This window comes from Phocoena phocoena, chromosome 4 (assembly GCF_963924675.1).
Source record: "Phocoena phocoena chromosome 4, mPhoPho1.1, whole genome shotgun sequence".
NCBI classification, from domain to species: Eukaryota; Metazoa; Chordata; class Mammalia; order Artiodactyla; family Phocoenidae; genus Phocoena; species Phocoena phocoena.
This window is the reverse complement of record NC_089222.1, coordinates 65,667,784-65,811,962: the sequence shown is the minus strand read 5'-3', so window position 1 is coordinate 65,811,962 and position 144,179 is coordinate 65,667,784. Positions and strand designations below refer to the sequence as shown.

The 144,179-nt window shown below is 44.7% G+C and overlaps 2 protein-coding genes and 1 pseudogene across 4 annotated transcripts; 2 read left to right on the top strand and 1 right to left on the bottom strand.

Annotated features, from left to right (window-relative positions):
- Window positions 1-39,893: 39,893 nt before the first annotated feature.
- On the top strand, window positions 39,894-101,018 carry MASP1 (MBL associated serine protease 1). Of its 3 annotated transcripts, XM_065875991.1 has the most exons (16): window positions 39,972-40,127; window positions 45,994-46,225; window positions 65,137-65,314; window positions 67,175-67,306; window positions 69,487-69,683; window positions 72,059-72,206; window positions 73,526-73,644; window positions 74,620-74,698; window positions 80,910-81,047; window positions 81,839-81,913; window positions 91,166-91,303; window positions 94,437-94,550; window positions 95,421-95,606; window positions 97,414-97,481; window positions 99,494-99,593; window positions 100,053-101,018. In XM_065875991.1, the coding sequence occupies exons 1-16, from the start codon at window positions 40,123-40,125 to the stop codon at window positions 100,241-100,243; spliced, it is 2,100 nt and encodes a 699-aa protein (XP_065732063.1). In that variant the 5' UTR covers window positions 39,972-40,122; the 3' UTR covers window positions 100,244-101,018. The 3 variants fall into 3 exon arrangements, with proteins under 3 accessions (XP_065732064.1, XP_065732063.1, XP_065732062.1); XM_065875990.1 differs by lacking the exons at window positions 91,166-91,303; window positions 94,437-94,550; window positions 95,421-95,606; ... (1 more) ...; window positions 99,494-99,593; window positions 100,053-101,018 and adding an exon at window positions 85,444-86,668; XM_065875992.1 differs by lacking the exons at window positions 80,910-81,047; window positions 81,839-81,913; window positions 91,166-91,303; ... (3 more) ...; window positions 99,494-99,593; window positions 100,053-101,018 and adding an exon at window positions 77,147-77,601 and having other exon boundaries at window positions 39,894-40,127.
- Window positions 101,019-106,149: 5,131 nt separating this feature from the next.
- LOC136122149 (elongation factor 1-alpha 1 pseudogene) lies at window positions 106,150-107,537 on the top strand (annotated as a pseudogene).
- A 4,476-nt stretch (window positions 107,538-112,013) lies between these two features.
- On the bottom strand, window positions 112,014-114,614 carry RTP1 (receptor transporter protein 1). Its single transcript, XM_065876670.1, has 2 exons — window positions 114,343-114,614; window positions 112,014-112,533 (listed from the first exon to the last, which is right to left on the bottom strand). The coding sequence occupies exons 1-2, from the start codon at window positions 114,612-114,614 to the stop codon at window positions 112,014-112,016; spliced, it is 792 nt and encodes a 263-aa protein (XP_065732742.1).
- Window positions 114,615-144,179: the final 29,565 nt, after the last annotated feature.

The window sequence follows — 144,179 nt, the reverse complement described above, 5'->3', positions numbered from 1 at the left end:
TAATTCCTTTATCGCAATGAATATTAATTAAAGGTAAACACAGCATCAATATTCATTTAGAGGAAGACAGAGGCTGAAAAGAAGACTGCTTGTACTAGGGTTGTCCCTCACATCAGAAAGTAACAGATGACAGGACCCTAATAGCAGAATGTTGCTCTATTTTTCTCACATCCTCTCAGATTTAGAAGTTAGCCAAAATACAAATCTTTTGTCAGGTTGGGCTCCATGACCCGGCACAATTGCATGGGCACAGCCCTGTCTTATTCAGGACACAGCTCTCAGAAAGTTGTGGGGGGTTTTTTGTTTGTTTGTTTTTTTCTGCAGTACGCAGGCCTCTCACTGTTGTGGCCTCTCCCGTTGCGGAGTACAGGCTCCGGACGCGCAGGCTCAGCGGCCATGGCTCATGGGCCCAGCCGCTCCGCTGCATGTGGGATCCTCCCGGACTGGGGCACGAACCCGTGTCCTCTGCAACGGTAGGCGGACACTCAACCACCACGCCACCAGGGAAGCCCGTGTGTTTTTTTTTTTTTTTTTTACATCTTTATTGGAGTATAACTGCTTTACAATGTTGTGTTAGTTTCTGCTGTATAACAAAGTGAATCAGCCATATGTATACATATAGCCCCATATCTCCTCCCTCTTAAGCCTCCCTCCCACCCACCCTCCCTATCCCACCCCTCTAGGTGGTCACAAAGTACCGAGCTGATCTCCCTGTGCTATGCAACTGCTTCCCACTTGCTATCTGTTTTACATTTGGTAGTGTATATATGTCAATTCTACTGTCTCACTTCGTCCCAGATTACCCTTCCCCCTCCCCGTGTCCTCAAGTCTATTCTCTACATCTGAGTCTTTATTCCTGTCCTGCCCCTAGGTTCATCAGAACCGTTTTTTTTTAGATTCCATATATATGTGTTAGTGCAAGGTATTTGTTTTTCTCTTTCTGACTTACTTCACTCTGTATGATAGACTCTAGGTCCATCCACCTCACTACAAAGAACTTGTTTATTTTTATGGCTGAGTAATATTCCATTGTATATATGTACCACATCTTCTTTATCCATTCATCTGTCAATGGACACTTAGGTTGCTTCCATGTCCTGGCTATTGTAAATACAGCTGCAATGAACATTGTGGTACATGACTCTTTTTGAATTATGGTTTTCTCTGGGTATATGCCCAGTAGTGGGATTGCTGGGTCATATGATAGTTCTATTTTTAGTTTTTTAAGGAACCTCCATACTGTTCTCCATAGTGGTTGTATCAATTTACATTCCCACCAGCAGTGCAAGAGGGTTCCCTTTTCTCCAGACCCTCTCCAACATTTATTGTTTGTAGATTTTTTGATGATGGCCATTCTGACTGGTGTGAGGTGATACCTCATTGTGGTTTTGATTTGCACTTCTCTAATGATGTTGAGCATCCTTTCATGTGTTTGTTGGCCATCTGTGTATCTTCTTTGGAGAAATGTCTATTTAGGTCTTCTGCCCATTTTTGGACTGGGTTGTTTTTGTTTGTTTTTGTTTTTTGCGGTACGTGGGCCTCTCACCGTTGTGGCCTCTCCCGTTGCGGAGCACAGGCTCCAGACACGCAGGCTCAGCAGCCATGGCTCACGGGCCCAGCCGCTCCACGACATGTGGGATCTTCCCAGACCGGGGCACGAACCCGTGTCCCCTGCATTGGCAGGCGGACTCTCAACCACTGCGCCACCAGGGAAGCCCCGGGTTGTTTGTTTTTAAGCTGTAAAGACTCTTCATTATGTGGGGTCAGCATACTGGAGGGGCAACTGGCCTCATCGGCCCTCTTGGAAAGAGAAGAGCCAAACAGACTGATAACCAGCTGTGTTGTTCTGGCCCCTGAGCACTGGGACAGTGGCAAAAGTACATCATTTCCCAAGGAAGAATTCCCAAAGCCATGGCAGGTCCCCAGATCTTACAAATCAGACTCAGTGCTGGGTGGGGGAGGACAGGCCTTTTGAAAATACAGATTGCCAGGTCTCACCCTGGTCCTACTAAATCAAAATCATTTTGGACTGAAGCTTAGGAATAAGCATTTAAACAAATTTTCATGTTAATTCTGATTTCTAGAATTTCTAGCCAAGCTGAAGAGCTTTTTTTTTTTTTTTTTTTTTTTTCTTTTTGGCCAGGTCAGTTAGGGTCTTAAATCATTTCATTTATTGATTCATTCATCTGATAAATATCTATTAATCATAAGGTACTGTGCTAGCCATGGGTGAAGACAGAGACCAGTACTCTGTTTTCTAGTTCCTTCTGGTCTATCAAGAAAAACTACACATTAGAATTGTAATTATAATACACAGTGATGACTGCTGTCACAGAGGGAGGAATACAATAGCATAAGAGCACAGAGACAGGTGAACTCAGCTCTGAATGGGGAGTCCAGGAACACTTCACAGAGAACATTAATGGAGCACTCATGTGAGTAGCATGTTCTCACAACAGGGATGGTGTGGAACCTTGGTGAGACTGCTGGAGAATGGACTTAACTGGAAGGCAGAGAAAGTGATGTTCCGTGAGGTTGATGAGTACTAGGTTGTGAAGAGTGTGAATGCCACGCAAAGGCATTTGGATTTCATCATGTCAAAGGGGGAAAGAGATTCAGGAGACTGACCTACACATTGGTGGGTTATGGTGAGAATTCATTGAGGCACTGCAGGCTTAAATGCCTCTTCATTGCATCAGACTTAGGCTCAAACAAGCATTTGGAGGATTTTAAAAAGAAATACCAAATAGGAGGTTGACATCTACTTAGGAGCCAAGATAGTGTTTACCAGGAGTTGAGAGAAGGAAGCCATGTCTTCCTAGAGAAACCGGGTGTGTCCTGAACAGGCAGGGAGGAGAGAGAAGGTATTTCAGGCTGGGCAAGGCTTGGCACTGGGTCCAGCAGCACTTCTCAGCAAGGGCACTAACCGTTATCATAGACCAAGAAGGCCTTGATAGGTTTTTTTACCTATAGCTGTGTGCAAGCTCCTAATGAGAAGGGCTCATGTTTGGCCACAACAGTGCAAATGGAGCAACAGTGTGGTGCCAGCTCTGAGGACCGGGTGGGGGTGAGCCCTATACTCATACTGGTCCCATGTGGTACATTTTAAAAGGGAGGAAACACATTCTCTTCTTTCTGAGACTGGTCTTATAGAATCAGAGTTCCTCAGCTCTGGAGGGCCCATAGAGCTCCTGCATACCAACTCTTACAGCTCAGAGAATGTCTGAGGGTGCAAGGACCCGCCCAGAGTCACTCTGCCATCTAATCCCACCTGAAGTGTGACCTTTTCCCTAACAGTACCCTCCTCTATTCCCTGGTTAGCACACTCAGCAGCATATTGGAATAACCTGTAAAGTTTGAAAAATATTTATGCCTGGGTCCCACCCCCAGCAATACTGACTTAATTAATGTGGAATGGGGCCTGTTGAGAGTTATCAACACTACCCAGGTAATTTAATGTGCGGCAAAGCATGAGACGCACAGCTCCATTCTTCCCTTTAAACAGTCAACCAATAAGTATTAGAAGGAAATGAGTGATTCAGTAATTGAGGTGTCAGCTAAGAATGCTATTCTCATTTTGATGAAGGATTCTTATTTTTCTTTTATACGTATCTTGCTGATTTTCCTTTCAAACTCTGAAAGCAATCCACTTATTGCTGCAGTCCAAACAACACAATAAATATACTTTTCTATGACCTAAAACTAAACCATGTCTATATTTTCCCCTATTTATAATGATAAAAATGATAACCTCCTCTTTGCCACATCATACGTAGGAATCATTTTGCATTTGGGATCTAGCATAATATTTATTTTTTATTGTCAACAATTATTAAGATTTAATTAAAAATTGTCTCTCTGAAATAATTTTCTCTTGTATTCATTTTGCTGGACTACAGCTTTCAGAAATTCTTACAATAAGAGTTGTTGTACAGACTTTGTATTCTAAAATCCTTTTATTTTGACCTTACATTTTAATGTTTATTTGGGTTGTTAAAGAATTCTAGGCTCAAAATTATTTCCTCTCCTAATACTGAAGATATTATTCCATTATCTCTTGTAGCCATTATTGGTCATCAGAAACTTGTTGTTTATCTGATTCTTCCTTCTTTGTAGGTAATTTTTTCTGAAGCTTTTAGATAGTTTTCCTGTTCGTTGCCCAAAATTTCACTAGGATGTGCCTAAGGTTGAATTTTTGTTTTGTTTCATTTACTCAGAAGCAAGGTATCCTTTTTTGAATCTAAAAACATCTTTCTCCAGGACTGGGGTACTTTTTTCAAATATATATATATATATATATATATATATATATATATATATATATATATATATATATATTTTTTTTTTTTTTTTTTTTTTTTTTTCCGTACACGGGCCTCTCACTGTTGTGACCTCTCCAATTGAGGAGCACAGGCTCCGGACGCACAGGCTCAATGGCCATGGCTCACGGGCCCAGCTGCTCCACGGCATGTGGGATCTTCCCGGACCGGGGCATGAACCTGTGTCCCCTGCATCGGCAGGCGGACTCTCAACCACTGCGCCACCAGGGAAGCCCTCTACTATATTTTTGATTTTCTCTTTTGTTTTGTCTGTTCTGTTCATCTTCAACTCATATTCAATAAATAGATATTGGACTTTTGACTCTGTCTTCCACATGTCTTAACTTTCTCTGAATGTTTTGTCTCTTGGTCCTTCTGTTCTAAAAACTGGTGGAATTGCTCAGCTCCAGCTTACAACACACTCATTTTCTCTTCAACTATGTCCAATGTGCTCTGTACTCATTGATTTGCTTTTTCTTTCCAACAAGCATATTTTATCATTTCTGAAATCTCGAATTGGTACTTTTTCATAACATCTTGTTCTTGTTTCATAAATGTAAATATTAATTACATTTTCCCCCATTTTTATCTCTTCCACTTTCTATTTCCCAGGGAGCTACTTTTTCTGTTTGTTGAGTTTTATTCCCTTCTTATATGATGTTTGTTATCCTTAAATCTTTAGCAGTTCTTAGTAACGTGCTCAACTTTTATTAGAGGTTGCCTTTAATGCCACCTGAGGATGCATTTTCTTTACCAAAATCTGACTCTAGCCCTGTGGTGGAGGGGCGGGATGTGCTGTAGGCAATGAGGTGTGCCTGTGGCCAGACTTCTGGATGTGGGAGCTCCCAACTGTTTCTGGTTGCCACGGGTACTGCCCTTCTTTGCAGCCCCAGCACTCAGAGGCTCCATCCTGATCTAAGGGCACTCACCCATGCAGCTTGCTGTTGGCCCACTGAAGGGAGGAAGTGGGGATGGATAGCACTAGCAGTGGGTCTTGAGACCGTCAGGACCTGGGGAAGTATACAGCTGATGCTCACATAAAGAGGAAGTGTGTCTCTCTTTTAATTTTATTAGAACTGGGCTCAGAGACAGATGAGGAATATATAGACCCAGCCAGAACTTAACTCCAAGTCAAAAGGACCCCAAACACTTCACTGTATTTCTTCTCCTTATTCTAGGAATATATCTATATCTCTATATAGATATCTATCTAGATATATAGATAGATAGATATAGATATCTATCTGAATATCTATATAAGGTATGTGCTATGTCTATATAGATAGCTAGACATATGTACTAAATATTTCTACATATATATTTAAATATGTACATAAAGTGTTTTACATAAGACTTGGCACGCAGTAAATGAGAGCTACTATAAAGAAGCCTCATCAACATAACATATTACTGCCACCAAAAGTCAATACTATCTGCTTATTTTCTCTATCTCTACTCTTCCTTTAAAATCCGATTTTGAGTTGGAATTGGTCTCAGAAGCCATTTACTTCAATCTCCTCATTTTTAAAGGTTAATTAAAACATTCTCATTGCAGAAAATACAGAAAAGGTAAAAAATTTAAAGAAAAAACCTTTATCCGTAAGCCCATCACAGTTAGCACTATCAGCTCCATAATTTATGAACTGTGGCCCACAGAGGAGAAATGGTCAGCCAACAATCTGACCTGTCAACAGGTCATTGACCAAGTGTCCTCCATACCATCCTCTGTCCTTCTGTCTGAGACAGGAAGACTGTGCTTTGTTCTACTGGTTAGAGGAACACACGACTGACTACAAGCCTGGGTGGAGTTACTGTCCCATACAAGAACCCTCAGTTCTGCCTGCCCATGCCCTCTTTCCTGCATATAATCTCGTTGGTCACAGCAATGTCTTCCTCTTGAATTCCATGACCTCGAGGAGCTGAAGAAATCATTTGGCTCTTCACTTGTCTTAAACTATTAGTGTGGCATGTGTTTTGTTAGTACAGGTGTAGAGGTCATGCTAAAACCAGTCTCGGGGAGAGGAATGGAGAGAGCTGCGGGACTGTGCAGTTTTTCCCCTGCACCGCCTGGAAAACTCCTCTAAGAAGCTTCAATATCACCTCCAACTTGAAGTCCTCCTTCCTCTCCCCAGGCAGTTGATCAGTCTCAGCTCTGTGCTCCTTAGCAGTTAGTTCATTTCTCCCTGCAGCATTTATAGGGTATGTGTCTATAGGTCTGTATCACCTGATGGATTATGAATTTCCTAAAGACAAGGATCCAACACCTAGCACAATTCCAGGTTCATAGCAAGGGCTTAATAAAAGTCTGATGAATGAATGATTGAATGTTTGAGTGAATAAACTTCACTGAGGAGCTTTAGCAAATATTCCAGAAGCATTTTGAAATATTTGAAGAATATTTTGTTGAAATACAAAGAATGTCCCAAGAACAAGTAAGACAGCTTCACCTACCATATCTAACATGATATTACCAATAGTGTACCATAACTAAACCATTTAACTAGCCTTCCTTCTATTAACACAGGCATTTATTCCTTGACTTACCACCGAGTCAAGGGTGGAAAATGTGAGTGGCATGTACTCTAACACCATAATTATTGCTTGAATTTGTTCTACAGAATCCTAGAAGAGTACTGATCTATGTTCCTGAACTTCTCCAGTGTCAGGGATACACCTGCCCTCAAATTCACCCTATTTCAAAACCAGAAAAATCATCATTTTTAAAGAAAGTATCTTAGGAGATAGAAAGAGATTTGAATTTTAAATTAAAGGTTTAGATTTGAGGCCCAGGTCTACTATTAACTGGCTGTTGTGTTCATCTCTTTACTATTCGAAGCCTCATTTCCTTATCTTGAAAATAAGGAAATGCTACCCTGCCAGAGCAGGGTAGCAGTGAACACAAAGTGTGAAATGAATACAAAAGTATTTTGTGAACAATGAAACAGTGTACATATTTAAGGGTGGAAAGGAAGGGAGGATGGGAGGTTAGTAGGGACACGGATATCTGTTTTAAATGAAAGAGAGTATCTGTCAGAACAAAAGAGAAGAGATTCTTCTCCAAAGAGGAGGAAATCACTGGAATCATGGAATGCTGTGTCACAGGGGATGAGAATGCCTTGCTTACAGTCACATGGGGTCAGTGGAGAGAACAGTTTCATAACTACTGATGCTCCATCCTTCCTGCCTCCTTCCTCCCACCTTTCTGGTCTTGTCTCAGAGAACACAGGCTCTGAGATGCACTGCCTAGATTTGGGTTCTGATTCTGCCACTGACTGAACCCCCAAAAGTACTTCATTTCTCTATCCGTCACTTTCTTCATCTGTGAAATCAGAGTGATCATAACATCTCCACATAGGATCCTCCCTTCCCTGTTATCCAATTTTATTTCCACAGTCTATCATTACAACTTCCTTGTATTTACTCTCAACTCCCTTGATTCTCCTTCTCCTCTGGGTGCTGTACTCACTTTGCAATATCACGCCCTAGTGAATCATAACCCTCCTCACACTCTCCGCCTGCCCTTCTGCAGCTGACTGGAGCTTGAGAAAAATTCAGGACCCCGCTGACTGACCTGCCTTAGATGCAGGACCAAGGGCCACAGGTGTGCCCTTAAGAATACCCAGATGCTGTATTGTATCCCCTTAGACCACCTACTCTCCCACCCTGCTAGAAACAACTTCACAACAAACTCCTCCTCAATCTGCCTTTACCCACACTCTCAGCTAATGGACTTGCTTTTCACATCACTGAGAAAATAGAAGCAATCAGAAGAGTATTTGCATGGACTCCCACAAATCTATCTATAAATCTGCCAGCATTTTCAGTGTTCTACCTTCCATTCTGTTACTGAAGATGAATTTTCCACCTCTTATCGAAAGCTATTATGGTTGAACTGTGCCCTCCAAAACTGTATATTGAAATCTTAACCCTCAGCACCTCAGTGAGCTTATTTAGAAATAGGGTCATTGCAGATGTAATTAGTTAAGATGAGGTCATACTGGAGTAGGGTGAGCCTCTAATTCAATACCACTGGCTGGTGTCCTTATGTGAAGGGGAAATTTGTTCACAGACACACACAGTGAATGCCAAGTGAAAACGAAGGTAAGACCAGGGTGATGTGCCTACAAGCCAAGAAATGACAGATTTCCAGCAAACCACCGGAAGCTAGGGGAGAGGTTGCAAACAGATCCTCCTTCATAGACCTCAGAAGGAACCAACCCTGCTGACACCTTAACCTTGGGTTTCTAGCCTCCAGGACTGTGAGAAAATTAATTTCCACTGCCACTCAGTGGCCACAAGCCACTCAGCTCGTGGTACTTTGTTCTGGCAGCTCTAGAAAACTGCAACAAAAACCAGCCCTTCAGTCACCTAAAGTGACTAGATTCTACCCCGTTTAGACTACCCTGAGACATTGGTCCAACAGCATTTTTCTCCTATAGCATTAGTTTTTTCCTCTCTACTGTATCATTCTCATCGGCTCCACACAGGCTGTTATTTGTCCCATCTCAAAAAAAAAAATTGTTTTTAACTTCCCTTGACCATGCTTTCCCTGCCTTCTACCATTCTTCTCTCTGCAACACTTTGCAGCAAAACTTTTTATGTTGATATACTCATTGTCTCCGATTCCTCTCTTATCTTTTCTTAAACACACTCAAACTAGGCTTTCATGCGCTTTACTCCACATAAAGTGTTCTTGTCAAGGCCACCAGTGGCTTCCACATTGCTACACCCACTGACCAACTCAGTCCTCCTCCTACCTGAGCCACCAGTGACATTGGACACAGCAGATCATCGCTGCCCCCTCAAGGCACTTCTTCCCTAGACCTCTGGGACTACACACTCTTGGCTTTGTCCTCCCTTTCTGACTGTTCCTGTTCATTCTCCCTGGGTGGTTCCTCATCTTCTCCCAGACTCAGGGTCCTGTCCTTGGTCCTCCTCTCTATCTACCTACAACATACAGCCCCTCAGTGAGCTCATCCAAGCTCAAGGTTTAATTACCATCTATGTACCAAAGACTCTTAAATGTATAGCTCCAGCTGAGCCACTCCCCTGAAATCCAGGCTCATGGAGCCACCTGCCCACTCCAAAAAAATACCACAAACGTAACATGTCCCAAACTGAACTCCCGACCTTCCTCCGAAAGCCTGTTCACCTGCATTCTTCTCTATCTCAGCTGAGGGCGACTCCATTCTTCCAGGTGCTCAGGCCAAAACCTGGTATTCGTTTTTTGTGTTTTCCTTTTTAAAATTTTTATTGGAGTATAATTGCTTTACAATGTTGTGTTGGTTTCTACTGTACAGCAAAGTGAATCAGCTATACGTATACATATTTCCCCCTTTTTTTGGAGTTCCTTCCCATTTAGGTCACCAGAGCATTTGTATTCGTTTTTATCTCCTTACTTTCTCTCCCGCCACAGATCCAAGAAGTCCTACTGACTCAATATTTAAAACATATCTGAAATCTAAACCTTTCTCATCCCCTCTCCTAAGCTATCATCATCCTTCACCAAGATTATTGCAACCGCCACCTAACTGATCTCCCTACTTCTTCCCTTGCATCCTACACTCTATTCTCAACACAGCAGTCAGGTCCTGTAAAACATAGCTCACCTTAAGTCAAGTCCTCCCATGGCTTCCCACTTGGTAAGAGAGAAAGCTGGGCCCTTCCAATGGCCTCCTGGTCCCTTCATTGCCTCTGACCTCATCACTGGGCTGCTCCAGCCACAGCAGTCCTTGCTGGTCCCAGAGCATCCAGGTTGCTCTCACTGCAGGGTCTTCGCACTGGAACACTGGTCCCCCAGGTAACCACATGGATAACTTCATTACCATCTCCTTCTCCTCTCAAATGTCACTTCCTCGATGAGACCTACCTGGACCAACTATAAAATTGTGATTCCTGCTCTCAGATGCTCCCATTCCCTCCCCCTGCCCCATCACTTCCTAGTATACAATATAATTTACTTATTCATTATGGTCCTATATTTTCTGTCTCCCTGTACCAGAATGTAAGCTCTGGAAGGTAGGGGTTTATTTTTCTGTTTTGTTTTATTTATAGATTTATTAAGTGCCCAATAAATATTTGTTGAATGAGTGAACAAATGAAAGGATGAATATAAAGTGTCTAGAATAGTGTCTGGGGCAAAATATGTACTTAAGAATTATTAGCCATCGTCAGTATTACCTCACATTATTGAATGGGAAATCAGATTTTGCAGCAGGAAGATCTAGGAACTTGTCTGGCAGAGTTCCCCCTGAAGGAAAGACACTGGGTGAGGGGGGAAAACTTGCCAGTTAATGAAGCTTATCCAAGGCTCATTTATTTCCAGTTGACTTTGCATGGACTGTTTTGGTTTTCCTCTGACTGCTCTCTTGTGCCAGACTTGGATGAATCCCTTGGACCTACCCTGGCAGGGCTCTGCTAGAATCACTGCTCTGTGCTTCTCAGGAGAACCTCAGGCCCAATTTAGCTAGTGGGAAACAGAAATTAATAACCTCAGAGAAATCTCAGCCCATCTCTGCTGCTACCTCATTTCCAGGATTTTTCAGTCTTTAAGAGGCTATAGGAGAATTAGGTCCAAACCCAAGAGCTGGTAGTAGTTAATACTACTGAACAAAGGACACATAGATTCTGCCCAGCCCGTCAGACATTCCCATGGTCAGTAGAGAACACAAATGGTTTCTAATTTTTTTTTCGATGGAAGGGTTTGCCGGGAAACTGATTGAATGTGACTTAGGTTTTATAGGACCACTCTGGCTGTAATTTTTAAAAATAGATTGTAGAGGGGAAGTAGGGAGAGCAAGTAGGAGGCTATTGCACTAATCTTCCTGAGAGCTCAGATCACAGTAGAGAAGTAAGGAATGGTTGGGTTCTGGATATGTTTTGAAAGTAGAGTCCATAGGATTTCCTGACTGGTTGGATCTATGGTATGAGAGAAAGAGAGAGGTCACAAAGACAGCATGGTTTTGGGGCTGAGCCCCTGGAGAGATGGGAGCTGTCATAGCACCTCATGTGACCCACAGGACACTCTTGGTATTGAGAAGGTGTATATGGCTGGGGGGCGGGCAGAGGAAGGGTTGCCTTAAATTGTTTTATACACAAACATTGCAAATATGTCTTCTTTAAAGCAGACAGACAAATGTTCTTCAATATTTCCTAGAAACAAGAGAGAAAGTTTTGTCCTCAGAATTCCTAATAATTAATTCCTCCTTTCCCTAGTCTTTTTTTTTTTTTACTCTGTCCAGGAAAATTCATTTTCTGAATAATTTGCACAGAATAGAATAGCTCAGGTCTAACATATTGTTTAATAAAAATGCAACTTTAACAGTGTCCACACACTCACACCCCTTCCTGAGTGAATTCAGACCCTCAACATGCAGGTCTTGTCTGAAAGCATCAGTGTTGATTTAAAGCCCACCCAGTGAAAGGGGTGGGTATTCAAAGGACTGAGAGGGCTACTAGGGAGAGAGGGGGGCTATACTCTACATTCCTGAGCATTTGGGGTGAGGATGAGCCCCATTTTCTCATCCAGAGTCCCCTGGGCTGTCGGACTTCTGCCACTACACAGTGTCAGCCTGTCCACTGACAGCATTTCTCCCATGAGAAAGGGCCTTGTTGGAGAAGAAAGGGAAAAAGAGTGGAAATGAGGATCAAGGGTCTCCCAGCTCCCCATTACTAATAGTAAACTATTTTGTGTATGTAACGTATGACTTGGAAATTTGGGATCACATGGAACAGTAAGCTCAAACGGAAACTTTCAACTGGTTGTCTTAGGAATCAGTTTGCCTGGGAGGCTTAGGGCACTGTGGGGAAGAACACATACAGACGAGGGACATGAGACTCGGGGGTGTCCTGGGGTGGTGCCCTGGCCAGCAGCGTCCCACCTACATTCTCCACAAGATGGCGCTTGTCTGCCCAAAGCTCGGTGGAGGACTTTGGATTTTGTTTGAATAATGGAAACTGCAGTCCCATCCACTTATCTTCCAGGAGAAAGACTACGAAAAATGTCATGAAGAACCTAGGGGTAAGACAGGAATAAAGACACAGACCTACTAGAGAATTGACTTGAGGATATGGGGAGGGGAAAGGGTAATCTGTGACAAAGTGAGAGAGAGGCATGGACATATATACACTACCAAACGTAAAATAGATAGCTAGTGGGAAGCAGCCACATAGCACAGGGAGATCAGCTCGGTGCTTTGTGACCACCTAGAGGGGTGGGATAGGGAGGGTGGGAGGGAGGGATACGCAAGAGGGAAGAGATATGGGAACATATGTATATGTATAACTGATTCACTTTGTTATAAAGCAGAAACTAACACACCATTGTAAAGCAATTATACTCCAATAAAGATGTAAAAAAAGAATGCGGATGAGCAGGGCCAGCCTGGTTGCAATTTCCCACCAAGCAGGACTGAGGTCCATCGACTCTGCTTGAAGGTAACTTCCTCATATTTGTGATGTTTGGAGCCCTGAGTCTGTGTCTCCCGCCACAATGGGCCGCAAAACCATTCAGACGAAAGCAGAAGGAAGATTGTATGTCAGCAGAGCACTTTGTAGTTAGCACAAGGTGTTCAGATATGTTTTGTGATTTGATTTTCAAACTAGCCTGGACTGGAAATCCATGTCTGTCTCATTCATTGTATCCACAGTGTTTGGAGCAGGGAGTGGCACACAGGCTCTAATGCATATTTGTCAAATAAACGAACCCTGTGAGGCCAGAAAAGGAATCATTATCCACATTATATATCTGAGGCCCAGAGACTCACAGTTAATAAATGGCAGAGCCAGGACCAGACAGAGACTCCCATCCCAAGGTCATTGCTAGTTATTCTGTCCTCTGATGCTTCTGGGTCACTAGCCTCAGGAAGCAAAGAACCCCAAAGCCATGAGTGTGTGGAGCCGCTGTACAGGGCACAGAAAAGCAGGCAGCAGGGGTTTTCTAGCAAAGAGAAAGATATTCAAAGAAAACTCAGGACCAAGATGTGGACATATAGCTGGCAAAAAGCTTCATGTCCTCCCTGTGCTGCCAAGGTGTGTTCCAGCAGGCAGGCACTGGCTGGAAACATACGCAGCTCTTCAGCCTCCCCTGGATCAGAGCTTGAGAATGCAGCCTTTGGCACGGCTGAAGTGCTCACAGGAAACCCAGATCCAAAAGCATTACAGTTATATCTAACTGATCCTTCATGGTCTGCTATTTAGTTATTAGCCATGGTAAGACTCGGGATTCATCACTCCTGCAGCTGCTTCTCTAGGGGAAATAACCAAGAGTTTAGTCTTACCACAGATTAGAAAGCAAATGTGCATAGCTGACCACTGAGAGTGAATACATGACATTAGGTTCTTAAGACTGAGAAGAACTCTGAGTGGTCCACAGTCAGCGTCCCTAGACACAAGGTCTGAGAAGCTGCTGAAATAACATGTATATTACGAGTGTTCTGGAGAACAGGGTCTGTGGCTTCCATCAGATCCTCACAAGGGTCTCTGCTCCAAACCTAGCCACTGAGGATCAGAAATTACCTCCTTAGCCCCCCAGCTGCCCAGCTTTGGTCAAAGCCCCAGGGATAGGGCATAGATACCTTGCAAGGCAGCCCATCCATTTCCTGTGATCAGTATCTGCCCCCAGAGAGTGAGGTGTGGGCAGCTTGTCCCACTAGGACCTGAATAAAACACCTCCCTCCATGTGTCCAGCACACGGGATCAGAACCAGAGCTGCATCATAACAATGCTGGGATGGCCTCGGAAGTATATCAGTAGGCGTCACGGGGGCTGCTTTTCAAATCTGCATATTTAAAGACAACTAATGACTAGTTCCTCCAAAGTGAGGGAGAATTCTTTTTAATAAGAACTGCTGTTCATATGTCTCAGAAGAGCCTCTTACATAGAAGCCAGGTCTGGAGCTGGTGGCGTCTATCAGCCCCAATTCTAATGAACCACCCCCAAGGTGAGGTTTCAGTGATGGAGGTAAAGCCCGAAGTTTGTGCAAAAATAGATCCTCTCCTGCCATCTGGTGTCTAACACTATTAATGCACCTTTCACAACATACATTGTATCAAGTTCCCATCTCTGATCTTTTCAAGGGTTTCAGAACTGAGCTTAGTTTAAACTCCACCCTTTACTTACATGAAGTCTGGGCTCAGGAATTGTGTAAGCATGTGTCACACAGCTTATCAGTGGCAGAGCGCAGATTGAGGCTTAAGCCTTTTTCGCTGTCCTTCAGGAGCTCTTTCCCATCCTGTGCACTGTTCCGTGTTTAACCTTCCCTATCACTTTGCCCTTTTCCTGGGACAGGAACTTTCCATCTGGAACCAAGGTCCCGGCTGACTGTTCTCCTCCATGCTCCCACAGCTCTCCACACTTCCCTCTGTAACAGCATTCTGCACCCAGATTATCCCCACCAACTTTTCTGTGTCCTTCACTCAACAAGAGGCCCTTGAGAGCAGAGACAGTTCACATTCCGAACACAGGGCCCCAGCCTGGAGCCTAGCACACGTGAACTGATGAGAGAAGTCGCCCCTCACCCAGGAAAGCAGCACCCTTGCTGCACCTGTCATCACGACCATTGTCTTCCTGTTCTGTGCTACGGAACCCCATGCTCCTGGGGTTCTGAAGAGAATGGACATGGGTCCCCTCGTGCAGAGCTCTGGTGGGTAGGAGGCCCGTCCAGGACAATACTGAGTGAGGAATCTTACAAACGGGCGCCCTGAGGGCAAAAAGAGAACATGGTGAGGCTGTCAAGCTCAGGGTAGTTTCGGAGAATAATGTTCAATGCAGTTTCTGAGGCTTGAAGGTGAATTCAGGAGAACCTTGGTGGAGAGCACTTGGGCAGCAGGAACAGCCAGGCCCAGAGGTGCAAGCAGGCAGGTGTGTTAAGGGTATACCTGGAGTGCAGAGAAATTTGAGAGCGGTGGGGAGAAAAAGCCTAGCCCAAGAGCTTCACAAGGGCCAAGTGACAAAGGTCTTTAATGCCAGGATCTGGGAGCTTAGCCTCAGTTTCCAGGGACGAGATGCCTGTGTAAAAGATTTTAAGGAGTAGAACAATGAGATGAGGTCTGGGCAGCAGTGGGATGGATGAATCAGGAAACATTAGATTAAAGAGTGTGGCCCAGGGGAAGTCTGTAGAGCTGCTGTTCTCACACTTCAGTGTGCTTTACAATTTCTAGGAGAGACAGCTTGAATGCAGATTCCTAGGTGCCCTCCAGAGGTTCTGATTCAGTAGATCTGGGCTAGGGCCCTGGAATTTGCACTTTCAGCAAGAAGCAAACTCTTTGGGTGCGTCTGATACAAATGGCGTAAGGGCACACTTGAGAAACCACCGGAGGAGAATGAGAGGAGGAGAGAGCAGAGGTCGGAGGTCAACATGTAGGGGATGGGAAGTGAAAGAGATGAGATGCCTCCCAGTGGTCCTTGAGGAAAAACAGTTGGGGGACGGGAAAGGGAAGGGAGAAGCAGCCCCTGAAAAACCAAAGGAAGAGTGCTTTCAGAAGGAGAGACCAGTTCCCCAAAACAAACTCAATGAGACTGTTAAATTAGGTATGAACAGAAAACAGGGTTGGTCAGATTTGGGCAACTTAATCTATACTCTGCTTTATATATTTTTTTTAAGTCGTTCATTGGCAAACCTTGATATTTTAACTATAATTGGAAACCAATCTTCGTATTCTATCTCAAATCTGATTACACTGATTTCACCAAGAGAAACTCACAAACCTCCCTTACCACCTGGGAGATCTTTGCAAGACTGAAGAATCCTAAAACTTCACCACCTCTGAGGTCTTGGGGGTGAGGTGTGGAGCTGTCCATGAGCCATCCTCATGATCAGTTAGGTTTGGAAGTCTTTGGATGTGTCTGATTCCCATCCTAAGCTACTAAGGAGAGACAGAACGTTTTCCCTTGCGCTTCATGATCATTCAGAACTGTCAGATTATGCCTTTGGTGAATATGACAAACTACTTGCCTGAAAGTATGGCTAATTATGGTCTACTAATAGCATTTGTTGGTGTCGCATAATGTTGGAAGACTTGCTTAGATTTATAAACTCCTTTTCTTAAAAAAGTTTAGTTTTCAGTATAAATCTAATCACTATATATCTATGCTTTCTAATCTTTTCAAATGACTGTAGTTATGAGTAGTATATCTATGTGCAATGATTCTGTGGATGTTATGAAGAGAGACAAATTAGACAGTAAGAGGTGGTGTGGAACTAACTCATCACCCCCAAAGAACACATCACAAACACATCATGTACCATCTTTATCCTTCAGGTTTAATTTTATTAGTGTGTCTCTTTGAGTTATAATTTACATATTATAAAGTTCACCCATTGTAAGTGTACAATTTGATGATCTTTAGCTAATTTATAGGGCTGTGTAACCATCACCACAGTTTCAGAACACTGCTGTCACTCCACAAAGTTCTCCCATGTCTGTTAGCAGCCCTACAGCCCAAATAAACCTCCGAGCTGCTTTCTGTCTCTAATGTTTTGCCTTTTCTAGAAATTTCATGTAAATGGAAACACAAAGTATTTAGTCTTTCACATTCGTCTTCTTTCACTTAACATAATGTTCATGAGGATCGTCCTGTGGTTAACAAGTACACATAGTTCGCTCCTTACTTTTAGCTCTTACATTTCAATCTAAGATCCATTTTTAATTCATTTTTGTGTATCACGTGAAGTAAGGGTGTAAGTATATACGTGTATATATGTATGTCTGGATGGATGGATGTCTGGATGGATTTTTGCATATGGATATCCAGTTGTGCCACCACCTAAAAAGGCTATCTTTCCTCACTGAATTGCCTTGGCACCTTGTTTGGAAATCACTTGACCATAAATGCGTAGTTTTATTTCTGGACTCTTTCTGCTGGTCCATTAATCTACATGTCTATCCTTGTAGGAAGGGTAAGCATTGATTTGTGAAAACTTTGTTTCAGTTTTATATATACATACATACATACATATATACACACACAGACACACACTAGATTACTGTGTAAAATGTATTTCTTACTAAGGATTGTGGTAAAGATATTTTCTTGAAAAATATTTATCTAGGCATTGCCAGATAATATTCACAAGAAGATATAAAAAAGGGACCCTAGAATAGTCTTATCGGGATGCATAAGGATGGTGGAGCATGAGTGCAGCCTCACACTTCACAGAAGGGGAAACTGAGGCCCAGGGGCGGTGGGAAGGAAGTAATGTACCCAAAGTTACACCAGAATGCAACCCAGGTGTCCTTCCTGGAAGCCCCCATCTTCCCAATGCACCAGCTCTTCCTCCCTGTTCTTTGGCAACTCCTTAAGCCATTTCCACCCCGCCCTCCACTGAAGTCGTGCTGGCAGCAGCTGGCAGAGCCCTCGTGGGCATGCAGCTTGGCAGGAGTCTCCCTCTTTCCTCAGCCTCCCCTATGAGACTCACTGAAAACAGTCTCCCCAGGCACTGCGTTGCCAGCAGGGCTGCCCCAGATGACTGTTCCCTGTGCTCCTGCCCCTCCCTTTCCAGGGACAGTGGAATTGGCTTTTCTTCAGGGACTCTTCTCAGAATGGAAAAAAGAAAGCCGTGCCATCGATGTCAAATGGCTCTTACGCAACGGCGGCATCTTGATGAGAATCGTGTAAATAACCCCAGAACATATGGATTGTATTTCGATTTGCCCGGGAATGTAATAAGTCATGGCCATGGAGTAAGGCTGCTACCTGGCCCTGGCACTCGGAACACTGGAAAGACTCGTCTCCCCACCCCAGGGGCCTCTTAGCCGGGAACTCTCCTACCCACCTCAAGTTCCAAGGGCATCTGCCCTCAGCAAGGCACAGGCTGTGCTGAGTCATGCTGACAGCACCCCAGGCAGACCCTGACGCCCTTCCTCACAGAAAGATTGTGCTTCTACCACACAAACTGGGCAGAAGATCTGCTCATTAGTTCATTCATTCATCCATACATTCAACTAGTATTTATTGAGCACTGTTGTGGGGGGCGGGTGGGGGGAGTAGGAATATCACAGCGAACAAGAAATCACAGTCCTGCTCCCAAGTCCAGTGAAAGGACTTTCTAGCACTCCAAGTTATCAAAGCTTTTGAATAGGGGTGAGTTCCCAGCAGAGGTTGATAGAGACTCAAGCATCAAATGAAGAATTGGGTGGCTGATTTTCAAGATTCCTCCCAAGCGCAAGGTTTCACGAGGTTTTAAGTTCTTGGAACACTGCCAATGCTCCCCTGCTGCCCGCGCAGTTATCTTAGACCCAGAGGTTTTTGTTGGAAGGCCTGGGCGGTCCCTGGAGAAGAAATAGTGGGTCCAGGAAAAGCAGATGCCCATCCTTCCTGCTGAGAAAACCCTTTCCATTTTTATTTTTATATCCTGTCTTTTCTGTCTCTTCAGAAGAGATCTGAGAACTTTCTTCTGAGTGAGGAGGATGAATCTGAAGAGTAAAACAAAAACACACAAGCATAAAAGTTCTGGACAAAATGTTTCCATTGGGGGAAACTCCAGAAAGGATGCACAGGATGCTCTGTATTATTTCCTATAACTGAATGTAAATCTACAATTACTTCAAAGTAAAAAGTGTAATTAACTTCCCCAAAACTTTTTGATTACTATACTACACTTATGTAAGATGTTACCTTTAGGGGAAAAGCAGTGAGGGACTTAAGGATATCTATACTTTTTTCCAACTTTTCTGTAAATCTGAAATTAATTCAAAATAAAAAGTTTGAAAACAAGTTTCAAAATGCAAGAAAATGCTTTTGATTTTCTTGCATTTTAAAGGGTTGGGGACAGAGCACGAGGTTAGGAATTAGTAGACACTGACTTTCTGTGTGATCCTGGGCAAGTCCTTTCTCCTCCCTGGCCCTCAGTTTCCCCATCTGTACAGTGCAGGTGTTCCACAAGACGATAATGTCCTATCCTATCTATGGTCGTACATTTATGGTCCTGTATTGGTATCACTCTCACCCTATTCTCTTTACCCTTTCCCAGCCCAACCTCTCAGAGTCTCCATCCGTAATGCAGGGATAAATAACATTTACTTTTTTTAAAAAAATTTAAATTAAAAGTGAAAGGAAACAGTGGATGCCAGGTACCTGCTTAGTAGGAAGTACTCAGTAAGTGTAGGATTCCTACCCCTTGCCCCTTCCTTTCCCACAGAACAGAGCTCAGTCTCTGAGCTCCTCCCTCTTCCCCCATCCACCTCCACAAACCCCTCCCTCTCCATCTCCCACTCCCCACTCCGTCTGCGTTCCTCTGTCCAGCCATCTCCCTGTACCCACCCCCATCCTTCTCCCCACTCCTTCCTTCTCCCCCTCCCCCTCCCCTCCTCATCTCCCTCCCCGTCCCCACCATCTGTGCCTGGAACTAACACATAGCCTTTAACCACAACTTGGGGGGCTCTCACTGTGCTTGTCAAGAAGCAGAGCTGAATACTCAGGTCCTCAGCTTCCTTTTGCGTTGTTTCCCTAGAACAGTGGTTTTCACACTTTGGGTGCATCAGAATTACCTGGGGAGCTTCTTAAAACGCAGATTGCTGGGGCCTGCCCCTGGAGTTCCCGTTCAGTAGGCCTGGTGCCAGACTTCAGAGAATGTGGGTCTCCAGCAAGTTCTCAGGAGATACTGCTGCTAGCAGGGGTTCCCTGCAAACCCAGAGGAGAGCTAGAGGCCCCATGTTCCAGAGGAAAAGCAGACTTGCCAGGGAGCTTGGCCCTAGGGCCTGAAGCCAAGGAGGAGAAGGAGATGCAGACCTGACAGATGGGACGGGGTCTGATAGGAGATCAGGGCAGGGGCCACCCCCCACCCCCAGGAGAGGGGTTTCACCAGCTTTTCTTCTTTTTTCTCCCTTCCCACCTGAAATGAAGCACTGCCCCCACCCCTGCACCCCTCCCTCCCACCCCTGGGAAGTCTCCAGAGCCAGGTGAGGACAGGCCCAAGCTGAAGTGCTGCCAAGGCAAAGGGAGGGAAAGGGAGCAGTGCGGGAACATCTCCAAAGCCCAGGACTCACAAGCTGGAAGGGGAGTGGAATGGAGTCCATTTCAGACAGGTTTGTTGGGGGCGTGTTCCTGGTGGTTGGGGGACTGCGTAAGTAGAAGCTTGTCTGTGGCTGTATTTGTCAAGACGCCTGTGTGCTCTAATGGAAAGTGAGGTGGGAGATGAAGAAGGAGAAGAACAGCCAACTTTTATTAAGTATTTAAGTAAGTGCCAGGGCCTGAGTAGCACATTTTAGTCTCCACGAAGTAGGTATTATCCCCGTTCTCACATAGTAACTGTTCCTCAGTTATGCAGGTACCCACCCCAGCCGACGCCTGTCATGTCACAGTCAAACTGTGCTCTCTGCACTGTCATGACCTCTTCGGCTCTGCACCCCCTACAGGCGGTGAGACTTTGACCAAGTCAATCTTTCTGAGCCCCAGTGTCTCTAACAGTAAAAAAAAGTCAATATTGAGCGCTCCCAAAAGAATTTTGAGGCACAGATAAAACATCGAGGTGAAATGATGAGGTGAAATGCAGGTAGCTGGGCTGTGTGTATCTCAGCCCCCCACCGAAAGGTTAATAGCAATGACCCTGGCCTCTGACATTCACGGGATAGCCACTTAGAGGTCTTACATTTGGTTCTGGGCACCACTGAGTTAACATTTCATCCTGTTTAAATAAAACCATTACTCACCAGTGTAACTAATGTTTTATTATTACTAATTCCAAAACCATTACACTGTGGAGCCAGAGTTTAAAAAGAATTTAATTGAAGACCAAAACATGCCCAGTAGCATTGCCTATTTTATAAATAATTTCTGTTCCAAATTCTAACTTGGTGCAGCTTTTTTGGTATATTTCATTTTTCAGTTGTGTGATATAAAACGTTTTCATTGTATCCCTGTGCAGAATCCTGAAACATTCATAAAAATAAGAACAAAAATAATAATCCTTCTCATTTTTACAGCACCAAATGGTAGGCTGAATGACCACTCATGTCCTCTTGTTACAGATGAGGAAACGGGCCCAGGCAAGTAACATAGGACGCTCAAGTTCTTAATGCTAAATCCATACATCCAGGTAGCATGGGTGCAGACCCAGTGCTCTTTGTTTTGTCCATGCTACTTCCACAGAACATTTGAGAAAAGAGCATGACACCCGACCCAGCACTATCAATGCAGCCCTCTTTTCATATGAGTGTGTATAGCCATCCACTGGGAAATGCTCCCTTAGAACCAACACCCACGCCAACCCCCAGCTGCTAATTTTACAGAGCCATTTCTCAGGCTCTGGGAATGACTTTGGGTGGCCTTGACCAACCAGCTGTGTTGTGGAGCTTTGCTGATTATATTCTCTATAAGCAGGTCTCTGAGGAGTTGTATGGTTTCACAGGGCTCCAGGAGTTTCTTGTTAAGACCATTGTCCCAGAAAGAGTCTGGAATGACTTTCAAGTGACTTAATTTTTTTTCCCAGAATATAAGTATGAGGCATTTCCTGGAATGTGTACTTATATGTCCTCTATTTTCTTGATAGACAGCAGAATGTTGTGGTTAACATTAGAGACTCTAGAGAAATATGAATGTCATTTGTCACTTGTTGGGTGTATGACATTGGAAAACTTAAATTTTTCTGATCCTCAGTCTCCAGGTCTGTATAATGCAAATAATAATAATGCTTAACTCAGAAGGTTGCTGGCATAAACTAAGTGCTTGATATATGTGAACTGTCATCTTAATTATGCCTTTCTTCACACTCAAAATAATATAGACCCTTCTGCTTCCATGAGAATATTTTTTTTAAATAAAGGCAAGGTGAAGACTTTTCCAGATATGTAGTTTTAAAGAATTCATCACCAGCAGACCCACACTAAAAGAAATATTAAAGGAACTCCTTCAGGCAGAAGGAAAATAATACCAAATGGAAATATGAATATACACAAAGAGATGAGAGTGCCAGAAATGGCAACTACCTGGGTAAATACAGAAGATTTTAAAAATTATTTAAATCTATTTTACAGATAATTATCTGTTTAAATAAAATAATACCAATGTACCAAGGGGCTCAAGACACATGTATAAGGAAAATTAATGACGGCAATCATATAGTGACATGAAGGGGAAAGTGGAAGTACATTATTTAAGGTTCTTATAATACACATTAAGTTGTATAATGTCATTCGAAAGTAGACTGTAATAAGTTAAAACCCCAAGCAACAGTAAAATAACAAAACAAAGAATTATAGCTAATAAGCCAACAAAGTAGATAAAATGAAATAAAAACAAATATACTAATTCTAGTCTAAATTAATCTGAAAGGGAAAAAAAACCAAAGAAAACAAAGAACAGATGGGACAAATAGGATACAAAGAGCTGTGTGATAAACTCAAACTCAACCAAATAATAATCACATTAAATGTAAATGGTCTAAATTGGACAAAATTGAAAGGCAGAGGTTTTCAGATTAAATAAAGAAGCAAGACCCAACTATATGCTTCATACAAGAAATGCATTTTAAATATAAAGATAGAAATAGATTAAAAGGAAAAAGGTAGGAAAAGATATACCATGCTAACATTAATTAAAGGAAAGTTGGAGTGGCTATATTAATGTCAGACAAGTAGATTTCAGAACAAAGAATATTACCAGGGATAAAGAAGATCATAATGGTAAACAAAAGAATTAATTCACAAAGAGGATATAACAATCTTAAGTTTACGCATCTAATTACAGAACTCCAAAATACATGAAACAAAACCTGACAGAACTGCAATGAGAAGTAGAAAATTTGACAATATAGTTAGAGATTTTAACATTCCTCCCTAAATAGTTGATAGAACAGGCAGAAAGAAAATCAGTAACTATACTGACCACTTAAATAACATGATCAGCCAACCTGTCATTTAAACACAACTCCTTCCAACCACAGCAGAATATACATGCCTTTTAAGTGCATGTGAAATATTTACCGAGATAGATCATATTTCAGGGCTAAAACCAATCTCAGTAAAAATTTTTTTTAACATCTTTATTGGGGTATAATTGCTTTACAATGGTGTGTTAGTTTCTGCTTTATAACAAAGCTCAGTAAATTTAAAATGATTCAAGTCATACAAAGTAGGTCCTCTGACCAAAATGGAATTAAATTTGAAATCAATAACAGAATAATTTCTGGAAAATTACCAAATATTTGGAAACCAAATAGCACATTTTTAAATAACCAGAAGTCAAAAAATAAAAAGTTAAATGAGTAAGAACAAAAACACAGCATATATGGGCTTCCCTGGTGGTGCAGTGGTTGAGAGTCCGCCTGCCAGTGCAGGGAACACGGGTTCGTGCCCCGGTCTGGGAAGATCCCACATGCCGCGGAGTGGCTGGGCCCGTGAGCCATGGCTGCTGAGCCTGCGAGTCCGGAGCCTGTGCTCCGCAACGGGAGAGGCCACAACAGTGAGAGGCCTGCGTACCGCAAAAAAAACAAAAAACAAAAAACACAGCATATAGATATGTGTGGGATGCTGCTGAAGCAGAACTTATGGGGAAATTTATAGCACTAAAGATCAAACCAAAATTAAACTCAAAGTAAACAGAAGAAAGGAAATACTAAAGGTTTGGGAATAAATCCACAAAATACCCAACAAAGATATGTTGGAAAAAAATCAATGAAATCAAGGGCAGCCTCTTTGAGGAGGTAGTAAAGTTGACAAACTTCTATGTAAACTGGTCAGCACAAAAAGAGAGAAGACACAAATACCAAATTCTGGAATAAAGGAAGTAATATTACTAAAGATTTTACAAATACTAAAAGTACAATAAAGGAATACTATGATGAACAATGTTATATCCACAAAGTTGACAACATAGATAAAATGGACAAATTCCTTGAAAAACACAAAAGTTTACTCAAGATGAAACAGATAACTTGTATAGCCTTTTATCTATTAAAGAAATTGAATTTGTAGTTAAAAATCTTCCCACAGAGGAGAGGGAGGGGGGAAACTCAGGCCTACATAACTTCACTGTATTAAGAAACAAGAAAGAAATAATACCAATTCTACATAAACTCTTCTAGAAAATTGAAGAGAAGGAAATATTTCTCAGCTCATTCTATGAGGCCAGTGTTTTCCTGATACCAAAATCAGATAAAAATGTTATAAGAAAACTTCATACCAGTGTCCCTCAAAACCATGTATAAAATAATTATTAACAAAATTTTATCAAATTAAATTCAACAATATACAAAAAAGATAATATATCATGACCAAGTGGAGTTAATCCAAGATTAACTTTCTGGAAAAGTCAAGAAAATAAACCAATGTAATTTACCTTATTTTTAATATGGTAAAATTTTAACATTGACATTTTAAATATTAACAAATGAAAAATGAAAAATCATATGATCATGTCAATAAAGGCAGAAAAGGGAATTCCCTGGATGCCCAGTGGTTAGGACTCCATGCTTCCATTTCCCGGGCCTGGGGCTCTATCCCTGGTCAGCAACTAAGATCCCACAAGCCGTGCCTCGTGGCCAAAAAAATTAACAAATAAAGGCAGAAAAAACAATTGATAAAATCCAACAGCTATTCCTGGTACAAATTCTCAGCAAACTAGGAATAGAGGGGAACTTCCTCAGTCTGATAAAGAACAACTACAAAAAACCACAGTTAACAACTAAATGTTGAAAGACTGAATGCTTTCTCCATAAGATCAAGAATAAAACATTTATGTTCACACTCTCCACTTCTATGCCATATTGTACTTTTGGTTCTAGTCAGTGCAACAAAAGAAGGAAAAGAAAAGAAAGGAAGAAGTAAAACTGTCTTTATTCTTTTGATGATATGATCATCTATGCAGAAAATCTGATGAGATCTTAAAAAAAGCTATTAAAATAAAATATGAATTCAGCAAGGTTGCAGGAGACAAAACCAATTTACAAAATCAATTGTATTTCTATATATTAGCACTAAGCAATCAGAAATCATAATAAAAATGTCAGATACAATGAAATCAAAATTTATGAAAGACTTAGAGATAAATATGACAATAGGTAGACAAGAACTATTTGCTGAAAACAACAAATCATTATTGAGAGAAATTTTTAAAGACGCATAAATGAAGGGATATACTGTGTTCATTTAATATGAACACTCAATATTCTTCAGATGTCAGTTCTCCTCCAAACTGATGTATAGATTCAACATAATCCCAATCAGAATCATAGCAGGCTTTCTGGTAGAAATTGACGAACTCTTACTAAAACAACTTTGAAAAAGAACAATGTTGGAGAACTAACACTACATATTTCAAAATTTTTCTAAAGCTACTATAATTAAGACAATGCAGTATTGGCATAAAGATCAACAAATAGATGAATGGAACAGATTGAGAAAACAGATATAAATCCACACTTATAAGGACAACTGAGAAAGATGTAAAGGCAAATCAGTGGGGAAAGGATAGTCCTTTTAACAAGTGATGCTGGAACAATTGGATATCTATATGTAAAAAAATGAACTTCAATTCATATCTTGTGCCATATGTGAAAATCAGCTCAATATGGATCATAGACCTAAATGTAAATCATAGGATCATAGACCTAATGTAAATCTAAACCTAAAAATTCTAGAAGAAAATACAGGAAAAAGTATTGTGACCTTGGTGTTATGGACTGAACGTTTGTATCCCCCAAAATTCATATGTTGAAGCCCTACCCCCCAATGTGATAGTATTTGGAGGTGGAGCCTTTGGGAAGTAATTAAGCTTAGACGAGATCATGAGGGTGGGACCAATGATTAGATTTGTGTCTTTATAAGAAGAGACGCCCTCTCTTTTCCCATGTGAGGACACAACATAAAGGCAGTCTACAAACCAGGAAAAGGGCTCTCACCAGAAACCAAATCTGCTGGCTTCTTGCTCTTGGACTTCCCAGCCTGCAAAACTGTGAAAAATAAATGTCTGTTGTTTAAACCACCCAGAATATGGTATTTTATTATGGTGGACACTTGGGTTAAGAAAAGATTTCTTTGATACAATACCAAAAGCATGATATATAGAAGAAAACATTGATAAATTGTACTTCATCAAAATTAAAAACTTTTCCTCTGCAAAAAACATTAAGATAATGAAAAGACAAACCATGGACTAGGGGAAAATATTTGCAAATCATGCATCTGATAATGGACTTGTATATATAATGGACTCATATATAGATAACTCAATAATTAGAAGAAATTACTTCCCATTAATGGCTTCCCATTAAGCCATCCTGTGGTATAAAAATTGTAGGGAGTGGGAGACTTTTTAAATGTATTATCATGGAAATTTTCGAACATACACAAAATTAAAGAGAATTGCATAAAGAACAGAAATAGAGACTTTTAAGGTAAGATCCTGCCTCTACTCTTGCCTCCCTCTTGATCCCCCTAATTCTCAGTTTCCTTATCTCTAAAGTGGGGCTAACAGTACCTCACTTGTGAAGACTGACTGAGATCATGCATGTAACGTCTGGCACATAGCTAGGGCTCAGCAAATGGTCAGTATTATTACTCATTAGGCATAATCCCTCCATCACTGATTCTCACTTCACTTTTTGCCATTACTGTAGCTCTTGTTCTTCCTTCAGCCTATTGAAGTCCTGCTCATCTTTTTAGTCCCATCCTGAAGGCCACTTTCTACATATACATTTCATGATCCTCCTACCCTTACTGTCTAATTATATTAATAATAATTACTATCAGTTGAGTCTCCACAAAGGGCCAGGAGCTTTGCAGGTGATTTATAACATTACCAAGGATTAATTACCAGTCCTATAAATACCCAGATACATGTATATTTTATACTTTACTCCAGAGAAGATCAACTTTCATTAGATTCTCAAAGGTGTTACTCATTCAAAAGGCTTTAAGAACAACTGTGTCCTTGAAACAATATGTAAAAAAAAGTGCTATCATTTCTCCCATCTTATGGGGAAAACAAAACAAAATAACTCAGGCCCAAAGAGTTGCCATAGCTTACCCAAAAGCCCTCACTGTCCTGATGAGTGTAAGCATTGAGTATCATGATCTCCTGCTCAACTATCAGGGTCTGCTGGCATGTCTCCAGAAGAGTCACCCTTATTCACAGTCAGATATGGGTAAAGACAGAAGGTCCATAGACCTCTGTTCCCCTTCCCTCTTCAGCCCCTTCGTTGGGGGGCTGAAAATATTTTGAGGCCCGCATTTTAAAGCAATTGTCCCAACCAAAGATAGCCAGCTTTCCTGACATGCTTTTTTTGTGAAGTATTTCAGGTTTTAAAATCCTGTTTTTAAAAAGCAATTGTGGTTCAGGTTTGTTGTCCTGTGACAACTGAACATTTAACTTAGCACTGTGGTTTGGCCGGAGAGAATGTTGATGGCCCCAAGGCCCACGTGCTTCAAATGTCCCTGGCCTTCAGTCAATCTGTGCTCTGTACTGGGTGTGGCTGGGAGGTCTTTTCAGCTTTCTTCCAAACTTCTTTGGTTCCATTAAACTTTTCTGAGCCTGGGAGTGACCTGAGAATCAGGGGGCCTGGGTTCATTGGGTATTGTAGCTCCTGGTTATCCTCCAATCTCTTGCCAACTCATTTCCAGCTCCCATACTGCTTTCAAATATAAATTTGTTTAAAAACGCTATCTGATCATGTCATTCTCTGTTTAAAAATCTTTTCTGTCTCCCTGTGGCCTAAAAATTCAGCGTTCCTCAACCCTTTCAAGACTCTGGGTGGGATCTGGTCTGGGGGTTGTTGCAAAAATTTGAATTTTTCAAGCTCCCATGTGACTCTGTCATCCATCCAGAGTTGAGAATCCCTGGCCTGTCTAGTAGATTTTCCACATCTAGTCCGGCATGCAAGTCTCCTTACACCCTGACCCCTGCTCACCTTCCACCTCTCTTCCCCATCTCAGTAAATGGCACCAACACCGTCTTAAGTCAGAATTCTGGGAGTTATCTTTGCTGTCTTTCTCTCCCTCAATTCCTCACTCTCAATTTATGGCCAGGTTCAGGCTTTTCTTCTTACAAAATATATTTTGTCTTTATCCTCTTGGCTCCGTGTTCACTTGCTACCACTCTGATCCATCCAAGCATTCTCTCTCCTAATCTGGGCTTTATTCATAAAATAAATAAATAAATAGAAATTGTATTTTAGTGCTTCATTGCTATAAAAGTAAATGGATTCTTTATTATATATTCATTATTATCTTAGTTTTCATTCTGATTTTAAAAGAATTAAAATTAAAACATTTTCATGGCCCCAGGCGGTGTGCCTACTGTGCCTAATGGTCCTAACTACTGCAACAGCCTCCAAACTGGTCTCCCTGCCTCCTATCCTCCAAATCCATTTTCCTCACAATACCCAGAGTCCTCCTTTTTTTTTTTTTTTTTTATTTCTCTCCCCGGTCTTATTTTTATTTATTTATTTATTTATTTATTTATTTATTTATTTATTTTGTGTGTGTGTTAGTTTCTGCTTTATAACAAAGTGAATCAGCTATACATATACATATATCCCCATATCTCTTCCCTCTTGCATCTCCCTCCCTCCCACCCTCCCTATCCCACCCCTCTAGGTGGTCACAAAGCACCAAGCTGATCTCCCTGTGCTCTGCGGCTGCTTCCCACTAGCTATCGGTTTTACATTTGGTAGTGTATATATGTCCATGCCACTCTCTCACTTTGTCCCAGCTTACCCTTCCCCCTCCCTGTGTCCTCAAGTCTATTCTCTAGTAGGTCTGCGTCTTTATTCCTGTCCTGCCCCTAGGTTCTTCATGACCTTTTTTTTTTTTAGATTCCATATATATGTGTTAGCATATGGTATTTGTTTTCCTCTTTCTGACTTACTTCACTCTGCATGACAGACTCTAGGTCCATCCACCTCACTACAAATAACTCAATTTCATTTCTTTTTATGGCTGAGTAATATTCCATTGTATATATGTGCCACATCTTCTTTATCCATTCATCTGTCGATGGACACTTAGGTTGCTTCCATGTCTTGGCTATTGTAAGTAGAGCTGCAATGAATATTCTGGTACATGACTCTTTTTGAATTATGGCTTCTCAGGGTATATGCCCAGTAGTGGGATTGCTGGGTCGTATGGTAGTTCCATTTTTTTTTTTTTTTTTTTTTTTTTGCGGTACGCGGGCCTCTCACTGTTGTGGCCTCTCCCGTTGCGGAGCACAGGCTCCGGATGCGCAGGCTCAGCGGCCATGGCTCACGGGTCCAGCCGCTCCGCGGCATGTGGGATCTTCCCGGACCGGGGCACGAACCCGCGTCCCCTGCATCAGCAGGCGGACTCCCAACCACTGCGCCACCAGGGAAGCCCTGGTAGTTCCATTTTTAGTTTTTAAAGAAACCTCCATACTGTTCTCCATAGTGGCTGAATCAGTTTACATTCCGACCAACAGTGCAAGAAGGTTCCCTTTTCTCCACACCCTCTCCAGCATTTATTGTTTGTAGATTGTTTGATGATGGCCATTCTGACAGGGGTGAGATATCTCATTGCAGTTTTGATTTGCATTTCCCAGAGTCCTCTTTTATCCTTAAAATCCCCTGCCTAAACAGCTCTGACCAGACACTAAAGGTTTTGCTTATTACAAATATGAATAAAGCCTCTCACCACATCCTCCATACAAGTAACTAGTTGTGTTTGGTATATTTCCTTCCATGCTTTTTTCAGTGATATATGGAAAATACATGCAAAATATCTATGGTATGTGCAAAATATGTATTGCTGGTTGAGCCTATTGCTTTTTCATTAAATAAATGGTATCCTAATGCACGTGTCATTCTTCAGCCTGCCCTTTTCACTTAATAGTAAATCTTGGAGATAAATCCAGGTTGATGCATAAAGATCTTTCTCATCCCTTCTAACTGGTGCTCTGTGTTTCATAGTATGTCCATATTATATTTAGCCATTACTTTACTGATGCCCATTTTTCACCTTGACAACTTTTGCTACAATAAACATGTTTGCAAATGAATGTTTCCCTAGGACAGATATCTTGAGGTAAGATTGTTGGTTTGTAGGATATGCAAATTTTTATTTTATTAATACCCCCAGATTGTACTTTAAGTAGCCAGGCCACTTTATATTCCCACATGCATGGTACAAGTGTGGTTATTTCTCTACAATTTCAGCAACACTAACCAGCTCCAACATCATCCAGTAACTCTTTCTGAAAGGGCCTGCGAATGGTAGGCTTTTTAGAGTCTGAAAATGTCTTTATTTCAGCTTCATTTACATAATCCTTCAGCTAGTATAGAATGATAGGTTTAAAAGTATTTTCCTTTTGTACATGTGGGTATTCTCTATTTCCCTTTTGTTTCCAGGTGGCTGGTGAGAATGTCTGAATGATAATCTAATTTCATTCTTTCTCTTTGGTAATTTTTAAGATTTTAATTTTATCCTTACTACAGTGAAATTTTGCTGCAAGGAATCTAGATCTAACTTTATGTAAGTATCTCACTTGGGCCTTGGTAGGTCTTTTCAGTCTGAGAATTCTTGTCTTTTCTCAATTCTTAGAAAACTGAGGCCAATATTTCTTCAACGATTACTTCCTGTTCCCCCTCTTTATTCCTTTTTTTTTTTTTTTTTTTTTGGTGGTACGTGGGCCTCTCACTGTTGTGGCCTCTCCTGTTGCGGAGTACAGGCTCCAGACGCGCAGGCCCAGCAGCCATGGCTCATAGGCCCAGCCACTCCGTGGCATGTGGGATCTTCCTGGACCGGGACACGAACCCATGTCCCCTGCATCGGCAGGTGAACTCTCAACCACTGCTCCACCAGGGAAGCCCTCTTTATTCCATTTTTAATGAAAATTCTATTAGACATATGTAGGACCTTCTGAATCCATACCCCCTTTATTTTTTTCATATTTCTGATCTCTTTATCTGGGAGAATTCCTCAGCTTGATTTTCCAAATCGTTAATTAATTCTTCATTTGTGACCATTCAGCTGTTTATACTTACAATTGCATTTTATTTTTAATTTCAATAAATATATTTAATAAATTATATTTAATAAGTGTAAAATTGTTATTTTAATTTCGTTAATTATCCAGTTGCTTCTTTTTGCATTTCAACCTGTTCTTGTTTCAAATCTTTCTCCTCTTCTTGTATCACAGATGATATCCCCTCCTTTAGCTTTATGGAAACAGCTTATTTTAAAATCCTATTCTTATGGTTCTATTAACTCTATTTCCTTCCATGAAATCCTTTTCTTACTGAGTTTATTACCCCTTTTCCGTATGCAGGCTTTGAAAAATATTTGTTGATCCTTATTTGGCAATTTTTCTGTGGTGGTGATTCTCACTCCTTCCCCAGTGACTTCACATACAGCCCTGTCAGCCCCCAGCTTTCCAGTGGGACTGTGAAGACTTCCCACATGGTCAGGATGGGTTCCCACTGTGGGCAACTCACTGCCATAGCTTCTCATCTACCACCCTCCTTTTGCGGACTTTCCCACAGGAAATACCTTTTCTTGATTCTGAGTGCAGCTGTTCATTTATTAATCTCATTTCTATATCTTTATTATTTCTATGAACTGGGTTATAAAAATGGGGAATTTCCACATGTGTGGAAGTCCAGGTAGCAAAGTCCATCACTGTGAAATCACCAGCTCTTCACTAGAGAACTTGTACTCATCCTATTCAGCTGAGATACCACTTCACCATGACTTTGCTAACCACTCTGTGTAAATTAAGCCCTTCTATTAGCCTCTCTCATAGAACTCTGCTCTCTTTCAACATGGCATTCATCACAATTTATAATTATAGACTTAGTTGTGTGTTTACCTGTCTTGATGCCTTTTTTTTTTTTTTTTTTCGGTACACGGGCCTCTCACTGCTGTGGCCTCTCCCGTTGCGGAGCACAGGCTCTGGATGCGCAGGCTCAGCGGCCACGACTCACGGGCCCAGCCGCTCCGCGGCATGTGGGATCTTCCCAGACCGGGGCACGAACCCGTGTCCCCTGCATCGGCAGGTGGACTCTCAACCACTGCGCCACCAGGGAAGCCCAATGTCTTGAAGCCTTTTTAAAAATTTATTTAGACATCTATGTATTCAGTAAACATTTACTGAGCCAAAGGTACAAAGGATATTGTTCAGGCCCTCAAATTATTGTGATGAAAGGATGACACAAGTAGACAAAAATTTGCTGTATAATTTGACACATGTAATTTAAACTATAATTTAAAGTTTAAGTGTAAGGAACAAAGGTAGTGTTTACTTCTGTGTTGAGTGATTGGGGAAGATTTTCCAGAGAAGCTGACGTTTAAGCAAGATTTCATATGATAGATAAGAGGAAATTCTACAGACAAATGAGGAAGAAAATAGCATTAAAGACCAAGAGAACCAAGTATATCAGTACATACAGACATGAGAGATCATGATAAAATCTGGAATATGCAACTAGTTTGGTACCAGTTCTAGACATAAAAGTCTGTATATGTAAGTGTGCTGGTTGTAGGAGAGAATATAGAGGTGAAAGAGCTATCCCATATAAGAGTATTGTGTCAGTCAGAATAGGCTAAATTATCTGCAGTAACAAATAATACTAAAAGCTCAGTGGCTTTGCACAGCAGTTTCTTTCTCACTTATGCAAAGTCTGCTGTGGGTCCAAGCCATTCTCCAGGGCAGCTGTCCTCCACATGTTGGCTCAGCACTGCAGGCTACTTCAGTTTCACTGCACCTCATGTCAACATTAAACTTCAGAGTTCAAATGCTCTTCTAAGGTATTTTTATTTTATTCTGTAAGCAAAGGAGTGATCTGAAAGGTTTGACAAAGGGAGACAATTAGTGAGACTTGTATATTTATAAGATTGGTACTAAGGGCAAAGAAACAAATGAGAAGTTGTTGAAATAATCCAGTGAGAACTAATGAATCCCGTCACTAATGCAGCGGTGGTGGGGAATTGAAGTTATGCATAATGATGGATTTGAAAGATACTTATATGTAAACAATAGGAGTTATTGATTGATGGCATATGAGGAGAAAAGGAAAATATAAATCAGGGATGACACTCAAATATCTGGCTTGAATTTCTGAGTTGATGGTAGTTCATAGACATCGTTGGTATGAGAGAATGGGCAAGTCAGGAATAGAAAAATAATGACCTCGGCCCGGTGGAACTTTCAGATGGAGGCGAGAATAGACATTTGATTTGAGGGTGAGGAACTATGGGGAGACATTTAGACTAAAGAAATAGATTTGCTAGTGATCAATATGTAACGGTATTTAAAACTGCAGTGGTGGGATGTATGAGAAATATTCAGGAAGAATGGTTAAAATTGAGCTTCTGGGGCTTCCCTGGTGGCGCAATGGTTGAGAGTCCACCTGCCGATGCAGGGGACACGGGTGAAAAAAAAAAAAATTGAGCTTCTGAGCTTCATGGCTTCAGAAGAGCCATCAAGTCCCTGAAATTATACGCCAAAATTCAAGAATGTGTGCCTATTTAAATGTTTCTTGGAAGATGGCTCATTCCACAAATGTTTATTAAGGTCCTACTTTGTGCAAGTCAAAGGCATTATTGTTGGTACTGGGAATAGAGCAGTAAACAAAAAATATAAAAATACTTGTCCACTTGGAGATTGTGTTATTCTAATGGGGTGGGGAGCAAGCAACAAACCAATAAAAACTTAAAATAAATACCATCTTAGCTGATGATTACTGCCATTAAGACAAATAAAACAGGATATGGGGTGAGCAAAGCTGGGTGGAAATAGAAATAATAGAATAGATTGGCCGGGAAAGACCTCACTGAAAAGGTGACATTTTTAGAAAGAATTGAAGAAGTGAGGGAGTAAATTACGTGGCTTTATTTGAGGTATTCCAGACAGAGAATCTAGCTTTCATTAGATTCTCAGTGATTCACCAGAAAGATGAGGAATCATTCCTCTGAAGTAAGAAGAGAGTCAAGAAACTGGTAGAGAAAGAAGGATCCACACAGGAGTGCTGGTGATTGGTTGTAGGATTCAGAAAAGATATAAAGCCAAGAGGATCTGATAGACTGGAAATGGAGTGGTGTCAGAGGACTGGATGTCTTGATGAGGTTGAAGTCTAGGGTTATTGAAGGAGTCAAAGACTTAGAAAGGTAAGAGATGGTGGTCAGAGAATGGGGTGTTACAAGTTTAAGATTTCAGAGGTGGATGTGGCTTTAAGTAGAGTAGATGGTTACAATGAAATGGAAGAAGTCATCGTTGAAGTGAGGAGATCAAGCAATGAGGGTCCAGTGTCAGGATGTCAGGAGGAATTGGGAAGGAGAGGTAAGCATGGTGCCACATGCCTAAGTTCCTAATGAAAGGAACAGAGGATGGGACCAAGAGATTGGAAGGTGACAGTAATAGAGATGAGTAGGGTGTGCCAGAATGGTAGAAGAGCAAGGGAGTTTGGAAGGAGGATGGAAAAGTCATGGTCACTGAAACAGCATTAGGGAGTTAGAGAAGTGATAACACTGACTCCCCTGATCTGAATCCTGCCTTTCACATGGTCTAACCTCAGCTGTCCATTTGCTTCTTAAGGCCTAATTAATCCTGTCCTATGGCTGAATCTGCTTGGGCCATGTAGTCTTAGCATCTGAGGAACTTCTGTGGGAGGGGAGACCTAATATGAGTGAAGAGCAACAATAATTGGTATCAAATGGATTTAGGTGAGCAAAGGTAAGGGAGTTGTGGATGCTCTATTAGCTTCCTAGGGCTGCCATAACAAAATACCACAGACTGGATTACTCAAGTAGTAGAAATTTATTTTCTCACAGTTCTGGAGGCTAGAAGTCTAGGTGGTTTCTTTTGAGACCCCTCTCCTGGGCTTGCAGATGGCCACCTTCTTACTGTATCCCCACGTGGTCTCCCTGCTTTCTGTGTTGTCTGTATCCTAATCTCCTCTTTTTATAATTAGATTAGGCCCATTCTAACAGCCTCATTTTAACTTAATCACCTTTTTTTATTTTTTTGCAGTACACGGGCCTCTCACTGTTGTGGCCTCTCCCGTTGCGAAGCACAGGCTCCGGACGTGCAGGCTCAGCGGCCATGGCTCACAGGCCTAGCCGCTCCGCGGCATGTGGGATCTTCCCGGGCTGGGACACGAACCCGTGTCCCCTGCATCGGCAGGCAGACTCCCAACCACTGCGCCACCAGGGAAGCCCTTAATCACCTTTTTAAAGCTCCTATCTTCAAATACAGTCATATTTCGAGATAGTGGGAGTTAAGGCTTCAACATATGAATTTGGGGTGGGGGTATAATTCAGCTCATAACAAACGGTCTATGTCTCAAGTATCTCAAGTACTTAAGAATCCCTGGATTCTTCCTTACACATAGCCTAGCTCCTAAGAATGGCAGAACAGAAAAAAAGAAAATGTCCCCAGGCCCACCTACTGCCTCACTTCTTGCTAAGTGAGGAAAATAAACTCTGTTTCAGCTTTAGTCAAGGTTTCTCTTATTACCTACCAAACAGAACCTTAACTGACCCAGCATTTGTTAATTCTGTGCCTGCAGTGCTTGAAATCAACTTGACACCGTGGTGGTATGCGCTCACGCTTTGGGAGAACTTCTGTAAGAGAGCCTGTATTAGTTTACTAGGGCTGCCATAACAAAGTACCACAGACTAGGTAGCTTAAACAGCAGAAGTGCATTTTCTGACAGTTTAGGAGACTAGAAGTTCAAGCCCAAGGTATTGGCAGGTATTTTAAGGAAGTTCAAGATCGAGGTTATTATTCTGAGGCCTCATCTCCTTGGGTCACAGGTGGCCACCTTCTTGCTGTCTCCTCACATGGTCTTTCCTCTGGTTGTCTCTATCTTAATCTCCTCCTCTTATAAAGATATCAGTCATATTGGATTAGGGCCCACCCTAATAACCTCCTCTTAACCTAGACCTCTTTAAAGTTCCTGTCTCGGGTTTGATATGTGAATTTTGAAGCGGAGCAATTTAGCCCATAAGAGAGCTTAATAATTTATTTTTTGAATGTAAATTATATATCCCTTCCCTGAAATCTTGCAGTCACATGACAGCGTGGCTCATGGATGCTCAAAGTCCACGGGCAGGATCAAGGGGCTGCAGATGAAAGAGCCCTGGATTTAGGGTCAGGAGTCCTGGGCTCTAGATGTCCATCATCCTCTTGCTGACACACTTAGTCTCTCTGAACTTCAGTGTCCTCACCTTTAAACACATGTAAATATTACATGTAATGATGTATATGAAGGTATCTGGCAGATACTAAGACTATATCATCAAATCTAAGATGCCATTAATTATAAGACGCACCATTGTAAGTACCCAAAATGACAAAACCGTCCATGGGAGCTTTTAAAATTACAGATTCAGGAGCCCCACCCGAGAGTCATTGAATTTGAATCTTCTGAGATGAAGCTCAGGCACTGGTTTTTTTGTCTTTTTTTTTTTTAATTTCCCATATTATTCTGATGATCCGATAGGTTCTGAAGCCAGGGTTTCCAGCATACTGTCAGCCAATGTGTTGAATATCCTAAAATTTTATTCTAAGGTGTAATCTTTGGGGCTATTTATCAGTTCTCATATACTCTATAGGAAGCCTGGATTTCACACTTTGCCAACAAAAACTCATTGCCCAAATATTTTACATTTTCCAGCGCATTCATGGAATTCCAGAAAGTCTGGGCTCAGGAGTTGCATGTAATAAATACTTTGGTAGAACATGTAAACCAAGCCCAGTTCTAGCTGTAGGAGTGCTGTAGTATTTACTTTCTTAGTAGTAGCTTTCTGATCCCTTTCCCTGACTATAAACGAGATGTTGAGCCCACATCCGTCATTCTACACTTCTGTGATTCTAATTGACATACTGTTAGTTCCTTATACTCATATGTTAACCTTTTCATCAACATTTTAAAAAACGAGTTGAACCTTCTTAAAAATTATCTTTCTTAATACCTATGATTGAATCCTGAGTAATGTAATGCTGTTGTGACCACAGATAAAACAAGTGTCAAGATTAGAAGGTCACTCAGGACTCCTTGACTCTCTTTACAGATCATTAGCAATTCACCTCCCCACCTCCACTGCAATTTCCTAGTCCTCACTCCATGATCTCAATGGACTCCTCTCCCCTGATTTTATAGCGGAGCAAACTGGTGTCACTCCTTCCCCTCCTCCAGCAGAGAAAGTAGGTGACTTGCCCAAGGTCCCATGAGTTAGCCTACTCATGTTGAGTCTTTTCCATTCCTCCCACTCCCCGTGATCTATTCATGACACCCCAGGAAGTTTTTATCAAGAGGTCAGGAAGGTATCACCAATGCAGCCCAACACGATGGGAAACAGCTCTGAATCCCACCCAGATCAGTCCTGAGCCACATAGTTCCCGTTATCATGCAGATTCCATCTGAGCCTTGGCTAACTCCCAGGGAAGCACAAATCAGCTCTGCTGTATATTGGCAGAACTTTGGCTCAGAACGTATTTCAAATGCCTCCCATTGAGCACTGGCAGCCTTAAAGAAACATGGCCAGGAAATTATTCCAGGAGGCTCAGTTACTCTATGACACTTTGCAAGGAGAAGCTGATGGCTTTCCCTCCCAAGCTCTCCCCTCTGTGCCCAGAACAAATGACTGCATTTCCCTGGATGTGCCCTAAATTAGGAGAGGGTCAGCTCAGCTGCAGTGTTGATGGAGGGAATGTCTTTAGTGGGCAGGGCCCTCTGCATGGTGCAGGATGCTTCGTGCCAAGTTCCTTATCCCTTGGTTTTAAAACCCTTGTATATTCCAAGAGAAATGTAGTCCATGTGTTTCTGATTCATTTGCACTTAAATCATTAAAATGTTGTGTGAGAGTTATTTGATGTTTGAGGAGCCTGTGAGTCTTCTTAATGGGACTTTTAAAGGGATTTTTTTTCTATCCTGCCTAACACAGAAATGTTTAGGCTGTTTAGCCAGAATGGTGCCTAGGTTCACACATATTCTCCCATCTCATATACCTGCACTCACATTATCAAACACAGCCTCTTAATAATGCCCAGATTAGCAAAGCTGACCTTTAAAAGTGATAAAATAGAGAAACTGGAGAGAAAATGGAACCAGGAGAATTTCAGCAAGATGCAAGGCATTGTTGCCCCAAATGTGCTAAAGCAGTGTTATCAGAGGGTGGAGAATGCATGTGTTTGCCACCTTGGTTAGAATGGGTGGGAGCCCTCTCTTGGGCACACTGAACAGCTAAAAAAATGGCAAGGATAATTTCCTTTAAGTCTCAAAGCAACCCCCATTTTCCAGATGAGAAAACAGGATCAGAGATGTTAACAATTGGGGCCAAAATGCACAGCCAGCTTGGATAGAAAGGTAAGATTATAGCCAACTCTGATGCTGAGTCTAATTGCTCTTTTCAAAATGCCCCAAATGGAGTGTCTTTGTGAATGTGGTGTGTATTTGAAATGCCGTATGTACTATAATATTCTAGTGAGAAGCAGTACAATATTGTGGGTGAGAACTCAAATTCTTCCCCATCACTTTCTAGCTGTGTGATCTTGGGTAACTTACTTATGCTCTCTGGGCAGTTTCCTCATTGGGAAAATGGGGATAATATTACTACCCAGATACACAAAATGTAAAGATGATCGAAAGCAATCAATACATTACTAGAGCAGTACCTGACACACAGTGCTCGGTAAATGTTAACTGTTTGCGTTTGCCGTGGTAGCAGTAAGGAGTAATAAAGGGCTGGATAATTCAGGCAAATTGTGTACCTCTCTATGCTTCAGTTTTCTTATTTGTAAAATGACTATAATAGTATGATCCTCACAGGTTTGTGGGAGTAATTGAGATGATGTTTGCACCTAGCCATGTGCCTAACACAGAAAAGGTTCTCAGTAAAATCTACTTTTTACACCCAGATGTCTCTCTCCCTATTCAGGACTGGTGGTCATTGTTGTGAAGAAAGGAATTTTCTTCTTATTCAGCTTGGCTTATATCTGATGCTGCTTTTCTCCACAAACTCCAGGTCTAGCCACCATTACAGGCCCAGATCGCTCTACAGCCATGGGATGCGGGGCTTTCTGTCTGTAGTGGGTCCTCCCCGGGCTGTATCAGGCCTCTGAATGCTCTGAGTTGGTAAACAGCACAAGCCTTGCTTTTAAGTGATGAAGAACAACTAACTAACTGCAGGACTGACTGCTCCCCTCACATACGGGGCCAGCCGCCCTGTTCACAGGAAAGCCTGTAGTTGTTTGCAGACAGACAAGCTTTGGGATTTGGTTCTATTTTCTTGCCTAGTGTAGATGTTAGAATTGCCCTCTTATTTGATCATCCTGTTTAATTGGTGTCCTTTGCCAGTGTCCTGAACACAAGCAGAAAACTATAGCCATCTGGCAAGGGAGACAGAGAGATCAGACTTTGTCCCCCTCCACCCTTTACACACACACACACACATATACACACACACATACACACACATACAAACACACACACACATATACACACATATATCCACACACATACACACACACATGGTGATACAAATACCTATTTGAGCTGCTCAGTTATTCTCTCTCAGGAGCTGGAAGCAGCCGTATGGGATGAAGGAGGGACCTGGAGAAACAGATCTTTTAAGGAAGAAGACAGATTCTGTTCTGTCAGGTTCCTCTGAGTGTGTGTACGAGCAAGTCAGAGAAGAGAGAGAGGAGAGAGAGAGGAAAAGGCAGAGGGAGAGAGGGGGAGAGGGGATCTGTTGCAGGCAGGGGAAGGCGTGACCTGAATGGAGAATGCCAGCCAATTCCAGAGACACACAGGGACCTCAGAACAAAGATAAGGCATCGCTGACACCACACCGGGGACGAGCTCGCAGACAAGTCAGGCCGGGGGGACCAGGCAGCCAGGAGCACCCAAGGCAGGAAAATGAGGTGAGTGCCAGGGCAGGAGTGGGCACAGGGGGTCCTTCCAGGGACCAGGTGCCAAGTAGCCCTGGAAGGTCTGACCTTGTCTCTGGGCCGACTCACCTGCGAGTCCTGTGGCTGGTTCAGGGGCTTTTCATCACTCCCTGGGGCTCTGAGAAGGGAGACAGGCTGGGGCCTTCCCTGGGACTCCGGGAGACATGCAACTTGAAACGGGAGGCTGTGTGCAAATGCCCCTGACGCTGCTGGAACTCAGATTTCTCCCTCTGCCAGCGTAGGGTGCTGTCTGCTGGCCAGTGTGACTTTTCTTCTGTTGCCCACAAGGCTGAGTTTTTGTTTTCCTCCTTTGTAAAGAGCATTGCTTTATCTCTTCCAACACTTTGTGAGTTAGATATGTGTTTGTGTGTTTATTTGTTCTGACCGGAAAAGAAACCAGATTCCCGTAGCTCAGCTATGTGGCTTCTTAAACCTTCAGAAGTTTGCTAGTTTAAAACCTCAATTTAGAAAACTAAAAACCTGTCCCCGTTTTACATTCCACTATAAATTTCTGCATTTCTTACTGAAATCAGAGGCCGCCAGTGGCGTGAATCAGGCTATGAATTGCACCAAATGTCTCTTAAAGGAATATTACAAATTGAAATTAAAAAAAAAAGAGTCTTCGGAGTTCTGAAACTAGGACTTTAAATTCTAATTGTTTCCGAGCTCTTCAATATTCCCCATTCCTTAGCCTAGACTTAGAGTTACTTGATGCTTGTTACCAGACATTTCTTGTAAGTTTTTCTCTCCAAGTGTCAAAATCTGACCACCATAATTACTTTTACTACTTATAAGTGTTAATACTGTTAAAAATACAAAAAAAAAAAAAAAAAAAAACACTCTGCAGATGTGTTGTCTCTAAACATCTTTTCCCGTTAATTTTCTTCTCAATTGGAAAAGGGTTTCTATTTGTTTCTCTTCTGCAAAGTCACCTAGCAACTTTTCAGGGTCTGGGGCCAATGAGGGGCTTCAGGCTATGTTAACTCTTTGAACTCAGATTACCTGTGGTTTAGAGAGATAATCAGGTCTTTAAGGTTAATCCAATCATTCTCTTCTTTCTAAATCCATTGTAATGTTAAACCTGCTATCTAACTTCATTTTCCTTTCTCCTAAAAGAGAGGAGATTTATGCCCATCTACATGGAATGACAAGTTGATTGATCTGTCCACTATTCAAATCTCACCCTACCACCCAGTGCCCCAGCCATACCAAACTGCAAGGCCAATGATCAGTTCTGTATCTTTGTGTTTGCTGATCCCTTAACAGAATAGCTCTCCCTCTTATTTCTCCTATTTCTAGAGGACCCGATTGTTCAAGCTGGCTCATACATCACCTCCTCTTCCCTGCCCAGTATCCCCAGAGTCAGCATCTTCTCCTTTGTGATATCTCTGTCCTTGGGAGCTACCTTTCTTAATACCTCTTTGTTGAAATGTCCACCTCCTCTTCCAAGACTGAGTGTTCCTTAAGGAATAGGATCTATGGCATGTTCATCTTTGTATGCCTAGTACCTAGCATAATGTCTGTTTCCTATTAGGCATGAAATAAATATTAGCTGAATTGAATTCAGTTGTTCAATAGCAAAACTACTACTGGAAAAGTGCTCCACTAGAAGTCTATAAAAGGTCTGCCCTCACATAGACACAACAGTTCAGAGTTTGCAAAGCCCTTTCATAGGCACTGTCTCATCTGGTCTTCAGATTTTGGATGAGGTAGGATTTATGGAGAAGTGAGGATAAAAGAGTTTAGCAACTTGCCCAGAGCCACATTGATGATCTTGAAAAAGCCCAGACCCAAATTTGGATCTTTAGGCTCCAAGTTCAGGATGTTTTTCTACTGTATTTTGCCAGACTCTCAACCAAGTATATTATTCTACACCAGCGGCTCTCAATCCTAGCTGCACGTTAGAAGCATCTGTGGTGCTTTAAAAAATGTCAGGGCTTCCCTGGTGGTGCAGTGGTTGAGAGTCCGCCTGCCGATGCAGGGGACACGGGCACGCGTTCGTGCCCCGGTCCGGGAAGATCCCACATGCCGCGGAGCAGCTGAGCCCGCGCGTCGGGAGCCTGTGCTCCGCAACGGGAGAGGCCACAACAGTGAGAGGCCCGCGTACCGCAAAAAAAAAAAAAAAAAAAAAAAAATGTCAGTGACCAGGCCTCACTCCAGACCAATTAAACTAAAATCTGCTGGGGAAGGGCTTTGGTATTAGTATTTTTTTTTTAATTTTCATATAAAGCTACGGGTTTTTAAATTATTTTTCACAGGATTAATTGCTTTGGCCAGATGCCTGGACATGATATGGGCATGGACCCAGCATCCTCTGTGAGCTTTTGTTATTCCCTTCTTCTGTTGAAGCTAATTCACCATATGGTATTGGGCATGACATGTCACCTCTTGGGGTATCCTTTTCGTCATCTGTCAAGTACGGGTGTTGTCAAAGGGATCTATATAGTCCATTTCAACTCTTCTACCCCAAAACAGTCTTGGTGTAGTGTAGGTTGAAGTGAGGAGTGAATGGAAAGGATAGAAAATGCTACTCATTCCACAACCATGGATATCTGCCAGCATTTTTTAAGGCATTCCTGAGAGCTTGCTCCTACGGTAGAGCTTAGGAAATCCTGGCATTATATATTACTTTTGACATTTCAAGCAAATGTAATTAAACTTTTTGATTAGTTGGAGAATAGATAGCAGGTGTCAGAATTTGTACAGCCGGTGCCTGGTGGATAGGAAGCCAAAAACATTCAGAGAGTGTGATGGGAAATGAAAGCTGCCACTTACATTCTTTAATTTGCAGCCCTGAGAGCAAGCAAGCAAGCATATGCTCAGGCTTATTATGTGAAAAGAGAGATTTGTTTCATATGTTTGAAACTGTTTTGAGATGCAAACAAAATAGAACAGAAAGCTTCACAGGCCTTCCTCCCACGATGACCAGTTGCCTACTACACATGGTCCTAGGCCTCTGAGGATAGATGGAGCCGTTAGCCTGGGCCAGCCCTTGACAGAAGCAGCGTTAGGAAGCTCAGCCTCCTCCATGTGGTCTGGAAAAAGCAGATATGGAGAAAGTTGACCTTTCAGCCTTACATAATCTGGGTGTCGCTATTGCAGGGAGGTCCAGTTGGGGGATCCAAAGCTCATTCCTAACCCCTGCTTTTCGGGAAGCAGCATGATGGAGTAATCATAACTAATGTTTGCCTAGGGCTGGACAGTTAACAAAGTACTTATTTTCCAATCGTCCTTTATTCTGGTAGCAGCCCCAGGGGATGTCATTATTATCACCAATTAAAGAATGAAGAAACTGAGAGGGAGACCTTACGTGACTTCCCCAAGATGGGTCAGATAAATAAAGTCAAAGTCTGGACTTGAATCCAGCTATTCCAACCTAAGACCAGTGCTCTCCCCTCCCCAAGCGGAACTGAACCAGAACTCCTAGCCCAGGCACCATCAATGTATTTCCTCACTTGAAAGTGGGGCTGCCTGAGCCCTGCAAGCCAGAGTTTCTAGACTCAAGCTTTCCTACTAGTTCACGAGAGAGCTTGGACCTGTGCCTCCCCTTCTCTGTCCTCCACAGATTGGTTTATAAAAATATTGACCCTGGCAATTGGATTAAAACATTTTGTTTCCTTAGTTGCATCTCACATGTTGCTATTGCAGGGGCCTTGGAAAAAATTTAAATAACTATTTTTTTTAATTGAAAAAATAGCACAAGGCCCTTCTAGACACATCTGAACATTTTATATACACAAAAGTAAAATTAAAAACACTCATATTACCACTTCAGAGATAACTACTGTTAATATCCTGCTGACACCCTTGTAGGCCATTTTGCACTTACGTATTTACCTTTTATGTAAATATTATATAAGACAGCTAGATAATCTCATTGTGTTTACACACTCAAAAATTCATATGCGTGCATATATAAACATATGTGCATCTGTTTACTGAGCAGCGTGGGGCACCTTGGGGAGAAACAACTTCCTGATTAGCCAAATTGTATCTTAATCTTAAGACGCTGGTATAATTTCCCAGAAGTTACTTTTTAGGCTATATAAGACTCTGGCCCCACTTTCATGCTTTCGTTCATTCATTCGTTCATTCATTCATCATCTCTTATACACCAGGCTTTATATTAGGTCCTTCATATACATCATCTCCAATGTTTATGTGAGCTCTGTAAATTAGAGATTATAATCTTCATTTTACATTGGAGGAAACCTGAGCTCAGAGACTAATTACCCAAGGTTTCACAGCCAGTAAGTAAGAGAACCGGGATTTGAACCCAAATACACCTAACTTCAGGGACTGTGCCTAAAGCAGTGCTCTAATTGGAAGCATGTACAGGGAGCTGGAATCTGGAGTGAAGGATACTCTGTGGTATCTTGGGAAGCTTTGAGCTGGATGGTGGAGGATAAATAAGACAACCGGGTGAGGAATGAGCAGGGCATGTGCAATGGGACCAAGGCCTGGATGGGCATGGCATGCTCCCAGAATGATCTGCCTCGGCATGGCTGCTATGAGATGAAGTTGGACAGGTAAATCAGCCCTAGATCAAAAAGGGCTTATCAGCCATCCCGGTAGCAGATGCTTTGCCCTGCAGGCACAGTGGAGCAGTGGGGACACATCTGTGTTTTAGAAAATCAAATTTGGCGGAAGATTGCTGAATGGTATGAAGTGGTAGCCAGGGAGATCAGTTAGGATGAAATAGCAACAGTCCAGATAAGAACATTTAAATGAATTGGCTGGAGAGAAGGAGAGGGGTTCCCAAGACATAGGAAGCAGAACATATGGTATTTAAGGGAGAAGTTGATGAGCCAGGATTGGGATGTTTGAGTTCAAGGTCCTTGAGTCTCACAGGGGGAGCAATCTAGTAGATGCCTTGGTTGTCTTGTGTACTGACCATTAGGTTTTTTGTTTGTTTGTTTTTGTTTTTGTTTTTGTGTGGTACGCGGGCCTCTCACTGCTGTGGCCTCTCCCGTTGCGGAGCACAGGCTCCGGACGCGCAGACTCAGCGGCCATGGCTCATGGGCCTAGCCGCTCCGCGGCACGCGGGATCCTCCCGGACCGGGGCACGAACCCGTGTCCCCTGCATCGGCAGGCAGACTCTCAACCACTGCGCCGCCGGGGAAGCCCGACCAGTAGGTTTTTGACAAGCCTTGGACATTCTGCCTCATTATTGCATCAGCCACTTTGGGTGTGTTCTGCAAGTTTTGTTGAATTTCCCGTGCCCCTTATGCAACTCTTTTCACAGTCCATCATCTCTCATTCCTGCAGCTGGAAATAAACTGTATGTTTTTGATCCTTTTATAAAAACACTTGCCAAAAGGAAAAAAACCTTGTTTTGCTCATTCCTTCTTAATTCAAAATTTTGCGTTTCTTGATTGATTTTGTTAAATTTGTTTTAGGTACTACACAGATCCCATCGAGTATAAGTCTTATCTCAATATTACCATGTTACTATTACTTACTTTTTAGAAAATTGAGTCAAGAGTTTATGATTCTTAAATGAAGCTAAGCTAAAGAAATGATATCAGCTTTTACCTAACTATGAAATTTATATTTTCAACCAAAAAATGATATGCCTCAGCGTCCCAAATATGGTATTTTCTGGGAAAGTTTAATACTATTATCAAATCTTTAAAAAGAGCACAACTGGAAGCAACCTTTAAAATGAAGTTACCGCCCTCCAGTATTAAGGCTGGGTAAGCAAGACCCATAAGGACGAAGTAATTACAGCAGGTCAGTGGCAGAGACATGCTGGGAACTTGTTCTCCTGGCTGTTGATTTCGCTAAATGGCAAGGACCAGTGTCTGTGAATGTAAGTGAATCCATTCATGTCTTTCAGGTGGCTCCTTCTCTCTCATGCTCTGTGCTTCTCCTTGTTGAAGGCTTCGGCCCACATAGTGGAGCTTAACAATATGTTTGGCCAGATTCAGTCGCCTGGCTATCCAGACTCTTATCCAAGTGATTCAGAGGTGACGTGGAATATCACTGTCCCAGAGGGATTTCGGATCAAGCTTTACTTCATGCACTTCAACTTGGAATCCTCTTACCTTTGTGAATACGACTATGTGAAGGTGAGACCCCTAATGTTCCCTAGGTTCCCCAGGTTCTCTGTGGGAGAATCTGCTGGGAGTTAGAGGAGCTTAGATGAATTAGATGCTGTGTTTACCACCCAGGCTGGCAGTCCAGTGAGGGAGACATTACAGTGTTATAACATTATGAAGGAGGGTTGGGGGTGGCATGCTAGGTGCAGGCTGAGTAGGAAGACCTAGAAAAGACCTTGAGGGAAACTGAAACTGGCAAAGTATGACTCAGCCAAACACAACCTTGCCTTTTCCTTTCTGATCTCAAAGTCTTTAACGTTTCCACTAACCTCTGCTCCAATGTCACCTTTAATTCAACAAGCAGGAAAGGGCAGATACCCCAGAGTCAGCATTAATCAGAGTAAGCTAGCATTATATCCAAAGCTGAGGCATTAGAAAGCATTGCCCTGTTCCCTAGGTAATGATCAAGTGTTTGGGAAGTGTAGAGTATGCCGAAGCGGAGAGTAGGAGGTGAAGTTGGAAGTTTGGTTTGGGGTGAGATTCTGAAGGGCCTTGAATATGAAGCTAAAGAGTTTGGATTTTATCAACAAAGAGTATGGGCAACAGTGGGGGGGTCACTATGCAGATGGATGTAAAAGACAAATGGAAGAGGAGCAGAAAATGATTACAACATCAAAACAACATTTCCCAGAATTTAAGGAGAGCCCACAAACAATGCCATGGGTGGGAAGCTGTTCTCTCTTAAAAGTGGAGCTAAGAAAGTTTAAAGTACTTCTGAGAGATGACACTTATTAAGGTTGTATCTGGTTCAAAAAGATGTGAAGACCTAAGAACCTACTTTATAAACTCTCTCTGGCTTCCTGGTAGAAGTTCTCATCAAACCACCCTAGAGTAGGCTTTCTATATTTTTGGTATTAGTATAGTCTCATTTTTCCACAGCCTGTAATTCAACAAGAGGTAACCTTGTATTTACCAGAATGTTTGATCAACAGCAAAGAAGTGAGTTGACAAGGTGATTTACACTTAAAATCTCATTCAACCTTTAAAACAATCCTATGAGACAGGTACTACTGTCCCATTTACAGACAAAGAAACAACCCCAAGAAGGTGAAGCAACTCACCCAACGTTGTACAGCTAGTAAGTGATGGGTCAGGGTTCCAAACCCATGCCTTGTGACTTTCAATACCATGTTCTTTTGGCTCCACCAAACTGCTCACAAGCTGTACTACACTGAGCCCTAGGATACCGCAGGGGCTGAAAAGAACAGTGGGATGGGGTGGGGCGGAGGCCTGGTAAGTGGGGCTGTGAACCCCTACCCTGATCAACTCATTTTAAATGGTGGGTGTTGCTAATTATATATGTTGGATATGCGTCAAGTATCCCATTTAAAGCATATTTTCTGTGACTGAAAACTTTCTAAAATTGGTGCTCCATGACAGTTTTTCAATTTTAACACTATCGACATTTTGAGCCAGACAATTACTTGCTGAAGAAAGCTGTTTTGTGAATTGTAGGGTCTTTAGCAGCATCCCGGGCTTCTACTCACTAGATGCCAGTAGCACTCCCACTCCAGTTGTGACAACCAAAAATGTCTCCAGCAGTTATCAATATCCCCAGGGGAGCAAAATCTCTCCATTTGAGAACCATTGCTCTCTCTGTGTGATGCTGCCCATCTTTGAATGCGCTGTGCTAGAAACTGTGAGAATTTAAGGACACAAAAATCTAGTCCCTTAAAAAGAGAGATGAGCCTAGAAAAATAGCAATTGCGCAAGATGAAAAAGAGTAATGACAATAAAAGATTGACAAAAAGAATGAGAAAAGGTAAAACTGGTTGCTCTAAGAGATGATGTGGCTTGGTAATCTAGATTGACAGACAGTTTCTATAAATTCATTGAAAATGGAGTCAACTTCTCAGACTCGCAAGGATCAAGCAAGGAGTATTCACCGAGATCCTAAGTGTTTATCATCCTAAATTGAAATTTCTAACAAACAGGTTAGTTATGTCTTCTAGGACATAATCTAGCCTCTGGCAGAACCAAACTCCAGGATCCCAGATGCATTATGGGTAGGGGACATTAGGTTAGCAGAATCCCCCAGCCCATTCCCCTAGCTGATGCTTGCCGTACAACCATGGTATTCTCAAATATTTAGGTTGGAGAGTGAACTTAGCAGAAGGAAGATGACCAAACAGTGACTTAATAGAAGAGTAAATTCCATAGATTTAGACAAGGCTAGATGTGAACTTCCTAACTGCTTTTTTCTCTACTTTCAAATATGTCAATCATCTAGAAATTTTGCCAGCGGAAACACTTGCCTTTATTAGTAGCTGAGGCCTCAAGACCACAGAAATTAGAATTTTTTTCTTTAGCTGTGACAGTGACTTATTTTTCATTATTCCTCCCTGCCTCCACCCTAAGAATTCACTCTCGATTCATATTCAATCATTTCTCACAAGTTTTCCTCTTATTTATATGGATGCCAGGTTTGACCTTGTTAGGACTCCTTTATCGAGATGATAAACACACAATAGAGGATTTAACTCATTTCTTTGCCCCCAAATAAATTGAGTCTCCTGGCAAGGCAGATTAAAGAGTTGACATCAGCTACACTTTGTAGCGGAAAAAAATGATACTTTTCAAGGGCAACAATAGACTGTGAAGACCTCTTCTGACCCTGAATTAAGGACACTGAAATTTCTACCCAAAGTTTGGCCTTTCTGGTTGGAGAATATTTTGGAAATTGATTGATGGTTTCTATCTAGGATGGTGAGATACCTTCCTGAAAGCCCAAGGAGATGGGACTAGGACCTCTGGAAGGGCAGCATCATCCTGGTTTCTTGACTGGGATTCAGGAAATGCCTGTTCTAGTCCCAGATCTGCCACTAACTCCCAAATGATCTGGAGTAGAAAAGACAATCTTTTAGCACTCTCTGTGCTCCAAAATTAGACTTATGACCTCTGAGCATAGCAAAGAAACAGTCTGTGTGAGGCAACACAGAGACTGAGCTGCCTACCTGAAGTGCCCGACAGTCCTTGCTTCTCTGATTCCAATACATTTTTCCAGTTCCTTTAGAAGAAGAGATTAGCATATTGGACAGAGAGGTATTACTTTGCTTGGGCTTGCACAGCTCACTTCCTTCCAGAATGCCATCCCAGCACTAGCATTGGCCTCCCTGCAGAGGTTCTAGCAGCCATGGGGCCTGAGCAGGCCTTCCTTCACAGGACGCTGCACCCTGGTCAGCTGATGACTAGTGCTCATGTGGAGACAGGCCCTGTGTCCTTGCCCATATGTGCCCGGCAGAGTTCCCCTCCTGGACTCAAGAACTCATAGGATGTCAGGCCACAGGGGCCCTCTGGAGACCCACCTAGTCCCATGTCATTGTTGTTATTGTTTTTCAAATATTTTCTCCCTAGTGGACATTTTCTTCTTAAAAATCTTCTAGTAGTCCTGATATAGGAAACAGAAGTGAGGCTGCTAGGGTTGAAGGTGGCTCAGAAGCTCACTCTGCTCACTCAACCTTCTTGGTCCCCCTGAAGGTCACACCTTGCAGGAATTACAGCTTGAATACTCCTTAAGTTCCCAATTCAGGGACAAGACTAGTACGCTCACCTGTGAACCCTAAAACCCAGAAGCCTTCAACATATAGTCGAAACCCACTGACTTTGTCTAATTGTGTTCTCTCCCTAACCTTCCACCCCCAGAATATGTGGCTTTCCTGGCTATGAATGAGAAGGAGGCTCTTCCCTTCATGAGCACACCAGCCATGCCACCCTTGGATAAGTCAATACCCCTCTACAAAATTCTGTCTTTTCGTCTGTTCCATGAGGAGTAGAATGAGATGATCCCTACGGTCCCTTAATTCCAGAATTTTAATCTTCATTCTCCTTGCCAGAGCTTTCCAGATGACCCCCCCAAACCCTCATTATCCTAGTTAGGATAATGCCAGAAAACGGTAATAATATGTTACAGCGGCCACTTCTTGAAGTTCCGTGGCCATGAGCACTCCATTAAGAGACTATAGTCTGCTGGAGTTGCCTTAGTGACGTGTCATTTGAAGAAAACTTGTAAATATATCATGCCAGTGCTGTCCTTTTCCAAGGAACTTGGAGTATCACTCATTTCCGTCTGTTGGGATAATATCCCCTGTTTTGAGGCTCTTTCATTCTGTGACTGAATTCCCCTGGCAGGCCTGGGAGTGGGTTTAAAAGACCGTCCAGTTCACAGGAATCCTTTCAGCCCAGCCCCAGTCCACAGACTGCCCTTCCCACCCTGGCCCGTCAGGGTGATGATGACGGAATTGCTGACACTGCACATCAGCAGCTTGAAGAAGGGCAGGACCCCAAGGCTGTGGTCTGGATGCTCTCATTTTATGAAAATTCCTCTCCAGCCTGACTTCCCGCAGTCTTTGGTCTTCAAGGCACATGCACATCTGCACAACAGGATTTGCTTCCTTGGAATGTGGCCGCAATGTGTGGATTCCTACAGTGCCCAGATGAGACATATGAATCACAGCTGGTTAATGCTGTAGGCGAGGGGCAGAGCACAGACACTGGCCAGGAAACTGGAGGCCTAGATTCTTGTGGCCGTTCTCTACTAACTGAGTAACCCTGGGCAAGTGATTGCTTTTAGAGTGGACTCTTTCCTCCTGTCTCAAATACGAGGAGTTAAACCAGATGTTCTCTAAGGTCCACCTAGCCCTGATATTCTATGTATCTAAGACCTCAGGAATCATGATTCAACTTCATGACCATCACGCTGAAGCCCTGGAAAGGGCAATTCATTGGCCAGGGTCACACAGGGACCAGAATTTATATCTCAAAACGCTCAGTCTTTTCTTCTTTTAAAAATATTAAGTGACAGTGGAGTCCCCCATCTTACGGATGCTTAGGTTTTTAAGTGTAATGTAAGGCAAACACTGTCTATAGTCAAACTTACTCTCTTAAATATAGTAGAGCACTGTCTTTTAGAATGTCCAGAAGAGACTTTTTTCCCAGAAATGCAACAAATTATATAGTTCCTTTGGTTGAGCATCAGATGAAGTAGTTTGACTTGTGCTGAGAAATGAGCCCTGGAGCTATAGTTACTGAAAAAGGTACTCAGAAACCAGAACCACCAAGGGAACAGCAGATTCACACATCTTATTTTCAAGTTCACTTCATGGTATCTGTTCATTGGAAAAGGAGATAATAAAAACCTGCATTTGGCTTTTTCTCTTTCTCTCTTTCCCCTTCTTTAACTGAGTGCATATAGCTCAACTGGCATCTGTTAAATGCTCATATGACATAACATCACTTTTCTCCTCTTATATTCTTGATACATTCAACATTTCTTCCATTCTCTCCACTTTAGCCCTTTAGTTCCAGTTCTTATTCCTCTCGCCTAGTTTATTGCAATACCATCCTAAATGTCTACCAGCTGTGGGTCTCTCCCCAACCAGTCCACCCTCTACATGTGTCCAGAGAGATCTTCTTAAACATTGCTTTGATTGTGCAACTCTCAAAACCTTTCAATCGTTCTCTGCTGTCTATGGAATGAAGTCCAAGAATTTTATTGAAAATCTACCATAAGTTGGACACTGCACCAAAGACAGGCCCCGTGAAGATGAGTAAGACAGTACCTGCCCTCCAAGAACTCATGATTTCTTAGTGCGTCAAAAGACAAGTACATAATTAATAAGCTAAAGCTAGGCAGAGTAACACAAGAGTATGGGGCAGTATATAAGTTGTAGAGTGATCATTTCTGGGTGTTCAAGAAAAGCTTTGGAAATAATTAATGTCTGAGATAAGTCTTGAAGGGTAAAGAGGAATTTAACGGTGTAATTCCCTAAACTTCTTGATCTCCCTAAGCATCGGTTTTGTGATTGGTACCAAAAAAAAAAAAAAAAAAAAAAAAAAAAGACTCAAATGATACAGTACCTTCCTTGCAGTTTATGCAAGGGTTTAAATGAAATGATGGCTTATGAGTGGAATCAGTACTGCAAAAGGCAAACATGTTCAATGATTTGGAGTTCAGCCTCTAGAGCCACTCAGACCTAGAGTCAGCTCCTGCCTCCACTATTTATTGTAAAATAGGGATAACAGTAATGCCTATCTCTTGGGCTTATTGTGAATGTCAAGTGAGGTAAATGCTATATTGACATATGCCCAACACCTATGTAATTAGTTCAGTAAGCATTATTAGAGTGGTAATGATGGCAAGGGTGTGAGCACTAAAGTGCTTGCTGGTATCACCAGATGCTCAGTGAGTGTCCGTTTTCTCATCTGCTCTGACTTTACCGCTAACTGGCTGCCTATGACCTTGCACATATCACTCAGTTTTTCAGGCAATTTATGGAAAAGTACTCTGAAGGGACTAATCAAATGCAAGAGGCTGTTTATTTCTCCTGTGTATTCATTTGTCGTGACACAAGTTTGTGGCACTTTCTGATGTATTGCCTCCTTTGATTCTCATGGACTAGGGAGAGCCGGGATTACTACACCTAATTTACAGGAAAGGACGCTGAGCATCAAGAGCTTGAGTGCATTTGTTGTCCAGGACTTTAGAGCGAAGCCAGGTTTCAATCCTTGTTCTTCTTACTCCTAAGTCATGATTGTGTTTCTCCATTTGGCCCTTCTCAGAACAAGTTTTATCCTGGTAGGGATTTCAAGATTTTGATATGCTTCCTGGCTATAAGAGAAATTTAGTAAAATCTTATAAAACTGAAGGACCTTGAGGGTCCCTGTGTTGTCTAGATTTTGTTAAAGAACTTTCTCTTTTATTCTGACATTGAGAGAAAAAAAAAAATTATAAAAATGGAGTCTGAACAGGCTTCCCTGGTGGCACAGTGGTTGAGAGTCCGCCTGCCAATGCAGGGGACACGGGTTCGTGCCCCGGTCCGAGAAGATCCCACATGCCACAGAGCAGCTGGGCCCGTGAGCCATGGCCGCTGAGCCTGCGCATCCGGAGGCTGTGCTCCGCAACGGGAGGGGCCACAACAGTGAGAGGCCCGCGTACCGAAAAAATAAATAAATAAATAAAAATTGGAGTCTGAGCTATGAAGGTTGGGAAAGTGCTCAATTTATCTGTTTGTGGTACACATGTCTAATGGTGAACTCAAGGACATTGCACTAGACTGTCAGGCCCAGGAGTTCAGGGCCTATGTCTGTGTTTATTTCTAGTAGTGAGCACAGCCCTGGGGGCAGAACAGGGAAAAGTAAAAATCTCCTGGTGGTAAGCATAAAGGAAAGGGCTCTGGTCTAGAAATCAGCCACTGACTCCTGTTGAGACATTGGGCAAGTCACTTGTCTGCTCTGGACCTCAGTTTCTCCATCTGCGCAATGAGGAAATTGGACTGGCTGGCCTCTCTAAGCCCTTCCAGCCCTGATGCTCCCTTCCCAGGCCTCCTTGGGTCAGTCTGCATCCTGCTGTGTAATTGACAGATAAGTCCCTCCCATGGCCCTGCTCAAAGACTGACTCCTCTGAACCCGGACTCCTAATTTCTGTGCAGTGCTCTGTGTTTACTCTGAACGTGCCCTCGACCTTCAACTACTGCCGAAGCTCTGTTCATTCTCTGGGAGTAGACAGGAGGCCTTGCCCCTGAAGGAAAAGAGGAATGGGTAAATATTTCTCATGAATTTCAATTGTATTCCCTAGTGGAATTCTTCACTCCAGAGATACCAGGTTTCCAAATCCATTCTAGCTGATTCAGAAGAATCAGGAAGTGAAAATGAGCTTCAGAAAAAGCGTGACAAAAGCTTATTTTATGAAGGAAGTACAAACAGCACAGGCTCTGGGGTGATGGAAAACAGAAGGAAGGTTCCCAGCGCTGGGGCAGAGAATGTGGGCAAGTGTGGGTGAGTGTGAGGTGGGAGTGCTCCGGGGAATAGGTGCCCCGGTGTGCAAATCTGTGTGCTTATGTGTACACAGGCCACTCTCAGACACACCTTAGTAAAAAGCAGGGCTTGAATTTGCTTTGATGTGCTCATAGAAGAAGAAGTAGGGAAGGGGAGGTATTCATTTATTCAACAAATATTCATTGAATGCCTACCATTTACTAGAGCTTGGGGTATAGCGGTAATCAAGACAGAAATGCCGGTCGGCTGGGTGCTTACATGACACTGGGGGGAACAGACAATAAACACTAAACACAATCCACAGGTTAATTATATAATGAGTAGTAAGGTAATAGGCAAAGAAGTGAAATAGAGCAGCGTAGAGAGGGTCCACGTGACGTGGGGTGCATGTTACCACTGAAATATGTTGATCAAGGTGGTCCTTGTTGAAAGGGTGACATTTGAGCAAAGACTTGAAGAAGTTGAGAAAGTCAGCCAATGTAGCTTTCTGGGGAAAAGCATCCCAACCAGAAAGAACAGCCAAGACCTTAGTGGGAATGTGCCTGGTGTGTTTGAAGAAGAGCAAGGTTGGCAGTGTGGCTGGAGCAGGAGGGACAGGGATGGGAGATGAAGACAGAGGTACAGGTGGGAGCCCCATCACCAGGGGGCCTGGGAAATAGGGTCCCTGCCTAATGCGCACAGGCAATGGCAGACTTTACAAGCTGCTTTCCCACCCAAGTGTCATTTGACCTCCTGACTCTTAGAGGATAGAATTAAGGTCCACCGAGTATGTTTGTGAAAACTGAGGCTGAACCCAGTGGTGCACTTATCAATGATCAACAACCTGGTCTGGACTGGGGGGTGGGTTGGGAGGGCAGAGAAGAGATACCTCGGTAGCTCTCTATTCACCACTCAGATATTCTAGACATTAGTAAACTAAAGTGCTGAGATAATAGTAAAATGATAGAATAGTTAGGAGATGATGAGTTTTTATATAATTTATTTCTTTTTAATATAATTTATTTAATTGTAAATTTATGAAACAGTTTTTCACGATGGCTATGTTTAACAACAGCATCGCAAAAATCCCTGAAAAGTTGACAACTGGCCCCTGTAAGTTGGTAAGAGCCAGCTCCAGGGCACCAGTGCCTGGGGAGGTTAAAGTGACACATGTGAGTGGCAGGGCGGTAACCAGAAGCCAGGTCTTTTGGTCCCTATTCTAGCTCTCTTGAAAATTTTCCAAGATTTGAGGATGTGCATTCGGGCTGGGGAGGGCAGGGTCCTGGGCAGTGACGGAGGGACATACCGGCTTGCACATTCCTGGAAAGTGCCTGGAGACGCTGGCCCGTGGCGGGTCCCTTCTCTCCGCTCAGCACTTAATCACTGCTTTCACCCCAGTGCTGACTGTGACCGACCTGGAGCCAGGCTGCCTCTGCAGGAGAAGAACACAACAAGGCTTTGTTTTTGCCTGTCCCCAGGCTATTTTCCTGTCCTGAACCTTCTGGGGCTCAGCTTCCCGGTCCCAGAGGGTATTTGCATGTGAATGGGCCTGGCTCTGAAGTCACAGAAGGGGTGGATGGGGAGTTTAAGCCATTCACGGGCCAATGAGAGTAAAGCCCTTCCTGGCCCCCCTTCCCAACCATGATTCCCAGACGCTCCCACCCACGCCCCCCCAGCCCTGCCGCACTGAGATGCCAGGCGCCTCCAGTTTCCCACCTGCGGGATGCTTGCTTCCCAAGCTCGCGGCCACCCCTCCCCAACCAGCTCTTTCTTCTCCCCGTGCTCTGCTGCCTAGAGACCGTCTCCTTTTCTGCCCGGAGCCCTCCTAGCGACTGGGCAATCCTCCTGGTAGCAGAGGGATTCGGGGACTCTAACACCTGCCAGCTGGGTCTCAGGTCCTCACACTGTTAATGGCGTCTAGCATTTGCATGTACACGATACATACCTTCCTAGGGGCTTACCCAGCTCTGTTAGGAGGTTTTTACTCCAACTAACAAATGTATAAGAACACTTTGCTGGGACTATCAGTATATCTGGGCCCTGATGGTAGCTCTGCCATTATCTGGCCATGTGACTTTCAACCAGCTACTTCACTTCTCTGAGCCTCAGTTTCCCCATCTAAGAGAGGAAAATGATAGGTAGCCTTTAATGTCCTTTCTATCTCAGACCTTCTATGGTCTTGTAATTCCAGTTACTGAACAAGGCTGGAAGTCAGAACATCTAGATTTTTATCTCAGGTCAGCTACTCCTAGGCTATGTGACCTTGGAAATTCATGTCACTCCTCTGGTCGGGGAATCACAATGTCTACCTGAAGTGCAATCCTTACAAGACAGCCGTCAGAAACAAATAAAGAAGGTGAAAACACCTTGTCAACTGGAAATTCCACATGCGGGGGGGAGTGGGAATTATTACTATGACTACCACTACTACTACAATTATTATTATTATTATCATCATTATTATTTTAGGGCCAAAGGACTTGATCCAGGACTGAAGCAACAACCTGCAGCCCCTCACAAATGTGGCCAACTTGAGTCTTAACCCCACCAGCTGTGCTGGTTTTACTTACGTGGCTTTCAAGAGCTTCTGAAATGCAATACACACACACACACACACACACACACACACACACACACACACGTCTCCTTTTTTTCTAGACCCAGGTTCTTGTCTGGCATCTGGTACCTTTACTTTGCTCCTTCTCATCATATTTAACTGCAGTTTGGGCACCTGGATAAAGTAGCAGTTTGAGCTGTTAACCCCTGGCCCCAGTCCCTGGAGGGTGACAGACTTGCGGTGAAGGCGACCACAGGAGCACAGAGCACGCACTTGTGAGTCAGGGGTCCTGGGCCCAGGGCTGTCACTGAATCATTGGCCTAAATTCACACACCTAGAGAAATCCTTTGAAACACAGGAAAGTAAAGGGATTCCTGGACTTGCTATTATTCTCTTGTGGGTGGAAGCTTTCAGAGATCCCTTAAATTACTCTGGTCCTCTCTTATAAAATTAGGATAATATCTTTTCCATGTCACCCACCTCCCAGGAGTGATAGGAGGCTTGTAAAGTTCAGAGAGCCAAAGGGACCTAAGATGCCACCTGCCAAATGAGGAGGCCAGGTTGCAAGGTCTCCCTGGGTTCCCTGCCTGCCCCATCAGCCTGGGATCTGGGGGAACTCATAAAAAGAGATGTCTGTGCTGATGACCCCAGTGAGATTAGGAATGAAAGAGTGGAACCAGGAAACAAGAGAGTATCTAGGGACGGTTTCAGTCTCTTAACTCTTCTTCGAATATGTGAAATTACCCATGCCCCACTTAGCTGGGAGTCCAGAAAGGTGTCACCTCAGTTGGCTGAATCTCAGCGGTCCTGTTTTTCTCACTGATTTACTGAGTGCTGACTATATTTCAGGTAACTTTCTAAATATTTTACATATATTAACTCATGTCATGTTCACAGAGTCCTATGATTTATAAATACTATTATTTTCACTATTTTACAAATGAGAAAAACCTATATACAGAGTGTATTCAATTCCTAGGGCTGCCATAACAGATTGCCGTTAACCTGGTGGTTTATAACAGCAGCTGCTTCTGGCACAGTTCTGGAGGCCAGAAGTCTGAAATCAAGGTGTTGGTGGGGCCATGCTTCCTCTGAAGGCTCTAGGGAAGGATCCTTTCTTGCCTCTTCTAGCTGCCTGGTGGTTGTTTGCCAGTCCTTGGCATTCCTGGCTACGGCCGCATATCTCCAATCTCTGCCTCTGTCTTCACACTTTCCTCTGTGTGTGTCTCTGTGTCCAAGTTTCCCATTTCTTATAAGGACACCAGTCATTGGGTTAGGGTCCACCCTAATCCAGTATGAGGTCATCTTAACATAATTTCATAGGCAAAGAACTATTTCCATATAAAATCAAGTCCAAGAGTTAGGACTTGAACGTATCTTTTAGGGAATACAATTTAACCTAAAACATAGAGAATTTAAATAATTTTCCTAACCTATACTAATTGGTGAAGACTCATGTGCAACTTTTATAAAGATGAGGTCCCACGTGATCCAGTCTCAGTAAGGGGTTACATCCAAAAAAGCAGAAAACGTACACAATTGAAAGCAATTCACAGTTTGACTCACTCTCTTGAGAACCAAAGAAGGGCAGAGATGTTCTTACCACAAACATTCTTAAATGTTCTAATCCTCCATGCCCCCTCTCTCCCTCTCCTCTTCTTTCCCCTAAAGTCTTCAGGAATTTCACACCAAGGATCTCTTCTACCTCCCCTCATACCTCCGCTTACACCCCATCCTCTGGGTCCCTCTTGGACTTGACAATCACAAAAACTGTCCCCTGACATGAGACCCTCCCTGCCATATGTGAATTTTAGTTGTTCCGAGTTTCTTGATTGTTTTCTCAGAATTTTATTTTTCACCGTATTGTTTGTGTGGAATTAAAGCAAAAATGTTCACCTCTTTTTCAGCTTTGTTGGGACCCAAGGGCTAGAAAAAAATGAGAGAAGGAAGTGAAATAGTGATGAGGGGGTCTCCATACATGACCATGAGGAAGGGAAGACTCAGGTGGTTATAAGAGATGGAGAGACTGGAAACCAACCCTGAACTTCCAGGCTGGTTCAGCTGCCCCACCTGTGTGCTCCCTTTGTTGGTTGACCTGAACCAACTGATTTTATGCCATTGGGTAGAAGCTAGAGGGAAGTAGCCGTGGGCCCAAATTTCTTTTTAAAATACTTTTAAAATAGAAAAACAGGAAAGAGAAAAATTACCTATCATTTCACTAGCCATTGTTGTTTGCTCTAATTCCTTCCACTTTTTATTTTCAATGTATACTTTCAACATAGTTATAATTACATTGAATATACAATTTGTCCTGCTTTTTCACTTAGTATAACCTACTAAGAATGTTTCCAGATCACTGAAAATTCTCCATTAATGCAATAATCAATAGCTGCTTAACTAACCTAATGCTGATGCAACAGTTCCCCTAGAATTGGGTATTTACATTGTTTCCAGTTTTCTATTATTATATATAACTGCTAGAAACATCACTGTTCATAAGTTTTTTCCACAATTGGAATATCTTCCCCTCAATTATATTCCCAGTTATGGGGCCAGGGAAGAACTTTCTAAGCCAAAGATAATCCAAAATGGCCTCATCTATCTTGGAAGGTAGTGAGTTTTTCATCTCTGCAACTGATCATGAAAAGCTGGTGTGAATTTTTCAAGGGTGTGGTAGAAAAATAAGAGGTTAAACGAGGTAAATTTCAAGGCCCTAAGACGGCATGAGACTGTAAGTCTCAAAATTTCAGTTCACGAAGGTCAGTGTCTCTCTTTGTCCCAGATTACTTCCTTACTCCCTATAATATGTCTAGTGCTGTGTAACAAACCACTCCAAAATTTAGTAGCCAAAACAATATCCATTTTATTTGCTCTTGACTCTGTGGTCAGAAGTTTAGGCTAGACTTGGCAGGATGCTCCTTTTGCTGGATTTGCCTGAGGTCATTTCTGTGGCTCCAGGCTGTATCAGTCAGAGTTCAGTCAGAAAAGCAGAGCCTCTGTGAGTATTATGAGATAAAAGCTATTTATGGGCATTAGAACTCATGTAATTATAGGAGAGGCTAGGAAAGTAAAGATCCCAGCTTCTCCTAGACAGAGAGTTGGAGGACCACAGACAGTTCACTTATCCATTTTCGTGAAGCCCTGGCATGGGTGGAAATATTGGTATCTTCAGAGAAAGCTGAGAATTCAAGCCTATTGAAGAAGCCAAAGTTGAGTCATGAAGGGGGAGCTCATGGAGAGAAGTCTATGAGAAGCTGTTGGCTCTGAGCAGCTACTACGCCTGTGGGGACACCTGCAAGCCTCTGGTGGGCCTGGGCCACTCTTAGTCATCAGAGCCAGAAGCAGGAAAGAAGAGCTGTATGCAGAGAGGAGGAGAGTGAAGACAATTAGAACCTATTGGCACATCTACATCTGTCCATCTCTGTATCTGATCATAAAACAACCTCCAGAGAGTGAGGACTATTGCCTTCCAAACCCACACAAATTCCTGTTTTGGCCAACAGTAACCTGGAACTAGAGAGAAGGAAATTCTGGGGAACATGGTTCTGAGGTTAACTAAATTGACAGCAGGACAATTCAGCACACTCCCTGAATGCCTAAATTAAATCTGAAAAGCTCTTCAAGGGCCCAGAGAAGATGTCAGTGGGGCTCCAGGATGAAGCTTGGGAACATAGACTAGCAAAGCTCTCAGGCATTTGGGCTTATAGGACGGCCTCTTTTTTTTTTAAATTGAGGTATAGTTGATGTACAATATCATATAAGTTACAGGTGTACAACACAGTGATTCACAATTTTTAAAGGTTAAAATCCATTTATAGTTATTGTAAAATATTGGCTATATTCCCTGTGCTGTACATATATCCTTGTAGCTTATTTATTTATACATAATAGTTTGTACCTCTTAATCCCCTACTCCTTTGTTGCCCCCCCCACCCCAGTAACCACTAGTTTTTTCTCTGTATCTGTGAGTCTGTTTCTTTTCTGTTATATTCACTAGTTCATATTATTTTTTAGATTCCATATATAAGTGATATCATATAGTAGAGGACAGCATTTTTTGTTTGCCTCCTGTCTTAAAGGAGCATGAGCATTATTGACTAGGGAATCAGGATGCTGCATTGTGAACCTGAAGCCACCACTCACTAGATCATGACCTTGCTTGATTCATTTAAATCATCTGGGCTTCAAGTTTCTCATTGGGTGGCTGTCAGTGTATTTGTTAAGCTCTGGTGAGATAACCTTATGGACATGTGGAAAGCAGCCATAGCTGTCCTCCCACAGAAATTTGACCAAGTTTTCTGCTGCTCTGCCTTAGCTTTGCCTAGGAGGTTTGTGCTGTTTCTACTAAGGTAGAAAATTCATAGAAAACAGGCTCTGGCTTCTTTTCCTTAGATCTCTCTCCCCTGTTCCCTGTCCTCAATAGAACTCCTTTCCTACATCAATAGAACCCCTTTCCTAGGTGGTGGTGGGAAGGGAGGGGCAGTTGAGACTCCTAATGCCCCTGGGACTTTGCTATTCCCTCTGCCTGGATGTCCTCCCCTCTGCCCCCCAAACCCTCCACCTACTATTTCTACCTGCCTAAATTCTACTCACCTTTCAGTCCCCAGATCAAAGAACATTCTCTTCTTCTTAAGTGTTCTCTGATTCCTCTCAGCTGGATGCAATATTTTCCCATCCTATAAGCCCAGGGGCTTCCTAGCTTTCATTGCAATAATTACAATCTGGTGATTCCCTAACACATACACATTTGAGTACTTATTCTCCTACTAAATTTTACATTCCCAGAGGCGGGGGCGGGAGGGAGACTTCCTTATTAAGCACGTGCAACAAATAAGTAATTTTTGACATCCTTCACATTATAATGCAGACAGAACTTGCTATATAAATATTTGCTGAGTTGAGTTGAAAGAAAGCAGATTGAGGACATGCATCCATGTGTTGGTGCCCTGAATCACAATAGTCTGAAAGGACATGGGTGCCCATAAGAAGTAGAAAAATGAAGAGTCTGTGATCCCCAGCCAGATGGTTCTGTAATATTACAAATTTTGTGTTTTCATTTGATAAGGTATTTCCCCCCATCATGTTAATACGGTGACCCTAGAAATGGGATAGTCTGAACAGAAGCCAGAGCTCAATCCTCCATCTGTACTCAGAAGTCAATGGTTTTTGTAGATTTTTACAATCATAGCAAGAGCTGAAGATATTAAGTAGGGCCAGTGACCCCCTCTATTTAGGTTATGGCCAGAGCTGTCACTGAGCCACATCCTCTCTGGGAGACAGTCCATGCACCCAAGATAAAGTTTCAAGAGGCCCTTGATCTAGAAAAGTTGTTTGGCAAAGTGCCTATGTCTTTTGCCTTGCACCCTCTGGGTTGGTGGGTTCCTTTCTCCAGGGTCAAAACAGTTCCAAAAACAAAACAAGTATCAGGGAATCATGATAATCTCTCCACTCCTGAGCAAGTCACTGCCCCTCTCTGGACCTCAGTTTCCTCTAGAAGGATGGGGATCGAAACAGCTCTTAAGGGTCCCTCCTTCCACGCTCTGATATTCCAGGACTCTATTCGGAGCTGCAGGCTGAATTCCCAGGGCCCCGGGGCCTTTTCTTCCCTGCTTCTAAAGGTATTTCTGGCTCAGATTTCCCCATGGGTCTCAGCTGGGGCGTGCTTACCTGTCCTCTGGAATAGTGAGGCCCTGCAGGTGATGATCGTTTACCTGCCATCATAAACGGTCCTTAAGCGTGGAACTTACAAGGAGGGAGGCTGTTTATCACAGACTTTCATCAGGTCTCTCCCTAATCCAAATTATCTCTGGCTGATTTCACTTGAAAGTGTCCATGCTACAGGTACTATGGAACCCCAGAGACCTTGGGAATACCGAATTAGGAAGGAGGCTGCTGTGCCTCGAAGTGTTAATGCTCAAGGCATGACTCTTCATTAGTAATTGATTCTGTATCACGTGGTTATAGACCACAAACAAGTTCAACTTCATCAAGTTCCTCAGCAGGAAGCAATCTGTGTGCTGAAATTCCTGCTCACCATCCTCTAGTTGGTTTATTTAATGTATGGATATGATGACTTGTTAGAATACTAGTATGTCAGGACTGGAAGAGAGTGTAGAGCTCAGCAAGTTGAAACCCCTAGTTTACCAGGTGGATAACTACAGGAGTCAGCCACATAACAGTTTATGGTGGAGTCAGGAATACTCAGGACCTCTAAATGCCAGGTCCATACACTCCAAAGCAGAGGTCACCAAGATAGTGCATTCCAGCTCATGCAGTTACTCATAGAAGAAGCCTTCTCCCAGGCCCTCACTCTAAATCTATTTCGTCTTATTTTTATTAAGTTCTAACGATAGCAGCTTAACTGGTTTCTATTTTACAACATATTTCAGCTAATAAACTGATTTTAAAACAGCGAATAAAACATAAAGAAGACCTAAGAATTGCGAAGGCATAATAGTCTGGGGACCTTCAAAGCAGGGCAAGCAACATTACGTAACTCAGTATCCCTAAGATGGTTGATGTTCATAACAATGTCCCTGGATCACCAAGAGGGATTAGCATGTTTTACCTGAGAAAGCAGGGATTTGAATAAAGCACTTTAAAAAGCATTATACCCCGCTACCCCGGAAAAAATTTTTTTAGTCATAGCTAGGTAAAAACTTCAGCTACCTGGAAAACTCAGATCAGCAAAACAGCAAAACGGCTGTGATGTTCAAGGAAGTGACATTTCAGCTGTGTGCAGATAGGCACATTCTATAGCAATAAGGCTGGTGTGAGTTGGGCTAGTATCTGCAGAGAAGAGGAAAAAATAGCAAAGCTATGATCTCATTTTCTGTTTACACTTCAGTTCCCAAAGTTAGTGATTAATTGTCCTTGTGTTTTGTTGCCAGGGCAAATTGTTTTTCTTTAAAACTCCCACTTATTTTAAATAAATAAATCATTAGTTTCAAAACAGAAGTGTCAAATGTTAAGATACTTCTGACATACTAAACTAATGAACAAAACAATGAATTCATTAGAAGCTACTAGAGATAGGCAGCCTTTGAGAACTTTCTCTAATGACTTTGAAAGGCAGCAGAAATCATTCTTGGTCAGAGATTTTTCTCACACATCTCGGTTAAAATACCAATCTAGAGGTTGCAAACAGAAACACTACCTTAAAATGATCGCGGTAGGTGTAAATGATAGAGTGGTAGGTAGGCCAAGTATTGGTAGTCAAATAAATATACCAACCAGCTACACTGTGCTTCCCAAACCAAACACACAAATTCTGCTTTAGGCAATCAGTTTAGAATCTCTCCTTGGGTCTCTGAATTTACCCAGGGCCTCAGACTCTTGCAAAGTAGAGAATTCTTTAGCAAATAGGCAATATTTGCATCTGAGTCTTAACACAAATGCACCTGTTTCTGGGTGACTCCAGTAGTTTCTGCGTTATTAAGACTACCTATTAAACACAGTTCTGATTACGTCTTCCCTTTACTCACAGAATTGAGTCACTTGTTATTATGTCATTCAAGGTCAACTGTAATCTAGTTTCAACTTATTCCTCCAAATATATCTCTCCTACAATCCCCACAGACTCCCTGGCATCTCACTGTTCTCAGAATAGGTCTTGCACTTTTAGTTCTTAATGACAAATATTTATTGGGTAACTGCTATGTTCTAGGTCCTGCACCATGCACTGAAGATACATCTATGAAGAAAAGAATCTGAAAAAGAATAGATGCATACATATGTATAACTGAATCACTTCGTTGTACACCTGAAAAGAACACATTATTAAGCAACTATACTTCAGTAAAAATAATAAATAAAAAGCATATGCAATTTTTTTAAAACTTCCACTTCTGATACAGATGTTGTATCATTTTATAAATAAAACTCAGATATATCAATAAGTAATTAATTAAATAATTAAGTAATTAAGTAATTAAAGTCTCACTCTCTTGCAGCATACATTCTAACGGGGATCCTTCACCTCCTTCTGAGTGCATCCTCAATGAGACACTTGTCACACTGTATGATAGCTCTGTCTCTGTTTTTCTCCCCCTGAACACTGCCTCCCGGTGACAGCTCTGCGTCTTACTCATCTCCCGTCATCCCCACCCCACGGTTTGCTCCGTGGCAGGCACACGCTGAATGTTCAATGAATGACTTATACTGTGTATAAACTTTCTTTTCCTGGAAATGTAAGTTCCTGTTGCGTATAGAATCTGTGAGATTATCTAGCTCTTATTTATTTATTCTATTATCCAATGTTAAAATTTATTTATTTTAACATTGAGCTATTTTTAACAAATAAGCCATTTTGTTGTCAACAGGAATGACAAATGCCAAGCTACTTCTGATGGACCTAAACAAAACGAGTGAAACAGTGGCTGGACGGCCACATTGACTTAACCTGTAATGTGTCTTTCCTCAAATCCCAGAATCCCTAAACCCCTTTCTCTGGCTTTCCCAGGCTGTCTGGTCTACTTGTGGGCAGCCCCTCCGTCTTTTCTCCTGGAGACCAGCAGAGAAGAGCTAATTTGGGAAGGTGCTCATCTTGTTCCCTTTCTCTTTGACCCTAAAGGTAGAAACTGAGGAGCAGGTGCTGGCAACCTTCTGTGGCAGGGAGACCACAGACACAGAACAGACCCCTGGCCAGGAAGTGGTCCTCTCCCCTGGCTCCTTCATGTCTATCACTTTCCGTTCAGATTTCTCCAACGAGGAGCGATTCACAGGCTTTGAGGCCCACTACATGGCTGTGGGTAAGTTAGAGAAGTGGGTGGCTCATCCCTGGGTCTCCCTTTCTCTCTCAAGATTAAAAGTGCCTTGTGCTCTCTTCTTTAGAATGAACACCTTATACTCACCACATAGATTCTACCAGTAATGTCTTACTGCATTTGCTCTATCACTTATCTATCCATCTATCTATCCTCTATTCATTAATGCATCTTTTTTGATGCATTTCAAAATAAATTGCAGACATCAGTACTCTTCTTCCTAAATACTTTAGCATGTATATTGTTTATCTAATCTACTCACATTTTTTCCTTTTAATGTAAAATTTACATTCAGTGAAATGCACAAATCTTAAGTACATTTAAATTTTCAAAAATTTGTATTTGTGTCTAACACAAACCCCTAAAAAGATGTTGAGCTTTATCACTAACCCAAAAAGTTCCCTTGTACTCCTTCCCAGTTGCAACCCACTCCCACCTCCTTTAGAGGCCACAACTGTCCTGATTTATTTTCCACCATAGATTAGCTTTGCCACTTCCAAAACGACATATAAATGAACACATACAGAATATATTTTGTGAGGTGAGGATTTTTCTACTCAGCATAAAGTTTTTGATATTCATTCATGTTGTTGCAATGCATCAGTAATGGTTTCTTTTCCTAGCAGAGTAATTTTCCATTGTATGAATATACTGCAGTCTATTTATCCATTCTCCTATTGTTGGACACCTGGGTTCTATCCATTTTTTGGCTCTCAATAAAATTTCTATGAACCTTTTTGTACAAGCCATTTTGCAAACATGTTTTCACTTCTGCTGGGTATATATCTAGGAGCAGAATTGCTGAGTCATAGGGCAGGTGTATGTTTAGTTCTATAAGAAATTGTCAAACTTTTCCTAAAGTGTTTGCACCATTTTGTACCTCTCCACCAATGTGTGAGAGTTCTGGCTGCTCCTTATCCTCACCAACATTTGATGTTATCAATTAAAAAATGTTTAACCATTCCGTGGGTTATGTAGTGGTACTTCATTATGGTTTTGTTTTGTTTTGTTTTGTTTTTGCGGTACGTGGGCCTCTCACTGTTGTGGCCTCTCCCGTTGCGGAGCACAGGCTCCGGACGCGCAGTCTCAGCAGCCATGGCTCACAGGTCCAGCCGCTCCGTGGCACGCGGGATCCTCCCGGACCAGGGCACGAACCCGCGTCCCCTGCATTGGCAGGTGGACTCCCAACCACTGCGCCACCAGGGAAGCCCTTCATTATGGTTTTAATTTGCATTTCCCTGGTGCCTAGTGATGCTGAGCATCTTTTCATGTGCTTTGTGGCCATTCCTGTATCTTTTGGGAAGAAATATATGTTCCAATTTTTAAACTGGGTTGAGAACATACATCTTTTTATCCTTATATTTCCAATGCCTAGGATAGGGCTTGACCCCCATAGGGACTTAGAAAGAGAGAAGCAGTATGGAGGAGAGGTTAAGAGCCCAGATTCTAGAGCCAGCCCACCTTGATTTGAATGCTGACTCCACCACTTAACTCTTGGTGTGACTCGGAGTAAGTTCTTTAATGGCTCTAAGTCTCAGCTTCATCATCTATAGAAAGGGGATCATAATGGTCCTGCTTGCTATTATCACAACTGTTAGAGAACAGTGGCACCACCAGAAGTCAGGTTGCCTGGGTTTGAACCAGGCTCTCTCTGATCTTGGGTAAGCCTCCTCATTTGTAAATGGAGATAGTGGCTACTTATGGGCCTTCGGTGAGGCTTAAATGAGGGATGCAGGAACCTCCCAACACAGTGAGTGGCCCATACTGAGTGCTCTGTAAATGTCGGCTGTTGTCTTCACCATCACACATGAACTGGTTGACTGAGAGGCTCTACCTGCCCCGCAGATGTGGACGAGTGCGTGGAGCGGGAAGACGAGGAGCTGTCCTGTGACCACTACTGCCATAATTACATCGGCGGCTACTACTGCTCCTGCCGCTTCGGCTACATCCTCCACACAGACAACAGGACCTGCCGAGGTGGGGCCCAGCGATGATTCTGTGCATCACCATTATGCACTGTATTTTCTGATAAGATTAGGGGAGGCTCAGAGGAAGGACAGATATGCAGTAGGGATGATTTAAAATGAAATCAGAGAGCTGTGCCTCAGATACCCAGGGGTAAAGATGCTGAAATGCCCACCAGCCTGGAAATCAGGTTCAGGTTGTCAGAGGACCGCATTTCAGAAGCCCTAGCCTCTAGTTCATCTTTCTTCCTGGGCAGCAGGAATTTCTGCTCCTTAGTCCCTATTTCCTCTTCTACTGTAAGTAACTGGCCAAGTCAAGGGAAAACCCAGGTTTCCCAGTCCTGAACCATGAACTAGGCTTCACCCACCAGGTCTTTTTTTCCTGCTCTTTCATGGCCCCTCAAGTTCCTCTGTGATAGAGAGAACCTCAGTGCAAGGGAGAGAAGAGGGAAGAGAGAGGCAAAGACAGAGGTGGCAAGAAAATGTCCCATTCCTTCTAGCTCCCTTTGCTTTCACCTCTCATCAATGTGCCTTCTCTGCCACAGTCTTCCAGGCTGAGGCAGGGGTGGAGAAATAGGAGGACTTGGCCACTTTCCATGAGGACCTCCTGGCTAGCAGGTAATAGCCACATAGGAAAATGGTAAAATGTAGTAAGTGCTGTAAAAGAAGTGTGGACATGGTACTATCAGACTGAGTCTGCACAGAGAAGTGAGCAAGCCCTTCCTTCTCAGAGATGGTGCCCTTGATGAAGGAGAAATAACAAGGAAAGGAGGGCACTCCAGGCAGAGAGAACAGCTTCTGCAAGCATTCAGAAGCATGACAGAATTTGGAATGTTTGGGGAATTGCCAGTAGATTAGTTTGACTTCAGGGTAAGGATCTGCGTTTTAGAAAGATCACTTGGAAGCTGAGTGAGGGATCATTGGAGGAGGTAAAGGCTGGAAACAAGAATTTTTTTCCTTTCTCCTTCAAAAACTCCTACTTACTTCCAAATAAAACCCTATAGGACCCATCAGTACAAAGCAGGCACACAACAGGAGTTTTCTCGAAGAGGGTTAGTATTTTCCACGGTTTTCATTCAGTAAGTATTTATTGAGTATCTACTATGTGCTGAGTACAGAGGGGCTAAGAATGAGCAATGTTTCCCAATCCTGTTTTTCATTTTCACTTCTGCCCCCAGGAGCCTTTTTAAACGTTCTCTTCCTAATTGCCTCACCCACGAAATTTTAATACCACAGACATACTGTATATATGCTTATGCACTGTATGTCTATCTGTGTATTATGCATAAAAAGAGTAACAACTCCCCCTCCCAAAGAACCAATTTTGGCCCCCTTAGGGGCGATATTCTCCCCATGAAAGTAGTTGGTGTAGAAAATGAAAGCTTCGGGATTCAGAAACCACTCTAAACCTTGTTCTGCAGCTCGTAGCTGTGGGACTGCAGGTTAGTCATGCCCCCTTTCTGGCCACTGTTTTCTCATTTACAAATAAGCAGGATAAACAAAGGCTTAGGAAGAACTGTCATGCCAGATCCAAGATAGGTCAGCCCAAGGACAATGGTTCAGTGGCAAACAACAGGGCCTTGGCAGGGCTCAGCCATGGCCGGGATCCAGGACCCTGGGTGCTGGGTTGCAGCTGTGGTGAGGAACAGGGCAGAATCCCTGAGCTCAGGGAACTTACAGTCTAGTGGAGACAGGAAAATCCACTGACAAATATATTTCATACTGGCAAGCAGTGGTCAGCAGCATGAAGAGACACAAAAGCAAGACCAGGGCCAGAGAGTGAGGGTACGTGTGAAGGTCCTGTGTTATATGAGGGATCCAGGAAGGCTTTGAGCAGAGACCCCAGGGAGTCCTGGGCTGAGGGGAGAGCAGGACAAAAGAAGACCAGACTTTTTACCAGACCACTCCATCTCAGACCCCTCCAGCCCCCCACAAAGACCAGAGAATTTGACAAGAAAGCTTATCACACTCACTGCCTTTGAGTATTGACTCTGCAAATTACTGGGTGTGTGACCTTGGTTAAATCACTTCCCCTCACTAAACTGCAGTTTCTCCGTCTGTAAAATGGGGATAATGACTCCTTCCCCACTTGCGTCTCAGGACCACTGGGAAAATTGTACAGTAGCCGATAAGAAAGGGCTTGCTGTGGCCATGGGTTTGGTGTGCCACTTTGCTCCGGTGTGTTTCCCACAGTGGAGTGCAGTGACAACCTCTTCACGCAGAGGACTGGCGTGATCACCAGCCCCGACTTCCCCAGCCCTTACCCTAAGAGCTCCGAATGCGTCTACACCATTGAGCTGGAGGAGGGTTTCATGATCAGCCTGCAGTTTGAGGACATTTTCGACATTGAGGACCATCCTGAGGTGTCCTGCCCCTATGACTACATCAAGGTAAGAAGACAGTGGGCATAAGCCCTGGGAATGCTGGAAAATCTTGGATGACTTGGGGAAATTGACATTCTTGGCCCTCCCTTCTTCCAGGAGAGGGGGCCAAGCAGGTTTCTTCCTAAAAATAATTATTTAAAATAACATCTACCAGCTTAATTGGATCCAGTCTAGGGTTCTGCCCTGTTCTCAAACTAGCCCTTTGCCCACCTGCAAAATCCCTTCTGCCAGGTAACATAACATCATCATGAAGTAACACCAGGGTGAAGGTCATGGGGACCGTCTTAGAATTCTGTCTACCACACAGCACATCCTGGGAGCTATGCTATGAGCCTTATCCAGGCACGTAACCTCTTGGGGCTTCACTTTGCCCCCTTGCCACAGTAAGGCTGACAAGATGAAGATGTACCCAGGATTATAGAATTCATCAAACGAGGGTTAAAGAGTGCTGGTCCTCAGAGGTAGGAGAAAGAGTTAAAGTCATAGGCAGGACCGGGCCTGGGAGCTGGGAAATCCGGACCAGCCCAGAGTACGTCTTCCCATCTCTCCATCCCCGATGCCTCCATCTGAGTGTAAACCCTGCTCTCTTCCGGTCAAGTGCAAAGCTACCTGGCAGGTTTGCTGGCTTCCACTCTTGCTCTACACAGTCTGGTCTCTCATAGAATCCAGGGTAAACTCTATGAAAGCCAGGTTACATCAAGATTGTATTTGGAGTAAACATAAATTCCTCAACACAATATGGCCCTTGTCTGCCTTTCCAACCTCAAGCCAGGGCATTCCCTCTGTTCCAGCCCCACTGGCTTCCTTCCCGTTCTTTTATTTATTTATTTATTTATAATTTTTTTTAACATCTTTATTGGGGTATAATTGCTTTACAACGGTGTGTTAGTTTCTGCTGTATTACAAAGTGAATCAGCTCTATGTATATATATATCCCCATACCTTCTCCCTCTTGCGTCTCCCTCCCACCCTCCCTATCCCACCCCTCTAGGTGGTCACAAAGCACCGAGCTGATCTCCCTGTGCTATGTGGCTACTTCCCACTAGCTATCTATTTTACATTTGGTAGTGTATATATGTCCATGCCACTCTCTCACTTCGTCCCAGCTTACCCTTCCCCCTCCCCGTGGCCTCAAGTCCATTCTCTACTCTGTGTCTTTATTCCTGTCCTGCCCCTAGGTTCTTCAGAACCTTTTTTTTTTTTTAAAGATTCCGTATATATGTGTTAGCATATGGTATCTACTTTTCTCTTTCTGACTTACTCCCCTCTGTATGACAGACTCTAGGTCCATCCACCTCACTACAAATAACTCAATTTTGTTTCTTTTATGGCTGAGTAATATTCCATTGTATATATGTGCCACATCTTCTTTATCCATTCATCTGTCGATGGACAGTTAGGTTGCTTCCATGTCCTGGCTATTGTAAATACAGCTGCTATGAACATTGTGGTACATGACTCTTTTTGAATTATGGTTTTCTCTGGGTATATGCCCAGTAGTGGGATTGCTGGGTCGTATGGTAGTTCTATTTTTAGTTTTTTAAGGAACCTCCATACTGTACTCCATAGTGGCTGTATCAATTTACATTCCCACAAACAGTGCTGGAGGGTTCCCTTTTCTCCACAACCTCTCCAGCATTTATTGTCTGTACAGATTGCCAACAAACACATGAAAGGATGCTCAACATCACTAATCATTAGAGAAATGCAAATCCTTCCTGTTCTTGATACTTGCCAGGCTCTTTCCCACCTTTGGCCTCAACCTTCATATAAGTTGTTTTTGCTGCCTGGAAAGTATTCTTCCCTCCTCTTCCAATGAGAAGCTCCTTCTCATCCTACATGTTTCAAATGCAATGTCACCTCCTCAAAGAGGCCTTCCCTGACTTCCTATTTAAAGTTATCTATTATATTAATGATGAATTATACAAACTACATAGATTTTACTACATAAATCATAAACATATAGCATATATTTATATCATCCTGATTATTTTTATAATGTTAACCAAAGCCTGTAATTATTTTGTTTATTATCCATTAGTCTGCCCCGACTAGGCTGCAGGGTCTTTAAGAACAGAGGCCTTTTCTGTCCTGTGCACCTGGACAGGGCTCTTCTCCTTTCTGAGCCATAATATATTCATCTATGAGCAGAGGATTATCAGCCTGCCTTGTCCACTTCCAGGGTCACTGTAAATTGTAAATGGGAGAGTGGAGATGGAACCCTTTGGTGAATGGTAATGCCCACTAAAAATGTGAGTGAACGCCGTGGGCTCACATCGAAGCTTCCAGAAAACCCCGGGTGCAGTGTAGAGACAATCCCTGCAGCAGCCTCACACACACTCAGGTGTGACCCTGCTTTTTCTCTGTCTTGCCCCTCACAGATTAAAACCGGTCCAAAAGTTCTGGGGCCCTTCTGTGGAGAGAAAGCCCCAGAACCCATCAATACCCAGAGCCACAGCGTCCAGATCCTGTTCCGCAGTGACAACTCAGGCGAGAACCGGGGCTGGAGGCTGTTGTACAGGGCAACAGGTAACACGGCCTCTCCCCTCCTGGGTCACACTTGGCTCCCATGCTCAGCCCTCATGGGGCAGTGGCCACGTGGTGAGGGGGAGCAGGCCTGGGGCTCCTCCCCGGATGTGGCAGAACTCCCAGCTCTGCCAGTGAGCAGCTTGGGACCGAGGCAAATTCTCTTTACTGACTCAGTTTCCCATCTGTAAAATGGGCGCAAGGGCAGCAGTGATGGTGGGTTTGGACTAGATGTAGATTTCAAAACTGGCTGCACTTCAGAATCACATGAGGAGATTTAAAAAAAAAAAAAAAAAACTGTTTCCTGAACTTCACCCCTTCACGCTGTGATTCATTGGGCGTGGGGAGGACCCCTCCAGTGCCAGCCCTCCTCACGTCTGGGGCAGGAATTTGGGTGAGAGTCTGTAGCTCAAAATGTTTCACCATGGCCATTTGCCTCCATGTGTCCCCCAGACTGACAAAGCCCACAAGCCTCATTCCCCAGTACCTCAAGGCACTCAGTCCTGGTCCATACCCTGCTGGAGGTATTTGATCCAACGGGCCTGCAGTAACTCGAGGAAGAAGTGGGTATGCATCAGTGACAAGACCACAGCTGTGTGTGACTAATCCAGTTCAGAGACTATCCTGGACTTGCCTGCATCATCACATTTAGTGCCTGCTTGAGGGGAGAGGCAGGAAGAGGATATTAACAAAGGAGAGTTCCTCCAGGAAGGAGGAATCCTATCCAATTTAGCCTTTTGAAGAGAGGGCTCAGGGGCATACAATCACAGTCTCTCTAACACTTTGAAGAATGGTCTTGGGAAGAAAGAGTGGGGTCATCGTGCGTGACCCAAAAGAGCAAACTATGCCCACTGAGTAAAAATTACAAGGGTATAAATTTCAGTTGAATATGAAAATTCTGTTCCTTTAATCAGAGGAGTCTAGTATGAAAGATACAGGTTGGGAGGTATCGAGCTCCCTGTCCCTGTAGGAATGCAAATAGATGTCTGAGGTCTACTATAGAAGATGTAAAGGGAACATTAGACAGGAGTTGCACTCAGTGACATTTAATATCTTTTCCAACCCTGAGTTCTGATGAAATCATCTGGCCAACCACTTCATTTTACAAATGAGGAAATAGAGGTCCATGTTGGAAAGTGACCTGCTCAAGTTTCCAAAGTAAGCCTTCTTCAGGGCCTGGTAGGTCCAGGCCCCCATAGCCTGGGGGTATGGTTTTTGTGTGGCTTTTCCACCTTCATCAGGCCTTGCATTCTAAGGAATGGCCTCTCGTGACCAGACTTTTCTTTGTTTTCTCACCTTCTCCTTTCATTGTTCCCCACCAGGGAATGAGTGCCCCAAGCTGCAGCCTCCTGTCCATGGGAATATCGAGCCCTTGCAAGCCAAGTACTTTTTCAAAGACCAGGTGCTCATCAGCTGTGACACAGGCCACAAAGTGCTGAAGGTACAAGGTCCTGCCGGGGGAGGGAGGTCATCCAGGCCAGAGAAATTCTCCAGAGCCTCCCAGGGCAGATGGGCTTCTAGAGCTTGTCCTGGTCCCACCACAGTATTTCCTACCTTCTCCATAAACCTCCAAAATGCATCAGAGATTCCAGTCTTGTAAAAATTCAAAGTGTGTGTCCCAGACTCTCATTTCTGAAAGTGACACAAAAGTCAGAGCAAATCAAATCCATGCAGCCCGATAACCAGTACAAACAACATTAACAAAGTTTGTCAGGCTTCTGGGGGGGACCTGGGATAGAAGTAGAGATTTTGAAGGTGGCAGGTAGGCATTGCTTGCTCTCTGAAACAGTCGTTCTCCTAGGAACCCCATGGTTAACTTAAAAACAAGAAAAAAAAAAAAAAAAAAAAACACCTCCCAACCCCACCTGAGATCAATTCAAGCAGAATCTCTGGGGGGGGAGGGTGTCCCAGTGACTGTTCTCTGTTAAGTTGCCCAGGTGAGTCTGATGTGAGCCAAGCTAGTGGACCGCTGCTCTCAGGGAAGGATCATCCAAGTGCGGACCCCACGACATCAGCACATCACTTGTTAGAAATGCAAAGCTGTGGTCCCCAGGCCAGACCCACTGATTCAGAAGGGCCCAGTGACCTGTGCAAAAGCCCTCAGGGGCTCAGGGTTGCTGCCGCTCACTCAGGTTTGAGAGCCGCTGCACTGAAGGAGTCACGGGTCCAGGTTTCCCTTCAGAGACAGCCTCCCGGACCCCTTCTTGCACACAGTCCTGGCCTGTCTCCAGAGTAGGAGCGGGGGGATACGAATTCAGCATCTGTATTCCCCTTAGCTTCAAGCCCTTGGAGGCCCACGGTTGGGAAAGCTCAGGGGAGGGCAGCCACCTTTGCTGTTCGAGCTGCTTTCACTGGGAAAAACCACAGACCCCACCGTTCCTCCTTCTTCCCATACCTCCTTCATGTTTCTTCCCAGGATAATGTGGAGATGGACACGTTCCAGATCGAGTGTCTGAAGGATGGGACGTGGAGTAACAAGATTCCCACCTGTAAAAGTAAGAAAACACAATCGGTTGATTCTAAGGCTCATGAGCTCCCCAGCACTGGTGGGATCCGAGCAGAGCCCACACAAGGGGGGAAACCTGGCAGGTACAGTCTGAGCAGGTTAGGGCAGGAATTCCACAGGCACATCGGGGTTGGACAAAAGTTTATTAATGTTTCTTTCAGCAATAAGATGTTAGAATTCCGAAAGGACCTTGTGGGTCCCAGTTTGTTTTCTAAATACTAATTTTACCTCTGCCTGCAGGCAGGTTGCCAGATTTGCTAAAGGAATAGCTTGTTTCCAGGTTCAAAACTAGCTCCGGCAATTGCTAATTCAGGAAACTATTTTGGCCCTGGTGCCCAGAGCCCAGTGACCTTGCCAGCCTTTACGTGGCCATCAGCTATATCCACTGTCTCCTGGGACAGCTCAGGAGCTGGGGCTGTGCGGGAAGGGCTGTGCGGTCAACACAGTGAAGCAGGGGGTCCAGTTCTGCACTGGTTCTTGAGACCCAGAGTTCTTGCCTTGGCTCTGCTCCTAAGCCACGCTGTGACCAGGGACAAGATCCTTCACCTCAGCTGTAAAGATTTTGGATCAGCTCTAGAATATATCCCACTGGTTCGGAAATAATGTAATCCCTATAAATCACCTAGTGAGCTTGTAAAAATACAAATCACCAGCCACCACGCCCTCTGCCCCTAACCAGGTGATTTCAATGCAAGACTTGTAAGGACCACAATTTTAGAAAACTTATCTGTGGCAACAGTGATGAGAGGAGGCCTGGCGACAGAAAGGGAAGAGAAAAGAGGGAGGGAGGGAGGGAAGGAGGAAATATTTTCGAATGGAGAGGTGAGGAGTTGAGCATTAGGGTGGGTCCTGCCCAGCCCCATTTCATGACCTCATATAAACTTTAGAGCGTTGTCCTCTTCCCTTCTAATAAATGGCTCGGGTCCAGTAGGCAGGCGGATCCACTCCCACTGCCCCAGGGGGACGCTGTCAGGGTGAGGCTTCCCTGAGGCAAATCCCAGGCATAATTTTGGAGCAGAAAGTGCTTGTTTTCAATTTTCTTTTCTATATGATGATGAGGCTGGAGTCAGCCCAGTGTGGGAAATGGGTGCACTTTATGGCTGCAACAAAAAGTCTCCACAGACACTTACTGGATGCCTGTGCAGAGGTCCACAGGGAATTCAGATGGAAAAGACAAGGCCCAGGCATTGAAGAACTAAATGCCAACAGACACATCTGCCACCTCCTGCAACACGTGGCTCGTGTGTGGTGCTGTGACTAAGTTCTGCGTGAAGCACTTTGCAGAACAGGGCAAGGAGGCGGTCTGAAGGACGAGGCAGAGGATGAGGGGTAGAGAGGACAGGGTGTTGCTTTGGAGACAGGAATTTCTAGATTCAAATCCAGACCTCACCAGTTAAATATGCATGAACACTTGACTGAGACTCATTTGGCCTGAGTTTCCTGCATTCTTGATTGTTCTGCGGACTGAGTTAATGTACGTATCATACCCATGGAGCATCAGGAATAAGTAAAAGCTCTGTAGAAGCTTGTTTCTTTCTCCTCCCCAACCCCCTCATAGGAAGAGGTTTGGTTTCTCTCATTCATACTCTTGGAAAGTAGGAAACGTTGGTAATAATTTTTTGTCCCTGATGAAACACACACTTTTTATTGTCACGGAAGTATTGATAGAGGAAGGCACTAATGTATCTGCTGGTGCTCTTTTATGTGACGTATGCTAGTATACAAAGGTATGCTGTCATTTTGTACCAAAGAAAAAGAGGAATTTTTTCTCCCTGATATGGCCTGGTTCTCCCAGCATAGCCTGAACCAGGACTATTAGTCTCCCCACTCAGACACACCCGGCATCTCTGCTTGTTCACTGAGTAGGTATTTATTGAGTACTTTTGTCCCAGGCATGTGCTGGGTCCTAGGGGAGATGCAAAAAAGGCAAAAAAGACTGAGAAGTTGTGAGTCCCCAGGGACTGTGGGGAAAGCAGTTGGGAACAGACAGAAGTGTGTGTGTGCAGTGAAGAAACTTGCACCAAAACAGGAAGTGGGAATTATGGGCTGTGGTTCTGGCCCTGCGTCCACCTCGCTGGGTGACCCCAAACAAGTCCTGCTCTACTCTGATTCCATCTGCCAAATGAGGGTTTGGACCAGATGAATGCAAAGCTTGCTGCACGGGCAGAATGTTGTCATTGCCACGAGCCAGGATTTATGACTGTGCAAATTCTCAGAATGGTACGCATTCCACAATCCCGAGCTGTCCTTCACACTGGCTGTACCTACACTATGCATTCTTAACCGATTCTGGTGGAGTGATTTCTGTATTTCCTGCAGAAACCGTTTCTGCTTTGCTTGCTAATTTTTCTTTCTCTTCTTTTTCTCTCTCCCTCCTTCTCTCTGCTTCCTTTCTCTTTACCTCCTGACCCCTCTTTGATCTTCATCGTGGTGGCAGAAACGGAAATGGATGTGGAGAGCGACCCTGAGTCAGAGCAAGTGGCAGAGTGAATGGCGGGACCCCACACAGTGCAGACATCCAGGAATGGACCACTCACAAGACCCCTGGGTCCCAGAGCTCCTCCATCCCTCCCCATCCTGCCAACACTCCATTTCCCATTTCAGTGCGGATTAGAATGGATGCTGAACAAGGCAACACAGGCCTAAGCAGTTGAAACCGCGGCGTATATAACAACTCTCCTTTTTGAGGGTTCACCAGTCATACAAGCATTATGCTGAAAAGATAATGGGGGATTTTTTTTTAGCACTTCTATGTGGACTATACTCTTATCAAAGGAAAAACGGCTTTCATTCTAGAGACATTCACATGGTCTTAGGTAGACCAGGTCAAAGTGGGCCCTGATTTCCACTCCACACTTCAAGTTTAAATGGGCCAAAATGCCTGTGACTTTATGACTTTAATATTTGTCCCCATTGCTACTTTCTTAACAACCATGAGTAGGTGAAACTAACAGTAACTCATATAGCATGGATTTTTAGGAAACCTAGGCCTATTCTCATGTCCAAGAGTTTCTCTTCCACCTGTACCTAACACAGGGCTGAAATTCCATCCTCAGAAGATCTTTCCTCTGGGGTTTACAAATTTTGCATTTCTGAAGATTCCCTAATTAAAGTTTTTCAACAGCTAGGCATCACGCTTGAAAGCAGCAGTCCTCGGCTCTGGTGCCATGGGACATCAGTGGGTCATAAATAATGATAAAGAAAGGGCTGTGGAAGGTGGGAATCTCTGCTTCAGCCTGAACAAAATCTGGGTAGACATATCAGAGCACCCCTGCATTACATTGTGACTGCTCAGTCTATTTGCTGATTGAATGGCCTCTTGATGAAGGTAGAATCCTGCAAAGTCGGACAATGAATGGTCCGGAGACTGCAGCACCACCCTAGGTCGAGGGCACCCTTGAGAGAGGAGATGGGGCAATCACCGAAGATAAGCATCAGTTGGATCAATACTTTTAAGACCACAAAGTATAACAGGTCTTGTACTCAGTGTGAGAGAGGGGATCGTAATTTAGACGGAAGATGTGATATAAAACCAAATAATTGCAATACCAGGCAACTTAAGACACATGCCTCAGAGAGCAGTGAATAAAGGGCCATGCAAGGAGAAATGAGGAAGCAGCCCTATCCAATTAGAAGACTGAGAAAAGCCTTTCAAGAAGCAGCGATGTTCGATCAAGGCCTGGAGGGTGGCCAGAGCATGAACCACAGGGTTTCCTGTGTAGGGAAAGCAGCAGGACAGTGAGGGGTGTGTGACACTGGAATGTAAGGGCACGGCAGGAGGGATGAAGATGAAAGTGGGGTGGGGCAGGTCAGGGGCATCCCTGGGACCTGAGGGCCAGGTGAGCTGATTGTATGTGGTTCCCTAGGAAGCCCCAAGACTGTGTCAGTGTATCCTCAGGGCGGCAGGTCAAGAAAGACATGTCTGAAGGAAAGTAAATGGCAGGAAGAGTGACAGTGGAGACAGGGTGTGGGTGCCACAACCCAACCCAGAGACTGATGAGAATGGGAGGCCAAAGGAAAGGGGAAAGAAAGAGCGTTTTGATCCCAGAGTGTGGAAGTGGCCAGACACACTTTAGAGAAGATGATGGGACCCTTTCCCAAGCAAAGAAGATGGACTAACTGAGGAAGCAGGGTCTGGATCTAGCATCTTGGATTGTGGCAGGCAGAACTCAAAGGGCCTTCCGAACGGGAAGCTGTCTCTAGGTCCCAGAGACACATGGCTCTTTGCCTGCCAGTGTAGACTTGGGGAGAAAGTTCACCTCTTCCCCACTCACTATACCCAAGCTGAAATGACCCTCTGTTTTCCACTATCTGTCACCCCCTGTGTCTGGTTGTAAAACCAGCTTCATCAGTGGGCAAAGTTACTTCTCTGGAGTAAAGTGAAAGAAAGCCCTCCGTCCAGACAATCTCTCTGCACCTGTGCTGGCTGCGTACAGGCTCTCAATGGCCTGACCACCTAGCCATGTCTATGACTGACTCTGGAATCCTCCACCCAGAACTAGGTATTAGGTCTTGAGGATAATTTTGGGCAAAATAAATTGCTAGACCGAAGTTAAGGGACTCAAGAGTAATACAAAGATCCAGGCACTAATCAATGGTATTTCTTAAAAAAGGAAGAAAAATCTGCTTAGAGACTCTGCAGGAAAATTCTTTTAAAATTGTTTATAGCTTTAGATAGTAAATATTATTGCCTCTTGTTATCATAGTGCTGACCCTTACATGCTTTCTTCTCAGAGTAGAAGGGTGTCTCTACCTTTGGGAGATCAAAACAAATGGGAGCGATTTGTCCAGGGGGATTGGAGGCCAGGAAACAGCACTAACCAGTTCTCTTGGCGTTTGCCTTCCTTGTAGATAGGAGGTACCTACCTGCTTTCACTCCCATGCTTCATCCCTGTCCTCCACCCGGAAGGGTCTTAGAATCATCTGTGTTTTCAGTTAGATAACTCTCTGTTCAATCAAAAATATAGATTTGTAGTCCTAAAGTTAAAAATCACAATTTCTGAATAGCGTCTCAGGGCTAAATTGCCCCTATCTCTGTTTCCTGAGGTGACCAGGTAAAATTCAGGAGGAGGGAAACTCTGGCTTTAGAATATGATCCTCTGAAATTATCAGAAGACGGACAGCTAATGTCCACCATTACCCAGCTAATATTGATTACAGGCCGTTTTCACTAGAAAACAGATCCTAAGAACCGTACTTAAAAAAACAGTGAGTTTAAGGTCAGGTCTGGTTCTCTGACTGTAATTCACTATGTGACCTTAGACCAGTAAAGTCTCCCCCCTGGGCTCATCTGTAAGTAAAGATGATGTTCTAGGTTGCCTCACTTCAGGTTCCTTTCCACCTGCGAAGTTCTGAGTCCTCTGGGATTCTTCAATTCTGGCAGAGGCTGTTTGAACTAAGATTAGGATTTCCTTAGACATGAGCACCATCTTCTAACAAAGGCCCCTGAAGAGACATTGACAAATTGGGTCCTCAGCCCCTGACCTGGCTCCTGGCACACTCGTGCTGGCACCTCCCCTAAGACTTGCCTGGACTGGCAAGCTCTCCTAAGATCACCTCTGAGGAGCAGGCATCTTTGGTCTTGCCCTGCAGCCAGCCCCAACGTCCAGCCACCAACAACCAGAGAAAATGAGTAGGTGAAGACTAAAAGTTGGTCCCTCCTGACCCCCCTTCTGCCTTCTGTGCCTGCAGAGAGCCAGCAGGGTGCGGCTGTGTACTCATGCAGGAGCTGGGTTTCTTTTTGTTTGTACTTTTGTATGCCAAGCTCCAAAGTGAGCACAATAATTGCTCTTACTCAGCATGTGGTGGGGTCTGGAAGAACTGAAGGTTCTTCGGTTCATGTGAGCCAGAATTTTCTCACTGAGACATGGGCTTCATGCTTGTACAGAAGAGGATAAGAGGATTGCACAATAGAACTGGAAGTCAAGGAAAGGGCCCTGGTGGGGAGAAGACTGGGATCTACTTGAGTCTCAGCAGACCTGCCCCTGCCCTGGAATTGACGCCAGGCCAGGTGAGTTGACCACACAGTAGTCATAGATGGGAGACACCCCAAATGCAGGGCCACCGTGTGCATAGACCGTAACGTTGCCCTCTGGACTTGTGTGCAGTGTACAAGCTGCATATCGTATGACACACGCACCAGATGGCCCCAAGAAGAAGAGGAAGGGGTAATTGAGGGGTCTCACTCTCTTCTCTCTCAGTTGTGGACTGTGGAGCCCCGGCAGAGCTGGAAAACGGACTGGTCACATTTTCCACCAGAAACAACCTCACCACGTACAAATCTGAGATCAGATACTCCTGCCAGCAGCCCTACTACCAGATGCTGCACAGTATCACAGGTGAGCCTTCCACGCTAAACCAGCGCACTCCGTCCTCACACGCTCTGGGTCTCAGGGTTAGGCTGGGGGCCGAAACAGCCAGTCTGTTGGCCACGGTTTGGGAGGAATTGGGAAGAGAAACCCTTGGAGACATGCCTCACCTCTCCCTGCCTCAGGCCTGCACCCCGAGTTAAGCTGCATGACATCCCCGTACCCACACAGACATACAGCCTCTGGCAGAGAAGGAACCCTCAAGATGTGAAGGCCCGTCAGTGCTGCTTCCACCACAGACTAGCACTGAGAAAATTCTCCTAATTTCTCAAAGCCTCCAAGTCCCCCTTCCAGAAGGGGAATAGTGACAGTGCCCACAGAGCCAGCGTAAGTCTCATGAGATGGTGGGCACAAGTGTGGTTTATGAAAGGGTTTGTTAAGTGGAGAAGCGGGGGCAGGGGAAGTGCGTCACAGAGAGCTGTGTGACTAATGATGAGGGGTGCCTCCCAGGGGCTGGGCGGGGCCCCGACAGGCAGGAGGCAGATTGCTCAGAGCCTTGGACACCATACTGACGAGCATCCCGTTTATTTTTGAGGCCAGTGGGGAGCTACCGTGATTTTGAGCAGAGATGAAATGATTCCCGGTTTAGAAAGATGTTCCAAGTTGCAGACAGGACTGGTTCAGAGAGAACGGCGTCAGAAAGACTCTTTGGAAGACTTGCAATGATCCACAACAGAGGAGTTAAAAACCCGGATCTATTTTCCATGTGCTGTAAATCACCTATGTTCTCCTTCTTCTTCAACCATTTCTCCCTCTCCCAGATGTGTATACGTGTTCTGCCCAAGGAGTCTGGATGAATGAAGTCCTGGGGAGAAGCCAGCCCACCTGCCTGCCAGGTACCTCACCCTCAAGTTCTCTGCCTGGGTCTCTGCATGGGTCTCCCATGCCAGGCCCTCGGGCCGCAGGTGCTCTGGCTGTTGATGGAGTAAGGGGTGGGGAGGTCATGATGCTTCGACTGATTTTTAAGAGATAACGTCAGAAGGGCAAAGGTCAGAAAAGCCTAGCCTCACATCTTCTCAAACCAGCCAGCCTCTATGTTCAACCTGTTCTGTCACACCAGGAGCCTTCTTGCCTCTTCTCTCTGCAGTTCTGCACCCTTCCCACCAGGTTTTTCATCCCACAGAGTTGGTGTTTGCCCTGGCTGTGCACCAGGAAAAGTGAGAAAGTAGACACCTCGTCCTCAAGCACTCACTGTGTTTCAGAGGAGGTGGAAATCAGACAAATACCAAATGACCATAGGACAGAGCAACAAGTTCTTCCAAAGAGCAGTGCGTTCAAGTCTTAGTGACTGCTACCTCCCCCAAGCCTGTCTACTGACCCCACTTTAAAATGAACAAAGAACGTTGTGGTAATAGGAAATGTCCCTGGCCATCACAGCTGCTACGAGTTCCCAGAGAAGGAGGAAATTCCTGCATGTAGTTGTCTGGGAGTAAAGGGATGGGGACTGGTTAGGAAGACTTCACTTAAGAGGGCTTTAAGTCTAAGGAAGAACACAAAGAATTCGTGAGGAGCTGAAACAGGGGAAAAGCCAACCCATCCACGCTCTGCTGACCCCCATCATCTCAGTTAGGCTTAGCCAGGAGCACACCCAAGGGCCACGGCTGGAGAAGCCTCAGAGAAGATGGGGAATGGTGGAGCTGTGGCAAACTGGAGGCCAAACCCCCATTTTGCTAAAATACTAGGTGGACCAAAGATGGCACTGCAGGTGGCTTCCATCCCAGGCAGCCATGTTGCGGTGTCTAGAAGGGGAGGAGGCACTGAGCTGGGAGTCATGGGCCCGGGTCTTGGTCCCACTGTTGTCTTTTCCTAATTGCAAGGTTTGGTAGGTAACCTCACGTCTCTGGGGCTAGGATTTTGTACCTCAGAAGTGAAGGAGAAGTACCAGGTGATCCCTGACATTCTATGACTCTTAGTGGTCATCGTCCTGTAGATTCATACAAAGCGTCTTGCAATGAGTCATGAAATTCTTTTAACACCTGGTATCGAGCAGAACATCGTGTATCATTGAACCAGGCCAGAGAATTCTAAATTCTCCCCCACTAAAACATCAGGACTGAACCCAAAGGCAAGCCAGAATGGAGAAAGCCATTTCATCTAGCATCATAATATCCCACCTTTCCAAGGAAACTGTTAAGAAAATATTATTTGCCCCTTATTTGACACATGAGAAAACTAAGGATCAGGGAGGTGTAATGATTCATCCAGGGTTACCTACAGAAAGTTAGAGGCAGAACTGGAAGATGGACCCAAGACTTTTGATGTCAACACCAGCAATGCTGAGCCATTCTTGACTCTGCCATCCTCATGAACCCAGAATTCTCGAATATCACATTTCTGTTTTTAGGGCCCTCCCTCAGTACCTCCAGTCTTCTAGAGCCCAAATCTGACTTCAGCACAGCTGAAGCTCTAGTATTTCAAGGTGAATCCTTTGCTTCAGGAAAGACTGGATGGAGAACGGTAGCAGCCTAAAAGAATGGCCCCATTTCAATGAGCCCTCTCAAAGGGTTGCTGCGTCATTCAACCTCTTGAAAGGACAAGAGTATATCAAGAAGAAAAACAGACTTTAGTGGGAAAAAATGAAGCCAGTGTCCAAAGAAACAGGCTCCATTTCTGGCTCTGCCACCAATAACTTTGAGTGTGTCACTTGCCTTCTTTGAACCTCAAGTTTTCCATCTGTAAGTGAGCTGTTCTCCAAGCTTCCCCCGCTCAGACACTCTGTGACCCGGAGTATGCCACTGGCACCTTCGTGGGAAAAAGGCACCTTTCAGTGCCGGCTTTGCTGTGACCGTGGACTGAGCCACAGCAGTGTCCCTCACCAGATGAGGGCCTGTGAGCGCTCAATGCGCTGTTCTGCAGGGCCAGTCGCAGACCTGACCGGAGAAGTCACTTGGTAGGCTGCTGCTTATAATCGGGAGTCTGGCCTTCAGCTCCGAAAGGCCTGCCACAGACAATTAGCGAAAACCACCTCACGTCTGGCCTGGGGTGCACAGCAGGGTGCCTCGGGATCATGTAAGAAGCATTTGGCTTCCGGAAGAAGAACATCTGAAAAGCATTAGTTTGCTGGAAGCCTGACCTCTCGGAGTTGCCAAGAAAACTCAGATGCTCCTTGGTCTTTAAAGGACTGCTGGAAGTATTGCAGGCCAAGGGGTGTAGCCCGGCAATGCGCAACCAAGAGGCGGTCCACGCTCATACCAGGCTTAGCCCCCAGACCCAGGCACCCTGCTTGGAGGGGCCCTTGGGAGCTTGTTCTTAGGCAGCGGGGGGCTGGTTCTGAAGACCCTCTGCTCACAGGCCAAAGGCGTTTGGCTACAGGAGGCTGGCGGTGCGTGTGCATGCTCGGGGTACAACTCGGTAGAACGAAGTTTGGTCAGACCTTTCTTCTTTCCCTGAAGGTACTATGGGGTTCCCAGGTGCAATGATGCGTAGAGCAGAGCCTATGCATCATTGCTTGTAGATTATGCCACCTTTCCCCAACCTTGGATGCCCTGGGCATCCCTTCACATCATGTGTCCTTTAGTCCAGAGAAGAAAAGGTTCTTTATATGTAATGAGGCACTGTGGGACACAAGGACAAGACATCCATCTTAGAATCTAGTTAAGCCCCTGCTACTCCGCTTAATAGCAATGTGACCTTGGGCTAGTCATTTAACCTCTGGAGAGTTCTACTCACCTATAAAATGGGGGTGACCAGGGCAGATGAAATAAAAATCAAAGGAATTTGGAATTTAAAGGATCCTTGGAGATCATCTTGACCAACTGCCTCATTTAGCAGATCAAAAATTGAAATCCAGAGAAGGAAATTTCCTAACCCAGAGTCACACAGGACAGAGGAGAGAAAAGCCAGTTCAAGGCCCCAGGTGTCTCAGTTCCCAGTCCAGTGTTTGCTGTGACTTGCTAGACAGTATTTTAATTTCCTTCCATCTCTCAAAGCCATTGATCTGTGGTTTTCAGAAGTTTTCTAAGTACCTACGGCCTGGACCACGTCTGGGTTCTGAGATGCCTTTCTAGGGAAGAAAGGGGCAAAGTGACCACTGCTAGAGATAGTCCTGGCTGAAGATGATCCAGGCCACAAGTGATCTTGGCTGGAATGGTTCAGGATGGTGAAGGCCCACATATAAAAAGGTCTGGTCCATAGACAGCCCTGGCTACAGAATGGTCCAACTACAGACGGGCCAGACTAGAAAGACTTAGGCCAAAGATGAGCCCACCCACAGCTTTCCCAGGCTAGCGTGGCTCTGTGATGCAGAGTAGGGGCCATGGTGGCATAATCTACAGTGGGTGAGACGTGCATTTCTTTCAGAGGTCCTCCACCTGGCTGACCTGATGTGTCTCTGTCCCTTGTCCCCGCTCCCTCCTTCTCCTTGCAGCGTGTGGCCAGCCCTCGCGCTCCCTGCCAAACCTGGTCAAGAGGATCATCGGGGGCCGGAATGCTGAGCCCGGCCTCTTCCCGTGGCAGGCCCTGATCGTGGTGGAGGACACCTCAAGGGTGCCCAATGACAAGTGGTTTGGGAGTGGGGCCCTGCTCTCTGAGTCCTGGATCCTCACGGCAGCCCACGTGCTGCGCTCCCAGCGCAGAGACAACACGGTGACACCGGTCTCCAAGGAGCACGTCACCGTCTACCTGGGCCTGCATGACGTGCGGGACAAATCGGGGGCTGTCAACAGCTCGGCCGCCCGAGTGGTGCTCCACCCAGACTTCGACATCCAGAACTACAACCACGACATCGCTCTGGTGCAGCTGCGGGAGCCTGTGCCCCTGGGGCCTCATATCATGCCCGTCTGCCTGCCGCGGCCCGAGCCCGAAGGCCCGGCGCCCCACATGCTGGGGCTGGTAGCTGGTTGGGGCATCTCCAATCCTAACGTGACGGTGGACGAGATCATCAGCAGTGGCACGCGGACCTTGTCAGACGTCCTGCAGTACGTCAAGTTACCCGTGGTGCCGCACGCCGAGTGCAAGACTAGCTACGAGTCCCGGTCAGGCAACTACAGCGTCACAGAGAACATGTTCTGTGCCGGCTACTACGAGGGTGGCAAGGACACGTGCCTGGGGGACAGCGGCGGCGCCTTTGTCATCCTCGACGACTCGAGCCAGCGCTGGGTGGCCCAAGGCCTGGTGTCCTGGGGGGGCCCCGAAGAATGTGGCAGCAAGCAGGTGTATGGGGTCTACACCAAGGTCTCCAACTACGTGGACTGGGTGTGGGAGCAGATAGGCTCCCCGCGGGGCCTGGGGGAGCTCCAGGTGGAGCGGTGAGCTGCATCACGTCCTCGGGGCGCCTGCCCTGGCCAGCCCAAGCGAGGCTGCACCACACACTCCCAAAGACGGCACACTCCATGTTACTCACGTGACCCGTGGGATGGACCACGCTGCTCCCACCCTCCCGAGACAGCCCCTGGGACCCTGAGAGGCAGCAGTGTGGTACAGGGAAAAGGCCCTACACGGGAGGCCTGGGTCACTGGCCCTGGGCGAGTCCCCTCCCCTCTCCAGGCCTCCTTCTCCCCGCAGTACAGTGAGGGAGCTAGACTGGGGCCAGTACCCCCCACTCCTCTCCCGAGTACTCACCCCAGGGACCTCGTTCACTGCTAGTCATTTGTCAAAACCCAGTGGCCCTGCTCTCACTCTTGGCGTAACTGAGCTTGGACCTGACAGTTAGAAAATGTTTCCTTGCCGTGAGCTAAGTCCTTGTGTTCTCCCAGCTTTGCCCTCTGGGTACATTCTGGCTGAAAACTCCTCAGGTTTGGGGAGACAGGGATGACAGCCTGAGGCCCCTCTCTCCGAGTGTAATGCCTTGTAGTACTTTTGTCCCTGGGTTTTCTCTCCCAAAACCTCTTGCAGTCCAAGCCTTATCCCTTCTGTTCCCTGTTAAAGGAATTTCAAAGGACAAAGAGAAAGTTGGGAAGCTCTGTGGTGACTGGGGGGAGGAGAAGAGCAGTGGGAGGCTCCCCAAGCCCGTTAAATTTCCCACCAACCACTCAGAGCACATCATTTGGACCCACACATCACTCCCGAATACCGGCTGACCACACGGGTGTCCACACCTGGCACTCCAGACGAGCACGAAGCAACCTTCCAGCCTTGAAATGTGTCACGTGAAAAGCCTGAGCCTCAGGTGTGGAGACTCAACTGGTGTTTGGAGAAAGAGAAGGCTCACACCATGCTCCGCTGTGCCTCTGGACAGGGAAACAGAAGGAGGGCTCAGGGCATAGGAGTGACCCAGTCCCACCAGACTGCCCAGCGTGTCTGTGGTCTGAGCTCTACAGAGAACACACCCAGCGTGGATGTTGAGAGGGATCCAGTCCTCCAGCTTCCAGGAGCCAGAGCCAAGAGAAGCAGGGACTTGCCCGTGAAAGACAGTGAGAAGAGAGGGAGAACCCAGAGTCCTGGGTTCTAGCCCCAGCTCTGCCCCCAACTGGGCCTCAGTTTCCCCATCTGTAAAAGGAAGGCATCAGATCCCCCTCAGGGTCCTTCCAGCTCCAGCGTTCGGTGCTTCCAATGCCAGCAGCCTCTCCCTGGCCCTCACAGGGCTGATCATCTTCCTTCTCCCCAGGCTCGCTCTCCTGGGGACTCTCCATCAGAGAAAGAAGAAGCCCTGAGAGGGATTCCAAGAGAGCAATTGGGAAGCATCCACTTTGCCAGTCGGGTCCTGGACGCACACTCCTATGTGTATGAACATTGCATGTAGAGGATACTATATTGTTTATTTTATATCACAAGCTTCACTCCTCTGTAAGTTTCCTCTGCACTCCATTTCTCCCATCAGGGGACTAAAGTGGAAATAAAACCTCTGTGGATAACCAACAGCCTTTGTTTTGGGGTTTGGTTATTGTTGATGTTCGTTTGTTTGGACTTTTTTTTTTTTTTTTTTTTTGCGGTACTCGGGCCTCTCACTGCTGTGGGCTCTCCCGCTGCAGAGTACAGGCTCCGGACGCGCAGGCTCAGTGGCCATGGCTCACGGGCCCAGCTGCTCTGCAGCACGTGGGATCTTCCCGGACTGGGGCACGAACCCATGTCCCCTGCATCAGCAGGCAGACTCTCAACCACTGCTCCACCAGGGAAGCCCCGCTTTGACTTTTTGAAGAAAACCTGGCCCCTCATGAAGCCAAAATCTCTCCCATTGCAGAAACAGTACAATATTTGTCACCTGGACATCATCCAAGAAAGGGTGTTGAGGAATGGAGTCGGTTATGGACATGTGTCCTCTCGAAGGCTGCCCATTCCATCACGGAAGTGCCTGCCGTTTAATTCCTTGAGTTCAAAGAGCTCAAATGAGCACGCAAGGCAAGACCATGTGCACCTAGGTCTCACAAAGACAAAGGGAATTAACGTCATTAGAGGAGTGGAGATTGCAGTATTACGGGAACTTAAGGAGGGGGAGGTTCATACAGCTGAAGAGGATCTGGATACGTTTGCAGAGAGGTTACAAAGAACGCACTGGGAGATGGGAGACAAGGGGAGAGGGGACAAAGATGAAGCAGAAAAGTGTGCCCTGAGTAGAGTGGGGGCAGAGGGGATGAGGGGAAGGTGGACAGAGTCTCGAAGGTCATTCTATGTTATTCTATGTGCTCTGTCCTGTAACCAGTGATTCTCTAGTTTGGGGTATATCAGAATCACCTAGAGTGCTTGTTAGGAATGCAGATTCCTGGGTCTCACCCATGGGAAATTCTGAATCAGCAGGTTAGAGCGTGAGCAACATGCTGTGAAAAGTGGAGGGGTCGGGGAAGGACCAAGCTAGAGAGAGCGGTTGGGAAATTACAACAACCATTCTGGAGAGAGGTGGTGAAAACCCCCGGACCTAGGGTGTGACACTGCAGATGTGGGCATCAGGGAGTTTGAAAACATCTAAGTAGTGTATTGGGCAGGGCTTGGTGTAGAGGCATCGTGTGAATAGTGCAGACACAGAGATGTGGAGTAACAAAAGCTAATCTGTTAATGAGAGCTCCCCATACAATGTATTCCTGGTTTGCCTTTGTTTGGGGTTTGTATCATAATGAAACTGTCATGCTTTTTACACTATTGAGAGCTAAAAGAATCTTACATTATGCCTTATACTTTATATGTAGCTGATTTCGAAGATTATCGTGTCTTGTATTCTATTACATTTCAGAGTTTTACTTTCCTCTGGATATTTGGACTTTATGTTGTGACATATTGAGACACAGGTGTCATGAGGTTGCATGGAGAGCACATTGTGACATTACTCTCTGCTTCTTCTGGTGACTTTTTTTTACCAGTTTAGTGGCTGATTAAATACGGGTGTTGAAGAAGAGGGAGGCAACGAGGATGCAGTCCGTGCAGACATTGACAGACATCTGGAATAACAAAGGGGAGACAGATGGGTGGTGAAGGGTGGAGACCAGGACTTGGGTTTTCTGTGCTTGAGGAGTCTATGTGCAATCCAGCTGGAGACTTCAGGATCAGTTCGGAGGAAAGGGCAGATTAGAGACACTGATCGGAAATTCATCAGGGTCTAAATAGTATGATGGCATGGGAGGAGATGGCATTATCTACTGGAAGAGAAAAGAAAAGGGGGCTGAGGACTCAAAAAGGGAAACACGAGCATTGACGGCATGGAGAGAAGAAGAGAAACCCCAAGAAAGAGACAAGAAAGAGGAATCAGAAACACAGGAAGAGAGGAGCTTCAGAAGCCAAGGAGGGAAAGTGTCAAGAAGGATAAAGTGATCAACAGTGCAAATGACCCAGGACAGTCCAGAGGACGCTTCCAGGCTGGACTTTCCCGGGTGCTGGGACCCGGTCTCTACTGTCAACTCTGAGAGAGGATCCAGGGAGCAGGCCTGCGCTCATGTTGAAGTCCTTAACCCTTCCTCCCTCTTACTTTATCCTCCTCACCCTTTATCTTCCTCCTCTTCCTCCTCCACCACCTCTTTCTCCTCCTTCCTCTTTCCCTCTTCTCTCTCTCTCTCTCTTTCCCCCTCCCTCCCACACCCTCCCTCCTTCTCTTTCTCTCTTCAGGCTTCTCCTAGGTTTTTATCTCTTTCCTGAGATAGCACACTGCCCTTACATCCTCCCTTCTCTTGGTTTATATGCTCAGTTCTCCAGGTTTTGCTTCCTTGAAACCTAAAAACCCCCAGCAGCCACAAGGCGAGGAGATTTCCTAGAGATGAAGAACACGTGAGATAAAATTTCAGAAATAGTGTTCTCCTATACATGTAAATATCATCATTGAAGTTCCAGCTATGGGCCCAGAGTCATTCTGTCTCCATCTATGATTACAGATCTATTAAACATTCAAATGGCCACTTTATGTCCAAGTTTGTGTGGAGCGTGGCACTTTCTTCTTTCGAATCCACCTCCAAAGGACAGGGAAGAATGCGGATACTGGGTGTCATCTCCTCTTTCCAGAAGCTTGACTATGGAAGAGAGGGGAGGGAGAGACTGTGGAATGAGTGAGAACCAGGGAAAATGGAAATTTGATTTTTAGGATGAGAGGCCTTGATCATGCTTTGGAGGCGTAGACAAAGGAGAGATGCAAGACAGATGAGAGGGGTGCGAATCCTCAAAGCCAGGTCCCCAAAAGTTTGGAAGTGAGGAGATCCAAAGCCCAGAATTCGTTCTGAAGAGAAGAAAGTTTACAGAGGGAGTAGATGGAGAGGAGGATGTTTTTTGGTTTGGTTTGGTTTGGTTTTTCCATTAGTAGCAAGTTTTTCTACAAACTTTCCATGAAGTGATCTCTGGCAAATCTGGGCTTTTAGCCAGCAGCTTAGCAACCCCAGCAGAGAAGGACCTTCTAGCAAAATTCCCAAGGCAGGCTTTCATTGGCCTGGCCAGGGTTACATTCCCATCTCTGAGCAATCGCTGTGACCAGAGTATAAGAGGCTTTCATTAGTCAGGTCTGGGTCACATTCCTACCCCTAGAACCAGAGGTAAGATCACTGCAACTCAGGCTATATGGACAAGAAATGGGGGAAGAGTGGGCCCCAGAGGAAAATTGGGGTGCTGTTACTGAAAGGAGCAATGGATGCTGGGATATCAAAAATAACAGATGTTCCTAACAGAGGGTGATGTGCTAGTAGCTCTGGCAAAGGGCAAGATGGAGCCCAGAGTGTGATCTGTCCTCCCTCCCTTGGCTGCAGTGTGTGGGATCCCCAAGTTCTCCCGGAATCTGATGGCCAGGATCTTCAGTGGACGCCCAGCCCAGAAGGGCACCACCCCATGGATTGCCATGCTGTCACACCTGAATGGGCAGCCCTTCTGCGGGGGCTCCCTTTTAGGTAAGGTGAAGGTGGAAGGGGTGGGGGACCCAGGATTAGAGGTTAGGGTAGAAGGAAAGGGACCTGACCCTCTTCCTGGAGACTGACAGGATTTCTTCACTGAGAATCTTCCACAGTAGTAGTGGGACCCAGAAGTACAAAGTGGCAGAAAGAAACCTTAGCTGGAGCCAGGAGACATGTGTTCTGTTCTAGCTGGCTCCTTCAGCCAACAACACTTCCCGAGCCCTGGTCATTCTCTGGCACTGAGAAGGGTGAGGGAGTCAGACCCTTAAACATGGATTACAACACAAGGCACTTACATGCGGCTCAAAGTGAGGGTGTGCCAGCGCCGTGGGACCAGGGGGAACCAGGAAACCCACACTAGAGGACTCAGAGAAGGGAGATTTACAAAGCCTTGAATGCTATGCTTGGGAATTTAGATCTTTTCTTGAATGCTGCTCCAGGTTTATAAGCATGTTCTGGAAAGTTCTCTCCTGAGACAGCATGGATTGAAAGGAGGGTGAATCTGGAAGCCAAGAATCCAGTGAGGCAGCTATAGTGCAATAGTGGGGAGGGAAGTCATTAGCCTCAGAAAAAGGACAGGGGCTGAGGAATAGAAACCAGGCCGATTCAAAGCCATTGAGAAATAAGATTGTGAGAATTTTGTAATGGACTGAATGTGATTGGCAGCGGGAGCAAAGGCAGACGAGAAATGATTGATGGCTCTTCCTGCCAGTTTAGTCCAAATGATCTAAGGCCCATCCCAGCTCTGACATCAAAATAAAAAATTAATAGCAATCTAGAGTCCCTCTGACCCTATCACAGAGGAAGAAGGCATGGATGGGTCCACTTCTGCCTGGGCAGCTCTGGGGCTGCCGGTCTCGCCTCGCGCTGACCCCCCCTCCTCCTCCAGGGTACACTCAGGTGAGGACAGCTCCCCGACCGGGATCCCCGAGGGGAGGCGCAGTCTCCGGTGAGACTGCAGTCTGGACATCCCTGAGATGTGAAATGGTAACCCAGCAGAGGGTTTGATCCTTATATTCCTACAAACACAAAGATGAGTGGTCTCCCCTATGGAGCCTCCCAAAGGGGCACAGAGAGTGAGCACAGGTTAAAGGGGAGCCCAGTGGGGAGCAGGCAGGGGAGAGGACCAAGAATGAGAAGGGGCAGAGAGACAGAGAGAGGGCTTAGAAGGACAAGGACAAAGATAGAGAAAGAGACAGAGGGCATAAGAGAGAACTAGAGAGGGAAGTGAAGAGAAATTAAGGGGAAAATGAAAGGAAACAAATACAACCGGAGGAAGAGAAACTGGTGGGGCACGAGACGAGACAGAGAGAGAGAGAGAGAATTGTGAAAGGTGTAGAAAAGCAGGGAGGACCCATAAAAGAACGCATCAGAAGAGAAGCAAAGAAAGGGGAGGAGCCGGCAGGGAGAGCAGAAGGGAGCAAAGACATTTCTGGTTTTTTTAGAATGTAAGTAAATAGATGGATTACTGCCCACGGTTTTAAGAGTTAGATGAGTTTTCTGAAGCCTTGAGTGTTTAAGTTCAATGATGTTCAGCACTTGTGTCTACTGCGTGTTTATTCCCACTTCTCTACCCTCAGCCAAGCTACAAGATCTGACTTACTCAGCCCTCCCTACAGCTCTCCTTGTCTAGAATCTCTCTCCTCCTCTGTTGTCTAGTTTTGTAGAGAGAGGGAAAGACAGGAGAGGGCAGAGGAAGCAGGGAAGGAGCTGAGGGACAGACAGAAAGCTCCCGCTCAGTGTCCACCCTAAAGCCTGGGTTCTGGCTCAGGGACTCAGTATTTGCAGAGCTGCGAGGCAAAGCCATGTCTTTGGACTCACCACTACATACCCCAGGTTCATCTAAATGGCCCAGAGCCCCGCTCCAAGGCAGGCTCCCTACTCTGGGTACCTCATCCCACTTTACCTACCTGGAAAATTAGTCAACAGCCCCTGGCTGTGGACAGGGATCAAAAATGCCACCAGGGAAAAGAGGGTGGCCTGTGTGGAGCTCTATGCAGAAGCCAGTAGCCAGGGAACATAGCTGCTCCTGAGAGGGCCAAGTGGAGCCTGGGACCTGCTCCAGAAAGGGACTCTGCCCTAGACTCTATACTTGGCCCTGGTACCCCACCCCAAAGCCCTGGGGCCTTTCTTTCTGCTTGGCTCAACCCAGCATGTCTCTGGGCTCAGCTATTTATGGGTTTGTCATCTGTTCCACCTTAAGGATGAACCGAAGCCTGACCCCATATTGAGCAAAGGGCAGGAACCTGTCCATCAAGGGCAAAAGACAGCCAAGATGCAAGACATGTGCTCAGCTGACCATCAGGAGACCCAGGGTCTGGCCCTGGCCCTGCCACCAACCTGCAGAGTTGCCCTAGACATCCTCACTCTCCTCCAGGCCTCAGAATCCATGTCTGTAAAATGAGAGGTTTGGATCAGAGCAGCGGTTCTCAGCCCTGATGGCAGTAGAATCATCTGGGAGCACTTTTAAAGTGTATTTGTACCTGTGCCTCACTCCCATGACATAGATGCTCTGGCTTCAGGCCCAGAGCCCAGTACTATTTTTGGGGATTTGTTTGCTTGTTTGTTTTTAATCCCCCAGGTGATTCTAAATGTGCACCCAAAGTTGAGAAGAACCACGTACAACAGTGCTTTCCAAACTTTAATATGCATAGAAATTACTTGGAGATCTTATTAAAACCCTCAGAGTTTACTACTGAATGCAGATTCTGATTCAGTAGATATATGGTGGGGCCTCAGAGTCTGCACTTCCAAGAAGCTCCCAGGGGAGGCTGAGGCTACTGGTCCAGGGGCCACGCCTTGAGCAGCAAGGCCGGAGGGGCAGCCAGTGAGCACGAAGTTTCTTGTGGACACCTTGGGCTGTTCGGAGCTCGCCAACCCCATGGGTTTAAGGGAGACCTGAAATCATCTTTAAAACGTTCAGTGTGGGCCTAGGTTGGATACGGCAGATGAAATCTCAGATTCACCTCCCCATTTTCAGATCGGGATCGTATGCGTTTCTGCCTTGAGGCTGTGAAATGCAAGGGAGAGGGGTGCCATGGAGAGGAGGGGTCTGAAAGGCCTCAGCTTGAGGTTGTGGGAAGCAGGATGGGGCCGTGAGGACAGTGTGTGTGTATAATTCTGTTCTCAGGCTCCAAATGGATCGTGACCGCGGCTCACTGCCTTCACCAATTGCTGGATTCAGAGGACGCAACCCTACATGGCTTGGACCTGCTCAGCCCCTCTGCTTTCAAAATCATCATGGGTGAGTGCGGAGCAAGGTGATTCCTGCAGCCAGCTGTGGTTCTGGGGATGGGGTGTGTCCACTCACTCACTCAATCATCAGGGAAGTTGCCTGGGACGAAGGACAAGTCACGACTGGAGGCCAGGGACCTGCATCTAAGCCCAAGGCTGTGATTCTCAGGTGGTGGGACCATGAGCAGGTCACTGAAGGTGAAGTCTCAGTTTTTACAATAAAGAGCCTCATCTGGATAATTTCCAAAAGTGCTTCAGGCTTCTGTGAACCCGTGGTTTCAGGTGGATCATACACAGACAATCCAAGCTTCCCCTCTCCTTTGTAAAATCAAGACCACCGGCTGATTCAGTTTAGTTCAGCACGTATTTATGTCCTGACACTATGCCAGCATATAACTACACAAGTTCCTGCCCACAGGGACTTAGAGCCTAATAAAGGAATAGAATGTAAGCACAGAGACCTTGAATATAAAGTAGGAAGCAGTAAGTTCTATAGGAGAGGAACAGATAAAGGACACGGGAGTTCGTAGGGAAGAGATTTCTAATTGAAGAATCTAACTCAAGACTCTGAGAGATTTCATGGAGGGAGGCAACACATGACCCAGGCAAGGAAAGCTTGGACATATGGCAATGGGCACTGGCATGAGTATTATAAGGCAATGGGATCAGGTCATGAAGAAAGACAGAGGTCAGAGCCATGAGAATATGTGGAGAAGGGCAGGTAGGATGGGATGCCTTGAAAAAGGTAGATGAAGGGCAGTATAAGAGTTAAGGCTGGACACATGGGCTGAATGGGGCAGGGGCTGACAGGGAACAAGGTGGGACCTTATCCTCTAAGCTTGCATTGCCCTCATCCCTCACATGCCTTCTTCTTTCCCAGGCAAGCATTGGAGGTACCGGTCAGATGAGAATGAACAGAGTCTCAACGTCAAACAAATCTTCCTCCATCCCCTGTATAACCCCAACACGTTTGAGAATGACGTGGCTCTGGTGGAGCTGTCGAAGGGCCCGGTGCTGAATGACTTCGTGATGCCCGTCTGTCTGCCCCAGGGGCCACCGCAGGAAGGTACCACCCCCACCTGTGATTCCACATCTGCAGAGCCCCTGGTGCCTCCATAGAGCCTTCTTCTCCAGCATTGGTCGGGCTCTGGTGCCAGCTGAGCCAGCTGACCATGTCTGTGTGATTCCTCAGCTGCCTCCCCTAAAACAGCTGAGTCGAAACTGGTTCCAAGGTGAACAGGCAGGCTTGATCAGTACTGCAAGCGCTATGTGAGTCAGGGTCCAGATAGGAAAACAGAAACCAGACCAGTTATTATATCAGAGAGAATTTTATATAGGGTATTGGAGGACTGGAGAAGTAAAGGGGGATGCTGAGATAATAGAGACAGCGCTTTCAGGAAGAAACCACCACTCCTGGGGCTGGCGGAACAAAGAGAAGAAGTTGGAGATATAGAACCTAGAAGCTTGACAGGGGCCTGTGAAGCAGGAACTCAGATGCTGCAAAAGAGGCCCTGTGATGGTGGTGCTAGGGAGAACAGCTGGGACCAACCGCCACTGCTGGGGTGAGGAACCATTGCTAGGGTGATGCCAACAGGAACGGCAAGCCTTCCTGGAGGTTCCCCCGATTTTCAGGAACACCCCTGACAAAGCAGATCTGCCATTTCAGAGTCTCATTCGCAGCATCACAAGGTAGAGTGTAGGAGGGTACGTTTGGAGCTGAGAGACAATAGCTTAGTCACCGGCACGGGCTCAAATCCCCATGCTGCCGTTTCCTAGTCGGGTGACCTTGAGGAAGTTGCCAAACCTTGAGCCCCTTCCCTCTACACTGGGGATAATATCCCATGGGTGGTTGTGATGTTTAAATGAAATAATAATCAAACATAGCCAACATAGAGTGAGAGTCCAACCCAGGGCATTTGGCTTTTGTTTCATCCTGTCATAAATTCAGTGGTGCCGTGTCACAGATAACCTCGTGTAGTTCAAAGAAGTTATTTTTTAAAATGGCTGAATGGAATCTGAGAAGTATTCAGGAGAAGTAAGCCAACAGGAGAGGCACAGGTATGGCTCTGATTCATCAGATGCCACGCGCCTACCACGTGCCACTTGATTTACATTAATTAATTTATGCACTACTTGTAAAAGCCTTATGAGGTGGTATTGTAGTCCCGTTTTCCAGATGAGAAAACAGGCTCAGCAAGGTACAGTGACTTACCCAAGATTCAGCTTGTAAGATGTAGATCTGGGGATAGAATTCAGATCTTCCAACTTAAAGCCCAATGTTGTTTTCAGTATCCAGGCTCTTTTACAAATGAAGAGATAAGTGTTCTATCAGTGCTCAACCCATTTCTACACTGCCTCGAGATCTGCCAACTTCATAGACTTCTAGAATATCAGAGCTGGGAGGGGTTTTAGAGAATACCAAGTCCAGCCTCTTCATTTTATGGATGGAGAAACTGAGACTCAGAAGGGGAGGGAACATAGCATATTGTGGGCTAAGCTGGACTTTGTATTTATTCAGTTATTGATTGAGCATCTACTATGTGTCAGCACTGCTGTAGGCGTGGAGATACAGCGCTGAATAAGATATATGAGATTACTGCTCTCATGGGGTCTAGGTTCCAAGCTAGTTGGGAGTGGGAGAGAGCAGGCAACTAAACAAATAAACCAGCTAACGTCTCATAGAAACAAATGCCTAAACCTCTGTCGTGGGTAACCTTCAACCCAGCAGTCTTCTCCCCCACCATGCTGCCATTCTCTGAGGGGGCAAACTCAGCCCTTCCTCCACAGGCAGAGGGTGATGGGGCTGCAAGATGCCACCCTCTGAAAACCCCACAGACAGCCTCTCTGCTCTCACTGTGTCTTCTCTCCTCCAGGGGCCATGGTCATCGTCAGTGGCTGGGGGAAGCAGTTCTTGCAAAGGTTCCCGGAGACCCTGATGGAGGTGAAGTTCAATTTATACCCTTCAAAGGGTGACACCTCTGCCCTACATTGGACCTTTCTGCACCATAGTGCCCCTTAGGGGGTTAGAGGCTTCGGCAGGGCGTGGGTGAGAGAGGTACCAGGGGCCCAAACTCACCTTCAAAGTTAAATGAGACTGAATCCCAACTAGTTTGATCTGTTTGCTCTACATGTCATAGGGCTCTAGTCTCTAAACATTGCTTAATGTTTCTGTAGCTTATTAAAGTCTCAATTTATGGAAATTCTTCCAGAAAACAGCTGGCTTGGACTCCCTCAAAGGTGATCCATCTGTATACATCATGAAGATTCACATAACAGAGTAACCAAGAATGGGCCAAGGAATGGGCCTTGAGAGCTGCAGTCCTTGCAGCAATGAACTTGACTGTTGCATTTAGAAGTTTACATTCTTGTCATATCAGAAAAGAACACTGAACCAGGAGTAAGGAGCCATGGCTCCAAGTCCTGGCTCCTAGTAACCTGCTGCGAGATCGTAAACGAGTCATCTTGCCTCTCTAGACCGCAGTGTAGTAGTATCTCAAGCTGCAAAGTCAGGGGCAACACTAGATGTCCTCCAGGAGCTGCCTGGCTCGGACATTACCAGGTTCTACGACTGCCACAGCTAGTCTCTAAACCCATCAACATGCATTATTTTAGTGTGCTTTAAAATTCTGTATTGGCAACACCAATTTAGCCCTTCAGTCATTAACTCTAGAGTGTTTATTCGGTGCCTCCTGTGTACCAGACGTTGTATTAACTACTAGGTATGCTGGGAGGTAAGAGGACAGATCTGGCCCCTGGCCTCCTTGGGCTTACAGTCAAGTGGGATAGACAGAAAGTAGTTATCAATGTGATCAATGGAATGAGGAAGAGGTACAAGATGCTCCAGAATGTACAGCAGGGGCTCTGACCTTGTCTTAGGGGTACAGAAGGGCTTCCCAGAGGAAGTGACACTTAAATGATGCATGAGCGATGGATAGAGGTCAGTCAGGCACTCAGCAGTTTGCTGAGGACATGTGCTCACGACCACCCTGCCTGACTTCCTCTCGCCACTTCTCTGGGAAGGCCGTGGCCCCAAAGAGACCTGAATGCCTCTGGTCCCCTCCCGGCAAGGGCCAACAGGAGTTGTGCTTTTGCGGGGAGTGTGACCCATTCAGTTCTTGGTTTGGCTGAATGAAACTCATATGTTTCCTCTTTTTATTCTAAACATCCATTCCAACGTTTACCCCCAAGCTGAATCAAGGGCAATAATAATCACAATACCTTACTTTATGTATCAATGTATCACCTCAATTCAAAATAACATTTCCTGAGTACTGACCATATTCCAAGCTATGTGAGATAGAAATGGACAACATACAGACCGAGTGTCTGGAAGCTCACACTGTGGTGGGGGAGAACGTAAGTGAATGCTTGCTGCTAGGCGAGCCTCACTAACCCTACACCACCTACTGTTTATGCAGTGTTTGTAGTTTACAGAATATCTGCCCATGCATCTCCTCTTTGCACAACAACTCTATGCGATTAGTATGTCAACTATTGTGACTCCCATTATTCAGATAAGGAAACAGAGTCTCAGAGATCTGAGAAAACACTGGTGAAGGCTACGTGCCCCAGGTCCCACAACCAATAATGGTAAGAGTGAGGAAAAGAAGACTGCCCATAGGTTTTGCATACACTGCCATATTTGAGATAGTGCGTGTGCTAGGCAAGTATTATTATCTCCATTTTACAGATGAGAAGACTGAGGCCCAGAAAGGGCAAATGACCTGCGCAAGGTCACACAGCAAGTTCATGACTAAGACTGTACCAGAACATGGATCTCCTGATTCTGCATTCAGTGTTCCTTCACCTGTACCATAGGTAGTTTCTGAGGCCAGGTCTAAGGCAGACCCAGGCTCATCCAGGAAGGGGATGGGGATGAGTCAGCTCTAGGGGTGTCAGAGCAGCAGGGCTCCTCAGCCAGGGGTGGGGACCAACAGTGGCCTTGTGTTCCAGATCGAAATCCCAGTTGTTGACCACCGCATCTGCCAGGAGGCCTATACCCCACTGAAGAAGAAAGTGACCAGAGACATGATCTGTGCTGGGGAGAAGGAAGGTAAGTCAGGAGGCTGGCGTACAACAGGGCACTACCAGCCAGGGAGGGGAGCCGAGCCTGGCAGTGGAAGGACTGGGGACCTTGGAGCTGGCAGGTTGAGCAGCGGCGGACAGGCAGGAGCGAGGCGGGGAGGAGGGAGGACGGTCATGAGAGGAAGGATTCCACTGAAGAAGCTGCATCGGAGAGAAGGGGGCTAAGTAAGGAACTTCCATAATTCCCTTCTCCCAGCCCAGCTTTTCCCGTAGGAAATGAGAGTCCTAACGTGCACTTTCTAAAATCACTGAGGTCTGAGGAGGTCTGACCTACAACAGCTCAGAATCCAGGTCTGGGTCCAATGGTCTACTGCGCCCCCTGGTGCCCGATTCTCTGAACTACAAGGCAGTTGTGGAGAGAAGGAGGCTTCTCTGGATTTGGGGCTAGGGAAGGAGACGCTTTAACCTGCCTCACTTCTTCCTCTAGGTGGGAAGGATGCCTGTGCGGGTGACTCTGGAGGGCCCATGGTGACCTTGGATATAGAGAGAGGCCAATGGTACCTAGTGGGCACGGTGTCCTGGGGTGTGGACTGTGGAAAGAAGGACCGTTACGGAGTGTATTCCTACACCTTCCACAACAAGGACTGGATACAGAGGGTCACCGGGATGAGGAATTGAATTCGGTTCCTCACCTTCTTCCTCACGTGTCCATGGTCAGTCAGCAGCAGAGGATGGTTATCTGATGCAAGATGCCCCTTGCCCTACACGCACCTCATTCGGCCCATCTATTACTGGCCAATAAAGGGGGCATCTCATGCCCCTTCTCACTCTCTTTAAAGAAGCAGAGTAGCAGGGTGGTCAGAATCCAGGTTGTATCACCTACTAGCTTTGTAACACTGGGCAGGTGACTTCACGTCTTTAAGCCTCAGTTTCTTTGTCCATATTATGGAAATGGCATACCTTACCTACCTCATAAAAGTCTGATGAGGATCAAATTTAGTTAATATACATACAGCACATAGCACAGTGTAGCACAGTGCAGGCATAAAGTAAGTGCTCAATAAATATGACTTAGCAGAAGGCTGGTGTGTCTACCAGGCACATTACATTCTCTTACAAATCCTGGCTGGGCCTTATGGCTGACCAGTGTGCACCGCACCCCTCAACCTTGACCATCTCCTTCACCTGCCCCCGAATGCTCCACGCTTCTTTGCTACCATGCATTTCCCATCCCCAATCCCCACCCCTCCCCATAAAAAGGTAAAAGAGACAATGTTCTTAGTCTATGGCATGTCCCATAGTGATGCACTTATGACCATGAGCTGGATACCAAACTGTGAGAGTGCCTGAGAGAAGCAGGCACTCTCACAGGGTGGGGAGACTGGGAATGGTGAATTAGGAAGTCAGACGCCAGGTTCTAGAACCAACTCTGCCCGCAGCTCCCTGTGACTCTATGCAACTCCCTTCCCCTCATCCCAAAGGACCCTCCCAGCTCTGACAATCTAGGATCCAATGAAGCCATTTCTCCCTGAAGAGATGAGTTAAAGCCAAAATAACCAAAAGGCAAAAATTGCCTTAGGTTCAATAGAGCTTTGTTGCAGACCAAACACTGCTGCTACTGCAACACCCACCCCTGTGCACCACACCCTAGTTCCCAAGGACATAGGCCTGGCGAAGTGCTAGCCAAGGGCCCTTTCCTTATTCCTAAGCAGAGCCTCTGTTCTAGGCACCGGCCTCCTTTTCTTCCTGGGAACCTGAGTTGCACAAGGTAGGCCCTGGGAGGCTAGACTCAGGCCCCTGCACTCTCCCTCCCTGTGTCCACAGCTGACCCCAAGCCACCATTCCCCTGGTTCCTCACCCCTGTTCTTCACCCTGAACACCCCAGCCCTGCAGGGTCATAATTGCTTCCCAAGCAGGATGCCTCTCCTCTCCAAGAGCCACCTCCTCTCTCAGGAAGCTTCCAGGAACCTCCTTCCCTCCAGAGCTCTGAGATTTAAGCCCTTCAAGGGATCAGAAGCCCCAAGTCCCTGGCTTCTGTTCTATCAAATTTGGTCTTCATGGGAGATTTCATTTCTCGACCTGCACTGCAGCTGCTGGAGTAGTTCAGGGTCTCTTGCTGAAAGAAGATGATACTGAGGAATGAGAACTTATGGACACTAAGCCCTAAGCTCACAGCCTGCTTTTGATTCTCTGAGCAAGTCATTCTACCTCTCTGTGCCCTGCTGTTTATTCTGTAAATGGAAAATGGCAATCATACTCAATCTCACCAGATATTTGTCAAGCAAACTGGAGCTCTACTTCAGACACCAGAGAAGAATTGCAATGCAAAGTTTTGGAACTACCCTAAGGCATCCCAAACACCATGCCTTCCAATTTCACAGCACTGCCTGGGTGCCCCCACGTGCCAGGTTATGCTGACTGCTATGCGGACCACCAAGATGAGGGGAACATGATTCATACCTTCCAGGAGCTCCTACAGGAAGAGCTGACACATACACAAGTGTCTATCATGAACAGAATGAACCCCACCGAGTGCTATGTGTCAGAATAGCACAGAGGTGAAAGAAAGGCCATTCTAGTATGGAGACATTGGAGGAGGGGGCGTCAGGAAGACATCCCAGAGGAGATGGTGTTGGAGCTGAGCCTTGAAGAGGGTGGGCATTTCCAAAGGTAAGACAGAGGGAGGCCTTCCAGGTAGAAGGACAAGAGTCCATGTCCACTCAGGCTTTCCTCAGATTACACTCTCTTCCCTCACAAAAAGGACATGTCCTCCGCCTGCCGAGGGAACTTTCTCTATCATCTTCACAACTCTTCTAAAAATCTAAACGTATTCTAAAGTTAAAAGTTTGTAATTAAAACAATGTGACCTAAGATCTTGCAGCTAGGAGATTAGGGGCACTGGGATTTGAAACCAGTTCCGATGGACTCTGGAGCCCAGGCTCTCGCTCCACTGGTTCTATACCAGTGGTTCTTGAACTAGGGAGCACACAGGAAACTCCGGGTTTAAAATTTTGTAATCACCTTAAAGAAATACTGATGTCTGGTTCACACCCTGCAGAGACTCAGATATAATCAGTCTGGAGTAAGGCTGAGCCCTGGGGGCTTGGGCGTGGTAGTTAAAATTCCCCCAGGTGATTCTAATGTGCACCCAGTTTGAGATGCACGTTTCCAGGCTGTCCTGCTTGGGTGTGACCCCTGAAGAATGCTGGGAGCCTTTATTTACCAAGCTTGGGTTTTTTGACCCAGGTCATGCTTCTGGTGAGAGGCAGAGGAGAGGCAGACACCCTGCTGCTCTAGCCCGAGATCCAGGAGTTCTCTGCCACCCAGCAGCGACGCCGTCGCTAAGCCATTTCTGCATTAGTGTCTTCCTGGCAAGAACAGTGCTCTTTTACTTTGCAGTGGTCAACTGAAGAAGGGGAAAGCATCCCAGGCATGGGCAATAGCATGTGAGGAAGCAGGGGTATGATAGGGTGTTTGGGGGAAACTGAGTGACTTGGTGTCCCTGGAGAGCCAGAGAAATTGGGAGAAAAAAGAACAGCATCAGGAAGTACTGACCTGGGATGCTCAGCGTGGTTTTGGGAATGGGGAGACATTTGAGGGTTTTAGACTAAGGAGAGATGTGATGCTTTACCTTTCAAATCAGGCTTTAGTGCAGAGAGTAAACTGCAGGAGAAGAGCCTAAAGGTAGGGAGACTCCATATGGCTTCCCAACAACAAATGAGACACCCTCTGGTCCTGAACACGGGCAGGCCCAAGGAGAGGGAGGGTAGGAATCGGCTTCCAGGGGCTCTGAGAACCTAGGGCTGGGCCTAGAAGAGCCACTTTGAAGAGATTCAAACCTCTGTTCACATTTGAGGGTGAATTAGTAGAGAGTAGAGGGGGAAAAGGGCAGGGACCAAAACCTGAAGGCGGTAACTGTTTTCAGGTCCCTGGACTTTCTGGCACTGGTGCTGTCTCCAGAAAGGAAGCCAGGGCATTCTCTGAACTTGAGGGAAAGAGACAAACAGGGCCTTTGTGACCACCTCCTGCGTCTGGTATGTGTTGGCCTTTTTTCAAGAAGATAAGGAAAATGTCTTTTGTATGCAAAAAACACAGGCTCAATGCCCAGCAGTGAGCTTCTGATCACAGGAAAAAGAGCCGGGACCCTGCTAATATTTAGGCAAAGGCTCCTAGGGAGGCCTCCCTGAGAAGTGGGGCGTTAGGACAAGACAGTGTTAAGACAGGGGAAGATGTGTCGAGCCTGGATGTTGCCCAGGGCGAGCGTGCAGGATGATGAACAGAGTGTGGGTGGGAACATATCTTACCCTCGGATATCCTCCAGTCCCGGGGGAAATCTCTGCAAGGTAACATGCCAACACGTCAGCACCAAACACAGCAAGCCCCGAGGATCCAAAGGGTACAGCATAGATGCAGTCCAGGCCCAAGGTCTTAGATGATGCTCACCTATTTTAGAAGTGAGGACTCTCACCTCCCATTCAGCTGTTTATCCTGTGACATTATTCCATCTTGCCCATCTCCTGGGACTATCCAGCTTATTGAATCCACTCCCACTAAACGCTCCCATGTGGCCCAGACTTGCCAACAGGACCCCAGACAACAGAATCCTTCCTTTAAACAATTCCAACAACAGCTCCCTTTGCTCTGAGTTTGCCTGTCCAAGGCCCAAATCCATATTGGCAGTCTAGGCCTCCCATTAAGTCTTTTTATTTCAGTGTATTTCATCATTACGGAATACTTTAAACATACAAAACAAAACAAACAAGATACAAATCCACGTCCTGCTCAGACCTGATGAAACAACAGGGGACGGAGGGGACATGGACAGGATTCCAATTCAAGGAGTAAGTTGGTGCCATGAGAGAGAAGGTGCTTTGGATGCGTGGAAAGAGTTCTGAAACCTGACCCTGAAGACGTGGGCTCCAGCCCCAGCTCTGCTGCCTGAAGGTTCTGAATGCTCAAGTGGATCATGCTCTCTGTGCTCAGTTTCCACAGTCCCCCTTGAGTTTCTCCTTCTTTGCAACCTCTATACATGGATAGCCCCAGGGCTCAGTCCTGGCCCGCCTGTCTGTGCTCTCCACCCTCACTCCCTGAGTAATCTCATCTAATCTCATGACATTTAACGTCATCCAAATGCTAATGACTTCACTTGCATCTCCAGCTTGGTCCTCTCCTCTGAACCACAGGTATGAATATTCAACTGCCTTGGCATTTCTCGTGTTCAGTGTCTAACAGGATGCCCAAAAAGCATCTCAGACTTCACGTGTCCACAACCAAGCTCCTGTTACGGCCCCCACGTCTGTTCCTTACACAGCCAACCCCATCTCAGAAAGCGGTAACTCCACTCTTCCAGTTGACCTGACCAAAAATCTTGGGGCGTGTTTGATTCCTCTTTCTCGAACACCACACATCTGAGTCATCAACAAACCCCCTCAGCTCTACTTTAAAATACAGCCAGTTGCTAGTACCCTGGTACAGGTCCCCACCCAGGAACAGGCACTATCCCCTCTTTGCTGGATTGTTGCAGGAGCCTCCTAGCTAATCTTTCCTCTTTCATTCTTGTCCCTCTGTGGACATTCTCAACACAGTGGCACTAAATTGGATTACATCACCCCACTGCTCAAACCCTCCGATGGCTTTTTGTCTCATTTAAATCAACAACCAATGTCCTGATGACCTATGGCTTATATGCTCTGACCCCCATCCCCACTTAGTAATGACTACTAAGCCTGAACTGCATTCCAGCCACATTGGCCTCCTCGTGGTTCAACATTCCAGGCTGCTCCTACCTCAGGGCTTTTGCACATGCCCTTTGCCTTACTCAGTTCCTTCATCTTTTTTCAAACGTCACCTTCTTAGTGAGACCTTCCCTAGCTACCTAATCTAAAATTGTAACTCCATCCCCTGCCCTTCCTGTCCCCCTTGCCTACTTTATTCTTCTCCTTAGTACTTAACACTATCTAGTATACCACACAGCTTACTTATATTGTTTGCTGTCTAGTTTTTCTACTATCCATAAGGTCAGTGATTTAGTCACTTTGCTTTCCACTATATCTCTAGTGCCTAGAACAATGCCTGGCACATAATATGTACTCAGTAAACATTTGTTGAGTGAATAAGTCTTGAAAATAGGGAATATCTTATTATGTCCTCAAAATAATACTGTAAGCCTATTAAGATGGGAGTGAAAAATCATTGGGCTTAGAAGTGAAGGGATAAGACACAAACTGATATTCCAACACTACCACCCAAGTCCTTGTATAAGGTGACACCTCTCAAGGTAACTGCCTTTCAAAATGTGAATACCTTGAGAGAGAGGTTGAGTCAGAGTAAGATGCATAAATCCATTTGCTCCAGAAAGGAAAGGAAAGGAAGATGCTATGGACATTCAGATAAGAAGGTCCAACCCCAAGCTGACCTAGGCAGACTGAAATCTTGGTGTAACACCTAGATGGCCTATTAGAGGGGTCAGGATCAGGGCACTATCCCAAATGCCCAAGGACAAAATAAGACTTAGCAGCTTTTTCACAATGGGTTTGCCTCCAGGACCCAGGTGTCGTGAAAACCACCGCTAAACCGAAGCAAAAATGGGAAAGGAGAAGACCCACACCAACATCATTGTCGTTGGACACGTAGATTCGGGGAAGTCCACCACTACTGGCCATCTGATCTACCAATGTGGTGGGATCAACAAGAGAACCATTGAAAAGTTCGAGAAGGAGGCTGCCGAGATAGGAAAGGGCTCCTTCAAATATGCCTGGGTCTTGGACAAACTGAAAGATGAATGCAAGAGTGGTATCAACATTGATATCTTCCTATGGAAATTCGAGACCAGCAAGTACTATGTGACCATCATTGATGCCCCAGGACACAGAGGCTTCATCAAAAACACGATTACAGGCACATCCCAGGCTGATTGTGCTGTCATGATTGTTGCTGCTGGTGTTGGTGAATTCGAAGCCGGTATTTCCAAGAATGGACAGACCTGTGAGCATGCCCTTCTGGCCTACACTCTGGGTGTGAAACAACTAAATGTTGGAGTTAACAAAATGGATTCCACTGAGCCACCCTACAGCCAGAAGAGATACGAGGAAATTGTTAAGGAAGTCAGCGCCTCCGTTAAGAAAATTGGCTACAACCCTGACACAGCAGCATTTGTGCCAGTTTCTGGCTGGAATGGTGAAAACGTGCTGGAGCCAAGTGCTAACATGCCGTGGTTCAAGGGATGGAAAGTCACCTGAAAAGATGGCAACGACAGAGGAACCACACTGCTTGAAGCTCTGGATTGCATCCTGCCACCAACTCGCCCAACTGACAAGCCCTAGCGTTTGCCCCTCCAGGACGTCTACAAAATTGGTGGTATTGGCACTGTCCCTGTGGGTTGAGTGGAGACTGGTGTTCTCAAACCTGGCATGGTGGTCATCTTTCCCCCAGTCAATGTGATAACTGAAGTGAAGTCTGTTGAAATGCACCATGAAGCTTTGAGTGAAGCCCTTCCTGGGGACAATGTGGGCTTCAATGTCAAGAATGTGTCTGTCAAAGATGTTCACTTTGGCAGTGTGGCTGGTGACAGCAAAAATGACCCACTGATGGAAGCAGCTGGCTTCACAGCTCAGGTGATTATCTTGAACCATCCAGGCCAAAGCAGTGCTGGCTATGCACCTGTGCTGGATTGTCACACAGCTCACATTGCCTGCACGTTTGCTGAGCTGAAGGAGAAGATTGATCGTCGTTCTGGGAAAAAGCTGGAAGTTGGCCCCAAACTCTTGAAATCTGGTGATGCTGTCATTGTTGATATGGTTCCTGGGAAACCCATGTGTGTTGAGAGCTTCTCTGACTATCCTCCTCTGGGCCGCTTTGCTGTTCGTGACATGAGACAGACGGTTTCTATGGGTGTCATCAAAGCAGTGGACAAAAGGCAACTGGAGCTGGCAAGGTCACCAAGTCTGCCCAGAAAGCTCAGAAGGCTAAATGAATATTATCCCCAATACCTGCCACCCCAGTCTTAATCAGTGGTGGAAAAAGGGTCTCAGAACAGTTTGTCTCAATTGGCCATTTAAGTTTAATAGCAAAAGACTGGTTAATGATAACAATGCATGGCAAAACCTTCAGAAGGAAGGAGAATGTTTTGTGGACCATTTGTTTTGTGTGTGGCAGTTTTAAGGTATTAGTTTTTAAAATCAGTACTTTTTTTTTTTTTTTTTTTTTTTTTTTTTGCAGTACGTGGGCCTCTCACTGTTGTGGCCTCTCTCGTTGCGGAGTCCAGGCTCCGGACGCACAGGCTCAGCGGCCATGGCTCACGGGCACAGCTGCTCCGCGGCATGTGGGATCTTCCCGGACAGGGGCACGAACCTGTGTCCCCTGCATCGGCAGGCGGACTCTCAACCACTGCGCCACCAGGGAAGCCCTAAAATCAGTACTTTTTAATGGAAACAACTTGACCAAAAGTCTGTCACAGAACTTGAGACCCATTAAAAAAGTTTAATGAGAAAAAAAAAAAGTCTAAGCAGCAGTTTTTGAGCAACGTCAGAGCTAGCAGGGAGCCTTCAGTTCACCTTACCTCTTTGCTTTACAAATGAAGAAACTGAGACCCAGGGGACGGGAAAGACTAGATCATCCAAGGTCATCAACCTACATGCCTGGATATTGGCTAAGCCAGGGCTGAAACCCAGGTTTCCAGCCCTCAGGCCAATGAGATTTCTATACCACAACTGCCAACCCACCAGCCCTCACAAGGCCCTGTCACAAAAGAGCCATACAGCAGGCAGATTTCACTTCCCTGATGCATGTGGCAGTACCCACGCAATGCCGAAAATGATCCCAAAGGAAATTTCTTAGCTGGGAGTCCTGCAGAGAACCAGAACGGGACTTGGAAAAGAACTAAATTCCTTTTGGGGTATTTCAGCCAATGGGAATGGAGCCCAGAAATCACTGATGTTTTCTGTTTGGGGAGATTTTTTAAATAGCTGTCTTTGAAGAATGAAGAGTGGCTACCATGCTGCTGGGAAAATGAAGTCATTGCTTTGCAAGATATATGAGGAGAAGAAAAGAAACGATGCTACATATATTAAAATAAACTAGTTCTAACTCTTGGGCTGGGAAGTTAACCCTTGCCTTCCATGTTTTTCCTAAAGTATTTACCAACAGAACTGAAATCACAAATAGAAAGCCCTTCAGGTCTCAAAGGGGAGGCTGCCAATGGAAAGGAAAAGGAGAAGAAAGAAGAGGATGAGCGTTCAATCTCATCAGAAAGAAGAGAAGGAATATGGGCTTTGTATCTGGAATGTCGCAGATAGTGTATTATTTATTCCTTACAATAGCCCTCCGTGGCAGATTGATTATTCCCATTTCAACAAGGAGGAAAACTGGGGCTCAAGGAGCTTAGCTAGTTTTCCTAAGGCCATACAGCTAGTAAGTAGCAGAACTAGGACTCGTCTTTCTTAACCCCAGATTTCATGATCTTGCCTTACTCTGTGCTGTACAGCACAGCTCAACTTTCGTACTTTCTCTAGTACTTCAGTTTTTTCTCCATAAAATAAGGGCACTCAATCAAGACATCTCTAATCTGTCTCACAGCAAATCATCCTTAGTTGGTGATCTTCTGGGTTTGCAGGACTCCGGAGCCCCAAGAAGCGTTCTCCCATTGGGCTGTTCCTCCATCCTGCTGAGTTTGAAGGAAGTGATCAAGGCAGCACTTCTCGCTGACCCTACGCTAAGGATTGCAGCCTCTGGAACACCAATTCAAGTGCCTGTAGGTCTCCTCCTGGCTTGAACATCAAGACCAATGCACAGAAGCACCAGTGGGAGAGGCTTGGGATCCTGGAATGTCCCCGAGGAGTTTATTTATAAAACCTAGGGTACATCTAACAAGGTCATCACGTGGCATGTGGCCATGTGTGCAAAGAAAGAACTGCCCTAGAGAAGTCTTTGCCAAGACAAGGGCTAAGCTGTGAGTAAGCCTAGCAAGTATGAGGGACAATAAGGGAGACGGAGGAGGCGTTTGTAGATGGTAGACGTCTTCCTACAGAGCAGGAAGAGGCTTAATGCTTTAGGAAAGTGTTCCGGAGTAAACCCAGTCAAGGGTTGGACCCTCGCTCTACCACTACCTGGCAGTGGGGACTGGAGTAAGTCACTTCCAAGCCGTGATCACACTCCAGCAGGGAGTATAGCTATGGACAAGTAATTACAACCAAGCTTGATATGCATCTGGCAAGGGTGGCAGAGCTCAAAATTGGAGATTCTCAGAGCAGGATAAAGCCATGCAGCAGGTGGTCAGGCAGGAGCAGGGAGGTTTGAGGGAGGGTCAAGTGCCCAGGGAGTGAGTGGGGAAGCTGTGCCCAAGTCCTAGAGAATCCACGGCAGGTCATCAAGGAAGCTCTCTGGGCTCATTAGTATAAGCCTGGGTGCAGAAGGAAGCCTATTCCTCAGTTAGGAGGCCTTACACCGGGCAGCTCAGGTGGGTCACCTGGGGGTCCTATTCTAATTTCAGATGCTCAGGCCCCACACCCAGCAATTCTGATTCTGCTGGTCTCAGGTGGTGGCCGGGCACTGACATTTCTTTAAAGGCTCCCCAGGATTTCTGAAGTACAGCCAAGGCTGAGAATATCTGCAGTAAGCAGAGGTCTCTGAGAGACACGGCCTACCCCTTAGTGCTCGCTGGATCCCAGCACCCACATCAGGCCTTGCCAGAGAGAAGGCACTCAGGATACGCCTCCTGGATAAAGGAATGAATACTTGTGTACTACGTGAAGCAAAGGAAGTCACCAGGCAGTTACTAGGATCAGAGCAAGGGCAAGAGTAAGAATAATCTTAAGCTGAGTGCCCTGGATGGCTGACCAAGGGCTGCCTGAATCCCTCCTGACTATGTACATGGTTGGCCCAGAACTTGAAGCTGGAGCTAGATCAAGCTTTATATGGGGACCCCAGAAAGGGGAGAGAGGGGATGGGAGGGGTGTCCAACAGCCCATTACAGATCAGGGACACTGGTGAATCCCAAGCACACAGTAATGACTACTAAGCCTTATTGAAGAAATCCCATCTTTATTAAAGTACCCTGTCTTTATATAAGTGGCCCTCCTCCCTCCACCACTACAGACGGTGGGTGGTGACTTCCCATTAGAAAGGGGAGCAGTGGGGGAAGGAGAAGGAGTCAAGTTATTAACAAAGGTGAGGTGGACGAGGACCCTCAAAGGTACAGGGTGGCGTCCCACTTCCTGCTTTCTGCCTCCCTTCCCCAAATCACACTCTGTACCCCTACCATCAGAAAGTCTCCTCTCCTCCCTTTCTACACCATACGGCATCCCCTTTGAAGGCGATTAGGATTCTCCCACATATCTATGCACTTCTCTAGGGCAAAACACTTCCCATCTTTCATGCTCCCTCTCTTACTAATGGCCCCCCATCCCTGTGGTTCTAGGTGGACAGCCGATCTTTGGTGAGCGGGCCCATGCCTGGCCCATGTGGGAAAGCCTCTCAACGAGGGTTGCAGCAAATAGCTCAAGAAGCCAGGCCCCTCTTCAGGTACTCTGACCATCAGAACCACTGAGAATCAGTCCGACTTGGTCCCTGAACTCTGAAGACTCTTCATTATAATGGAGAGTCATTATATGTGTTTCCTAGGGATTTTGTGCTTTGCTTCTAACATTCTACCTTCTGAACCTCTCCTAAATTCTCTGATGGCTCACGTGCAGTGGGTGGGAAGCCTACTCTGTGGGACTCCACCCCAAGCACCATCTGGGCACCAGACAGGCCCCAGAATCCACGCTGAGTGGAGGGAAGCCGGAAACTGGGAGTGTGGAAAACAGAAGCAAGGGACCCCGCGTACCCAGGAACAAAGGGGCAGCCTAGTGCCTCCACCTCTCTCCCTTCACGAGGAACCTCTACTGTGTGCATGGAGATGGAGCTATGGATGAGACTCATACACCAGGCAGAGGCTAATGTAAGGCTGCAGCTCCGGATGTGGGCAATAGTGAAGGGTAGGGCTGGGGTTAACGAGAAAGCAAGGAGGAGCTCATTGCTGTGGAAAGGCCCCTTGAGATCACGCCTAGCCCCGTAATTTTCAAAGTTTTTAAACGCAGTTGGACCTTTTTCATACAAAACTCTTAAATAAACTCCATCTAACATGGAGCTGCTCTAGAGGAGGAGGTAGGAGTTGGGGATGGGCGGTTTGACCATGATGGGAAACGCACTCACTCACCCCTTCCAAATCCAAAAGCCCCGAGGCACCTATGCAGAACGTTGGGGTCCTGGGCCTCACTTTGAAAAGCCAATGATATAGCCCAAACCCTTACTTTTATAGATAGAAAAGCAGGGTGATTTGTCCTGGGTCCCCACTGAGTCTCTAGAACTTATCCCCACTCCCAACCCAGGTCTCTCTTCACCCCCTCCCACCAGTTGGCTGGCCTCTCAGGCCTTGGGCCCCTAGCATCTGCCTGGGCCCAACAAGGGACTCTTAGACGGAGCTGTGGAAGGAGAACTGCAGGTAGGTGATCAGCAGCAGGACCGTGGCCCAAAACAAGCACCAGGGGATGGAGCAGAAATTGCAGCCAGAACCCGCCTCGGCCTGCGGCTTGGTGGGGCTGGGAGCCCGGGAGAAGGTGTAGGTTGTCGCCTCCTCCTCCAGCAGCTTCTCGCTGGGCTTCCAGTGCACGATGCCCTCCTGGCAGGCCTCGCAGAACTCTCTGCGGTGCCGCCGGTTGTCTTGGCGGCTGGCCACGTGGATGCGGTACTGGCCGCCGCTCTCCCCATAGCACTGCTCGCGCAGGCTGGTGATGAGGTTGTCCACCAGGCTCTCGATGTTCTCCTCCAGCATGCTCGACTCGTCCAGGCGCGCCGTGCCGCACTTGTAGCACAGCTGCTTGAAGACGCGCATGCGCACCGAGCCTGCCCGCTGGGCGCGGTCCAGGTACATGTGGAAGAGGATGACCACGTGGGGCGACTGCCAGGTGTGCCAGCACCAGGAGCAGTGGAACCTGTGGAGACGAGGAGAGGCAGGAGGAGAGGACGGAGTGGAGGAGGTGGAAACAGATCCAGGAACGAGGTAAGGGGCAGTAGGCAGAGCCTGGAGGTAGAGGTGTTGTGTTTACGGCCCCCTGGGTTCACTAGCTTTCCCCAGGTGGCTTCCCAGCCCGCCCCCTTGTGTGCTCTGCTATGAGCAGAGTAGGCGCCTCACGAGGCAGCTGGCATCCAGCAGCGCTCTGCCATCACTGGGCCCCCCTCTGTGCTCTGCAGAAGCCTCAGTGCCCTCCATTTCAATGCCCTTCAGGCCTTGCCTTTGGGCCTTTGGCTCTGGGCACCTTTCCTCATCTGTAAAACGTGCACGTTGCACTAAGAGTCCTTCCTGCTCAAATATCCTTTGAGTCTGATAGCTGGGATGGCCCGCACCACAGAGAAAACACAAGCTCCATCCACACACTCTTGCCTGTCAACACTGACTGTGAACTGGCTAGACCCAAATCCAGAGAAAATGACACCATTATCAATTCTCAGCCTCTGGGCCGGTGCCAGGGTTAATGTATCTGAAGGCCTGGAAGTGGAGGCAGTTCACGCCCAGATTGAGCTAACTGGGGCCAGCTGGGGTTCTCAGGTCATCAGCCAGGTCGGGAGGATGCACAAGCCCTCCCCACTCAGCCCCACAAGCCTTTCAGGTGTTTGAGAAGCTCCTGGGCCCTGACAGCGAGTGTCGGGTCCTTTGCATCCCTCCCATCAGCTGGTGAAGGGACTCCACATTTCCATTCTCTTCTCTTCTTGTTTACTCACACCCTTTGGGGACTGTTTCCCCTCTCCCAAACTAGACTACAAAACTTGGAATGGAAAATGTCAAAACTGGAGGGAGCTTAGAAATCACCTAATTAACCCTGTGTTTTACTCTGAGGCAAAGAGAGTAAGAAAGCTGTATACACAGTGAGTTAGAGGCAGAGCCAGTATCCAGCACCTAACAGGTACCCAGTAGATGTTTCTTGAATTGAATAAATTGAACTAGGGAAGGAAGGAAGGCCTTGCTTCTGACCCCCAGGCTGCACCACTCAACCTCCGAATCTTATGTCCCAGAGGTAAGTCTTTACATAGTCCACCCACGGACAAGAGTGCTCGACAGTCGTCTCAGACGTTACTTGCACATGAACCACGTAGGGACCTTGCTGAAATGCAGATTCCGGTTCAGCAGGTCTAGAATGGGGCCGAAGAGTCTGCATCTTTAACAAGTTCCAGGTGATGCTGCTGATGCTGGTCCATGAACCAAGAGGCAAGGATCTACGCTAGCCCCTCCTTCCACAAGTGGGGAAAGTGAGGTCCAAGAAGGAAACTGAATTTCTCAAAGGTCATCAAGAGTAGAGCTAGTTTCCAGCACACCTCAGGTGTTCAATATTTTATATTAAGTCAAGCTGAATTAAATAGATTGAAACTGAACTGTTCCAGGACCAGAACACAGGCCTCTTGACCCACAAGCCCCCCCTTCTCTTGGCTTTCAATTGTGTTAAGAGGTTATTAAAATATAAAAGTATGTAAAATACCAGTGTTTAGAGCTAATAAATATATTCCACCTCTTTTTCCGGAAGGGGAGACTATGACTCAGAGAGGGAAAGTTACCAGGTGCTCAGCGGAAGAGCTGGAATCAAACTTAGGTGTCCCAACTCCCAGTAGCTACTCTTTCTCTGCCTCCCAGTCTGCACTGGGCCAACAGTGAGACTGACCCCTAGCACCTGGGTTCCCCATGTTTCTGTCTTTTCATGGAAGGCGTCCCAGGGGCTGCCTGCAGGGGTCCTACTTCCTGGGCTACTCACCGGCCTGAGGCATGCAACTCCAGGTACTGCTTCCAGCCTGGGACTAGCACATTGTGCTTGAGGTTGGGATCGATGATGAAGTCCCAGCTGTCAGCCAGCTTTGCCGCCTCCATCTTCTCGTAGAAGATTTTCTTCCATTCACCTGTGGTCACACTTTTACACATGGTCTCGTCAGTGGCAAGGGAGGGCAATCTCCACTTGAGTGAGAACACGGGAAGTGAGGGCAGGTGCAAGGCAGGGCAGCGCAGTCTCCACGGTCTAAAAATCCTCATCAGTAGGACCGGGAGGAAGCAGGACCCAGCTCCCTCCTTTGTCCGCAGTGGAACCTGTTTCCACGGCAACCAGGCAGGGAGTCAAGAGACAGAGGTTGGGAAGGAGGGAGCCTCTGAAGGAGTGTTTCAGGGCCCCCAGACTGAGGCTGAAGAGGCAGGGTTTGTGGATCTAAGTGACCCTAGACAGGGTGGGGGGCCTGAAAGGAGGCTGAGCTTCAGACCGTCTCACTCTGGCCTGCCAAGAGCATGCATGAGGACCTGGGAACTGGCTCAGCTTTACCTTGCTGCCCCTGGAGGTATCATCAGCATCATCTGGCTGCCATGGTAACCATGATGCCTTAGGGAGCCAAAGAGAAATAAGGGATGGGAAGATGTAGACCTGTTAGTAGATGCAGCAATAATAATAAACCCTCTTTCTGCACCCTCACCCATATTGTGACCAGCACTTTGCCATTTACGAAAACTACTGGAGGTCTCTTGACCCACAATTGTTATTGCCACTGTACAGATCAGGAGACTGGGACTCACCTAGCTTATAAACGGCAGCGCTTGTAGCCAAATCCAAGCTATTGAGCCCCTACCGATTCATTAATTCATTTGTGTCAAACGTACCCATGTGCCAGGTTCTATATATGCCAGATGGTTCTAACTGGGTATGTACCCAGTAACCAGAATGCAATAGGATCCATGCTGTGACAGCCATGGATAAGAGCAGCCACCTGTGCACAAAGGTGGGAGCCATTGCATCAGCCTGGAAGGAATAGAAAAGATAATTTTCAACTTGATTATAGAAGAGGAACATGATATCCATAGGAAAAACAACCTTTACTATTGGTGCCCCTTTAGCTATTTTTAAATTATTTTTCCTTTATAAAAGTCATACAGGTTTATTATAGAAAACTTGGAAAATATAGATAAAATAAGGCAAAAGTAAGACTCTTCCTAATACCCATGCTCAAGATAGTCACTGTTAATATTATGATGTACACACCCTGCCTGCTATTTTCTGTACATGTATGCGTGTGTATATATATATGTGCGTATGCATGTATGTGTATATACACACACACATTCTACATAGTACACTGTGATCTATTTTTTTTTAAATAACAATATATCACAAATATTTTTCTAGATCATTTTCTAGGTCTAGGTCATTAATATTATTCCAGCTTGGAGGCTGCCTATATGCTGTTATATGGTTGGGCATAATTTATTTAGGCAAGCTTCTATTTGGGAGCATTCATTTTTTTCAGTCTCTCACAGTTACACTCTTGCTTCCTGTCTGAGTAAAACTTACTGCTGAAGCTCATGGACCTGCATTTCAGGCATCAGAGATGACGCTTTCTGCAGTTGGAAAACACACTCTTGACTCTACTCCCTGCAGAAGTTTGGTGCGGCTAGTGGAATCTGAGCAGGCTCTTCAAACAGTATTAACTCATAGACAGCCTACAGATTCTGAAGTTTAGGGATGAAAAAGAAGGGCCTAAATCTCCCATCTGATTATGGAGACTGTCTTCCAAGTTCTCCTCCTGCCTCTGCATGAATGCTTGATGCCTTAGCATCCTTTATTTTAGCCTCAGTTTATTCAGATTGGCAGTGTCTCTAGTGATTAAAAGCAGGAGCTCTGGAATTACTTGCATGGGTTTTTTTTTTTTTTTTTTTTTGGAATGCTCTTATATCCTCATAGGTAACTATTCTAATATATTTAATATGTATCACTTCAAAATGTATGTTGATGTTTTATGTGAATATACTTTTAATTTGCATAGTAACAGCGATCACTATATAGCACTTACTATGTATCAGGCATTTTTCTAAGTGCTTTATGCATATTAATTGAGTTCATCTTAATAATAATCTCTATACATAGGTAATAGCAGCAGCAGCTCCGTTTTGCAAATACGTAAGATAAAGCAGAGAGATTAGATAACTTGCCCAAGATTCAACAGCTAATAATGAATGGAACTGGGATTTGAGCCTAAATTATTGTTTCCAAAGCCCCAGCTTAATCACTACACCACTCAGCACAGAACATCAAAACAAAACATTTGCTAAATAAATGCGTCTTTCTACCTTCTCATCACTGGATATGGTCATTCCAGACTCAGAGAATTGAAATTCATGTCCTTTCGGCAAATAATTCAGTAGGCCACCCTGAGGCCATAGCCCCTGGATAGAGAAGTGAGTGTATTTAACCCACCAGGTTCCCTGTTATCACTGCGGATGCCTCCTTTTCTGCTGAGCTTCATGGAGCAAGTGTCCACAGGCCCCTGATACCCAGTGTAAAGATTTTAGAGCTGAAAGAGAAATTCAGCTTGAAATCTTACCAAAGGAGATACAGTGTAGAAAGCCATCTCTAGGAGCACCATTCCTGTGAAGCTGTAATCATTTGATGACAGGCACCCAGGTTCAGTGGAGAGAACACTGAACTGGAAGGCAGGATATGTCAATATATATCCCAGCCCTGCTACTACTGGCTGGCTTTGTGACCATGGACAAGTCACTTCTCTTGGCCTCAGTTTGTTCATTTGTTTGATGAAGAATTAGACTAGATGGCAAGGCTGAGGTCCCCTCTGACTGTAGCCACGTATGAATTCAAAGAGCTTTATACTTAGAAACCTGAATCCTTGGAGGGCAGGAGGTCGGATGGAGGCCACTGGATGGAAGAGGGATGCTTCTAACGAGGCATTGCAGGTAGTGCCTGGAGTCAGGGTCTGTCTCCTTGGGGGCTGCTACATAGCTGAAGATCTCTGTGGAGGTGTCACTCCACTAGCTTTGTACTGGACACAGTAAGTAAGAAAATAGATTGGAGCCACTGAACGCTAACACTAGAAGGGATTTTAAAGTTCATTAAACTTTTTGTCCTTCAAGTCAGTATTCTTGCTTCTGAATTAAGGCAATCAATACTCAGAGAAGTAAACTGACTTAACCAGTCTCAGAGGTGTGACGGGAGCTGTCTCACATTGCAGCCACAGGCCAAGGAGAGAATGGAAACTGAGGACAATTCCAGAAAGTATGTAAAGCTGAGAGAAGCTTTTAGAACTTGCCCTGGAGCCAAAGTGTATTACCCAACACCAGGAACAAATTCTCTGGAAATACTTTGCAGTCGTTGCTACAGTAAACATTATGATGAAAAACAAGAACACAGAAGGTAAGAATCACCAGAGGTACGTGTGTGCGCGTGCGCGCGTGTGTGTACCTAACCAGCTGATGCAATTCCCATTGGCACAAATTAAGTTTAATTTAGAACCTGAGCTTACTATGCAGAGAGCAATGTAACACATCGTTCTGTATAGCAGAATGTTTTCTCTAATAAAATCATATTTGTATCAAGACAAATAACCCTGTGGTATTGCAACTTGCTCTCAGTCAAATGAACTCTGGTGTCATGATATCCACAATTTAGAGATTGCCAATCTGTTATTGACAGGGTTCTTAGACTCTTTAATCAATAGAAATTGATAAGAGGACAAATGAGAAATTCAGGCAAGGCTTTACTGGGATTTGTGCTGCAGCAGGAGGGAGTGAAAACAAGTAACGGGTTCCCTTGCTCACTCCCTGAGGGGGGCAGCGAGCTGGTCCCTTATATGGGGCAAGGGTAGGGGTGGGTCCAGGGGTCGGGCCAGAGGGGGGGCTTAGGTGTTTTGCCCACCCCTTTGGTGGTGTTGAGTGCAGGGGGCGTGCACAGTACGCAGCTTTTACTCTGGACTCCTCAGAAGTGGCACTTGGGTTTTTAGTCTTTTTGTATCTTGTTCATAATTTGCCCCAACTGAGCATGTGCGCAGTTATTTTTAGTCCCTTATAGTTTCTTCATATTTTGTTGCTTGAGGAGACATTTGTCCAGGTGCGAGCACTACAGCAAAGGGTCCCAGGTCCCAGCCTGTCTCAAATCTAGACATCTTTAAAGCCAATGACCTCACCTTGGCTAGTTTCTTAGAGTTTGTGACCACAATTTAAATCCATAAAATGGTTTAAAACTAAATCCCCAACTAGAAAATAGAGTGGTAGGGGAAAAAAGAGAGAAAAGAAAGAAAACCATGTCTCTAATTTGTTATTTGGCTCAATAAGAAATATTTTATAAAGTTTATTATTCTATTATTGCTTATCAAAATGTTAAAAAAAATAAACATTGTCACTGTTGAAACAATGCACTAGTGACAAGTGATTCTCAACCAGGGACAATTCCATATCTCTAAAGGGCATTTGGGAAGGAAGGGTATGTTTGGGGGTTGGATCAATGACTAGAAGTATCTGCTGGCACACAGTGCCTGGAGACCTAGGATCTAAATGTACCTCACAGTTCCACAACAAAGAATTTTCCTTCCCAGAAAGACCTACCTTTGCTGAACCCAAACAGTAAGCCCCTCCACGATCTGTTGATTTACTGGTATAAAGAGCCCAGGTAGTAGTCTCAACTTCCAATTTAATGAAACCATTGTTTTCTTACTTGGTGGAAACATTCCTCGCTTGGGAACCAAGACCTCTAAACCAGCAGAGTCCAAAGTTGTCGGGGATAGGAAGCAAAGAATAAAAAAAAAAAAAAGTAAAATCACTACCATCAGAGGTAATTTTGAGGGAGCTTTTCCACCTCTGAATTCGTGGAGCTGAGGAAAACAGCATCAAACCTTGGTTGCTAATTCAGAGTATACGCCACATCCTGGAGAACAATACCCCGGCCCTGCAAGGTGCTGTCACCTAGATGGCTCCATAACTGAGCCTTCCAAAGGCCTCCCCACTGTTCATTGGGGCCAGCTGATGGGAGATACAGTAAAACAAATGAATTCCATGAGTATGAACCCATTGCCAGATTTCATTTGCTTTAAAATCAGTTCCTGGTCAGAAGCAATGCTATACAGAATATCACAGTGGCAAATAAGTTATTCTCTAAGTTCATTGCTGACTGTCCAAATGACAATAGCAGAGATCAGCAGTGATCCCTTGAATGGGACATGATTCCATGGGGAGCCAGCCAACAACCTGGTAGCAGTTTGATTTTATTGGACCATTTCCATCAAGGAAATGGAAATGGGCAGAACTTTGTTCTCACTGGAATAGAAAATTATTATGGATCTAGGTTTCCCTTCCTTCTTCACAATGCTCCGTCATTTGTGGACTTTCAAAACGCCCGATTCACTATTATGGTATTCCTCAGCTGCTTAGGCTGCCTCACTGCATGGTGGATGGTTTCCAAGAAGGAGCATTCCAAGAGGAAGGAAGCCATCGGTCCACTTAGGGCTGGGTCAGAAATCCCGGAACATCACTCCCATCTTGTTCTATTGGTGAAAGCAACCACAGGGCCAGAGTTAAATAAGCTCCACCTTTTTTTTTAAATTGAAGTATAGTTGATTTACAATGTTGTGTTATTTCAGGTGTACAGCAAAGTGATTCAGTTATATATATATATATATACACATATATATACATATATATATATGCACATTCTTTTTCAGATTATTTTCCATTATAGGTTATTACAAGATATTAAATATAGTTCCCTGTGCTATACAGTAGGTTTTTGTTGTTTATCTGTTTTATATATAGTAGTGTGTATCTGTCAATCCCAAACTCCTAAATTATCCCTCCCCCATCCCTGCTCTTCCTTTTGGTAACCATAAATTTGTTTTCTATTCTGTGAGTCTTGTTTCTGTTTTGTAAATAATTTCATTTGTATCATTTTTATAGATTCCACATATAAGTGATATCATATGATATTTGTCTTTCTCTGATTTACTTCACTTACTATGATAATCTCTAGGTACATCCATGTTGCTTCAAATAATGCCAATAATGCTGGCATTATTTCATTCTCTTTTATGGCTGAGTAATACTCCATTGTGTGTATATATATATATATATATATATACCACACCTTCTTTATCCATTCATCTGTCGATGGATACTTAGGTTGCTTCCATTTCTTGGCTATTCTAAATAGCGCTGCTATAAACATTGGGGTGCATGTATCTTTTCAAATTAGAGTTTTCATTTTTTCCAGATATATGCCCAGAAGTGGGATTGCTGGATCATATGGCAACTCTATTCTTAGTTTTTTTAAGGAACCTCCATACTGTTCTCCATAGTGGCTGCACCAATTTACATTCCCACCAACAGTGTAGGAGGGTTCCCTTTTCTCCATAACCTCTCCAGCATTTATTATTTGTAGACTTTTTGATGATGGCCATTCTGATGGGTGTGAGGTAATAACTCATTGTAGTTTTGATTTTCATTCCTCTAATAGTTAGCGATGTTGAGCATTTTTTCATGTGCCTGTTGGCCATCTGTATATCTTCTTTGGAGAAATGTCTATTTAGGTGTTCTGCCCATATTTTGATTGGGTTGCTTGTTTTTTTTGATACTGAGCTGTACGAGCTATATGTATATTTTGAAAATTAAGCCCTTGTTGGTCATACTGTTTGCAAGTATTTTCTCCCATTCTGTGGTTGTCTTTTCGTTTTGTTTATGGTTTCCTTTTCTGTGCAAAAGCTTATAATAAACTCCACCTCTTGTTGGGGAAGTGGCATATACCTACAGGGAAGACAGGAATTGGTAGTGGCCACCTTTGCAGACTATCCACCAAAGTGCCCAATCATTTGTTCTTATCCTCCAAAGCTTAGTGTCTTGAAAAAGCTATGTCAAATTCTATGATGTAAGTAGAGGTTGACATTATTTTGCAAAAAAGGAAACTAAAGATCAGAGAAGCAAAGCAAATAGTAAACTAAATCCAGTAAGCCCAACCTCAAAACATAACCAGAAAGGGACAGTAGGGCTGCTCACCTTGAAACCCAGTAAAGGAAACCGTCGCAAATACTCAGCCCACTACTACCACCCACCCCTGCCTGCCCTATCACGCTGTATAGGAATCCTTTCCTCTCCTTCCCCTCCCGCCCTCACTACCACCACTGAGCTTCTCTTCTAAGCTGTTGCTCAATTTTGTGAGTCCTATGTGCCACTATCCTCCAGGGCACTATCAGAGGACAGGGTACAACTTTCTTTTACTTTTCCATGAAGTTACCCATCAGTCAACTGAAAATCCATCTAGGTTGCATGTCTGGAACTTTCCCTTCTCTCCCTGATCTGCCTTCCGATGAGATCAGGCACTTTCAGGGTGGTATGGCCATAGAATCTGATCTCCCATCTGTCTTCTCCTCTTCTGCTTTCTCTTCAGGGCCCTGATTCAGTCTTTAGCATGAAGCATCTACAGGCAAATAAATGTTCCTCCTACTAATAGTGACCACTTACCATTGCATAACTTTGAGTCACTAGCAAGGTTTCTGTCCCTTCATTCTCTTATATCAAAGATCCTCTACTCAGCAAGGTAAAGGAAGAAGGAATGGAGGGAATGGAGGAGAAAGAAAATTCCATCATACCACATACTATCCTCCCTCCAAACATGACCTTTCCAAGAAAAGCCATGAAAAGAGAAAATATGGTTCTCTCTTTTGGAAGCGATGGGAAACTGCTCCAGACAGCGAATGTGTATTTCACAGCAGCTACAGAATAATCCTGGATCACAATTACATTCAATTACTTTGGCTCAGCCTCTACCACATGACCTGAAAAGACAGAAGTGTATGTAGAACAGAGTCAAGGAGTGGAAAAGGTCTGGGAGTTTATCTAGTCCAGCCCTGATCAGATGTACCAGTTACTCTGATTTATCACATGTGAGGCTTTACACAGACATAAGATGATCAGTTTTTAATTTAGTGTGAAGGCAACTCTTCACCCAGGATGAGGAGACCATTCACCGTCTGTCTTCAGACAGACCCAGTGATCCAGGATTAGGGTTACTACTGAAGTCCGAGTAATCACAGAAGCCCATTGACTGTCACACAGTCACCCTGCCTGACATGAACACCCCCCAGTGCCATGGAGCACACTGTCTCCAGAGGCAGCAGATCTAGCTAAGCTCTGGCTGTTGGAAAGCTCTTCTTGGCTGTATGCCAACCTCTCACTCCCCGAAACCTCAATTCATTGTCCAATGAGGAGCGCTTAACAAAGTCCTAGCCCACAGTAAGCAGTCGATAAATTAACAACTTTTAGGGGGGGGGAAAATGTGTTATAGTTTTTCTGCTGGAAGCCTCTATTTAAATAATTTGTAAAAATCTGTGTTGTCAGAGCACCACTGCTTTTTTTTATTCTTTAAACTTGAAAGCTTTTATTAAGAATACCTTATATTGGAGCTGAAACACAACTTTAGGGGAAAGAGTATTCGTTATTCTATTCTCTGACATAATTTTCTGTAATGGCAAAAGCAGAACAGTTCCTAGTTTTCCATCGGTGTATCTCGGAAACTTTCAAGACATATAAAAGTGAACAGCAACAACAAAAGATGGAACTCCACGTTCCCATCACCCAGCTTCAACAACCAGCAGGCTTCTGCCATTCTAAAACATTTTCTTTAACATAATATTTGAGATTTCCTTCAAAATATTATGGGTGGCGGTATAGATGAAACATGATTAACCACGAGTTGATCATTTTTGACTCTGTGGGTACATGTGCATTTATTATACCATTCTCTCTACTTTCTTATGTCGAACGTTTCCATAATAGAAAGTAAGTAAGCATTTTTTCTTTTGCTCATCGTCCTCTTCAAATATTTTGCTTTGAAACCGTGAACCCATGCTTCTTGTAACTTGTAACTGCAGGCGTCTAGTTTAAGCCTTTGTGGTCTGAATTTTTCCATACATCTTCCTATCACTATAATGACAACCTAATATGTACAAAAATAGTCTAAACATGTTCCTCTTGTAGCCTCAGATGCACTCACCAACGAATGTCTATGTTTGAAATACATGGTGTATACACAACATGCAGGTAATTAGCAGTTCTGTTATCCAGAGGCCTAGCTTCTCAGGCCAGAAGACTTTTCTGTTAAAGGAGTTAAACAGTCTTGGTGAACCATAAAATTTAAAGTTCCCTTCATTCAACATCCATCCATTGAGTAACTCTTATATGCTAGATGCTCTAGCATGTAGGTAATGTAACATGGCTGTGGGCCACAAAGACAAATTATTCTTTACTCTCTCAGACCAGTGTTCAGATGAATTTTATAGTCTTGATCAAAATAAAAGACCACAGGGATCCCCAGCATCTAGAATACTGCTCAACATGTAGTAGACGTTCAATGTCTGTTGAGTGAATGATGTATGAGTGCATTGCTGGATATCAGGTTATAATCCCAGCCACTTAACAATGACTTAATTATTGAGAGAAGACTATTGACCTCAGTGGAAAAAATAGGAAGGATTTACTCTCCCATATTCATCGTTCTAGGTCCTCAGTTTTTGGTTGGCTTTGGTTTGGAGGTTAATTTGGAAGTTTATATGTAACTTTTGGTTGCAGTGTTTGATTTAGGTGAATGGAATTGGAGAGTTATGTGCAGCCTGAAAACAGGACAAAGGAACAGTGAAAAACCCAGGTGCATCCTTCACAGCCAGTCACATTTGTTAAGTCCAATGTCTTACCAAAAACTGCTCTCACTTTCTCTTAGAAGCCAGCATTGATCTTTCAAGGGTCTAAGTTAATTCCTTTGTAGATCTGATTCAGGAGCAGAAGAGTAAAGGGGTCCTCACCTCAGCCACTTGGGAACTGAGAATCTTCAGACTCCAGATTGTCTCTTCAGTGTCCCAGAGGAGTAATTTTCTTCCCTGGGACCAAAATCTAGGCCCAGACTGACTCCTCGAAAAGAGTGTGACTCCCGTATGAATGAGACAGAGAAAAGTTCCAGGGAGAGAGAGCCCTTTGCCTGAGATGGGAACAAGCTATGCTTTTCTTGGGGTTGGGTGGCAGGATGTTTAGTACCAGACACAGATAGGAAGAGAAGTAGGAAAGGGAAGCCTGAGGCAATGGACCGGGACTGGGAGACTGGCCCACAAGGCAGGTGTGAGGCCAGCCTTCCTGCCAGCTTTCTGGGGCAGCAGCTCCAGAAGCTGCAGTTCTCCTCTGTGAGCTTCCAGGAGCCAAGACCTGCCCTAGGAGCCCTGACAAGCCCCACCAGAAGGAAGATGGCTTTCACACCAGACAGAAGACCAAAGAGCCTGAAGCCCCTTTTCTGAGTACCCGTGGGGAACAGGTCCAGAAGACTCAAACAGATGAACGACTCAGCCCAGAACTAGCCAAGTCTGCACCAGAGTAAGCTCATGGGTCATAGTGACCTGGGCAGGTGGTGAAGAGATTTGAAGTCTGATGGCAGTGCCATCACAGCCTCTTAACCACTGTGCTGGGTAGTGGCAGGATGATCTGTCTTCCCCAAGAAAAGAGGAGCTCTCTGAGAACAAGTTCCTCCTCTGACTTTCACTGACATGTAAAGTACAGCATCTAAGAAAGTTGGTGTTGAATGAATGAGTTAAAATCCTGCCTGCACTGGGAAGATTCCCCACTGTTCCCTGTGAGAATATGCTTGCTGTCTTCTAAGCCACTGCAAACCCTTTCTGGTGCCTCTGTTACACTCGCCATGTTATTTTGAGTGTGAGCGAGCTGTGACTGTGACAGCAATTCTAACAGTTCACAAGCCCCTTAAGGGCATGGCTGTGTCTGCCAGAACCACAAGGGCTCAGTGCTCTTGTCTGGGAATCCAGGCTGACTCGCAAGAGGCGAGAAGGGATCTGCTGGGCCCCAAGAACTATGTCTACACTTCGTGCCCTCAAGGACCTCCACTCCGATAGGAAAACTAGGATACACATTCTTGGTCCCCCTCTAACCTCACAAGAGAAGCAAAGAAACACATTGCAAACTTACTCTCCACTCGCTGAGTAACCCATCACGTAGAGACTGTCAAGGACTTGATAATCTCATTCCTGCCTGAGGTAAGAAGCAGTGATGTGTCCCTTGGGTAACATTATTTGTAGACATTTTATAGATTACTGAGCTAAGTAACTCACCAAGTGGAGGGGACATTTGCTAACACATCAGAGTCTATCACTGTTGTTCTGGGCTCTGACTACTGACTGTCTCTGCATCACGTGGGCTGGGCAATGATGCCACAGGTTCTGACATCCCAGTCTCACAGGAGATGAAGACCAGATTCTGGAGTCAGCCTGTCTGCATTCAAATCTCAGCATCACCTCTTCCTAGCCGTGTGACAATTGGCTAAATGACTTGATCTGCCTAGTCTCAATTTTCTGTCTATAAAATGAACAGAATAATAGTGCCCACTTTATAAACTTGTGAGGAATAAATGAGGTAATATGTTCCCAGTGCTTGGAATAGTATTTGGTGCATAGTAAATGTTGAATAAATGTTAGCCATTATTATATCACCTCTGAGCTGGAATGGGCTTTAAAGTTCATCTAGGTCAACTGCCAATTCCAAAGAATCTTCTCTCTAATCTTGTTTCTAACTTCTTCTTGAATACCTCGTCCTATGGTCAACTCACTACTTCATAACCTATCTAATTTTGAAAAAGCACTGTCTTCCATTAAACTCTTTCTTTCAATGAGCCGAACCATCTGTTTTCCTGTTTCACCCATATAGTGATCTTAGGTTTGCCTTCTGAACGCGCATTGATACCCACTCCCCCGCCACTTCATGGCACCCTTCAGATATTTAAAGGCAGCAACAGTTATCATTCTTGGAGCTTTCCCAACCCTCACTTCAAGACTCAAGCCTCAGAAAATGGCTCTGTAAATAAACTTCTATTAAATACAAGATGCTAAAAGTCTTTGGGGAACACCTCCACACCTGTAGCTTCCTGCTATCTTCGAGGTGTTAATATATGAAAACATCTCCATGTCAAGGTCCCTTGGACTTCTCTTCCATTCCATTCTATCCACTCTATGCTTTATCCAAAGTAAATGTCTTTAAAGGACACTTACTTTGAGAAATTAGATCTTCTTTATTCACAATCATCTGGGGCTTGAAGACCTGCAAAGACTTAAAGTGCTTCCAGATAACTCCCTGCCTACATTCTTGCTACCTACCCCTCATCTCTACCTATCAAAATCTGGCCTATCTCTCAGGCCCAGTTCAATGCTGCCTCCCCCAGGGAACCTTCCCACATCATCCCCCAAAGATGATATCTCCCTTTCTTGGTCTTTTTCTTACTCCTTTGTTATTTTGGTCATTATCTCTTTGTACCTTGAATGAAGACCAAACCCACGTCTGATTACCCTCTGTCTCATTCATCACTGTGGATGCAGAAGAAGGAGTGTATTGGATGGGTGAAGATAAAACAGCCATATTATATCTGTCCCCAGGATATCACTCCAGCTCTCCACCCAGATTCCCAACTCTCTGCCAATGCTCCCATCCCTCAACTAGGAATACTGGAAATGCTGATGGCTCACTGGGAATTGCCCTTCACAGTAGGCTCCCAAAGGCCAATGACTAGCTGATTCAAGGATCCAAAGACCTGTCCCTCCCCCCGGCCTGATTTGAGACAACTCCAAAGGGCTATCTCACTTCCAGAGCCCCCCATAGGGTAGACTGAGGTTCAGTTGCAACCATATCACACGTTCCTTTCTTGTCTATCCAATTCTGCCTTCCTCACCTCCCTACAGGTGTAACTCCTGAGCACTTCCCAATAAACTCTGCACACAACTCTCTGTCTCTGAGCTTGTTTCCAGGAAACTCAATCCAAGGCACGCTTGGACTCTACATAGGGCATCACCACTGCCACGCACCTGATGCATCTTGGCTTCCTTAACAAGCCTCAACAAGTGAAACATAGAGCTAAGGGAATCTGATGTAAGACATGAACTTAAGCTCTGCAAAGGAGGGAGCCACAGGAAGGGAGATTTCCCCCATCCCAGGTGGCTCAGGGACTGAGAGGACCTGGAAGTTCAGATCCCAACACGCCTCCCATGACACAGGATGGAGAATGAGGGGAAGATTTAAAGATGCCCACCATGTCGTCCTTAGCAAGGGCTATGGAAACTCAAAAGGATAACCAGAAAATAGGGAAAATGAGATGCAGAGGGAGGAAGAAAGGGAGAGAGGACATGTGGAGGGGGGTAAAGAGAAGAGAAAGCATATGGAACAGTGAAAGACTGGGAGAAAAAAGGGAGCCACAGGAGGAAAGAAGGAAAGCAGATTGCTCCAAAGCATGCTTTTGCTTCCTATAGTAACTTCTCTTAAATTTGTACTTCCTTTGCAGCTGTAGAGTATTACTATGCTTTTGTGTGGCTTAATTGTGTTTATAGATTCCATTCGGATTGTGTTTTTATTTTTATTTGGCTTGATTTGAGGTTTGTTCATTTGTTTGCCTATTTGCTCAAATTTGAAAGAAGATCCATGAGGGCTCAACGTTTTCCAGCAAACAGGTGACATGGATGCCCTCTTTCCGTGCCTGCCTGGGTTCCCCTCATTCTGGTCACACCCTGGAGGGAGGTGATTGTCCTATAGACAGACAGGCATCAGGAGTGACTCATTCAGACTAAGAAGGAATCTTTCAATTCTTCCACTGCCCATTTGTCTGACTGTGAAGGGGAGATAACTTTGGACCACCTTAACGGTCATCCATCAAACAGCGCTACAACTGAAAGAAGCGCAATCCGAAAAGGCAGTGGAAAATAATTTCTATTTTTATTGACATTTCTCACAGAGGTGCCAGATGGGCAATTACATTGTATAACACTAAGCAGCATGTCCTAAACTTTCTTTTCACCCATCCATTTCCCATAGCATATCCCTCTAAAATCTTTTTCTTTTTCTTTCTCCGAAGCAACATAGAAGCCTGTCCCTTACTGGCTGGCTTGAGTGCCTCCTTCAACAAAGCCTGGTAACTTACCCCCCTCCTCCTGCTTAGATCTGTTGAGTTCCTTCCCGACTGGCCCTATGCCCAATTTTTTCCAATTCTCCCCATCTATTACTTCTACTGGCACAAGAAAGGCATGTGTGGGGAGGGAGGGACAGGGCAGTGGTGTCTCAGGAAACAAAGCCCCGGAGTGCACTGCCCCCAAGGCTCTGCTTCTATGTCTGGTTGATTTTATATTTTGTGCCAGGAAGAAACTAACACAGACACTTCCTCTGTTTCCCTCCCACCCAAGGAATTGCTGTCTAGTGGATGTTATGACTTAGAGATGAAGGGTTGTTATGGCCTGGAGAGAGGAACTGTGGGAGGGGAGCATCAAATCTGCTTTCCAGCATCGTCATGGCTAGTCCTGCTGTACTGTTTCACGGGTCAAAGTGAAAAGTTTGTCATTTTAAGCCCCTCCACATCTCACTTAGTGGTAAATTTCCCAGACACTAGCAAATAGTCCATCACCATCCTCAATTCCCAGTGCTTTTGCAGTTGTGTCCTTTGTGGTTTTTTGTACACTTTGGTGGGAAATATGGAGATGGCATATCAAGGATGGTTACACTGGGTGCTGTCTTAGCCATGTTCTAAAACGGACAGTTGGTGGGCAGCATGAAGGGTGGATTGACATGAAGAGAAACAGCAGAGTGGCTGTTTGAAGGCCATGGTCATAGTGCACCCCAGGAGGAGTTGGCCCGAAGCACGGTGGTTAAGAGCATGCATTTTGTAGTCAAAGAGACAAGGCTGAAATCGAGGCTGTGCCACTTACTACGAGTGTAACTTTGGAAAAGTTTATATCCTCTAAAGCCTGTTTCCTCACTCGGCTGATTTGGGGTGGGAGGTGGGGACAGGATAATGGTTCCTACCTCACAGAGTGCTTGGGAGCATGAAGGAGATAAATACGTGGAAATTTTACATTCATTTTTAAAACGTTGAGCTGAAACTAGCAGTAGGCAGAAAAAGGGAGAGTTGCCTTCAGGGTAAATGCCAATATCAGTGCAATAATCCAGAGCTAAACTTTGAGCAAAAGTAAAGCAGAATGAACCCAGGTTCCCAGATGAAGCTTGGGACAAGGGAAGAGGCTAAAGCAATTGCAGATCTGTGACTTCCCCAGCCTGCTGCAAATAGTAGTTTAAAAACTAAACTCTCTTTTTTAGTTTTTTTTTTTCTTAAACTAAAAATAGAACTACCATATGACCCAGCAATCCCAGTACTGGACATATACCCTGAGAAAACCATAATTCAAAAAGATACATGTACCTCATTGTTCATTGCAGCACTGTTTACAATAACTAGGATATGGAAGCAACCTAAGTGGCCGTCGACAGACGAATGGATAAAGAAGATGTGGTACATATATACAATGGAATATTACTCAGCCATAAAAAGGAATGAAATTGAGTTATTTGTAATGAGGTGGATAGACCTAGAGTCTGTCATACAGCGTGAAGTCAGAAAGAGAAAAATACCTTACGCTAATGCACATATGTGGAATCTAAAAAAACTGTACTGATGAACCCAGTGGCAGGGCAGGAATAAAGATGCAGACATAGAGAACGGGCTTGAGGACACAGGGGTAGAAGGGGAAGCTGGGACGAAGTGAGAGTGTAACATTGACATATATACACTACCAAATGTAAAACAGCTAGCTAGTGGGAAGCAGCAGCATAGCACAGGGAGATCAGCTCGGTGCTCTGTGACCACCTAGAGGGGTGGGATAGGGAGGGTGAGAGGGAGGCTCAAGAGGGAGCGGATATGGGGATATATGTATGCATATAGCTGATTCACTTTGTTGTACAGCAGAAACTAACACACCATTGTACAGCAATTATACTCCAATAAAGACAAAACAAAAAACAAAACAAAACACTAAACTCTCTGGAAGAAAGAATCCTGAATTCGGGCCCCAGGTTTTCCACAAATGGAGATCAACTAAATAGAGGATTACAAGAATGCTACCCTCAGGGAATGGGTTCCAGTCAGCCCTCAAGGCCATCAGGGACAGGCCCAGAAGGCTCATTTTCCATGAAGGAATCCTGTGCAGGGCAGATGTGACAGCTCCTTGGGCACTGATCACAGACAACCTGACTTGAGGTGCTTTTTAGCTGACAGCCACACTTGCCAACATTTTGACAACCTGGCCTATCCTGTTTAGCTAATACACTGGCTGTGCTTAGAGTCAGCCTTTGTTTTCTGTTGCTATGGTTTTTTCTTCTTTTTTAGAAATTTTACCAGTGATTCATATAGTTTCATTCCAGAAGAACTGGATTCAAGCATTAGGGTGTAAGTGGATATCTGGTGTCTGGTAGGACTCAGCCTTGCTTTATAGGTCTGCTCATAATTAGAAAGAGACATACCTACATTGCAAGTATGTGGATGGGTTTCAATTAGTACATAGCTGGTCCATATATATTAATTCATACATAACTGATTTCACACCGAGAGCCAACCTTAATCTCAATCTAGTGTTATCTGTAAACACATTAGGTGTTTACATTATGAAGGCTTGGTGCTATAGTCCATAAAGGTCCATCTCTACATGGCATTGTGTTCAAGATGCATATTACGAGAGCCAAACAAGAAATTATAGAAGAATTTTATTCACTTGCTTTTCCAAAAGGAGACAAAGTGGTCAAGTTCACAAACTTTAGCAACACTTCTCATATTCCTATTTCGTCCCTTCCACTTAATCTTTTGTGTCCTGTAGCACCTCTCATTTGCTACTCCCATCTTTCCACCACATTGCCCATCTCCAGCCTCTATAGCCTCAGTTTTCTTATGTCCCATCCGTCTACTTTTCTCCCTAGGTCATTTCTTTCTGCCATAAAATCCTTCTTGACCCATCCTCACAAAAGTATAGAAACTGGACTGGCAATGCCAAGTTTAGAGTGCAAGGGATGGGGAAATCTGGGGGAGTAGGGAAAGGTTGACCTGGTAGTTATGGTGTTGGCTTTGGTGGACTTGGGGGGAGAGGGAAGTATATGGATAATCCCTGGTTAATATCAATTTTCACAACAGAAAATTATGCCTATAAATGATGGATATACATACAACCATAAATTTATTTATTGCCTCAAAAACTATTATTATAATAATGAAAATAAAAATTAATTTATGCCCCCAAGTTCTTAAAAAAAAGTTTAAAATAGCATCAAAGATGCACAAAATATTACAATATTTTCTATATTTTAAAACAGCCAAAAATATATAACGGAATAATATATGCATTTCCCTTCAACCCAGTAATCAGAAGTTTAGAAATCTAGGCCTAAAATATAATGGCAAACATAGAAAATGGTATACACAAAAAGTTATTCATTGCAACATTATTTTTAGTGGTCAAATATTGAAAAGAAACTAAATGCTTACTAGTAGGGTGCTAGATGAATAAATATGGAACATCCACCCAATGGAGAACTATGGAGCTAAACAAAGGAATGAGGATTGTCTCTATAGACGGTTATAATCTCCAGGATATACTCTTTGGTCTAAGAATGACAGATAAATATTTGCATATATTAAAAATAAGTGGAATAATAAACAAATAACCAAAGAACGTTCTTGCCTATCAGGGAAAAAGGGAACAGGGTGAATCAGTCACAAAAAGAAAGACAGCCAGGTGTTATGTGCCTCTTGATATAATGCTAGAGGAATTCTACCACACTAATCATGTCAAAAAATTAAATCTGAATCTGATCAGGCCTCGAGATAGTGTAGATGAAGTGTAAGGTATGGGGGAATATCTCAGACATTACTACAAAGATGCTATCAGCAAAGTCCAAAATGTGGGAAATCTTACAAGACACATGATTTTTTTCCCCCAAATAAATAAATGGCAAAGGAAAAGTGAGGAAGGGGTAACTATTATAAATTAAAAGAGAATTGAGATGTACAGCCAAATGTGATATGTGGACCTTCTTTGGATACTGATTGAATTAAATAGACTATTAAACATATTTGCGATAACATGAGAAATTTGATTATAGATTGAATCCAAAATTTTTAGAGATGCATACTGAAGTATTTAAGCTTGAAATGACAAGGTACTTGGGTCTTGCTTCAAAATTCTCCAGGCATGAGCCAATAATGCAAATGTGGCAAAATCTTGATAACTTTAGTCTGGGGGATGGACATGTGGAAGCTTATTATACTATTCTCTCTACTCTTAAGTGTGTTTGGAAATTTCATACTAAAACATTTTTAAATCAGTAAAAACAAAACGGGGTAAAAGAGAGTAAACTGTAAGAAGGATCCAGGACTGGAGTTGGTGCACAAATGAATTCCATGTACTCCTACACACATGTTACAGGTGTGGCCACAAATCTGGCTCAATGTTTGTAGCCAACAATGTAAAAAGGAAATAGGAAGAGTGGGAAGGTTCTCAGTGTCTACACAGCAAAAACAAACCAGATATTCCGGTAGAAATACTGGAATACTGGAGCTATGGGAGATAAGAGATGTCAATCCTGCTCAAACAGCATGACTGCTACCGAAGAGGGAATGGAGGGATGCTTAGAAAGAACCTGACAATGTACACAACAGTCTTCACAACTGGCTGGGCCACAGTCAAGTCCTTCTCTTTTATCTCCAATCTTTGCTCTATAGCCACAAAACCTTTCCTTTTGATATACACCAAGAGATATCTGTTGGGCCTTTATATCATCTGGCTGCAGGACCAAAATTCTCCAGGCTACAGATTTCCTCCCAGGGCTGAGTTTTGTAGTTCAGTGGTGGGGTCAGTAGAGGGTTTGTTATGCCTTCCTCTCTCCTTGTGTTCCAGAGTTACTCGCTCCCTCCTTAGGGAAGTGTTACAGACATTTCAATAACTACATGGGTCAGCTAAGAAATTATTACTTCCCTTATTCCAAAAAAAATTAAAGCAGTTTTTTAAAATAAATAATGCAACAATTAAGCAGTAAAAAATTACATTAAGTAGGTGAGAAAATATGGTCAAAGAAAAATGTCAAAAAAGTGTCAGGGTGGTGGTGGTGGTATGAATTGGGAGATTGGGATTGACATATATACACTAATATGTATAAAATGCATAAATAATAAGAACCTGCTGTATAACAAAATAAAATAGAATTCAAAAAAAAAAGACGTCACAAAGTTACAAAGCAGACTGCTGCTAGATTCCAACAGTAAGAAACGGAATGTTAAAATACTTTGATCAATAAAGGCACAGTAAAATTTCTCTTGTCAATGTTGAGATTAAGGATACAGCTATAACCCCCTATTTTTTCCAGATAGTCACAACGTAGTTCCTTTTAAGTTGAGAAAAAGTGTTATGGAATTAAGAAAGCAGAAAAAGTTGTGGAGAACAAAGTCAAAAAAAAACTTAAGAATGAAAAAATAAGATGAAACAAATCTATAAGGTTATTAATTTTGTGTTTTAAAGGAGATTGTATGCAGAATCACAGCCATTCATTGGTACACCTTCCTGAGCCAAGCCATCACCTGAGCAGATGATGTCACATATCTGGTTAGTACTCTGTTTTCTAGTGATGCATAATCTAGGGTGACTCTGTGTTTCCACTTAACTTTTAAGCCACTTAGATGCAAAAGAGAAGATTTCTTTAAAACCTTTCAGTGGTTTTTCTGCCAGCAAACAATGGAGACTTTTTTTTTTAACTTTTTTTTTCTTTGCCTACCTATAGTGTAGCAGATATAAATTCAAAAGACACAGACGCCTTCTGAAATATTCATTACTCTTTAGTAAGCTCAGCTTCTTATAAGCATGGATTACATTTCTTAAGAACATCTTGAATGTCATCATTCAAAATCTCTACATCTCCCTTTTCTGGGCTTAAGTCAATTCTTCCCAACCAAGCTTCCAGCCCATCACCCCTCCTAAAGCTCATCCTTGCCAAAGTCACCAATCACTTCCCTCTCGGAAAAACCAGGTGTCAATTCTCAATTCTCCTTTTACTTGACCTCTCAATAGCATTTTGCGGGGTGGGGGAGGGCAACGTATTACTTTCCTTTTTAAACTACTTTTAAAAATTGGCTTCTGGGATACTAAACTCTCTTGCTTTCCCTTCTTCCTCACTGCCCATTCCTGCTCAGTTTCCTTTGCTGGCCTCACCTCTCTTCCAGCTGTCTAAATGTTGAGTGCCCCAGGGTTTAGTCCTCAGCGCTCTTTTCTTCTACTCTCACTCCTTGTGTAATCTCATTCAGTCCCATTTATTCCAATGATGACTCCCACATGTATACCTCTGGCCCTAATCTCAATCCAAGACTCACGTACCACCTGTCTACTGGATATGTCCCCTTGGATGTGTAGTAAGCATCTCAAAGTTAATGCACCCCAGTAGAACTTTAGATGTGTCTCTCCCCATGACCACTCTGATCTCTACCCCTCCACTACCAGCTGAGCCCAAACTGGGAGTCATCCTGAACTCCTGTTGCCCTCGTTCCCCACATCCAGTTTATCAGCATGTCCTGTGGGGTCTGCGTTCAAAATACACCCTAAATATGACCATTTCTCACAATACCCACCATTTCACCCTGTCCAAAGCTATCCCATTTCTGGCCAGGATTTTTGTAATAGTTTTCTTTTTTACCACCCTGCTTCCACTTTTATCCCCTTAGAATCAATTTTCTGCCCAGCAGCCAGAGTGATGATTTCAAAACGTAAATTAAGTCATATCACTCCCTGCTTAAACTCTCCAGTGGAATTCCGTCACTCTCAGAGTAAAATCCAATTTTCTTACCACTACACCTACAATGTCCTACCTATCTCTCCACCTCATCTCCTGCTAATCTCAACCTCCCTCCTCTGCTTTCATCAAACTGACCTTCTCACTATTCTGCAAGCATAACTAGTTCTTTCCCTCCTCAACACGTTTGCCTTTACAGTTCCCTTTACTTACGCTCTTCCCCTGGACCCTCACACGGCTTGCTCTGTTACATCCCTCACATTTCTGCATGTCACCTTCTCTGAGTGGCTTTCCCAGTATCAGCCCGTTACCCTCTATTTCTTTACCATTAATTTGTTTTCTTTTTAATACTTATCACTAACTGGTGATAAAACAACTATTTCATAGTTATGTGCCTGTTTACTGTTTTTGTTTAGTTTTGTATTCTAGAGCCTAGATCAATGTCTGGCACTCAGTGAACATCAGGTAAATAAAAGAATAAAATACCTGTTGAAATGAATTTCCCCAGCCTGCTTTCAGAGTAAGACTTGGTATCTGAGTTAATAACACTGTAAGAGATATCTTTTTGAAAAACATTCTTTTAGACGCCTGAGCACCTCCCAACTATATCTGGCAAATCTATTTATGCCAAATCCTTTTCAGTCGTGGTGACTCAAACCTCAATAGAGTCAGCACTGAGCTTGGCGCTGGTGGTAATAAAAGCCTCTCCGTCAGTGGATCTCTTTGCAGCTTCAAGGTGTGGTCCACTCAGCCCCCAGGTGTAATTTGAGCAAGCTGGCCGGGTAAAACTCTTTATGGTTTTTGGAGCTCTTTGTTTGCTTGTAAGGAGTAAGAAAGGATATATGCAATGTTGTTGTTATAGTTGTTGAAAGACACCAGAGGGCAGCAATTCCAGCTCTCATTTTTAAAGGCAAAACAAGTATCCTGATAACTACAATTTGATGTCAGATAGTTGGATAAATTTCAGTATGTCCATCCAATGAGTAATAGGCAGCAATGAAAATGAATGAGCTATAGCTACAAGCAGCAACACTGATAAATCTTACAAACCTAATGTGAAAGAGGCAAGACATGAAAGAATATATATGGTATGATTCCATGTGCATACCATTCAAAAATATGCAAAACTAAAGCTACATTGTTTAGAAGGCATACATAGGTGGTCAAACTATAAAGAAAAGCAGGGAAATGATAGTCACAAAAGTGAGGCTTGTGAAGACTGAGGTGCTCATGGTCAGGATGGTACATACTGGAGGCTATGAATCCTAGAATTAATCTATTTTTCACCTTTGCAGAAGTTACATAGGTGCCCAATTTATAATTACTTGCTAAACTTTACATTAATGGTTTGTGCCCTTCTTTGTACCTATGTTCACATTGCACATTGGGGTTTTTTTCAGCAAAAGGAAAAGGAAAGAAAGAGGTTAAGAATGTGAGCAGGAAGAGAGAAACACAGAGACAGGTAGAAAGAAACAGAGATTAAGAAATAAAGTAGCAAAGAAAAGCTTGAAGTTATAGAAGAAGTGAGAGAGGGGATAAAAAGAGAGAAAGAGAAAAAGAACCAGGAAAGTCCAGAAAGAAACTTTTAAAAGAAGTAGTATGAGGGAGAGTTAGTAACAAAGGTCAGTAGGAGAGGGGGGGAAAAAAAAGAAAGGAGGGAGAAAAGATGAAGGGAAAAACAGAAAGAGGTGATGAAGGTTGAAGACAGAGAGAGTGTAAATGAGGAAAACAGAGTTCCTGGGAAGAAATATCAATAGCGAATCCAGAAGAACAAGGGGAATTGCCCTTGGCCAGGTGAGGGGTTGGGCAGTCAGCCCTGTGACCTCAGTCTTGTAGTGGGCTGCAACTAGAATATGATGGTGGAAAAGAAAGATACCAAGAGACATTCGATGTCAGGAGAGAATTTTTTACCTGTAGATCTGTGGACAGACAGGGCTGTGAAAGGCAGGGCTGGGGCCAAAGCAGGGATGATGATCCTCAACATCCATCAGAGGGATGGACTCAAGACTTCACAACTGCCCATCTTATGAGAGGCGTTTATGTAAACCCTGTTCTCTCTCTCTTTGCCAGCTTTCAGATTTGGTCTAACTTCCATTCCTCTCCTCCTCCACCAACCCTGCACCCCTGGTTACTTGGCAAGAATCCTAGGCTTCAGTGAACCTGCCGGACATACTGCTAATGCCCTAGAGACATCCATGGTCTCCATGTTGGGGAAACAGGTGGGACAGTCTAGGGCACAATCTACCCTGTTACTCAGAGAAAGATGTTCACTCAAAATGATGCCATAAAAGCAACCCAAGTGTCCATCGAGAGATGAATGGATAAAGAAGATGTGGCATGTATATACAATGGAATATTACTCAGCCATAAAAAGAAATGAAATTGAGTTATTTGTAGTGAGGTGGATGGACCTAGAGTCTGTCATACAGAGTGAAGTAAGTCAGAAAGAGAAAAACAAATACCGTGTGCTAACACATATATATGGAATCTAAAAAAAAAAGGTCATGAAGAACCTAGAGGCAGGACAGGAATAGAGACGCAGACCTACTAGAGAATGGACTTGAGGACATGGGGAGGGGCAAGGGTAAGCTGGGACAGGGTGGAAGAGTGGCATGGTCATATATACACTACGAAATGTAGAATACATAGCTAGTGGGAAGCAGCCACATAGCATAGGGAGATCAGCTTCGTGCTTTGTGACCACCTAGAGGGGTGGGATGGAGAGGGTGGGAAGAGGGAGACACAAGAGGGAAGAGATATGGGGATATATGTATGCATATAGCTGATTCACTTTGTTGTAAAGCAGAAACTAACACACCATTGTAAAGCAGTTATACTCGAATAAAGATGTTAGAAAAAAAATTATGCCATAAGCAGGTCAGTTGATCAGTTAAGCAGAAACTTTAGTTACCCTTGTTAAAAAAAAAAAATTCAACTGAGTAAACTTGGGGATCTAAAATGGCCTTATTAAATGACTCAGCATCTCATCTGGCAAGTGGAGAGAGACTCTGAGGAGTTATACAAAATGAAAGACTGTTTATAGAAAGGAAGGTGGGACAAGGAACTATCAGCAAGAGAAAAGTGAAAGTTCATTGGAAGAAAGGAAGAGTTCAGGGTAATGGTGGCTCCTCATTGGCTGAACTCTGGTGTTTTCCATTGGCTGGGCTTGTTGCTAGATGAGAAGAAAATCTTCCTCCCTCCTGCCAGGGTAGTAAAGTAATGTCACTTCCTTCTGAAGATGTAACTTCCTGTTGGGGTCTGTAATTGAGGACAAGTGGTAGGGCATGAGAGCTCCCTCTCCAGGTCTTCCTGACTCCAGTTTTAGTTAAGGTCTTCATTATTAATTTTCACACCCTCCTCAGCACCTTATCACTGCTCACTTTCTCAGCCACAAAGGTTGCTATGGTTTGGAAAAATTCCAAGTGTTATCAGGAGTTGGAGTCTAAAAAATGCCATTTTTACTTCTTCTCTAACTCTGCCTCTTTCTCCTGGCCAAATTGTGCCTTCCCCACATAGGGTATTTATCTAAAGGCACAACTCTGGGGATCTGAATCCCAACTTTGATTTGTTTTGAGAGACCTTTCTCCTAGAGGAATCTAATAATTAGTCTAGCTAAAATTCAAACTGTGGCCCGAGTCATGCACGGGCAGATTGGCCAAGGAATGACGGCATAGGTGCTCCCAGAGGAATACAGCCTCTGTGCTCTGCAGGGCCATCCAGACTTTTGTGTGAGGGGGACATGCTTCCCTGAGCAGGGAGTAGGGCTTCTGTTGGAATCAGAACTGTGAGAAACAAACCCATCCTCCATCCCCTGGGGCTGACACACAGGGGCTGGGGATCTGCCAAGGTATCCTTGCCAAGATGCTTTCTGGAGTCCATACTCTTAGTACCCCTTCCACCCAAACTTCATAAAAACAGAATAAAAAATATAAATATTGAGTAATCATCTGTAACAGCCCTGGACCACAAGAAACAGTATCATCAGTGAACCAGAAACTTGAAGACATTTTTTCAGGGAATGATGCAGAAAATGTGAGATTGAGAAACGTCTTGCCCAACTAGCTTTGTGTGAAAAGAGGGCCTGAGAGAAAAGTGGGTAAGAGCCCTGCCAGAATCTGCAAAAATCCACCAAATGGAGCAGGAGAGCTAGGGGTAAGGGCAGGTCCTGGCAGGGTTTGGCGGGGAGGGGTTGGTTGGAATCCAGCAAAGGAGAAAGGAAAGATGTGATAGAAGGGAAGTTGTGGTAAACAGTGGAGGTAATCACTGTAAACATAGTTATGAAACAATGTAAAGGTATAAAATAATTCTTGAGGGATAAGATACTCAATGCAAAAATGTAATAATCTGTATAAATTAATGATCCTAGATGAGTTTTGTTGAGTAGCTATGTGCAGACTCTTCACATGCATTATCTCATTTAATCCTGATATAATACCAGTGTAGTAGATCCCATAGTTATATCCACTTAAAGGATGAAGAAACCTAGGCTCAAAGAGAACCTGACCAAAACCACACAGCACCAAAATGTTACCCAGGTTGGTCTGACTCTGAAGCCCAGGCTTTTAATAATTACAGTATGTTTCCTCTTACGTGATTCCGACAAAATCCAAGGGGTTCATGAGATGAGCAGAGAATTAGGTGTTAGGAGACTTGTATTTTCAAAACTACTGCACACACCATGTGATATGATTCTCAGTTTTCCCCCACAAAAATGAAAGTGTAATGTGATTAGGGCACTTCTTTAAAATCCATTCCAGCTCAAGTAGTTTGTGAAGTTGACCCCCAGTAGACTCTTTCAGGAATGATATTTCCAGGGTTTATTGTTTTGTTGTTTTTTTTAAAGGTTTGCACTTGATGGATGATGGTGAACAGGTGCTATCAGGTTCTAACCACGTTTAATTCTCACTTAGTATTTTCCAGGGTCAGGGTGCAAGTACAGTTGAAAAAGTGTCCTTGAAAATTGTTGCCCCCTCCCATCCAACAATTCCAGACAAACCTCCACCCTCTCCTGTGGCATCTCCCTGGCATCTCAGTTAAAGGGAAGATGCAGAGGGATGTGATGCAAATCAAGTGACAAAGCCCTTGGAGGGTGTCCACCCCGGGACTCGCATGGTCCTTGGAGTGTTGCAGGTCAGCCCCACCATTCACATGCCAACCCCAGGGCTGTGCGTTCAAGCCTAGGAGGCAGCTGGAAGCTCAGAGGGCTTGTGGACAAGCCACGACCTCATCAGCAAGGGAAGCAGCAAGCACCTACAGATTCCTTACTTCAAGTCATAAGCCCAGAGAACCCCCTTGTACTTCACCCTACCTCATTCTGTCCACCTGCTCCATTTCAGAGATCTAAATTTTTTCTATTCACTAAGACTTTTTAAATCCAGTGCCTAGGGTCTACAGATCAGCTTTAAAGTAATCATCAAAAGAATTTCATTGCTCCTCTCCAGCTCCTCCTGTTAAAGCAAATCCATTTTTTAGAGCCTAATTCAAATACCACCTTTTCCAAAACTTTCCCTGATTCTCCCAGTCACAATTTCTCTCTCCTCTGACCCCAAGGGTCACTTTGTGGTTTTCTGAAGTACCGTAGTCACTTAATGATTCTTTTTTATCTTGTGGGTTATAGTTACAATGCCAACAATGAACTAAGTTTCAGGAAAACAAGGATCTTGTTTTACTCACCCACCTTTATCATACCCACCACCTAACACATGCCCTGGCACGTAGCATGCTTATAATGTGTTCAGATGAAGTGAACAAAGACAGAGAAAGGAAGATACAGAATTCTTAGACGCAAAGAAGATAGACATAAGGAAAGAGAAAAGCAGGCAAGAGAGAGACAAAGAAGCAAAGAAATAAGTTTAAAAAGACAAAAAAAATAGTGGAAATGGATCAAGGTAGAGGAAGGAGAAAGAAGGAGCAAAGAACTTCACCTTGGTGACACCCAGGCAGCTCAGGTGAACAGCTTCTGCTCAGCAGTGAGACCTGTCTTCCATGGACCTCACAGGATGTGAGCTGCTAGCCTGATGCTGCTGGATGAGATGTGAGCTGTAATGAGTGACGGGGCAGGAGGAGGATCACAGAGACGTGCTGAGGGTTGAAGAGCTCACAACCCTCTGTCACCTTTGAGGATTTAATGAAAACCCTCTTGAGCCCAGCCTGACTTCTTCAAGCTTCACCTAATTTCAGCACCTTATTCCCAAGCAATAAACACTGGTTGTCACAACCATACCACTATACTGCTGGGGCACTAGAATATCTCAGCCCATGGCTACCTTCAGCAGACTGAAATTTTAAAAGTTAGTGAGGGGTCAGTATTTATCACATTAGATAAAGAAATTTGCCTCAAGGTACAGTAGAAGTAGGTAGGATGGATAAATGAATGCATCAACCGACCAATTCCCTTACGCCCTTCCTGCTGCACACCTGAGCATTCTCTCCTCCAAAGGGATCTCTCGGGAGTCCACTGCCTTGATGAACTAAAAATGGGGGTTTGATATCATAATCTATCTGGATAAATGGTGAATTGGCTAAACTATCTCATTAAAAGCAATGAGCATGGAAAATGGGGGAAAAGTTTGGACAGAATGACTTGCTTACCCAGTAATATCAGATGGAGAGGGACCATTCTGAGTATAACTCACTGCTGAGTGGTTTGTCATATGTTCTGGGGGATGCAGATGAAGTGGAAGGTGGAATGAAAATAAAAGCACTAGTTCACTAATCATTGTGTTGGGCACTGAGGCACAGCATCATGGTTGCAGTGCCCAGTGACCAAATATAAAACACAAAGAAGAAGGGTGTCCTCCCCCACGGAATGCCATGGAGCTTTGGCACGTGATAGCACCACTGCATCATGATCACCAATCCCAGTGGAAGCTGTGGTACCCAGGAGAGTATCAGCAATGCCCAGTGGGACAAGTTGGTACCTGATGGGAGATGGTGGTTCCTGAGAAAAGATAGTAGTGTCCAAAAGGAAGCACGTAGCAAAAGGGTCTAGCAATGAGGACGGTATGCAGCTGAAAAGTGACAATGCAGAATCGTGAACAGCAGAATTCAGTGAAATGAACAGAACGAGTTTCAGCAGAGCCTGTGGTCGGCAGATAGAGCAATGCCCCGCAGTAGCGTGCCAGGACAGAAGCAGGAAAACCACAGCTGCCCTGATAACTCCCAAAGATGATTGTTGGGGAAGTGGTTCCTTTATTAAACTGATACTGCAGTCCCCCAAACTGTCGGGGGAGGAAGAATCTCCTCTTTGGGAGACACCGTTGAACCTAACAGCCTCTGGTTCTCATTCCTTGAGATCCACCCTCTGTATTGGTCAGGAACTAGCAGCCAACTTGCAACCAGGAGAAAAAGGTCAAAAGCATTAGATGGTTGCTTATACTGACATTTCTGACTTATGTGAGGAAAATAAACTCCATTTTATTTAAGCCAGTGCTGGACAAGTTTATATTACAATTATACTATTTCCAACCTTAAAAATAAGGTCACTATCAGGATTTGCCCCAAACTTACATTTCATCAAATTAGACTTCTGGTTAGAAATGGCAGCAACCTAAATGCTTGCCTTTATTTCCACTCCCTTCCCACACCACATAAAGACAAGATTAAAGAATTTTTAAATTCAAATTTATTAGGACAGACAGAATGGAAAGTGAGACTACAGACATTAGGAGAATTTAAAACAATTTTGGAAAATAGAATTGGTTGTATGAGTATTTTTAAAAAAGTAAATCATTAGTAGTCAGAAAACTGGAAGTGAAGTGCCTGCAGGTAACAGCAGAATGCATCACTCACCTGAGGCATCAGCATCACCTGGAAGCTTGCTAGTACTGCAGATACTCTGGCCCACCACAGACCTAGTGAATAACAGTCTCTGGGAGGGGGTGTCCAGATATCTGTGGTTCAATCGCCTCTTCAGGTGATTTTTATACATGCTAAGTTTGAAAAGCACTGCAATAAATAAGGTGTCAAAACCCAGAATTTGGGGAATTATAAGCCTCTGGTATCTCTGAGGACAGGGGTTCTGGGTGAGGCTAAACCTCAAAAGAATTGGCTGAAAGCTTGTTTGAAGAGTAGTTAGAATCCCAGATTTCTTCTTTCACTTCAAGCAGCCAGATAACCATACAAACAAGAAGTTTACTTTCAGAAAATGATGAAGTGGGTAGACTGAGGCAGAAGGACCAGAAATGGCTAAGAGTAAAAATGAGTCAACACACTCAAAACAGGAAGATTAGAGAAAAACCTGCTCGTTAAAGTGCCTTCTTTTCTCTCTTGGCCTCCAAAATGTTGAAAATCAAGTGTGTTGTTATCTCCCTCCCTAGGCAGGACTTGGGAGGACTCCTCTGTAGGTAGACTGAGTAGCCTACAAATACTGACATGATGGGGTAATCCCCCCCCCCCCACAATAAAAAAGGCTGCTTCTCTTGCTATCCAGCTACCCTACAGTGAGTCCCACCAGCCTACAAGCCCCACCAATACACTTCCAATCAGCATTTAGTGCCTCTCTTAAATTGAAAAGGCAGCCCAAGGTCACAAGACATTTGAAGAAAGAATATAATGTGAAAGCCACAAAAGTAGACCAAAGGAAAAAAAATGGAACTGAAGAAAGAAAGACAATGCAAGAAGCAGAGAAAAATGACTCAAAACTATCATCAATGCCCTCTGGGGGGGGAAAAAAAAAAAGAGAGATTGCATACATGAAACAAGAACAGAAAACTCTAAAAAGAGTACTCAAATCAAAAATCGTTCTTAGAGGGCTTCCCTGGTGGCGCAGTGGTTGAGAGTCCGCCTGCCGATGCAGGGGACACGGGTTCATGCCCTGGTCCGGGAAGATCCCACGTGCCGCAGAGCGGCTGGGCCCGTGAGCCATGCCCGCTGAGCCTGCATGTCCGGAGCCTGTGCTCCACAGCGGGAGAGGCCGTGACGGTGAGAGGCCCGCGGACCGCAAAAAAAAAAAACAAAAAACAGAACAAAAAAATCGTTCTTAGAAAATTTAAGAGCCTTTAGGAGAAATTAAAATTGTAAGAAAAGAATTGGAAGGTAAAGTTGATTAGATTTCTAAGAAATCAGAACAACAACAACAAAAAAGAGAAGGGAACATAGGAGAGTAGAAATAAAGAAATTAGAGGATCAATCCAAGAGATTCAACTTTGTGAGAAACCTCCATAC

What these genes read in the sequence shown, in the direction of transcription:
- MASP1 (XM_065875990.1), top strand. An exon ending in GGCCCACTACATGGCTGTGG is followed by an intron (nt 65,315 to 67,174) that starts GTAAGTTAGAGA and finishes CCTGCCCCGCAG; the next exon opens with ATGTGGACGAGTGCGTGGAG. An exon ending in CAGGCCACAAAGTGCTGAAG is followed by an intron (nt 73,645 to 74,619) that starts GTACAAGGTCCT and finishes GTTTCTTCCCAG; the next exon opens with GATAATGTGGAGATGGACAC.
- RTP1 (XM_065876670.1), bottom strand. Translation starts at nt 114,614, where the DNA reads ATGAGGATTTTTAGACCGTGGAGACTGCGCTGCCCTGCCTTGCACCTG. An exon ending in GAGTTGCATGCCTCAGGCCG is followed by an intron (nt 112,534 to 114,342) that starts GTGAGTAGCCCA and finishes TCGTCTCCACAG; the next exon opens with GTTCCACTGCTCCTGGTGCT.